The 144,179-nt window shown below is 36.6% G+C and overlaps 4 protein-coding genes, 1 long non-coding RNA gene, 1 other non-coding gene and 2 pseudogenes across 7 annotated transcripts; 3 read left to right on the forward strand and 5 right to left on the reverse strand.

Annotated features, from left to right (window-relative positions):
• Positions 1–18,982: 18,982 nt before the first annotated feature.
• LOC130965464 (4-coumarate--CoA ligase 2-like) lies at positions 18,983–27,346 on the reverse strand (annotated as a pseudogene).
• A 14,218-nt stretch (positions 27,347–41,564) lies between these two features.
• Positions 41,565–46,681, reverse strand: LOC130965466 (4-coumarate--CoA ligase 2-like). The gene is made up of 7 exons (XM_057890224.1): positions 46,196–46,681; positions 45,534–46,079; positions 43,037–43,235; positions 42,371–42,516; positions 42,014–42,081; positions 41,794–41,899; positions 41,565–41,672 (listed from the first exon to the last, which is right to left on the reverse strand). The coding sequence occupies exons 1-7, from the start codon at positions 46,679–46,681 to the stop codon at positions 41,565–41,567; spliced, it is 1,659 nt and encodes a 552-aa protein (XP_057746207.1).
• Positions 46,682–47,116: 435 nt separating this feature from the next.
• Positions 47,117–51,951, reverse strand: LOC130969660 (cellulose synthase-like protein D3). 2 transcript variants are annotated; one of them, XM_057895495.1, is made up of 5 exons: positions 51,835–51,951; positions 50,680–51,105; positions 50,116–50,582; positions 49,190–49,997; positions 47,117–49,000 (listed from the first exon to the last, which is right to left on the reverse strand). In XM_057895495.1, exons 2-5 carry the CDS (start codon positions 51,082–51,084, stop codon positions 47,246–47,248), a joined length of 3,435 nt encoding a protein of 1,144 aa, XP_057751478.1. In that variant the 5' UTR covers positions 51,085–51,105; positions 51,835–51,951; the 3' UTR covers positions 47,117–47,245. The 2 variants fall into 2 exon arrangements, with proteins under 2 accessions (XP_057751478.1, XP_057751479.1); XM_057895496.1 differs by lacking the exon at positions 51,835–51,951 and adding an exon at positions 51,377–51,752.
• A 1,289-nt stretch (positions 51,952–53,240) lies between these two features.
• LOC130967992 (probable arabinosyltransferase ARAD1) lies at positions 53,241–57,255 on the reverse strand. Its single transcript, XM_057893064.1, has 9 exons — positions 56,749–57,255; positions 56,478–56,651; positions 56,145–56,302; positions 55,896–56,043; positions 55,385–55,500; positions 55,156–55,294; positions 54,141–54,251; positions 53,857–53,925; positions 53,241–53,725 (listed from the first exon to the last, which is right to left on the reverse strand). Exons 1-9 carry the CDS (start codon positions 57,202–57,204, stop codon positions 53,594–53,596), a joined length of 1,503 nt encoding a protein of 500 aa, XP_057749047.1. The 5' UTR covers positions 57,205–57,255; the 3' UTR covers positions 53,241–53,593.
• Positions 57,256–59,990: 2,735 nt separating this feature from the next.
• LOC130965974 (pentatricopeptide repeat-containing protein At4g01570-like) lies at positions 59,991–65,450 on the forward strand (annotated as a pseudogene).
• Positions 65,451–71,005: 5,555 nt separating this feature from the next.
• LOC130970435 (uncharacterized) lies at positions 71,006–75,651 on the reverse strand. Its single transcript, XR_009082065.1, has 4 exons — positions 75,311–75,651; positions 71,994–72,509; positions 71,685–71,907; positions 71,006–71,600 (listed from the first exon to the last, which is right to left on the reverse strand). It is a non-coding gene; the product is annotated as an uncharacterized LOC130970435 (long non-coding RNA).
• A 29,939-nt stretch (positions 75,652–105,590) lies between these two features.
• LOC130972727 (small nucleolar RNA R71) lies at positions 105,591–105,698 on the forward strand. The gene has a single exon (XR_009083889.1). It is a non-coding gene; the product is annotated as a small nucleolar RNA R71 (small nucleolar RNA).
• A 29,603-nt stretch (positions 105,699–135,301) lies between these two features.
• Positions 135,302–138,477, forward strand: LOC130968795 (putative disease resistance RPP13-like protein 3). Its single transcript, XM_057894259.1, has one exon. The coding sequence runs from the start codon at positions 135,465–135,467 to the stop codon at positions 138,333–138,335; it is 2,871 nt and encodes a 956-aa protein (XP_057750242.1). The 5' UTR covers positions 135,302–135,464; the 3' UTR covers positions 138,336–138,477.
• Positions 138,478–144,179: the final 5,702 nt, after the last annotated feature.

Below are 144,179 nucleotides of genomic sequence, written 5' to 3' on the forward strand. Positions count from 1 at the left end.
CAAGCTCAGACCAAAAGTGTACCTTAGATTCAGAATGCACCGAAATTAAATCTATAATACACTAAAATTACTTAATGATAATCCTCAATGTACTGAAATTTCTTAATGATAATCCTTTTAAAAAATTGTGTCACAATTAAAAAATTACGGTATCAAATTTGAGAAACTTCTGTGTAATGATTAAAAAATTTTGGTGTTATTTTCTGATGAATCCTTCATAACTCAAAACGTCTCTTCCTTCTCCTTCTTTATCATTGCCGTTATCATGTTCTTCTTTTCTTGTTTATTTTCTTCTTTTTATTTTATCCTCTTAATAAGAATAAAAAAAATCACTCAAAAAAAATACATAATATTACAAAACCAATAAGAAGAGGAAGGAAAAAAGAATGCAATAACAACAGAAGCAATAAAAGAACAAGAACAGGGATGAAACACGCAAAGAAGAAGGAACACGAAGAAAAAAGAGAAACGCAAAAAAAAAAAGAGAAAAAAGAAGAACGCAAAGAAGAAGAAAAAAAACGCAAAAAAAAATGACGTAATTTAAATTTTGTTCAATTATGATTAACTTAATTGGATTTGGTTGGTAAATAGACTTGAATATATAGCAGAATTATTATAAAAAAAAATATTACATATCTTTTAAAATTTAGCCTTTTTGTCGACCTTTTAATTTAAATAATATTATTTAATTATTTCTTAATTAAAAAACATTCCTATTTTTTAAGTAAACTAGTTGTTAATTGGATTTAATTTAAAAAAAATGTTATTCATCTTTTAAAATATAATTCTTTAAATAATCTATAAATTTATTCATTTAATTATAATAATTTTTTAATCACTAATTTTTTCGATTTTTTAAAAATTCGTATCAATTGAGATTTAGTTTAATTTTTATATCCCTAAATTTCTTTATATTTTTAAACTTTTACACTATTAAATTTGTTCATACCCTGGCCCAATAATAAAGGCCCAGGTCCAAATAAAAGGTCTAGTCCAGAGGATTGAGCATTGCTAAACGCCAACCTTCGCACTAAGAAGTCGGTGTTAAACCCGACTTACTCCAAAGAAGTCAGAACGGAGAATAGCTGGCAGATAAGCACTCATTCAAATGAGTAACTGCCCCTAAAATCTCTCTAACTACTTTATCAAGCCATATCTTAACCTCCCTAAGATAGTGGGACGGTTAATACCCTAAAAATATGGCACTACTCCAACGGTGGTTATTGGCTCACCACTATAAATACACTGACTCCCCTCAGGTATCTCTAAGCCCAATACTCTCTAGACCTGCTCACATCCTTGCTAACTTAGGCATCGAAGTGTCTTTGCATGTACCACCCCCCATTCACTCACGTACACAAGTCGGAAGGAGGCTCCAGCGTGCAAACCAGCTCGGAGACTACCCTCCACAGACGATTAGGCCAACTAGCGCCATCCATTCTATTAATCTCCGGTTACCTACCGTAACATTGGCGCCGTTGCCGGGGACCCGAGAGATCATCCATCGATGGCGGACAGATCCCACGAAGAAGGCCATGTGGAGACAGATTCTGAGCAAGAGAATCTGGACACAAGCAATAACGATATGGACTTCACCCTCCACCAGGAAATTGATAATCAGCACAGAGAAGGCACCTCCGGAGTAAAGAACCCGAAGGTAAACTCCTCAGAAGGGCGCGAGTCCGAAAAAGAAGGTCCACCCCATGTAACTGAACTCATGGGATTAGTCCACAGCCGCCTGGAACAGTTAGAACAAGAGCGGGAGCGACAAAAAGAAACTGAAAAAAGCCTGAAAGAGGAGATGGAACGACGAAAAGAGTTAGAAAGAAAACTCTTAAAGTTAGAATCCTCTCTCAAAGGTCGCAACTCCCGGGACGAACAAGAAGAGCCACCCTTAGGTGGGGAGGATCCTTTCAGCGAGGACATAATGAGGGCAAAGGTTTCAAGGAACTTCAAAAGCCCTGATATGGACCTCTATGACGGAACCACGGACCCAAAGCATCACCTAAGCAACTTCAAAAGTCGGATGTACTTAGCTGACGCTTCCGACGCTACGCGATGCAAAGCCTTCCCGACCACTTTATCGAAAGCAGCGATGAAGTGGTTTGATAGCCTCCCCCCGAGGTCGGTTACTAGCTTTGAAGACCTCTCAAGGAAGTTTTTGATGAGGTTCTCGATCCAGAAGGACAAAGTGAAACATGCACCGAGCCTCCTATGAATAAAACAGGAGGTCGGAGAATCTTTACGAGCCTATATGGAAAGGTTCAATAAAGCATGTTTGGAAATTCAAGACCTGCCCACAGATGCAGTCATAATGGGGTTAGTCAATGGACTCAAAGAAGGTCCCTTCTCGCAATCCATATCTAAAAGACACCCCGTTTCTCTAAGTGATGTACAGGAAAGAGCTGAAAAATACATCAACATGGAGGAAAACGCCAAATTAAGAGACCTGAGTTGGCGACCTGGGCCCCCTCCCTCAACAAAAGAGAGGAAAAGGGAAACCAAGAAAAAGGAAGAACTCGGTCTCGAGAGGCCAAGAAAATATCACTCTTATACTCCCCTAAAAGTCTCTATAGTGGATGTATACAGAGAGATTTGTAATACTGAAAGACTGCCACCCCCTAGACCCATTAAAAATAAAAAGGGGGAAGCCGCAACGATTATTGCGAGTACCATAAAATATATGGTCACTCCACAAACGACTGTTACGACCTTAAAAATGTGATAGAAAAGCTGGCTAGAGAAGGTCGGCTTGATAGATATCTCATAGAAAGGTCGGACGGTCATGGGAAGAGAAAGCGAGACGATATGGATAGAAGAGACCCACCACCGCAGACACCAGAGAGACATATCCATATGATCTCAGGAGGGTTCGCGGGAGGGAGACTTACCAAATCCTCTCGCAAAAGACATCTCAAAAGAGTCTACCAGGTCGGGAAAGAGTCATCCGACCTCTCTACCATTTCGTTTACTAAAGAAGATGGGCAAGGAATAATCCCTGGACATGATGATCCAGTGGTAATAACTATGATCCTAGCCAATGCCCATCTTCACAGAACCCTAGTAGACCAAGGAAGCTCAGCGGACATCCTTTTTAAGCCCGCTTTTGACAAACTAGGGTTGGATGAGAAGGAATTAAGAGCCTACCCCGACACCCTATACGGATTAGGGGACACGCCAATAAAACCACTAGGATTTTTGCCCCTTCACACCACTTTTGGAAAAGGGGAAAAATCAAAGACTCTGAGTATAGACTTCATAGTCATTGATGTGGGGTCAGCATATAATGCTTTAATCGGCAGAGCTACCTTTAATCGACTCGGAGCAGTGGTATCCACTCCCCACCTCTGCATGAAATTCCCGACCTCAGCGGGAATAGCTACGGTAAAGGGAGACCAGAAATTGGCGAGGAAATGCTACAATGAAAGCCTAAATCTGAGAAGAAAGGGCAGAGAAGTTAATACGATAGAGCTCGGTGGCGCAAGGGCCAGAGAAGAGCTGCGACCACAACCGGGAGAAAAAACCGAGGAGATACAGGTCGGTAAAGAGGAAGGGAAAAATACTCATATAGGAGCCAACCTAGGGGAAACCCTAAAACAAGGATTGACTAAACTCCTAAGAGATAACTCCGACCTCTTTGCCTGGAAGGCCTCAGACATGCCTGGGATAGACCCCGAGCTCATGTCCCACAAACTCTCGGTTTATCCGGGATCCCGACCTGTACAGCAAAGAAGACGCAAGCTCGGCCCAGAATAAGCCCTAATAGTAGAAGAACAAGTACGGGCACTCCTGGAAGCTGGCTTCATCAGAGAAGTCAAGTACCCAACATGGCTAGCCAATGTAGTGCTAGTCAAAAAACAGAATGGCAAATGGAGAATGTGTGTCAACTATACCGACTTAAATAAAGCATGTCCCAAGGACCCTTATCCCCTACCAAGTATTGATACCCTAGTGGACTCCAGCTCGGGGTACCAATACTTATCATTTATGGATGCCTACTCGGGATATAATCAAATCCCGATGTATGAGCCCGGCCAGGAGAAAACATCATTCATCACACCCATAGCTAATTTTTGCTATGTGGTCATGCCATTCGGATTGAAGAATGCAGGAGCCACATATCAAAGGTTGATGAATAAAGTGTTTTCCCCTCACCTAGGGAGTCTAATGGAAGTATACGTCGACGACATGCTGGTAAAGACCAAGAAAGAAGTCGACCTCTTGACAGACCTCTCTCAAGTCTTCGACACCATAAGGCTGCACGGGATGAGACTAAATCCCGCAAAGTGCGCCTTCGCGGTGGAAGCAGGGAAATTTATAGGGTTTATGCTAACACAAAGAGGGATCGAAGCCAATCCCGACAAGTGTAGAGCCATCCTAGAAATGAAAAGTTCGACTTGTTTGAGAGAAGTCCAGCAGCTGAATGGCCGACTTGCAGCCCTCTCCAGATTCTTGGCAGGGTCGGCACTGAAATCCCTTCCACTATTCTCCTTATTAAGAAAGGGATGCCAGTTCGAATGGACTCCTGAATGCGAGGAGGCGTTCCAGGAGTTCAAAAAGTTTTTAAGCCAACCTCCTATCCTAACCCGACCAGTATCTGGAAAAGACCTCGTCCTGTACTTATCCGTAGCGGACAAGGCTGTCTCATCAGCCTTGATAAGAGAAGATGAGGTCGGACAACATCCAGTTTACTTCATTAGTAAAGTTCTACAAGGCCCTGAACTAAGGTACCACAAACTAGAAAAGTTTGCCTACTCCTTAGTAATAGCCTCACGAAGGCTACGACCCTACTTTCAGGCTCATACAATAAGAGTCCGTACGAACCAATCCATGAAGCAAATCCTCCAAAAGACGGATGTTGCAGGGAGAATGGTCCAATGGGCAATAGAGCTCTCCGAGTTCGACTTAAGATATGAAACTAGGACCGCGATCAAAGCCCAATACCTCGCCGACTTCGTTGCAGAATAAGTAGGGGATCAGGACGAAAAACCAACTACATGGGAACTCTATGTAGATGGATCCTCCAACAAAACAGGAAGCGGCGCAGGCATAATATTGGTAGATGAAAGAGGAACCCAGATAGAAGTTTCCTTAAAATTTGAATTCCCAGCTTCAAATAATCAGGCAGAATATGAAGCCTTGATTGCTGGATTGAAGTTGGCAGAAGAAGTCGGTGCTACAAAGGTGATGATATACAGCGACTCACAAGTGGTGACCTCCCAAATAAGTGGGGAATATCAGGCAAAGGACCCTAATATGAAGAGGTACTTGGAGAAAACTTTGGAGCACGTTGTGCGCTTTGCAGAAACCAAGGTCAAACACATAACTCGGGATCTAAACAGCAGAGCGGACGCCCTATCCAAGTTAGCAAGTACCAAACCAGGTGGGAACAACAGAAGCCTGATCCAAGAAACCCTCCAGGAACCCTCAGTAGTAAAAGTAGAAGACAAACAAGAAATACTTGAAATAGTCGGTTTAAACCTCGGATGGATGAATCCCTTAGTCGAATACATGAAATTCGACATCCTCCCTGAAGAGGAGAAAGAGGCTAAAAAGATCCGAAGGGAAGCACAACACTACACCTTGGTGAGAAATATTCTCTACAGAAGGGGGATATCAACACCACTATTAAAGTGTGTACCGAGAACTGCCGAGGTGTTGGAGGAAGTACATAGTGGAATCTGCGGAAACCATCTCGGAGCAAGGTCACTAGCCAGGAAAGTAATCCGAGCTGGATTCTATTGGCCGACCTTGCAGAAAGATGCCACAGAATTCGTGAAAAAGTGTCAACCATGCCAGATGCATGCAAATTTCCACGTGGCTCCACCAGAAGAGCTTATCAGTATCACTTCTCCATGGCCTTTTGCAAAATGGGGAATGGATTTGTTAGGTCCTTTTCCCCAAGCGCCAGGACAAGTCAAATACCTGATCGTGGGAATAGATTATTTCACAAAGTGGATAGAAGCAGAACCATTGGCTACCATCACCGCTCAAAGAAGTCGGAGGTTCCTCTACAAAAATATCATCACAAGATATGGGATACCTTATTCTATCACTACGGATAATGGAACCCAATTCACTGATGCTACCTTCAGAAGCTTGGTAGCCAGTATGAAAATCAAACATCAGTTCACCTCGGTGGAGCACCCACAAGCCAATGGGCAAGCCGAGGCAGCCAACAAAGTCATATTGGCAGGGCTAAAGAAGAGATTGCAGGAAGCAAAAGGAGCTTGGGCTGAAGAGCTCCCTCAAGTGCTATGGGCTTACAGAACAACGCCCCAATCCGCCACTGGAGAAACACCCTTCCGGCTAGTCTATGGTGTAGAGGCAATGATACCAATAGAAATCAATGAGCAAAGCCCAAGGGTAATTCTCCATGACGAGATCGGAAACATACAGGGGCACAAAGAGGAGCTCGACTTGCTCCCCGAAGTCCGAGAAGATGCCCAGATAAGAGAAGCAGCGTTGAAGCAAAGGATGACTACAAGGAACAACAAAAAAGTCATTCGAAGAACATTTGCTCCGGATGACTTGGTCTTAATCAGAAACGACATCGGAGTCAACAAATCAGGAGAAGGAAAGCTCACCGCAAATTGGAAGGGACCATACAAAGTCAATGAAGTTTTAGGAAAAGGTTATTATAAAGTAACCGACCTGAACGGCACTGAGTTCCCAAGGTCGTGGCATGCTTGTAATATGAAAAGGTACTACAGTTAAAAGCGAACTCTACTCCCTGATGTACTCTTTTCCCAACTTCATGATTTTTTCCCAAAATTAAAGGGTTTTTTCTGAAGAAGGGTTTTTAACGAGGTATCATAGTAGAGGCTAAGGGAAAATAGGCTATTAAAACCCTTAGTAGCAAGAAGGTACCTCCCCAATTAATAAAGATCTTTTTCATCTACAATATTTCTTATAAAATCCTTTTTATTTTCTAAGTCTTTCTACGAAACGCGCCGACTTAAGCTCGACAAAACGTGAAAATCCCATGAACCGACCTAGATGGTCGTCAGGATAAAACGACGAGGTACAAGTTGGTGTAAAGAGGTTATATGAGTTGATCGTAAAAAACTCGGGAACAATCCGACTTATAAGTCGAAATGAGAACCCGAGTAGAAAAGCTCGGAAATACTTCGACCCGTAAATCGGAGTGAAGGACCGAGTAGAAGAAAAACGCATCGCAAAAATAACTTAAGTCATAAGAACTCACTAGAGCGAAGTTGAGTATAAGGGATAATAAAAAGAGATTGAAAAACCTAGGAAAAAGTTTAAAGGCTGTCTCAAAAGTCCTTAAACAAAAGGCTCAGAAAAACAAACAAGCCAAAGGGAAAGGTTTTCAAGAAAAGATCAAGGGGACTTCGGAAAATCAAAAAAGCATATACACACAAGGTAACTTAAACCCTTATCCAAAAAAGGGTATTTATTTTGTTAAGTTAAAACCCTTATTAAAAAGGGTACTCATAAAATATTTTGTTTACGGCCTTAAAAGGCCAAAGGAAATTGTTCAATCAACACCACCAACTAGAAATAAATAAAGAGTTTAAAAACGGGGGGCCCACAGGCCGGACCCCAAATAGCCACAAATCATTTTTTAGAAGAAGGATCACCACCACCAGAGTCAGGAGGAGCGCCACCAGAGGCATCCATGGGAGATGAAGAGATAGGAGGATCTACTGAAGAACTCAGAGCGTCTTTAGAACGAGGAGGGGACTCAATAATCCTCTGCCCCCGAGTCTTCAATTCTGACTCGGAAACGATTATGGGGGCAGGAGGATCCACAATGGCACCATCAATAACAACTTTGTCAGGATGTAAAGGAGAAAGATCCAAGTCGGGAGCAATAACTCTGACTTGCTCCAGGAAGATCCTCCAAGACTCCTCGGCGCCATCAGCGATAGAGTCCTCCAACTCATCATATGCCTTCCGAGAATTCAGCAGATCATTCTTCACAGACACGAGATCATTGAATAAACTTTGATAGCTGGCATGCACTGTTTTCCTCAACTCCATCTCCATGTTGCATTGGGCCTGCAAAACCTTCCCTTTCTCCCGGAGGGTATCTCTCTCCTCCCTCAGCTTGGCGATTTCCTTCTTCAACTCTCCCTCATGCTCTTGGTATGAACGAAGCCTTCCTTCCAGCTCCTCGACCCTCGAGGTCATCCCTAAAGAGCTGAGAGGAGCCTTCTCGAAAATATCCAAGAGTTTGCCACAGACCCCCGCCGCTTTGAGACTCTCCTCGATCATAGTGGTATGGTGGCTCCGAACGGACATATCATCCATGCTTATACGAGCATGGGGATAGATATTCTTTCGGACGAACGCAATAGCATCCGCCTTAACCTCACCAAAAGAGCCAGACTCTAAGGTCTTGCGCTTCTTTGGACCAGGGGAAGGTCGGACGACGGGGGGCGACTGAGAGGGAGCGGAAGAAGAAATCACAATGGGCTTGGAAAGAGTCCCAACGTTCCGAGGAGGAGGAGGAGGAGAGATAACCCTGGCACCACCAGTCCGAGCGCGAGACTTGGCTTTGGCCTCCTGGACTCTCTGGAAAGATTCCTGAGCGTTTGTCTTTGCCATTTCTGAAAAAAGAAAACAATAGCTAAGGAATCAAACAAGTCGGAATGATCAGTTAACAAGTCGAGAATCTAACAAACAAGAGAAAGCTACCTAGCTGTGCTTGGATAAAGGTCGGAGACCCTTGGAGAAACTTTTTAGTATCCAAGTATGGGGCCCTCCCCCACACTTCTCGGAGGAACCCCACAATGGCAGCCTCTACTTCATCCAGGTCATCCAGACCATATTTCTCACAAGGGGAGGCCTCCAGCCAATATAAGGGAAAGCGAGGAGAAGAGTTATCATCCAGAAAAAAGGGGTGGTGACCCTCTACAGCTTGCACTTTGAAAAAATAATTTTTGAAGTCATGGAAGGATTCGTCAAAAAGGTTGAAAAATTCTCCGACCTTGTATGGCTCGGAAAGACACCCATTGCTGCTTGTTGTTTAGCCCACTAAAGGGCTTAGTCATGTGGAAAAGAAAAAAGAAAATCCTCAAAGAGGTCGGGAAGTCCAAAGCATGACTAATAAATTGATAAATTTTCAGAAAACCCCAAGAATTGGGGTGAAGCTGGGTAGGGGCAACTCGACAGTGGTGCAAAACAGACATCTCAAAATCCGAAAAAGGAAGAAAGACACCCAAACGGGTGATCATACATTCATACATAAAGAAAAAATGAGAGGCCGCCTCATTGGCCCTCCCAAAACAAACCCGGTCTTCTGGACCCGGGACTACCAACTCATACTTTGGCTCGTCATCCTCAGAAACACAAATCCTGTGATGAGTACGAAGATGAGTAATAAACTCAGCATCGACCAAAGGTTCCTCTCCTAAGACTGTGACATCAACCCATTGAGAAAGAGCTTCTACAGAAGACATTTTTCTAAAAACACGATGAAAACCTACAAAGGAAAACGGAAAAAGAATAAAAAACGAGAGTCCCTAAAGGGATACGAAAGCCTACAACGTCATTTCTCCCTCTCCAAAGAAAATAAAAGCATGCAAACACAAAGCATGTCATAAAAGTAAACACTAACCTTTGTCCAAAAGCGAAGGTTGGAAGAAGCAGAGGTCTCCAAACGCAAGAATGAAGCACGAACAAAGCAAGAAGAAATTTGAAAAATTGCAGAAACGAAAAAATGAAAGAGAGGGAAAGTATTTATAAACATGCTAAGGGACATAATGGTAAAAGCGGGGCAATCATTAATGAGAATGCACCGTTACCAAAGTCTACGCACATCCCTAACGGACACGACGTTTGATTAGACGTAACTGTCAGAACCAAAAAGACACGGAAAGTCACGTCGGTTTCAGAAAATCACGTCGGTCCTCCAACAAGTCGTCTACGACCCCGAGTAAAATACTCGAACCCAAGTCTTATAAAGATCTTGGGCTCAAGTAGGGGCACTGTTCATACCCTGGCCCAATAATAAAGGCCCAGGTCCAAATAAAAGGCCTAGTCCAGAGGATTGAGCCTTGCTGAACGCCAACCTTCGCACTAAGAAGTCGGTGTTAAACCCGACTTACTCCAAAGAAGTCGGAACGGAGAATAGCTGGCAGATAAGCACTCATTCAAATGAGTAACTGCCCCTAAAATCTCTCTAACTACTTTATCGAGCCATATCTTAACCTCCCTAAGATAGTGGGACGGTTAATACCCTAAAAATATGGCACTACTCCAACGGTGGTTATTGGCTCACCACTATAAATACACTGACTCCCCTCAGGTATCTCTAAGCCCAATACTCTCTAGACCTGCTCACATCCTTGCTATCTTAGGCATCGGAGTGTCTTTGCAGGTACCACCCCCCATTCACTCACGTACACAAGTCGGAAGGAGGCTCCAGCGTGCAAACCAGCTCGGAGACTACCCTCCACAGACGATTGGGCCAACTAGCGCCATCCATTCTATTAATCTCCGGTTACCTACCGTAACAAAATTCTTGTTAATTATTTTATCTTGAAACGTTAAAAACACATTTTTTTTTAGAAAAAAAATATCAAACCAATTAAATACAAATCATTACCTTCTTATATGTATTTAAATTTATTTATAAATTTATTTATTATTTATTTATTTTTGTTAAATATGGTTAAATTTATTGATACTAATTCTAATAGTCAACAACGGTTAAAAGGTAAAGACAAAAAAAAAATAGACAATTAATCCTACCCCTGTCATATTTATTTTTTAGTGATGTTTATTTTAAAAATAAATAATTATTTATAATTTTTAATGATATTTTTAAAAAAATGATTTAATTTATGGTATAATTTTTTAATTATGTTTAAAAGACATTTAAAATAATAAATAATTTATTTTTATTTAAATTATTTTTAAAATTTTTATTTTAAATTAAAAAATATTAAATCTTTTTAAATGTGTTTGTTTTATTTTTTGTTAAATTAATATAATAAAAAATTACTTAAAAAACAAATTTAAAAAAGATCTCATTTATTCTAAAATTAAAGATTTTAATATATTTTTTAATTTAATCGAATTTCAAAGTCCAAAAGAGAGTTCTGACTCATCAGTCATTACTACTCATGGCGGTGCCACTAAAGTGAGGGGAACCTTGACAACAACATTGAAGTATATAAAATAACCAATATAAAAATAAAAAATACAAAATATAAAAAATATAAAATTAAATACTAATTAAAAAAAAGACATAAACTTTATACGAGAGAATAAAATAAATTTATAAATCAATTATAATTAAAATAAAATAATATATATTAAGAAAAAGTAAAAGAAAAATAAATATTAAGAGAACATGACAATAATAATATAATATAATATAAAGGGTAAAAAACCATAATAAGCCAACTGGCTCAAAAAATGACGTAAATACGCCAAAGCAAAAATCGTTACAGCAATAAGCCAGGTGCTATTTTTATGTAATTCGAACCAGGGTGGTTCGAACTATAAAGTTGAATAAATCGAACCAGGGTGGTTCGAATTAGGGAAGTGGAGATTTCAATGTAATTCGAACCAAGGTGGTTCGAACTCCAATCCCATGTAATTCGAACTAGGCTAGTTCAAACTATGGCCAATTCTGCAACACATGTAATTCGAACCAAGCTGGTTCGAATTACCCTTGGAGCGCTCTTTAATAAATCGAACCAAGGTGGTTCGAATTATGGGTGATTCGGCTATATAAGGAGTTCGAGTCACCCTCATTCGAACTATTATTCCTCCCCCCTACCCCACAAAATCTCAGAGAAAACGACCCAGATTCTCTCCGACGAAGACCTGAACGGAATACTCTGCTTATGGGGGACGATCCGGCACGGTTATATCGCTTGGACGGAGTCGCTCATATAGCCGGGGTCATCAACGAGGAGGTTAGTATGGAAATAATTTTTATTCTAGCGGTATTTGTGGCTTAGTGATTTTGCATGTGGGTTAGATGGTGGTTTATGTTAGTGGTTTATGTAAGCGGTTTAAGTTATTGGTTTATGCTAGTGGTTTAAGTTAGTGGTATATCCTGGTAGTTTATGTTAGTGGTTTATGTTAGTGGTATAAGTTAGCGGTTTATGCTAGTGGTTTTTGTTGGTGGTTTATGTAGATGGTTTATGTTAGTGGTTTAAGTTAGTGGTTTAAGTTAGTGGTTTATGCTAGTGGTTTACGTTAGTGGTTTATGTTGGTGGTTTGTGTTAGCGGTTTTTGCGAGTGGTTTATGCAAACGGTTTATGTTAGTGGTTTACGTTAGTGGTTTACGTTAGTGGTTTTATGTTGGTGATTTGTTTTCCAGTTGCTTATCTTTCATGTAATGTTATGCGGTCTTATTTAGCAGAACGGTATGTTGATGATTTATCGTGCTGCTTATGGTTGTGGTTGGATTTTAAGCCGGTTCTAACTGAGCGTTTCATTTTGTGAGTAGCCCCAGCGATGCATTAGGAGCATGCGGTCTTGGATCTTTTGGCGCTTTCCTCGGTTTAGGCCTGCAGGATATGATGAGTCGAGCTGGCCATTGGCATCCAGGTACTATACTAGGCCTTCTCTATTTCAATTTGACATACATACCTGCGTAGTCATTAATATTTCTGTTGATGTAACAAATGTGTATGGTGCAGATGGTCAGGTTACAACCCTTCCGGTAGCGAGAAGGGTCCTAGAGTGCAGATGTAGAGGCTCAGGATAGACCGGTTACAGGATGGGGAGGTGAGTATGCTACTTAACAAGTGTCCTTTTAGAATCTAGCATTTCTAGTTGTGTGGTAAATTTGCCCTGACAAGGGTGAGTTCCTTTTGCAGTTTCTATGGATGCCGTATAGTACTCCCGACGTACTTCAGGTTGTGCATCCAGAGGTTTTGGAGCCTAGGCATATGGCGTTGTGGCGCTCTGTGACGGCGCTGATCTACTTTGCTGTGATAGAGTGGCATCAGATAGATCGTGTTCTTCCGCAGTTTGGTGGGGTTCAGCCCATTCCCCATGCAGAGGTGGCATCTCCTTTGGGACTCTCGTCAGGACAGTGTGCTGAGGTTCGACGTTGTAGGCGACCCCGGACCTTCGCATGCGTTCCTTGACTGGTGGCGTCAGTATGGGAAGAGGTTCTTGTCTCCGGAGTCGCAGTTCGGGGATCCTAGAGCAGTTCCTATTCCATTAGAGGCCTCACAGCGGGGTCCGGGGCGAGTTCCAGACATGGATCGTCCTGAGGATGTGCCGGACAGGCGTAGGGTTGAGAGGAGGATGGGTGTGGAGACACAGAGGAGCCAGCGTGAGTGGAGGTGGTCTGACCATGCTGTGCACGATGATTACGACGCCGGTCCCGCTAGAGGCGGAGGACGAGGCCAGCGAGGTAGGGCGAGGGGTCGTGCTGACCATGGGGACGACACCGACGATCAGCATCGGCCCGTTGGTGGGGGTGGTTCAGGGGCTGCTGCATCTGCTGGTACTACCACACACGATCATGGTCATGCAGGTGAGTGGTATGGTACAGGGATGGGTGCCGGGGCTGACACAGGTGACGCTGTACTTGGATCAGGCCCTCTTGGAGATTACTTCGTTGGTGTGCCAGCCGATGACCAGCCTGAGCAGGGGGGGACACCTTGGCGCATCTCCGGATCACAGTGGTCAGACTCCATTGGGTCAGACACGCTTGTTGGGGACTTTGGGAGTCCACGCTTCCTTGAGGAGATCACCGCCATCATGCAGGGGGACGCGACTCCGTGCAGTGGTGGTCAGACCTCAGGCACACAGGCCCCGTTAGATGTTGATCTGAATGAGCCTCCATCCTCATCCGCTGGTCACCAGTTCTGTCTCGGAGGTACTCCTCCATCCGCCTTCACCGCTGCATCAGAGTCTGTCGCAGGGATTTTGGCGACACCCCTGCATGTTGCGCCACCAGCACAGCCTGCCCCACCGGATGACGGGGATGACATCGAGGATGAGGAGCCGTTGATCCGCCGAGGTCAGAGGGCACGGGTACCCCATCGCTGTGGCACTGGGTCTCATCTGTTTAGATGATTCATGTTTCATGTATTTTTTTCTTTAAAGTTCAATCATGTATGATAGTGGTTTGTACTTTTTTTTCGATAGTTTGGACAGTTTCTAATATTTAATTTTTATTACTGAATAATATTTTATTTTAATTATTGTCTTTAAATAATACTTCTCCGCTAAGTTAACCCCAAAGAAGAGCATTTCAAACAAAAAGGCATGTTAGAGTGTTGGAGAGGAGACACCACTACTACTAGGCTACTAAAGTACTACTACTACTCTTGAGTCTTTTCCGTCATCATATTTGAAACTCGGTGACAGTGTTATGTCTTGTCACCCATTTTTTCACTCCACCAATTTTGTTCATTTACTTTATTATGTTATAGTCTGTTCACCTATATTTTTTTTTTATTTCTCTTGTGGGACATTCACTTCGTATGATCAACGAATCTTGAAACAGTTTAGTGTTTTTTTTTTTCTTATTAAATTGTGCATCCACGGAAAGTGTTGCATTATTCATAAACAATCAAACCGGTCTGGTTCGAACTATGATTGGTGACATAGGCCGGGTTGGCGACATAGGCCGCACCTCTTTGGCCGATTCGGATCTGCCTCGTCCATAGATACATAGCTCAGTCAGTCTCACAATAATTCAAACCGGTCTGGTTGGAACTATTTTTTATGTAATTCGAACCAGCCCGGTTCGATTTACAAGGAAACCATCTCTCTCTATAATTCGAACCACCTTGGTTCGAATTACGTTCATTCTTAATTCGAACCAGGCTGGTTCGAATTATTAACAAAAAAAATCACCTAATTCAAACTAACCAGGTTCGATTTACTACCATTTAGAGTTCGAACCAACCTGGTTCGAATTATATAAAAATACGGTCTGGCTTATTACTGAAACGATTTTTGCTTTGGCGTATTTACGTTATTTTTTGACCCATTTGGCTTAATATGGTTTTTTACCCTAATATAAAAATAGAAGGTTATACTATTAAAAAGAATTTTAATTTCTATGACAAAATAAAGAGATTTCAAATATTTAAAGATAATTTTAAAATTTTTTACAATTTTTCTTTTAATATATTATAAATGAATAAATAGGAGGAGGGTAATTTTTTCGGCAATGGCGAGATACTAACAATTTTTTTTCGATAATGGTGAGATGTTGGAGTGGCGACACACTTCAATGGGTTATACAAGTTATTTCCTATATTATTTAGAATAATTATTCGAATACTAGGGATAATAATCATCTTCCCAAAATTTTAAATTAGTTTTTGGATTCACTAAAGATCGAACTCTTAACCTTTCAAATCTAGAATTTTAATACCATGTCATGATACAACTCATCTCAAAAGCTTCAACTGATAAAAAAATGTAACACTAATAATTATATCTTTAATACTCTCTAAACCTTCGTTATATTCCATTACCTCATCATACTTTCTCTAAAATAACTGTTCTCCATCTGGTCACCTTCTACAAAATTCTTTTTCCTTCTCGCAGTCTCCCAAAATGCTAAAAATATAGTAGTAGTGATAAAATACTTCCAAAATCACTACTGAAAATTAGGGTCATTATAGGTGAGAATCTCAAAAGAGTGAGTGTCCATACATTATTTGAAAAAAATGGTGTGAGATTTAATTTGTTCAAAAGAATACTGTTGCAGATTTAAATTATTTTCAACATGTAAGTTATTATTTTGTTAATGTATATATATATATATATATATATATATATATATATATATATATTTTACTGTTGATATTGTTTTTTTAAGTTATTAATATTTTAAATCATTTTAAATATTAATGTTAAGACAATGTAATTAGTAATATTAAAATTAAAATAATGTTTAAATGTTAATATTAGAATGTAAAATACAGAAAAATATATATTAGTTATATAAAAATAAATTTAGCATGTAAATAATTTTTAATATCTTTTATTGTTGATTGTTATCTTTACTGTGTAATAATTTGAGAATTATATATTATTATTAAATTTAAAAATATGACATGTCTTATATAATAATCTAGAAATGATAGATTATTATTAATTTAAAAAATATGACATTAATATTAATTTAGTGAATGTTGAATGTTAGTATATATATATATTTTAAATCAATATTATATATTAATATTTATATTCATATTTTTAATTATAGCAAATTATTATCGTATGTAGGATATTATTGTATAAATGCTAAATACTATATATTAATAATCATATGTTAAATCAATATTATATTATTATTCATATATGTGAATATTATATATATATATATATATATATATATATATAGATATATAGCATCTTATAATAATTTTTAGTGTAAGCACCCAACTTGGTTCTTAAAAAAATTTAGATATAAATTTTTTTCTCTTTGTTACCATAAAAGTTTTGGGATTGATTCTTTTTTTGAAGATAATAATTTATCTTACAATGATATTTTTTATCTAATTATTTTATAATAAAATTGATTAAAAATTTATTTGTTCATGTATATTAAAAATTTTATTGATATTGATAAAGTGATCAATCTATTTGACGAAAATAATTTTTATAGATCTTTAGAATGATATAAATTTATTAAAAATCAAAATATCTAATCTAAAATTATATTAGAGAAATAAACTTTTAAATGATGGCATGATTGTGTGAAGAATTTATCCCAATTATTATTTCTTTTTCCCTGTATATACAATAAAAATTATTTAATAACAAAAAAATTAGCTAAAATCAGTTATAACTTATTTTATTTAATATTTATTAATTATTATGTTAAATAAAAGAAATTCTGACTTTTTTTTTCTTTAACATTACCAATTCACAATATAGATCTACATATACATATAATACTTTATGATTTTTGCATTTATTGCTAATTATTGTATACACTAAATTGAAAATAGCTTGTACTAATATATTCCTGTTTGTAACAAGACTGAGCATGCATCAGCAATGAAATTGTGAAGAAGAGAGTGAAAAAAAGTGACTTTGCTGGCTTAGTCATTTTTTGTTCTAATTAAGTTTTTTGTTCTAATTAAATAAGATTTATAGGAGTTTACATGAATGGAAATATAAACTTAATTAATTACTTAGTTGAGCAAATTATGATATCTTGAAATAACTGAAAGGTGAAAGTTAACATTTAGTTAATTAGTATATTAATTGGAGTAACCAATAAAATACCCTTTCCTTCACTCATTAAGAGAAAAATGGCCCTTAAAAATTGTGATGAGTTCAACAAGCCAAAGTGCAATTAAAATAAGACAGATATATAATACATCCATATCCGTTTTTTAGATAACACAATAATTTTTTTTATAAGCAAATGTCTATCTTTGTTTTCCACATTTTAATTAATTTTTTTTTTTTTGTTTCATGAAGAATATATAAACACAATAAATTAGGAAATAATAAACGATTATGAACTATAAACATAATAAATTAGTTATTAATAAAGATATTTTTAAATAATTTTATAACCAATCCTTGATATTTAGGTTACTCAATTTCTTTTTTCTTTTCTTTAAAAAAAAGAAAGGTTAGTCAAAATTTATAGAGGAATTAACCAATTTACATGACAAATATTATAAACCAAATGCATAATATTTTAAGGGTAAAGTATTAAATTGGTCCATAGGGCCACTATGGGAGCTCTCGACCACCAAAGAGATTTTGGGGAAGAATCAAGTGATAGAATATAAGATGAGAAGACACCACATCCAACTCGAAACTTTAAGAGGTCAAATTAATGGATCTCTCATCTTATAAATTCCTCAATGTTTCTTATTTTCTTCAATGTGAGACTAATTTCACATACTTCACACTTGTAACATTAACAATCTCCCCCTCAAGTGTGAGCCTCCACATCAAGTATCAACTCCCCTCTAGCTCCTCCACCACATATGAGTATTCGTCTATCACACCGCTGTAGAACACCGTGGGATACGCTGCCGGGACCACCTTTGGCGGAAAGACTTTTGATGTTTCACCTTGAATACCCTTTAAAAGTTAAAACCAGTCCGATTAACTATCGGCTCTGATACCACTTGTTGGGATACCGTGGGGAGCTCTCGACCACCGGAAAAATTTCGGGAAAGAATCAAGTGAGAGAACATAAGATGGGTTTTGAGTTGGATGTGGTGTCTTATCATCTTATGTTCTCTCACTTGATTCCTCCCCGAAATCTTTCTGATGGTCAAAATTAAAGCTCCTCATGGTGGCCCAAGAAAAGTGATATATTTGAATCCAAAAAAATTTCATTTAACTTCAATGCAATCCCATTGTGAGATAAAAGTTAAATAATTAACGGAATATCTTACATGGCAGCAGTATAAGAATAAGGTTGATAATTTGGAGAACAAATATAAGTTCCAGAGGCACAAAATGAACCGTAAATGCATCAATACATTTATTTATCATTCTCTTTAGTTATATAGAAAATATTTTATTTAAATTGTAAAAAGAATAATAAATAAATATATTGATACATCTATAGTTGATTTTGTGTCTCTAAAGCTTGTACTTGTTCTCCATATTATCGACTTTGTTTTTGTATTATTGTTATATAGGACATTTTTTCGTTAATTATTTAATTTTGATCTCACGGTTGGACTATATTAAAACTAAATAATTTTTTTTTAATTCAAATAAGATACTTTAAACTTTAAGAACTAAAATAAGATTACGTTTAAACGTAAGAGAGCAATTTAATACTTTATCCGTATTTTAATGAATATTATTTAAAGGTGTATTATTGATTAATAATTTACTATATATATATAAGATGGAAATTTAGACTCTCAGTACTTATCTAAGTAGTTAAATGTGTGATCACTCGATTAATTTATTATAATAATAATAATCATAGTCTTCAATCCATCATAGGGAATAAAACATACAAAGACACATTGACATCATCATTGACTTTGTATATAGAATAAGAAACAAACTAAATGCAGCGAATTTAATGGTAGCTAGCGAGCTTTGCTTTGAGTTCTTTTCTTAATATCTTGCCGATTGAAGATTTTGGGATTGCGTCAATGAAAATTATTCTATGTAGCCTCTTGTAAAATACTACCTGTTCACAACAAATTAAATTAAAAAATGTCATGCATTGTCTTATTAATGAATTATCTTTTTATCAAATACAATTAATTAATATACATCATATATATTATATAATTTACCTGATTAGCTATAAAGTCCTTTACAGCATCTTCAGTAATAGGGTCATTTGATGACTTCACCACAAAAGCAACTGGTACTTCACCAGCTACATCATCGTTTTGCCTATATATGCATGTGTGTGCAACAAACCATTTAATTACTTATTATTACTCAATAATAATAATAATAATAATAATAATAATAATAATAATAATAATAATAATATTATTATTATTATTATTAGCTAATAGCTAGCTTAATTAATTTCAATGATGATATATATATATATATATATATATATATATATATATATATATATATATATAAAGTTTAATTATTCTCTTAGTCTTATAATTAAAAAAAATTTTAATTAGATTTTTATATTTTTTTTATTTTAATTTGGTTCTTGTATGAATTTTTTTTTTTAATTAGGTCTTTCGTAATTGATTTAATTGTATAGAGACTCAACTAAAGAAAAATTAGTACAAAGATTCAAATAATAAAAAAAAAAGTATAGAAACCCAATTAAAAAAAAAATTTAGTATGAGAACTAAATTAAAAAATATATATATAGAAACCTAATTAAAAATTTTATAAAATTATAAGGACCAACGGAATAATTAAACATATATATAATTATATATACTTACGGGACAACAGCTGCATCTTCAATGGAAGGGTGGCTCATAAGAAGGACTTCAAGTTCTACCGGAGCTACCTAATATTGTATATGATAAAATTAAAGGAATAATAATAAGCATAATTACCATGATATTAATTTATTAATTATATTTAGCTTTTGAGACTAAATAAAATATTTTTTAAAAAGATTACAGTAGTTATCAAAATCAAATCGCCAATTGGTGTTACTAAAAATGCTTTAATCATGTTATATTATTTTAGAAATTAAATCAACGCGTGGATTGCATTATATTTGTTTTGAAAATGTTAGTATCGTATTTAACATGAAAATCCATTAATAAAAATATGTAGATTAATTAAGAATATATACCTGAAAGCCTTTGAATTTGATGAGCTCCTTGAGTCTATCAACAACGAAAAGTTCATCATCATCATCCACATACCCAATATCACCGGTATGAAGCCAACCCTCTTCATCAATTGCTTCTGCTGTCGCCTTCTCATTATTCAGATATCCTACACAATATATTTGTTACATTAATTGTTTAATCATAAAGTATCATGTGTTAATGAAAAAAACATGAAATTAAAGAACATATATATAATTCAAAAAGATAGTAACTTGCCGTTCAATTTATAAAAGAGTTTCTCTAAAAATAATTAAATCCAAATATTGTTGTTTGGTGTTCTTCATTCTTCTATATACTATATCTTTAAATATTGTGAAATTGTAAAAATAAGAAAATTAGTATCCAATCTGTTTTAATATATTGGTTCGATTTTTGGAAAAATAAAAAAGGAACAAGCTGATATTTCAAAATAGGAGGGCGAGATAGAGAGAAAGAATATTATATTTTTATAAGTGACAAATATTTTTTGTATTTGATAAATCATTTATTCATTTGATTTAAGATTGTGTATGAATATTTGAATAATTATTTATAAAATAAATAAAATTATATTAAAATTTAATCTCTAATTTTTTTATTTTTTTTTTAAAATCTTTGGCCATTGAAAAATATTGCAAAATATCTACCAAGAGTAAAATTACTAAATATTAAAGATAAAAATATCTAAATTTTTTAATTATGTTTGTAAAAAAAAATCAAAATCCAATGCTAAAATATTTTTAGAGAATAAATATTTAATATTAAGCATTTTTGTCACATTTTAAAATATTCTACAAATATTTTTGTCCTTAGAAAAAGGAATTTTTATCATCAATTAAAAAAGTAAAAGATATTTTTATCATGTTTTCAAAAATCAAAGTAATTTTAATAATTTATTCTATAAAAATATCTTTGAATAATAAATAAAAAATATGGATCAAAATATATTGAGTACAATTAAATGATTTGATATATTTTAAATTAATAATACCTATTTATATTTGAGGTATCCAAGAAATTACCAAAATATAAGTTGCAGTGTTAAATAGAAAATCAGTTAAAAAAGTCTTTAAATTGCGTTTGTTTTTAAGTATGAAACATTAAGATATAAATATTGAGACATAAAAATTATATTGAGAGACAAATTTAAACATTATATTTTAAAATACTGAATTAATATATTTATTTATTATTTTTAACAAAAATATTAAGAAATACAACTTTTTTATTTTTTATTATTTATATATATTAATTTTTTATAATTATATATTTTTATTATTATATTTTTCTTGCAAAATATTGTATGAGGAAAAAAATAAGTATACATTACACTTTTATTTTTTTTTTTGTATTTGATTTTAGGACTGTTAAAATGGATTAAACTCATTGAACTAGTTTATATATATGTTTAAACTTTAAACAGATAAATTTTGTCTCTAAAATTAAACATGTTTAAAATATGGGCTAAACAAGCTGAACCAAATTTAATTGAAAAAAATGACGGATTAATTACAAATATATTTGTTCAGGATGATTAATTTTTTGATAGTCCCAAAGTAATTTTTACAACAATATATACCTTTTACATAAAAATAATTACACGTGAATTTTATCATGGTATATACCTTTCATAATCTGTTCACCTCAGATACAAATTTCACCCGGAGTATTATAAGAGAGAGAAGAGCCTGTCAGAGGGTCAATGATTTTCATCTCTGCATTTCTGATGACAGTACCGCATGATCCTAATTTAGTTGTCATTGGATGCTTTGCAAAACTTAACGACATTGATATCACTGGTCCTAATTCTGTCATTCCCAAAGCCTGCAAAGACATATTCATAAAAAAAGACTATTTACATAAAGATATTTTTATATGAAAATGATAATTAAAAATTTTTATATCGATAAGTTTACATATTTGATTAAATTACTTAATATTATAATAAATTTAATATGTCTATATTACAATAATTATGGTGGTTATATAAATATTAAAATTAAAATCATATTTTTTCTTATAATTTAATTATGTTTTTTTAGCAATACTTATAAAAAGTCGTTGTTTATCAGAAAAAAATATTTTTTAACTTTATCAATATTTTTTAAAATACTATAACTATAGTAGTCATTATAATATAATCATATTGACCTTAAGGTAGTGTTTGAAAGAGAGATAGAGATTAGAAAATTGAGACTGAAAAATAAAGACTGAATGACAGAAATTAAAATAAGTATCAGTATTGTGTTTGATATAAAATAGAAGTCAGAAATTGAAATAAAAATAAAATTCTAATTTAATTTGTACAAAAATTAAATTTAAAATTAATTAATTAAAGTAAAAATATTTTAAGCATAAAATGTTATTAAAATTTCAGTTTTCATTCCAAAAAATTTTAATATCTTATATTCTTATTTTTTAAAAATACTAAAATACTAAAATTTTAAAGATTTTTAATACCAATTTCTGAATCTAATATTATTTATCTACCAATCTCTGGACCTAATATATATTATTCATATATAGTATTTTTATATCGATAATTTTACATATTTAATTAAACTACTTAATATTATAATAAATTTTAATATGTCTATATTAAAGTAATTATAGTAGTTATATAAATATTAAAATTAAAATAATATTTTTTCTTATATTTTGATTATGCTTTTTTAGCAATACTTATAAAAATTCATTGTGTATCAGAGAAAAATATTTTTTAACTTCAACAATATTTTTTAAAATACTATAAGTATAGTAGTCACCATAATATAATCCTAATGACCTTAAAGTAGTGTTTGAAAAAAGAGTTTGAGATTAAGAGATAGAGACAAAGAAACAAAAGCTAAAATAAATATTAATATTGTGTTTAGCATAAAATAAAAGATAAATATTAAAATAAAAATAAAACTTTAATTTAATTTATACAAAAATTAAAAATAAAAAATTAATTAATTAAAATTAAAATATTTTAAATATAAAATATAATTAAAATTTCGGTTTTCATTCTCAAAAATTTTAATCTTAAGTCTTTACTTTTTTTTTAAATACTAAAATTTTAAAAATTAAAATTAAAATTTTAGTATCAGTCTGGGGCCTGGTATTATTTGTGTACCTGTCGAAGGATTGCTTGAGACAACCTACTATGAAAAGCCTCCTCAATGTCAGTTGCAAGCGAGGCACCTCCAGACATCACCATCCGGATGGAGCTAAGCTCATACTCCTCCACCGCAGGGTTCTTTGACAGTGCCACCACCAACGGCGGCACTGCCATCACTACTGAAACCCTCTGCTTCTCCACAAGTTCCAACATCGCCCTCATCTCAAACTTCTCCATAAGCAACACCCTACACCCTACTCTCATAGAACATAACATCACACAGTGTAGTGCGTAAATGTGAAACAAGGGTAGCACACAAAGCACTACATCCTCTTCCTTGAGGTGCAAGTTAGGGTTCTCTCCCTCCACCTGCTGAGCCACGTTTGTTACCAGACTCCGGTGTGTTAGAACCACACCCTTTGATAACCCCGTCGTGCCGGAGGAAAATAGAAGTGTCACCATGTCGTCAGGGTTAATATCCACCTCTGGCAGCTTTCCTTCATTTCTGGAAACCGTCGAGAAACTCATGCACTTCTCTGGTGGCTTGTCCACAGTTATCACCTATATTGTATAAATACAAAAACACCACAATTTTAAATGAAAAAAAGATAATAATATGTTGATACAAAAATAATGTATTTGGTATAAATATTACTATAAATGTGTTTTCTTCTTGTTGTTCTTGTTTGAGCTTGTGCACGTGCATGGCATGTGTGATGACGATTTTGGCCTTGGTGGCTTTGAGCTGCTTCGTGATTTCAAGAGATGTGTAAGAAGGGTTGGCAAGGGTGGACGCTGCGCCGAGCATAGAAGCAGCCCAAAAGGAGAACACGAATTCCGGAGAGTTTGGGAGTAGGATCATTATGATGTCACCTTTGCGGATTCCAAGGTTGAAAAGGCCCATGGCCAAGCTTCTAGAAGCGCGGTGGGTATCATCATAGGTATACTCCTTGCCATCGCTCGTGATGAGACACGGGCGGTTGGAGACTTGGGGAAGTTTTTGAAACGAATAAGTGTGGAGTGGAATGGTATTGTTGATAGGTATGTCTGGTAATTTTGATCTGAAGATGTGGGTAGTTTGGTAACTTTGGTTGATGAAGTTGGTTTTTTTTGGATCAACGGAATAAGTTGCTACTAATGATGGTGCCATGGTATCTACTTATTTCGTTTGTACGACCAAATTTGTTTGTTATCACACACACTTTAGTGATTGTGTTGTATCTAATGAAATATTTGGTTGTAGCTTGCTTGAAATTTATAAGGAATCGAGGGGAAGGGTTTTTGGTAATTTGGCTTGTCAGATGGTGGTAGCATATCACATGCATGCACGTGGACCGGTAGATACAAAAAATTAATGATCTTCACATTTTATATATATATATATATATATATATATACATATATCAGAAGTCAAGAGCAGGCACTAATACTTAATTTCGTTGGCATCTAAGAATCTTCTTTTCGTGACTAATTTGGTTGGAATTCAAATTGGCTATTCTCAATCAGTATTGAGTTATGATACCGTGAGTTTGTTATCTTTCATTAAAATTTGATTAGTAGAACTTTATTTTTTTATTTTACTAATATTTTTTAGGAAAATATAATCTCTTTCTCTTTTTATATGTATTATTAAATAATTATTAAAAAATTATCTTTTATATATTTATAAAATTGACTCTTTATTATAATATTCATAATAGAGAGAAGTTCTTTCAACTACAGGTGATTTTCAAAATTAAAGTTAATTTTAAAAGAAAAAAAAACCAACAAATAAACATTTTTTTATTATTAGTTTGTTGCAAACAATTTAAAAAAGAATACACACACAAATTCCATTTAAGTTCAATTACTGATATTTAGATTGCATGCACATACATCTAATAAAATTGAAAAAATTCTAGTAAATAAAATTGAAGTGACTAAATCACTTTCTCATTATCAAATACTAAAAATAATTAATCAAGGTATACAAAAATGTAACTCAATATTAAAGTTGTTTATATATTAACTATTTGATAAAATATATTAACTTAAAAAATTCTAATAAAGAAATAATTAAGTTTAATAAATGAGAAAATTATACTTTCCTCATATGCTAAAATGATACTCTTCGGTCTTCTCTCTTCTATTTGTAAAATGTTCACTCCCCCTCTTTTATAACTTTTAAAAAACCTCCTCTTTAATTCATTTAAAATTTTTTGTATTAACTAACATTAATTTTGCCTATTTTTTAAGAAAAAATAAATTATGTTTTACCAAAATATTCTATAATAAAAATTTTATTTTTTGTGATTAATTTTTTTTACTAAAATATCCTTTAACAAATTATTTTTTTATTGATTAAATTATATTTTTTCAAAATGTTTAAAAAAATTTAATGATTGAATTATTTTATCCTAAGATATTTTTCAATAATATTTTAATTAAAAAACTTATTTTGTAAAGATGTGAAGGAATGAGATGTTAATTTTTTAAATTTGGGATTTATCCATCACAGCTTATTTTTAAATTTTGATAAAGTTGTTAATAATTTTTAATAATTCTATGAAACAAATTATTTATTAATATTAATTATCATACATATTAACAGTGGTAAGATTTTTTTAATTTAATGTTAAAATAATATATATTGACATAAAAAAATTAATAATAAAATAAAAAAATAATCGTTAATAAAAACTTTGGTAAAATTACAATTTAACAATTAAAAAATATTAAAAGATATCTTAGAAAAAAAATTTTAATCATTAAAAATTTTTTAAAAGAATATTTCGATAAAAATACAATTTAATCAGTTAAAAAATAATTTAGTAAAGGGTACTTTAGTAAATAAAATTTAATCACAAGAAAATAAAATTTTTGCTAAAAAATATTTTTGTTAAAATTGATTTATTTTTTCTTAAAAAATAGATAAAATTAACGTTAGTTAACACAAAAAAATTTAAAATTAATTGAAAAGAAGGTTTTTTAAACATTATAAGAGATATGAGTGCATATTTTACAAATAAAGAAGAAATGATTAGAGTGTTATTTTAGTATCTTTTAAAAGAAGTGAGTAGAATTTTTTCTCTTAATAAATTAGTTTTGTGACATCAATAATTTAATTAACACAATAATTTTATATATAGAGACAGTAAAATCTAATAAAATATTTTTATATTTATTTAACATAATGGAGAAAAATTTAATAATTTAATAAAACAAATAAATAATACTATTATATATTACTAAATAATTTTTAAACTTCAATGGAAAATTTTTCTCAAATTTTTTATTTTAATAAATAAAATAAATGTAATAATTACCTAATTAAATAATTTTAAAAGTTTACCGAAATCCGTCAACCTCTCTTATTTCGTTTACACTGTGAATGAGATAATTTTATACGTATCTGGTTTACAGTATAAAGGAGATACGTGGAAGCTTATCTCGTTCACAGTGTGAACGAGATACAGTGAAACAATTTTTCAATAGCTATAAAAGGATGTATAACTCTTGGCATTCTCCACATTCATTTCATATCTTTTTCTGTCTCGTTTTCTCACAAAAATAAGGCAACAATGGCCAGCAATAGCGTATACATAGTTGTGTGTATTTACCCCAATTGTCGTATGAGAAATGGCGACAATGTGGTGATATTTAAGTGTGAGAATCCAATTCTGTTGCGCACTTAGCTTGTGAGTTCGTTGTTTGAGTTGAAAAGTTTGATATTGAGCAACCTTGGTGGCACATAAACGAGGAACGTCAGAAGGGTAGGGTATAGGTTGCTGGCAGGTAATAGAATATTCCAGTTTTGACTATTTCGTCTTATAGGGGACGAGCATGTGCGACTCATGTTCGACATTTATGGAAAAATCATGGCAGAGCAAGTGATGGAGCTTTCTATCGAGGTTGGAGATGTTGGTGGTAGTGGTTTTGTACACTCGATCTATGTATAGGACGACTGATCTCTCGCACCACCACCCACTCATGTAGTCGTTCCTGTGGAGGACATGGAGGTGGGTGAGGAAGACTCTGACAAAGAGTACATTGTTGATAGTGGCGACAATGATTCTTCTAAAGGGGCGATGACGAGAAGTTTGTACCGAAGATGTCCGTCGAAGCAGCTATGCGCTATGTTTTGCCTGACCCTCTCCCTTTAACCCCCTCGCCTGGTCTGCGATCTTTAGCACCCATATCCCTTCGAGCAGATCACTGAGTATCCGTCCTAACCTCCCTCGTACGCCTACGCCGATCCGGCACGCCTTGGAGAAGGTGGAGATCATCCCTTGACTGTCTGGCAGTGGGTTGTACGTCGGCGGGTAACTCGACGAGCCTCAGATCCTCCAAAACCTCCTTGCCTAACAGATGCCTAATACGGTAAGTCCCACGCCACCAATTGTAATAATACTCCTGGGTTGGCCTGGTGTCAAACGTGTGCAGAATGGAGATTCTGTGGCCTGGATCAAAACGGCTACGCCATCCGTCGTACTAATCGTAATGTCTGTCAGGCCACCACACATCCTCATCCCAGCCGGTGGATGTCAGGAGTCTGTCAGAAAAAATAAAGACAAGTAACTAGTATGACAGAGTTGACTGGGGTATATCTGTTGATTGTCATAATTTAACTCTAAACTTAGAAAAGCAAAGATAAATAAGACTTCAACAATACCTGTCACGGTTGACTGGAGTTTCAGGCACCTATTGCTCTCCATTGAACTGTCGCCTTACCTGGTGAAACTGCACAGACTGAGAGAACTGTGATATAACTAATAATTAGCACTTATGAACGAATGCAACATAAAACACTAAAATGAAAATGTGGTGTCAAACATGGTACTAACCTCATCGAATCGTAATTTGTCGATTGATACTCTCCATCGCAGGACCCTGGCTTCATGCTGATCTTTGCTCTGCTACTGCAATCCAACCAACCTGACACCAATCAAAAGAATAAAAGCAGTTCATTATGCAGAAGGTCGTAAGAAGTTACAAATTGATAACTAAATAAAGACATAAACAGTTGTTACCTCGCAGCCATAGGATACATGTAGATCGCTTGCTCCGGTGGACACCACTGAATAAATCTCTGGTATATGCAAGACATCAATAGCGTTCGTAACGCCTCGGTGTACCGCCGAGCACAGTGATTGGTATGTCCAGGCCAACACAGCCGAGCCCCAAGACAACGCTCGACACTGCCCAAAGTCTTCAAGAAGTGGGAACTAATACAGGTGGACCAAGTTGTTTGACTTGTTTGTCATCATATATCCTCCGATCAGTAACATGATGTAGCATCTAGCGCACTGTCTGAAGGTCTCTGGGTCGTCCGTCGGGGATATCTGGCAGACACGGTTCCGTAGCCATACGAGTTTCAGCGTGAACGGCTCCTTCTTCTGCGCCGCCTGCTGTGGAGTCGCTGAAGGCTTGATACCCAGCAGCTGCTCCACCAACTACCACGTGTCCGTGTTGTACCACCTACCGAAGTCACGGAAGCACCTCCAACAGGCTCCCCGTGGGCGTGTAGTCCTAGGTGGTACGCCACGTCCTGTAGGGTGATAGTGACCTCACCTCATGAGAGATGAAACGTGTGGGTATCCAGAAGCCATCGCTCTACGAATGTCGTAATCAGAAAATTGTTGAATTTGAAATTCCTGAGAGCATAGTGTCGCCGAATCCAGCCTCCCTCAGATACGGGACGATGGCTGGATGGAGGAAGGGTATGACTCACTCATCGGAATAGTAGAAGGCGAGACATCTGAAGAAAAAATATATGTTCACAATTATCAATAAGTAATTTTAAAACTTTTATTAGTTTTTTGAAGTTTAATGATCTTTATAATATCACTAAATTTTTAAATAGATTTCTATATTTTTTTATTAAATTCTTACACTGTGTTAAGTTTTGTAATTATATATTTTTAGTATAAAAAATATTAAAGTTAAATAAATATTTTTTTATAAATTATAGATATTTATAATTAAGAACATAATTAGATATTTAGTTATATATTTTTGAGAAAAATATTATTCTGTTAGTTTTAATATATTTGATATAAAAAAATCTAATTATAAAATTAAAAGTAGTATAATAACTAAATTAAAAAATATAAAAATCTAATTATAAATTTGATGAAACTAAAAGAAATAAAATAGAGTTCCAAACTAATAATTATGTAGTAATAATCTAACACAAGTGAAATAAAAGAGAGTTCCAAATTTGAACCGGTAACCTATTCCTAACTATACAAATTATATTATAGTTTTTGACGACTATCCTAATTAACTATGACTATATACACACATATATCTATATGGGATTGCATAAAATTCAACACAACAGAACTAACCGTTAAGTCGGCTATCCCGACATAATATAAAGTCTCGTTCAGCCTGTTGATATCTCCGTCGTTATCAGCTGTGTGCACCATCGTCGTATTTATCGATTATATGGTCAGAAAGAGGGTAAAAGAGAGAAGAAAGTGATTGAAAAGCCCAGTCAAATGCTGTCCACGAGTTATATATATAACCGTCGTTCAGCCTTATCTCGTTTACAATATACACATATTACGTTCACGTGTCTTATATCGTTTACAATATAAATAAGATACGTGTAAAATTATCTCGTTTAAAATATAAACGAGATAAGAGAGGCTGACGAATTTTGATATTAACTTTTAAAATTATTTAATTCAGTAATTATTATATTTATTTTATTTATTAAAATAAAAAATCCCACCTTCCCTACTAATAGGTAGTTTTTTGACTATTTGCTTTAAAAGTAGAAATTTATGAACTCATGGACGATGGAGACATGAAAATCCGTACACGCAGCAACGCATCTACGTGTAAGAGGAGTACAGTTCGTTAGGTTCCATTGGGTCAAAAATTTTGACGCATCTACGTGAGGAGTACATGCATTCCATATAATTATTTTTAACATGTAAATAATTTTACTAGATATAAATATAATAAAACCATAAAATATTTATATTTCAATATACACATTAGTAATGACTAGGCTTAGTCTGATCTCCTTTAAGAAAAATAATCTTGCTTCTTTGACTTACCAACTTGGTAGAGTGAGTCCTAAATATCACTGGCAAAGTTTATTTTACTCGAAATAAAATCACAAAAAATTCCTGGTTTTCAACTGGATTTGTCTTGTTAGGAGGATTACCGGTGGCTCAACATTGCAGGCTGTAAAAAATATTTATAAATTTAATATATTAATAATTAATAATTATTTTTTCTTTACCATTATACGAACCAAATGGCTTGTGTATTGCTCGGAAACAAGCAAACGGTCATAAAATATTGGAAAATTATTCAGTATTCCACACTACTTCAATGAAATATGGTATGTCATGTAAGAATAAATTGCTCATGCTATTTTTGTTATTTAGTGAGGAGTTAAATTCTTAAAATGTCCATCTTATTGATTAAAAAGACTAAAATAAAGCCGCTAAATGTTTTGGCTAGGTTGTTGCTCTTCTTTATTTATATATCCTTTTTTTTTTTGGGTTTAAGTTGAATGCATATGTCAGAGGATTAACTAGCTAGCATACCTAATAGAAGAAAAGAGATCCAACTAAAAGACGGATTTTTTATTTTAATATGGAAGAGTGGAGAGAGTTTTACGTTAATGTTGTAAAAAATAGAATTTTACAGTGTTATGGGGGCGCTGCTCTGTGTAAGCACAATACGCAGAATACGTATTGTACTGACAATACGCAGATTGTGTATTTACAATACGCAGACTGTGTATTGTAATTTAATATTAAAATAATACAATACGCAGTCTGTGTATTGTAATTTAATATTAAAATAATACAATACGCAGTCTGTGTATTGTCTTTATAAATTAAAAAAACATTAATCTGACAATTCGCACTCTGTGAATTCTATAGCCCCCATAATTTTGTAAAACACCATAATTTCCAATATTAAAGGATTACACTCATTTTTATCCAATATCCAAAAAAAATTAACCACTAAAAGACACCTATAAAGGCATTAATACTTACTTTTTTTATTTTTTAAAAATATTAGAATTAACATTGAGTCTATAGTTTAATTAAATAATTATATTATAAATAAAAATATAATATAATAATATGAGCATATATGATGTAATTAAAATTTTAATTTTTTTATTCTAATTCTAAAAGTTTTTATTATATTCTTTCTCATTTTTATTTAGTTTTTTATTTCTTAATACAATATCATATCAAAAAATTACATTGATTCTGGCTTATTTATTAAATTTGAGAATATAAAAACACATTTGTCGAATTAAAAGTATTTTTTCTATTTATTTATCTATCTTTTTATTTATTTTTTATAATTTTTCATCATCATAATTATCATTATATTGTTATTCTATCACTGCCACTATCTATTGCTATTATAATTGTTACTATAATTGTTGTTGTGGTCGTTATTATTGTTATTATTATTGGTTAACCGTGAACAAAATCTATTTAATTAATTAATTAATCAATAATAATAATTGTGACCAATTTTTTTTAATTCTTTTGTAAATGCAGTATTTGTTTAATTTAGAAAAAATAAATATTATTTAAATTATAATCATTTGCATAATTTTCTCTAGGTTATAATAAATGTATTAAGAATAGGTTTAATTATTCTATTGGTCTTTATAATTTTATCAAATTTATAATTAAATTTTTATATATTTTTTTAATCACGTTCTTATACTACTTTTAATTTTGTAATTAAATTAGTTTTGTATAAAAAATATTAAAATTAACAAAATATTTTTTTCAAAAAATCTGTGGTCAAAATTCTAATTAAATTATTAATTATGGATACATTCAATTTGCATAAAAATATTTTGTTAACTCAAAAGTATAACCATGAATAATTTATATAATAATTTTAGTAAATAAAAAATCAGTAATTTTGTGACAGTAAATACTACATACATCAGTGACTAAATTAACTGTATTTAATAAAATTTTATTTTTTTAATCATAAATTAATTAAAAAATACAATTCATAACATAAAAATTTAAAAATAGGATTATTATGTAATCATATTGATGATATCAAGTTAAACTTTTAGATAATTATTTATCATTAAAAGAAGAATCCCATTGTACTTAATTTAAAATATTAAAATAATTAATTATTTTATAGTACTATAATTAAAATATTAAAATAATTAAATTTAGTACAGTAGAATAATCAAATATATAATAAATAAATAATTAATTATTTTAGTGTACTATAATAAAATTTTTTATGAAAATCAAATGATATTTTTATACACAATAACTAAATTTTTTATATAAATTGCATGATTATTGAAATTTTTTATTTTAATGCACAAATTAATTATAATAATTTCTGAAATAAATAATTTAAAAAATATTTATCGAAATAAATATCCTCTCTTATCTCATTTAAAAAATATTTAAATTATTTATTTCAGTAATTATTATAATTAATTTATTTATTAAAATAAAAAATTCATAATTATTGTTGTGAGACTCGTTCAAAAAAAAAAAAGAAAAAAGAAAAAAAATAATACTATCTAGTGCAGGGTGCAGCTCAACCAAGACATATCACATATGGCTATTGGAAAAAATGGCTTTTAAAATTTACCAACAATAACAAGCTGACCACTTCAATCATAAAAAACTTGTTAAAGGAAAAATCGGTTGCATGTTCACCGCTCAGTCTTCGTGTTCATGTCATTATGTGTGTTTCATTCGTTAAATCTAAACTTTGTATTTTTTTATTATTATATCTAAATGGGTAAAATTATATATTTCAAAGACACCGGCATATATACGAACATCTTCCTAAAGTAGATGATAACAACAGTACATTGTATCCTTTAGATATATTGTAGAAATTAAAGTTACATCATTGACTTTGAAGTCTTACACATGCTTCATCAGTATGAAAATTCCTTATTCCTTAAATATTATTTTAAGTATAAGAAAAATTTGTATATAACTAGAAAATTCTATATTAATAAATTTAAAAATTATCTTCATATGTATTTTAGAAAACGATGAATGTTAATACGCTAAATAAAAGAGTAAAATTACAGTATTTTTTAAAATTAATTTGTTATTAAAAATATAAAATATAAAAATATTAAATTCTAAATTTTAAATTTTAAATTATAAATTTAAATTATTGAAATAAAATATAACAAATAAAAAATTAAAATTTCTTTAATTAACAAGAAATACAATACTACCTATTTAGTAAAGAGTGTTTAAATAATAAGTTTTGAAAATTATAATCTAACCATTTAAAACTATAAAATATTATGTGTAACCAAATTTTTTATACATTTGTGTATAAATATATATCTTATTTTATATATTTTTAATGTGTATTTCAATAATTATTTTATATAAATAATGAATTTAATAACTATTTTTATATACAGGTGGTATAGTTATTAACACTAAAAATAAAAATATATATATTTTTTATCAATACACTAAACCACTTAACCAGTTAACCACGCGTAAATAACTTAATGGATGTAGTAAAAAATTAAAAACCTTATGACGCACGCGTAGCTATCCCTATAATGTAGCCAGCCGCCTATGTTTATACGTGAAAATACTCAAAATAGAGTATTTATATTTCAACACATTTGTAAAGATTAAGCTTAGTCTGATCTCCTTCTAGAAAAAATAAATAAATAAAATCTTGCTTCTTTGACTTGACAACGTCGTAGAATAATGAGCACAACCTATGATAAAAATATATGAAAAATAGCGGCTACTCCAGTAATGATAAAAATATATTAAATGTCACATGTTGTTGATGATCTCGGATGAGGGTGTACACAAATCAGATTGGATTGGATATGGTCGAAAATTTGATTCGATCTATATAATTTTTATTGAATATGATATTCGTATTTTTTAGTGCTAGATTCGATTCGATCCGATTTAATCTGTACATGATCGAATATCAGATATCGGATATCGGATATCAGATATATTTGCATAATTGAACATTTTCTTTTTAATTATATTTCTTCGAATTTTTTAACTTACTTAATAATCCTTACTTTATTTCTAATATTGGGGTTCTTTTAGTAATTTCACTTATTGAAAAACCCTAACCTGTTGTTCAAGATTTTATTTTATGGACTATGATTTGCTATGTTATATTTCTGGACTTATAATTTTGGATAAAATATGTTTGTGTGTTTGTAATAATATTTATAGTTTGTGTTTTGGTATTTTTTATTATAATTTCTATATGAATGTTAAATATAGAGAGATGAAAAATGGGACCCCGCAGGAATACAAGAAATGCGGGAAATGAAAATGGGGATAATTATTCCTTTATGATAAAGAATGGGGCGGAAACAGGGATTAATTCTGGAGGCAGAAATGAAGAGTAAAAAGGCATCTTCTACTCTGTTCCATTGACATCCCTAAATACGATCCGATCTATAAATACTATTGCCGGGGATAATTGATTTATTAAATTAGTGCCGGGAAACTGAATTTAGCCAAAACCCGAGTTTGAGCTAAATAACCGATTCGAGCTGGAAATTTCCAAAAATTAGTTTAGAATGAATGATTTTAATATATATATATATATATATATATATATATATATATATATATATATATATATATATATATTTAATTTGAATTGAATTTCAAAGTCCAAAAGAGAGTTCTAAACTACGAGAACTCATTGATTGCTCATAGCGGTGCCATTAAAGTGAGGGAGACCTTGACAACAACATTGGAGTATATAAAACAACCAGTATACAAATAAAGAATAAAAATATAAAAAAGATAAAATTAAATACTAAATTTTTAAAGAAAAATAAAAAAGACATGAACTTTATACAAGAGAATGAAATAAATTTATAAATTAAAAAAATAAATATTAAAAGAATATGACAATAACAAAATTATATATATATATATATATATATATATATATATTGTGTCTAAACATGAAAAGAAACAAAGCAAACACTATTCTATATCCGATCGGATGATTTGTTAGAGAACAGCACAAGGTTCATACCAAATAACATGATTAGAGTTATTCTTGGCACCATATCTAACTATCCAATCTGCAGTTCTATTTGCTTCTCGGGACACCTACTCAACGTGAACAAGCCAAGGACGAGATGAAAGCTCCTGAATCTTGTGAACCAAATCTGTTACTTCAGATGAATACCCACTTGTAAGCTCATGCATGATGGGCATAATGTCAAGGCAATCCGTTTCACATATATCCCTCAAACCGCAATCTCAAGCTAAAACCAGCCCCCTCCAAGCAGCAAATAATTCACATCTGATGATAGACCAGGGGGAATGCTTCCAGAGCAACCCGAGATCCAATCTCCTTTAGAATCTCTAATAATACACCCAAATCCCGCTAAATTTGAATCTAGATATAATCTTGCATCACAATTAACTTTAAAATTATTGCCTACCGGTGGTTTTCAACACAGGCAATTTCGGAGAGACCTAAAGGCATTGTTTCGATTCCTGTAAACCTGTAAGTCCTTGGCGGTAATTCTAGCCAAGGCAACAACCTTGTGGTCTGTCCAAGGGTTATCAGTATTGAATATGTCATTGCACCTATGTCTCCATACCCACCAAAGTCCTGCACCAAAAGACGCCTCATTGTTAGCCAAGGCCTTCCGAAACTACTCTTCAAGAGCAGTACCCGCCGTCGAGTCCAAGATACTAGGATCCAACATATGCCAAATTGCTTTTGATCATTCAGAGTCTCTAAGGCAATGCTCCATAGTCTCCTGCGCCTTGTTACATCTCTTACACATATCTGAAGAAGCTAAATGCCGCTTGAATCAAAAGGTCTCAATTGGTAGAGCATCATGTAAGCCAAGCCACATAGTAAATTTGAACTTCTCCGGAATGTTTGTATTGCACAACCAGTTCCAGTTACTATTGGCATTACAATTTAATGTTTTCTTTAATAACCATCTATAACCCTCCCTTGCACTATACTTTTTTGTTGCTGCAGGCCACCACTCCCACTGTGGCTCCAACTCAGTCGATCTAGGATATCTCAAACTACAAATAAACTGCTTAATCTCATGCGGAATAGGCGTGGTAAGACTATCAACCTCTCAAGACACCCATTTCCACAAGTCAGCCACTATGAAATCTGATTCAGAAATATGTACATAAGGAACAAAGTTGCAAAGCTTACCAAAAGGAGTCCACTCATCATACCAAACTGATTTGTGGACATTACCAATATTTCAATGAAGTCCTTCCTTGAGATGCTCATAGGCACTAACAATGTTCTTCCAGGTAGCCGATGAAGAATTTCTACTATTTTCGTTCATACCAGACTGATTCTTGAGATATTTATGTTTCAGAACCTGCACCCACAACTTCTCACTATTATTTAGACAATCTGATACCAACTTTTCCAGAAGCTCCATATTAGCACAGGTAGTATCCCTAATACCCAATTCTCCTGCCCTTTTAGGAGTTATGGCGATCTCCCACCTAACCAGAGGCAGTCCTTTGCCGGTCGCTTGACCTTTTCACAAGAACTGTCTCATCAAGGAATCAATTTTATTACATGGATACTTCGGGAGAAGAGAAATTTGCATTTCATAAACCAGGATAGGCCATAATCGATTTAACAAGACAAAGCCTCCCTGCCTTATTCAGCAGGCATCCTTTCCAACTGGAGAGCTTCCTCGAAATTTTTTCAATAACCTCCTGAGCCGTCTTCCTGGAAGCTCTGGCATGACCGATGTTAATTCGCAGGTATTTACCCAAATCATTGCAGAAACGGATGTTAGAGACCCCTGAGAGAACCTCTTTTCTCTTCTCTGACACCTTCTTGGAACACTCGGCCTTTGACTTATGAAGATTTACCTTTAAACCTGGCGCTCTAGAAAACAAGTCCAGGCAATGCATAACCTCTATTACTTGAACTTTTGATGCCTTACAGAAAAGCAAAAGATCATCTGCAAACATCAAATGAGAGAGTCGTGGTCCGTTCCTAGAAACCGCTACCGGGTTCCACAAACCTTGGAAAACTTTATGAGAGATAAAGCAGGCAAGTATTTCCATATAGAGTACAAATAGATAAGGAGACATGGGATCTCCTTGCCTCAACCCTCTCTTTGGCATGAAATTTTGGAGCCTGTTCCCATTCCACAAAATTGCCAACGAAGAGGAAGTCACACAATTCAATATAAGATTAATGGTAGCCTTTGGAAACCCAAACCGGACCAAAGTCGCTTCCAAAAAACGCTAGTCTACCCTATTATAAGCTTTTTCCAAATCAATCTTGAACGCCATGGTCCCTTTTTGAGACTTGGTATTCCTCATGAAGTGCATAATCTCTTGAGCAATGATAATATTCTCTGTGGTTCGTCTTCCTGTAATGAACCCTCCTTGCAAAGGACTAATGATCTCTGACAGAAAAGGTCTAGACCTGTTAACTAGAACCTTTGTGACAATTTTATAAATTACATTACATAAACTAATAGGCCAAAACTCCCGTAAGGAAGAGGGAACTTCCACTTTAAGAATTAAAACAATGAGAGTATCGAAAATAGCTGCAATCATTGGCTCACCCTCAAAGGCTTGCTTGACTAGTCCACACACATCATTGCTAAGAGAGTCGCAGAACTCTTTGTAGAAAATTGCTTGAAATCCATCTGACCCTGGGGCTTTAAAAGAACTCATGGTCATCACAGCTCTTTTAACATCTTCAGACGTCACTGGTTCCACTAGCTTTTGACAAACCTCAGTACTAAGAGACGGGCAAGGAAAATGCCCCATGGCGTCCAGGTCAATATCCTCCCTTGTAGAAAATAATTTTTGAAAGAAAGAATTTGCCGCCATTTCTATAGTCAAAGTCTCTGTGGCCCAAGACCCATCCTCCAAAAATAACCCATAAATTTTGTTCCTCTTTCGCCTGATAACCGTTTGCAGATGAAAAAATTTTGTATTTCTGTCTCCACATCGCACCCATTGTTCTCTAGATTTTTGATACCACAACAGCTCTTATTGAAGAAGGACATCATTCAGTTCCTAATGCAAAATTTTCTCTTTGATCCTAAGCTGTTGATCCTCCTAACTCTCAAGAGTAATCTGAACGTCATTCAAAAGCCTCTCCAGCTCCCTTTTCTTAACAAAAATATTGTCGAAAACTTTTTTATTGAAGCTAGTTGCATCTTTTTGAACCTCCAACAAATATTTGACCACATCCGGAGCTCCTTTATTCCAAGTTGTATGAACAATATTCCTAAAAAGAGGATTAGTCATCCATGCAGCCTGGAATCTGAATGGACGATGGCCCTTGATAGCCCTCTTTGCCATCTTGCGTCTAGTGAATAATGGGCAATGATCAGAATGAAGGCGCGCCAGCACCTCAGTATAAGCCTTCGGAAATATTAGTCGCCAGTCCTGATTGATGACTGCTCTATCAAGCTTCTTAGCCACCTGCACCCCACCTTTAACCTTCTTGTACCAAGTGAATCTTCTCCCAATAGCCCCCATATCAAACAGCCCATGATCCTCCAATGTTTTCACAAATTGTTCTGCTCTAGCAAGTCTAAACTGCCCCCCTCTAACTTCACTCTGCAACAGCACATCATTAAAGTCCCCTAACACAATCCAAGGTCCGTGGATCATATTAGTAATCCTTGTCAAGTCACCCCTTAGTTCTTTACGCCGATGTATATGCGAATTAGCATACACCGCACTGCTGTAACTAGAAGTATTGCCCATAGTGATTTCAAAACTGATACATTGATCAACTACATCCAATACTCTCACAGAAATATTTGAATTAGAACATAGAACCCAGATACCCCACTATGACCATTAGCCTCAACAATACCAACACCCTGGTAACCTAGATTATTCCAAAAAGATTTTATCCTCTTGAAAGGAATATGGGTTTCAAACAAAATGAAAAAAGTATGGTGAAATTTATTCACTAACTCTTTACTATGAACTCGGGCCAATTTTTTAAAGGCCCCTCTAATATTCCAAAATAGAAAGCTTAAATCTAAATAATCCATAAAACAATTGTACTGTAAAAAAGACCAACCTCAACCAAAGTCCCTAACGAGATGATGAAGATCCATCATCATATCTCCCTGAGACTTGCTTGTCCTTACCCAGTTGTTGCCCGGTTTGTCTGTGTCCCTCCACTGACAACCCTTCCAATTCGCTGATTTGCTGCTTGCTGGTGTCGTCAAGGCAGTTCGGAGTCGATGGTGAATTCTGCAAAAAAGAAGGGCGCAACCTCTTGTGTCCATTTTTTATAATTCCAGTGAAAGTCGGCACCGCAACAGGGACAGCTTTGCCCTTCACCCCTTGCTGTTTGGAAGATGCCATGCGTGCTTGAGATCCGCCAACCGACCCGGTCTTCACCCCTGATTCGGCTCCTCTCATACGTAGCCCAAAGTCACAGTTCTGATCCAATTTCTGATTTGAGTGCACCGACACTTTGTCTTTAGAGGTTTGTTGGGCTTTGTTTGATTGGCTCAATTTTCCTCTCCTTTTACTGCTGACTTTGGTCTAGCCAGCCTCATTTTTAAAATGCTAGGACCCCACTTCCTTCCCATGCAACGTATCACCCAATTCCTTCCCAATTTCTGAATCTTCGAGATTGCATCCAAATTCAAAAATTTTTTCCTTTGAGGCTTCTTGTGGCTGCACCACCCGGGCCGTCGTCTCGGTCACTGATGTTTCCTTTCGATCCACCCTTTCCGACTCTATTGGGGTCATTTTGCTGCTAGATACCCGAAACAATTACACTTGTCACAAATAAGGTGTAAGCATTCATACTCCACCTTATATTCAAACTCATTGACAATCACATTTTGGACCACCGACAAACCAAGATTGATTTGCACGCAAGTCCAAGCAAATTTTTCCCGCTCTGCCGACTTAGTAGCCAGATCCACCTGACTAGTCTCCTCACAGCAGAAGTAATTCTCGTCATGGCTTTATCTTGATAGCACCATAGGCTCAAACCAGCAATTCGAATCCAAACCATAGTCTCCCCAAAAGTGTCCTCACAAGGTTTTGAAATCTGGTGTCCATGGCTTAACGGCAATATAGTGACCCAAGATCATCCATGGCCCCCTAGTAAAACCTTCTCTCGATCGTCCATGCGATCAAATTTAACGAGGAAGTACCCAAAACCCACATCCAAGATTTCATATTCACCGGTGATCCTCCATACCCCTTTTTAGTTTGTGAAACATGGCTGTTTTTTTCCAAAAATCATAATCACAATTGTCTCCTTGTATGGTTCAGAGAGGATGTTTTTAGCCTCTTTAGAGAAGCAAACTCTCGGAGACATAGGATCTCCTTATTTTTCGTGACCACTGCCATGGAATCTTCATCTAAAGTTTCAGCCCGGTTTATTCCTGAGGCTACCGTAGAACCAATAACCTTGTCACCGAAAGAAATTTTGGAAGTCACTCTAGAACTAAGGTTATCCTTACTTGATCTCTCATTCACACTTGATGCAAATCCTTTCACGTTTTCCCGCGCTCTTCCCCTTATCTCTTTCGATGGTATGGCCATGTTCCTCACAGTGTTTCACCCTCAAACGCTTTCTCCTTTTCTCATTTTCTTTGAGTACGGATCTATCCGTACTCTTTATTTACTAGATTTTTTTTTCGGTCTAACTATATATAAAATAATATAATATAATATAAAAATAGAAGGTTATACTATCGAAAAAGAGATTTTAAATATTTAAAGATAATTTTAAAATTTAAAATTTTTTCTTTTAATATATTATAAATGAATAAATAGAAGGACGGTAATTTTGTGATGTAGGAGAAGTTGCCAATGGCATTTGAAGGAAGGAAAGGATGCATCGCCAATAGATATTTAGTAATTGAAATAATTTAAAATGGAAAAAGAATAAAGAGATTGATATGACAAAGAATGTATACGTAGCTATGGGAACTGAATGAACCACCAATTTGGTTGGAACATGGAGGTGGATTAATAACAGCGAATAACATTTTAACATTATTTAAAAATTTATCCTTGATCAATAAATTATTATGTAAACTAGATAAAATTTAAATTTTTAATATTTATTTAAACAAAAAATTAAATTAATTATTGGACTTAAATTGATTTAAAATAATCATATAATGTTGAATATAATCTATTATAACGAATAAAATTATATGAAGAATCATCATCATCATTCTTCCATTGAATAAAATATTACTATTATCTAAAAAAACAAATGAAACCAAATAACTAATTAGATAGGATTGCTTTGAGTTCTTTTCTTAGTATCTTGCCGATTGAAGATTTTGGAATTACGTCAATGAAAATTACTCTATGTAGCTTCTTGTAAAACACTACCTGTACACAAATTAAATTAAATTAAAAAATGTCATGCGTTGTCTTATTAATTAATTATCTTCTTATCAAATACAATTAATTAAATTAATTAAGTATAAATCATATATATTATATAATTTACCTGTTTAGCTATAAAGCCCTTTATAGCATCTTCAGTAATAGGATCATCATTTGATGACCTCACCACAAAAGCAACTGGAACTTCACCCGCTACATCATCTTTTTGCCTATATATGCATGTGTGTGCAACAAACCATTTAATTACTTATTATTACTCAATAATAATTACTATTATTAGCTAATAGATAGCTTAATTAATTTCAAAGAGATATATGTATTACGGGACAACAGCTGCGTCTTCAATGGAAGGGTGGCTCATGAGAATTCCTTCAAGTTCTGCCGGAGCCACCTAATATTGTATATGATAAAATTAAAGTAATAAGCATAATTATCATGATATTAATTATTAATTATTTTTTTAAGATAAAAAAATAATTTAAAAATTACATTAGTTCTCAAAATCAAATCGCCAATTAATTTAATCACATTATATTATATTTTGGAAATTAAATCAACTTGCATTGTATTATATTTGTTTTGAAAATAAAAGAATTTAAGTATCTTACATATTTACGGTGAAAATCCAGTAATAAAAATGTGTAAGAGTCAAATTAAATTAAGAATATATACATATATACCTGGAAGCCTTTAAATTTGATGAGTTCCTTGAGTCTATCAACAATGAAAATCTCATCATCATCATCTACATAACCAATATCACCGGTATGAAGCCAACCCTCTTCATCAATAGCTTCTGCTGTGGCCCTCTCATCATTCAAGTATCCTACACAATATATTACATTAATAATAATTTTATGATAAAGTATCATACATTAACAAAAAAATGAAATTAAGAACATATTAAAAAGATAATATAAAACATGCTTTATCAAAAAGTTTCTCTAACAACAAAATCCAAATATTGTTGTTTGGTGTTTTTTTCTATCTATTGTAAATTAGGTAAAAGTATAATTAAAAATGTACCATGCATATTTATATCTTAATTATTAAAGACATTTTTATATGAATAACTACAAATATAAGTTGTAAGTAACATAAAATACAAAATCAATTAAGAGAGCACTTAAAGCCTTTCAATGACTATTTTATGATATATACAATGTAATATTTACAACAATAATACATGTTGAAAATTTATATGTAATTATCTTTATGTAAAATAGATAGTTGATTGAGAATTATTAGATGATAATTTAGTCAAATATATCAAATTATTTAATAATTGTCAACTATCAACTTTACAAGATAACTATACGTGAAAATTTCCACAGTAATATATATACCTTTCATAATCTGTTGACCTCGGATACAAATTTCACCCGAAGTATTATAAGGGAGAGAAGAGCCGGTCAAAAGATCAATGATCTTCAACTCTGCATTTCTAATAACAGTGCCGCATGACCTTAATTTGGTTGTCATTGGATTCTTTGCAAAACTTAGTGACATCGATATTACGGGTCCTGATTCTGTCATTCCTAAAGCCTGTAAAAATATATTCATAATTTAGAGAAAGAGTCGCATCTTATTTTATGATAATAAATTATGAGATAATTATTTTATATAAAAATAATAGTTAAAAATTTTTTGATCGATAATTTTACACATTTAATTAAATTACTTAATATTATGGTGTCTATATCATAATGGTTATTTAAATATTATTAAAATTATATTTTTTTATATTTTAATAATGTATTTTTCTTAGCAATACTTATAAAAAATAGTTGTTTATTGATAAAAAAATTCAAAAATATTTTTTTAAAGGGAGTTGAAGCGTGTGCATCTTCTCTATCTTTTCCTAGTGAATTTGTACTTGAATTGCTAAGTTTAATCGAGATTTAATATATTTTAGCCACTATGAATGTTACTTTGAGTTGTGTGCAATTCTGTTTGTTTCAGGTAGTAATTTGGACGAATTTCACAGAGTTTAAGTCAAGGTTAGAGAATTGAGAGAATGAAGAATTGTTGCTGCCTCATCCACGCCAAACTTGAAGTTCTTCAAGTTCGGCGTCAACATGAAGAATTCCAAGAAAACACTTTGCCTCCTCTACGCTGAACTTGATTGATTTCTCAAGTTCAGCGCCAGTCCAATGCACCAAAGGAAGTCACGCGCATCACTCCACGCTGAACTTGGGTTAATCCAAGTTAAGCGTGGACTCAAAGAATTCTAAACTTAAGAATTCTCAGGTTAAACTTAAGAATTCTCAAGTTCGGCGTGGACCTTAATGAAGGAGTGGTCCCTAATGCATTTCAAAGGCTACGAGAATCAATTAATTTATTTTGGTTAAACTTTTATTTTATTTATAATTAGAAAAAGATATTATTTAATTTTTAAAAAATATATTTTACATTAATTAGGATTAGATATAAAAGGAAAAAGAATTAGTCCTTCAGGCTAATCTCTTCTCTTCGACCTCATTCCGCAATTTACAGTTTACCTGAATCCTAGTTTTTCTCTCTGAACTATGAGCAACTAAACCTCCACTGTTAATGTTAAGAGCTCTCTCTATTGTATAGATTGATACTATTATTTTTCTATTTTAATTCATGTACTGATTTATATTTCAAGAATTGTTTTCGTTATTTATCTTATGAATTTGGGTGGAACGGAAGTATGACCCTTGTTCTAATTGAGTTCTTGTATAACTTGGAAAAACTCTTTATTTGAACAACAGTTTGAAAATAATTTCTCTTAAACTTCTAATTATCTGGACTTAACGGGATACGTGACATATAATCCTCTTATATTTGGGTAATTAGGGTTTTTGTGGTATATAAACTAGAATTGAGCTTCACCCTCTAATTGGAATTAAGTGACCAAAAAATTGGCAGTTGATGATGAATTTTAGAGGAGACTAAAACGGTCTAAGGAATTAGGGTTTAGTCACATATAGTTTGCCATGAATTAAATCTTGCATGATTAGAATAGTTAATGAGAAAACTCAATCCGGAAGATCTCTAAAACCTTAACTGTTTCTCCATATATTATTCACTACTTGTTTACTGCTTGCTTTCTAATATTCTAAATTTATGCTTTTGAACCTTCAACACCATTTTCTATTTGTCTGACTAAGCCAATCATTCAATTATTGTTACTTGATCCATCAATTTTTGTGGGATCGACTATCCTCATTCACCTAAAGTACTACTGGTACGACCCGGTATAATTGCCAGTTAGTTTGTGGTTATAAATTCCGCACCAGGAGTCACTCAAAAAAAAACGTAAAAAAATATCTTTTTTAAATATATCTTTATAATTAAAATTTAAAACATATAATTAATTAAATTTTATTATTTTTATTAAAATTAAATCAGATAAATTAATTTAACCAAAAAACTAATAAATTAAATTTTAAATCAGTTTAAATTAATATTTTTTATAAAAAATAATTATAATATACTTATTACGAAAAATAACTAAAACACTTTTATTTTATATATATATATATATATATATATATTAAAAACTCTGAATTCTATTCGATGACAACAGAAAAAAAAAACTAAAATTTAAAATTTTTAAAAAATTAATATATAATAAAAATATTTTAATTATTTTGTAGAATAAAAATATTATAGTTATTTTTTATAAAAAAATAATATTAATTTAAATCAATATAAAATTTAATTTATTATTTTTTTAATTAAATTAATTTATTTAACTTAATAATTTAATTAAATATATATATATTAAATTTTAACTATTAAAAAACATCCTTAAAAACACGTTTTAACCGAAAAATATATCAGCATAATATGAGTGTGATATTATTTGTGTACCTGTCGAAGGATTGCTTGAGGCAATCTACTATGAAAAGCCTCCTCAATATCCTCTGCAAGTGGGGCACCTCCCGACATCACCATCCGCATGGACCTAAGGTCATACTCCTCCACTGCCGGGTTCTTTGAAAGTGCCGTCACCAACGCCGGTACCGCCATCAAAACCGAAACCCTCTGCTTTTCCACAAGCTCCAACATCACCCTCATCTCAAACTTCTCCATAAGCAACACCCTACACCCTACTCTCATAGAGCACAACATCACCGAGTGTAGTGCGTAAATGTGAAACAATGGCAGAACGCAAAGCACTACATCCTCTTCCTTCAGGTGCAAGTTAGGGTTCTCTCCATCAACTTGTTGAGCCACGTTTGTTATCAGACTTCTGTGTGTCAGAACCACACCCTTCGGCAGCCCCGTCGTGCCGGAGGAAAATGGCAGTGCCACCATGTCATCAGGATCGATATCCACCTCCGGCAGGTTCCCTTCCATGCTGGAAACCACCGAGTAACTCATGCAGTTCTCTGGTGAATTGTCTACAGTTATCACCTACGTGTACAAATACGAGTATAAATACGGAATACGATACACTATAAGTAAATAAGACAATTGTAAATTAAAAAATATCAAAGTTTGACACAAAAATGTATATAGTATGTGATTACTATAAAGGTGTTTTCTTCTTCTTGTTTGAGCTTGTGCACGTGCATGGAACGTGTAATGACGATTTTGGCCTTGGAGGCTTTGAGCTGCTTTGTGATTTCAACGGAGGTGTAAGAAGGGTTGGCAGTGGTGGAAACTGCACCAAGCATAGAAGCAGCCCAAAAGGAGAACACGAATTCTGGAGAGTTTGGGAGTAGTATCATGATGACGTCACCTTTGCAGATTCCAAGGTTGAAGAGGCCCACTGCAAAGCTTCTAGAAGCGCGGTGGATATCACCATAGGTGTAAGTCTTGCCATCACCCGTGATGAGACATGGGCGGTGGAAGACTTGGGGGAGCTTTTGAAAGGAATAAGTGTGGAGAGGAATAGTATTGTTGATGGGTATGTCTGGTAATTTTGATTTAAAGATGTGGGTAGTTTGGTAAGTTTGGTTGAAGTTGGTTTTTTGTGCATCAATGGAATAAGTTGTTTCTGATGATGGTGGCATGGCAACAGGGTTAATCTGATTTCGTTTGTACGAGCAAATATCTTTGTTGAATGAATCACACACACTTTAATTAAAATGGTAAAGTAATTGAGGAGTAATATGTTGATACGAAGAATCAATGAAGGAGAAAAATTAATCGTGTTGTAATATATAAGCATCATAGAGGGGGAGGGGTTTTTGGTAATTTGGTTTGTTAGGTGATGGTAGCATACGAAGGGATTCAAGCATGTGGCTGGACTGGTAGATTAACGGTCTTCATATTATAAAAATCAAAACCAAGTGCCACTTAATTAACTTCACCTAGTTTTGTATTATAAGCATGCATATAAGCATACTAATAAGTTGCCAATAGAATTTGAAGGAAGCATGCATAGCCAATTGATATTTGGCGCAAACCAAAATTAAAGTTGGTCATAAAGAAACTCAAGTCCACACTAGCACACAGACAGGTAAGTAATGTGGGTTATTGTCCACTGTTTTAATTCACCATTGAGTAGTTGAAACAATTCAAAGTGTGAAAAAAAGAATGAAGAGATTGATGTGACAAAAAGAATGTATATGTAACTATGGAAACTGGAAGGAACCACCAATTTGGTTGGAACCTTGAGGTGGATTAATAGCGACCCAAAGGAGTGAAATTGTGATAGCAATAAGACCAGACCACACAAAAACAATGGTAGGTGTTCTCCCTCTTCTTCCCATCAACCCTTTTGCAAAAGGGTATAAATGAGTCAACACCCAAAAGCTGAAGAAAACTCCACCTAGCAACTTGCTCCATTGAGGTATCGTACTGTAAATAGTCCTGCTTACACCAACCGCTATTGCTATCAAGTTCACCATCATTATTGTGATTGGTGGCAACATAAGTGATGTCCATTTCACAATGTATAGATCGGCAAACTCGTCGTCTACGTCGTCGCCGCCGGACTTGGAGGTTAATGTGAATGAGATCTCTATTCCTGCTATCACTTTTAGCAGGCCTTGTAGAACCGCCGCCAGGTGGGCGCTTGTTCCGCCGATTAGCCAGAACTGTTCGTTTCGCCACCATTCTTCTAGCTCAATGCCGGACCACCTGATCTCCAGAATTGCAAGCATGCATAAAGTAACCGTGATTGTTAAGAGATAAACGAGGAACGTGACGCTGAGGGACTGAACGATGAACTGGCCGGAGAAGAGGGAGAGTGCCGGAAGAAAGCAGTAGACGATAAGGAATATGGAAGTGAAGGGATAGATTCCGACGTTAAGGTATGCAATTCGCTGAAGAAGCTTCATTCTTGAGCTTGCAAGAATGGCATTGTTTCTTGAGAAGAATATTTCAACTGAACCAGTAGCCCACCGGAGAACCTGATGGAGTCTGTCGGTGAGGTTGATCGGAGCAGTTCCCCGGAATGCGTCGCGTTTTGTCACACAGTAAACCGATTTCCATCCTCTGTTGTGCATCCTATAGCCGGTGACAACATCCTCAGTCACTGATCCGTAGATCCATCCTACACGGTGTCCCCATTCAGTCTTCTCCTCATACCAACAGGAGATAACACTGATGGCCTCCGCGACGGTCGATGCGTCGAGAAGCTCCCGGGGGACGGTGAGAGCACCCGGCGGACGGCCATTCTTGACTGCAGGGTGGTCAGCAAGTGGCCTGCCTTGGAACTCTGCCACTGGAATTGAATCAATGAGGAAAGTTGAGTTTCCAAATTTCTTTGGGAATAAGGAAAGGTTCATTTCTTCTTCATGATCAGAATCACCCAATCTTAGTGCTCTGTTCTCTTCAGGGGTGCTCTTCTTTCGCCTCCGGCCGAGGCAGCAACTACAGCAGCCTGAAGCCGAGTTATGTTCTTTGGAGCGAGGTGGATCGAAACCATAGAGGGCTACCCTTCTGAATAGACAACCGGTTCCTACATAAACTGGCCCTTGAAGTCCATCAAGGGCTCTCATGTTGACATCAAAGAATACAGTATTGTGATTGGCATATCTATCTGAGGGGTCAATCCCCTCGAACCGTTGTGGGAACTGTACATAGCAAAGGCGGTCGCCTCCTCGATCCATCATGAAGCACATGCCTTCCCTCATTGCCTTTGAGTTGTAGACATAGTGATCACAGTCAAGGTTGAGTATGAAAGGTCCATTGGACATGATTGCCGAGGCTCGAACCAAGGCGTTCATGGCTCCAGCTTTCTTGTTGTGGTCATAGCCCGGACGTTTCTCTCTGGAAACGTAAACAAGAAGGGGAAGACGGATATCCACATCGGTCATGTCAATGAGATTTGAATCGTCACTGGTTCCTAGAAGAGGTTCATCACTTGGAGGTTTCAACATCATCTGCATAATTAATTACATTCATCAAGCTTGCATTACTAGTTATCATTAGCTATAGTTATACTTAATGTTTAATTAGACCCCTATAGTCTAAAAAGTTGTAATCAAATCCTTATACAGAGACTCAAAATATTGATTTGCACAATAAGGATTTAACTGAGAAAATAAATTCCATTAGGCCCAATATAGTACCTGAATTATACCAGCATGGTCACCCCTGGAGTGTTCAGGTGCAGAATTCAACCAAGTTCCTGGCCAGTGAGTTCCATCAGCCATCCATGTTGCTTTCGGAATCTTTACAGGCTCCACAGGTTCATCTTCCCTGTTCTGTCTCTGAAGTTTCATGGCCTTGATTTCTTCCCTTGCATGAAATGCATCGGACCGGCGACGAATTGAGTCAGGCAGGCCATTGATCCTAACTTTGAACTCATCATACTCGCGCTTCACACGCCTCCGGTCCTTCACGAAATCCGGCCTGATTTTGTTCTTGTAAGGGTCTCTCTTCAAGTTGAAATATGATTCAGGATTTCTCGGCTCAATGTCGTGTTTCCGGCAGAAAGGAACCCATACATTAGCAAAGCTAGCAGCTTCAGCCATTGCCTCAAAAGTTAGAAGAGCTCCACCATCGTCGGAAACATAGCAAGAAAGCTTCTCAACAGGGTAATCAGTAGCAAGAATAGACAAGATGGTGTTTGCAGTTACAAGAGGTGGTTCTTTTTCAGGATCTGCAGTAGACACAAAAATATCTATGCCTGGAAGATCAGATTTTCCAGTAGGATTGTCAGGAGTTGGTGTTTCAAATTTTTCCTTAAGAACATTAAGATCGGTGGAACGATTCACTGGACATAGCTTTGGCAACTGATCAAGAAGCCAAGAGAATGCAAACCATATCTCACAAACCACAGACATTCCCCATAGCCAGATTGCCTCTTTATTTGGGTGTGTCACCCTCCACATCAGGAATAGTACTAACACTGCCAATCTTACAAAAATGATGAGACTGCAACATTCCATGCAACAGATGGCAATTTGTTAGATGACATAGGAAAAAAACAAATTAATACATAAAAGTTCATCTATGTTTGTTAACAAATAAAATGACAGAATTGAATTTGTACCGATATGGACTCAGAATAGCAGCAGGTATCTTGAGTTTCCTTGTAAGTGGTCTCCAAGGTCTGTTCATCAACTCAGAAGGATCAGCAACACTATTGTCATCTCCATTTCCATTTCCAAAATTCCCTTCCTTTGGCCATATAGCATTGCCATAGCCATAGGTACCTGTTGTTTCAAAGAGCCACCTGTTGTGATCAAAATCACCAGTTTGGCTTCTCATCAGAGCTGACTTTGTTGACTTCATCAATGACAATCTCCTCTCCATCTTAGACACCCGGTTCGGCGGTGGAAGTGGAAGAGGCCTTCCATTATCCACTGCCACTTCATCTAGTTCTGTGTTCTTGTATGGTTCCTTGCACCCTGGACACATACCACCACCTATTTTCACTGCATCTATGTAGCAGTCTCTACATATCTTGAAATCACACTCACATGGAAGAATATCCACACCACGTTCATCCCTCATCACCTATGTGGCACAAATACAAATACTAGTATTGAATATTTGATGAAGATATCTGCATGTGGGTAAAATTGTAACTATTTTGTGTATTATAGCTCATTACCTTAGCATCACAACCAGGTATTGCACATGAAGATCCTTTTGCTCCAGCCATCTGTGGATGGTTTGCTTCGGATTCTATCACCTTGTCCATAAGATGTGCTTGTGTCACACTGTTGAATCCGCCTGTGAAGAGTGAATTCGACACATATTGTTCCTCAACTTTCTGTGAGATTGATGGATCCATAGGTTGGTTATCTGGGGTTGGTGGCAAATGCACCGTGTAATTCATGAAGTCATTGCTTCCTAGCTCACTGTCAAGATCATCTCTAGAGTAACTGATGTAACGACCCGACGAAGTTCTTCGGCCGAATGTTACGGTTGGAGGTAAAGGAGGCTTCTGGGTTTCAGGTGCATCAGAAGTTTCTGATAGAGATGATCTGCTACCCTTAAATTGTTTTGACGCCATATTTGAAGACAAAGATTGAACCTAATGTCCCAGTTCAGAAATTTAGCAAAAATCAGATCTTTCTTTATCAGCATTATATCTAAATTCCACTCAACAGAACACAGATTATAGAGAAATTATACATTCTAAATAAGATGCATTATTTAAGTGTCAATCATTCCAAGCTTTTTTGAAATTATGTGAAAAATTCTATTGTATTCTAGTAATCAAAATGTAAGTGGTGATTCCTCTACATCATTCTGTTAAAGCAAAGAAATAGCAATGAAAATAGAGCAATATCAAAAAATCTAACCTTAAAACAAAATATTCACACGCAACTGAATCTAATGCACACAAATGCAGGCATAGTTTATGAGCAGTTTGTTCTCTAAACCTCAAGTATAAGATCCCAACTCTTTCTCTTCCAATTTCTCAGGAAGCCAACAAACTCAGAGGACTATTTTATGAAGGAAGAGTGAAAAAACGAAAGCAGAAAGAGAGCACCAAACCAATAATTCAACAAGATTTCCACTATAATTAAAAGAAGGAAAAAATAAAATCTTTCCCCATTCCCATTATCATTAATAATATTAATATCACCACTTTCTCGCCTCCAGTCACGGCAATCAATCAGGTACTCATTACACATGCAAGAAATAAATATATAAAAAGTAAAACCCAGTGAAGAAAGTTTGTTACTTGAAGTAGCAAAAAGAAGGAAGAGCCAATGAAGTGATGAAGCAGAAGCAGAAGCAGAAGCAGAAGCATTACCTGTTTGTTGAAGGAACAAGAAACTGAGATGTGTGGTCTGTGATCTTATAAGAGAAGAGAGTGTGTTGGAAAGCTTGAAACAGTGTTAGATATATGGTCTCCAACTGTCACATTATTATTCAGAATCAGAGATACCAACAAGTACTTAGTCTTCAACTAAACTACAAGAACTACCCTCCCATCATGATCATATAACAATCGTATGCATATATATGCTAATATATCTTCTCTTGATAATAAACGTGTATATATGTATAGGCTAAAAATAATGATTGAATAAATATATAATTATAAATATTATATGTATGAAATTATAAATATGATGTTATATAAAGTAATTTTAGATGTTGTCTTTCTAACATTATTGATACACTAAATATATCTTCTCTCTTAATAAATGTCCTATCTTGTATTTTAATTTTATTTGAGTTGAGAGAGGTGGGGTTGAAGCCTTGAAGGTTGATGATGGAATTGGAAGGCCATTGCCTGCACCTTATCCTCAATTCTATTCTAATAAAATTGTATATGCTTAATAACAAATTCTATTTATTTATTATCTTTTTTTCAGTTGTGGATAAAAGAATGGAATCTGAGAGGGATTGTGAAGACATTTTGACATTGAACAAGTAAATATAGGGGATTTGACAATATAAGATGATTATTATATTTTATTCATGGTTAATGAATGAGACAATAAGAAGAGTTTATATAGTATATGATTATGAAAATTGTTGGTGACACGTTAAAGTGTTGCCGGCTGTGACGAAGCTGGAACATCTCAACATGCCTACCACCGTCTCCTCTATTAACCATTCTTCATAATTCAACTCTCTTCTTTTTTAATTCAACCTTTAAACAATATCCTCACCCTCCCATAACATAATCATAGAATAAGCGACGTGCCCAGTAACTCCTAGTAACATCATAATACAATATTATATAGCCTTCTCTTCTTATGGGATCCAATCTTTTCTTTTATAGTTAGTAATTACTACATTATCTTCTATCGTTATTATTTTGTGATTTATCTCTAAGAAGCAATTTGTGTACATGCTTCCAAATGAAGGATATTTGGAATTGAAGATAAGACCGGCGGCACAGAAAGAAAGTTTCTCTCTTTATTGCTGTTTTAGAAATAGAATGGGGATCCATTTAACGGAAAACTTGAATACTTTAAAGTTTAAAGTAATCTATCAGTGTAAGGAATATGCTGTGTATATTATTCTGATGGTTCCTTATGTCCGTTGCTCCATCATATGGCATGGATATTTTATATTTTATTAATTCAGAACCAATCTCGCCGATTTTGATGTCTTAATTTGATGTTGTTACCACCACATCCTTTTTCCATCAAATCAGTTTAGTTGTCAGCGCACCAATTTGAAGAACAATAAAAAGACGTAAATCATGGGACAATAGTCAATAGAAAAAAGCTAAGCAACCAATCATACCATTTTCTTCCCCTTCAGTGCTTTTTTTTTTTTAATCATATTTTTCCCATCAATTTAAATTTAACACTAATGTTTCCACCACGATGAACTTGGTTGATGATGTGCAATTACAATCTTTATAAGCTTTTTTAGTTCAACCAAAGCTGGCCGTAATACATCTTGTTCCAGTGTTTCAGTAAATTAAAAATTCTTCTTCTGCAGTAAAAGTTGTAAGTACAATAAAATAACCTAAAAAATTGTAGCAAAAAATCACTAAAAAATTAAGCAAAAGCTTAGGTGTTACATATGTAAAGAGAAAAGAAAATGAATCAGGAGATAATTGGAACGGTATCAGTGACGTTGCCAGGTCTGCATTCACAAGTGCAAACATTTCTAGACCCTTGAACTACACGTTGTGATCTTCGGGAATGAAGCTTGATGTTCACCACCTTGCCAGCCATCTGTAGCATCATCATAAACAGAACAATGACATAGTTAAAGGAGAACAATGCCATTCAGTTCCTAAAAGAAGCAGTCTAGGAATACTGAGGGTCAAGCATATCGGAAAATGACAAAACAGAAAGTAACAAACCATTCTCCAAACCAAATCTTCAGGACCCAATGGTTGAGCTGGACTAGAATACAGGAAATGCCTTGAGTACTAGAAAACAAAATAAAAGCAATTAATGCCAAATAGGAAAGCAAGACAATGAACTAAATATCAACTTTAGAAAAATAACAAATATGCAGGGTGATTAATGGTTATATTGCACGGGGCATAAATTATGCTTAAACTTGCCATTGGCATTGGGAAACAGTAGAAAGTTCTTGCAAGGTTTCAGCAGCAAAAGACTGTACATAACCCAGAACACAAACCTTGGAAAGATTTTGTTGCATTTCTTTTATACGAGCAGCACTAATGCCTCTCAAAAAATTTAGAAGCCAACCTGGCTTCACAGCATCAAAGGAAGAGACAAACAAGGCTATCTGCATGTGTGGCAAAAATGTCAACCTCTTAGCACTTTCCACCAAAAAATAAAAATAAAACATAAAGCTACAATTCAGTTAAGCTGGCATACAAGAATGCAGCCAGATCCACAAGAAAGCCTGCATGGCAAAACATATACTTCTCTATGGAACAACTTTATGGTGTATTTGAAAAGCACTAGGTGAGCCTAAAGCAGTTTCCAACTTTCCATTGGGTGTGCTTAGAGGTTTTGGTAAAATGAAGGAGCAAAATCCCGAGACAACGTGCATTCTGTGCTACTCTTTAGTGCCCTTGGCTGCAACACAATGCTTGCACCTTTAAGTGCCTCCCTGCACTGAAATCTCTTGGGGATTGGATTATGATTTTAGTTTCTGCTCAGTGTTATAACACAGGGCATCATTATCTTTGACACAATGGGACCAGAAAACTCAACTGAAATTTTATGGTTCCTTTCCTCACCCTCGGTGTATCTTATTCTATTCAGTACTCCATTTCAAGGAGTGAAATACACAAAACTAGTGAATAACCTAACCTAATCACACCTTGATTACCGCCTAAATCGGTCTTTTTAACATAAAACACAGGAAGAAATAAGCAAATGGCCAGGGTTCAAAGAAATATTCCCATCTGGATATTTCTTTCCTCAAAACAATAGTCTCTTGATGTGTAAGTAGGCAATATTAATTATCTGGTATGGAAGTATAATGTTAAAAGCTATCAGGAAACCATATGCTCCAGTAAACACCCTATGCAACAGATTTATAAATGGATCACAAAGCAACCAGTTAAAAAAGTACAACAATAATGCTATCTAAGCTGTAAGATTGGCCTACAACTTTCATAATAATTTTATTGCAAATCTAACATTTCAAATTACTTCAAAAAATGCACAGAGACACACACCTTCCTGTAATCAAGTATTCCTTCAAAAGGAAGCTCCAGCTCGTCACTCACTATAACTGGAATGCATCCACTAACAATAGCATCAAATAATCTAGCAGAGGATGGAGTGTCACCAGCTGGGCTTAGGCAAAATAGAGACCTGATAATATGGAAAGCAAGCAGATAATTACAACAAAGCAAATAGCCAAATATCGTGGTTGCACATATTCAAGTGCTGAACTTATATTACTTGCGCATGCCATTTTGAGCTGCTTCTTTTCCTCCTTCTCCAGCTGTTCCCTCCTGTATAACCACACCATCAGCTCCGCTTAATTCAGCTCCAAGTTTCAAGCGTATCTTTCCTCCCTGAAATGGAAAAGGCACAAAGCAGCTAAACCTCAAAATGTTTAAATGACACATATGACTAAGAAATTAAGAGAAAACGATATGGGCCTCTGCCCCCATAAACTATAAAAAGACAGACGACAACAAACAACAAATATGCAAGGTCTTCATTTATATTATAGAAATAGAGTTTACCAGTTCAATGAAATATCCAATATTACATAATAAAAATATGCAAATAAAATATGTATTCTTTGGTGTTGACAACAATTACAACTACAACTCCAACATGGCACAGAACTAAGGCATATTTGTAGACTTCAACTGGCATCATTTACATATAGTATATTAGTACTTCCACTTAGAAGTTTTGACCTGTTAGTCAATCAAAATCAGCAATTGCAAAACATTCTTACCGCATTTCTTTTGAGACGGCCACGAAAGAAAAGTAGTGTGCTTCTCTTTGGATTCGTTTCTGACAGACATCTGGTATCACACAATTCAACATTAGGAACATAAGGAAGGATCAGGTCCTTCTCGAGATAAACCTGTCCTGGCTTGTACCTGCAAAATGTAAAAATGATCACTGGATGCCATACTCGGCAACTAATAATATACTATCATTATATTCACACAATCGCAGGCATGCAACTCAGAATACAAACCAGTTCCCAGTGGAATCCATATCTGGCAACAGCCATATGGCATTCTTCACGTATCTGCGAACAGACTTAAAAGACCAAGGATGATGAATAGGAAGTATGTGATCTCTTCCACCGGAGCGCTTCCACGCAGGTTGATCAGTCATCCACTTCAAAGCTTCCTACAACCACAACGGCAAGAGTAAATTAGACACAAGAGGCACTTTCTAAATGGTTCAGATTACACCATATTACAATGCTTTATGTTGATATCATAGACGAAGCTTAAATACTATTATTAATATCGAATTATTGATATAACTGTTAACAAAAAAGAGACAGGAAGAGCACTCACACCCTATAAAGCGCCTTGCAATGCTGTTTCTCCATGAGGAAGAAGCTTATAGTTGTGAAGAACGGTACGTAGAACAAATCAGCCTCCTCTTGTCGGTGGACCCTAACAACGCTTCTCAACAGCCTCTCCGACGGAGGAGCAATCAGATCCGCCCAAAGCCAGTAATCAATAGAATGCTGCATTTACAAGTAGAAACTTCCACACATCACAAAAGGAAAAAACGGAGAACATTAAGAAGCAATAACGGCGTTGTTGAATTCGAGATTACCTCACCTGTTCGATGAGACGGTGAACGGGGCTGCCATTGGAGGTGAGATTGGAGGTGTCTTTGTATGTATTCTGGAAGAGCCAGAGAAGATCGTAGGTGAACTTTTTCGGCATGTCGTAGACGTAAACCCTAAGTGGAAGACCGACCGGGTAGTAGGGATCGGAGTAGAGGCGATCCGCTTCGGAGCGGGAAACGGCTTCGTCGAGGGGGGTGACGTCAGCATCGGGGCTAGCGGTGTCGTCTTTAGTGGAAGGGGATTTGTTGGCGAGGAAGTGGTCGAGGGAGGCGACGAAAGATGTTTCGGCGGTGGTGGCGGTGGTGAGGGAGTGGCGGGAGGTGGGAGGAAGGCGGGTGCCTTGTTGGAAGGAGGAGAGGAAGAAAAGGAGAGAGAAGACGAGGAGAGAGAGTGAGAAGAGAAGGATTCTTGATTTGGATCTCGGCATCATCTGCCTTCCTGCCATTTTCACATGTTCTGCTATGCCCCAAGAACAACAAGAAGATAGTCAGGTGAGTCCAGCTGCAGAGTTATTTAACCAAGTGAGATTTAAATCAGTTTATATATATATATATATATATATATATATATATTAATTCTACGACTAAAAGAGTGAGCTTGGTCGATAAAACTATTTATTTATTATGGCCGAATCTAATTTTTGTTGAATAGTTGAGCACATAATTAGAATGGTTAGTGCTAAAAATTACATTGATTTGTCCATTACTTATAGTGGAAAGGAAAAAAATTGTTCAATTAAAAATAACTTACCAATTAGAAAAGGATGAAGCCTTCAACCACATTTAGTAGTGCTTGGTGTGGAAGAATCCAAGCCTATAAATGAAAAGAATGCAGAATTACATGATACACAGAAGGATTGAATATGGAAATTGAATTCAATTGAAGAGATATACATAGCTAGGATTGAAGGGATATACACCAATGGTAACTGGAAAACAGAAACAGCTAAGCTATCTGACTTCACCAATGGTAGTTTATAACTAACCTAACCTAACACTAGTGGCAAGAGCAAGTTAAGTCCTCAAAAAAGAATTTGGATCCTCTAAAGTTTGAATTTTACTTTAGAGAGTAAAATGTGATCTTCTATCCTTGAATAGTTTCTCTTTCATATTTATTATTGGTCTCACCTATGAAATCAATGGTGAAAGATCACACTTTACTCTCTCTAGAGTGAAATTCAAACTTTAAAGAATTCAAATCCCTCAAAAAATGAACTGATGATTTAGATTTTAGAATTAGTAGTCCGAAACAGATTGGGTAAATGCAACAATTCCAATTAAACTCTCCATAAGATGATAACTTGGTTTAGAAATTTAATCAACATCTATGGCACAAACGAATTGTTTCAGAATTGGTCAAAGACCAGCTTGATTTTTCACACTGAAATTCTTAGTTTAACGTCAAAACTACCTTGACCTTCTGAAGCATTGCCTCTCCTAAGAAATTTGGAAGAGATAGAGGTTGGTGAGCTCAGAGAGAAAAATTAGAGCTTGTTGAGATTTTGGATCAATATATATATAAATATTAATTCTTCATGCATTTCATGTACTTGATCATATTGGACAAGCACAACTCTTGTTATTCCGAGTTTTAATTGTACTAAAATTTGGTTTGATCAAGTTTTTGAAGAGGTGTTTGTATTTTTTAAAAGTAAACACTTCATTTTGTATTTGGTAAATAAAAAAACTTATATGCTTGTGTTTGAAGTTTTTAAAAATTAGGATGTTTTTAAAAGCATCTAAAAAAAACATTTTAAAATTGATTTGTACTTATCAAAATTAAAAAATCTAATAAAACATCATATATTAATTTAATTCTTACATTAATATCTATTATAATATTTTTAAATTTTAAAAATTATTTTATCAAATATACTTATTGTTATTTATGCTTATTAAAACTTAAAAGTCATTTTTAATTTAATTTACCAAACTACAATTTTTAAAAAATAAAAGTTTTACTAGACCAAACCTAAACAATAATACAAGTTATATGGGGAAGCCAAATGCTACCTTCATTGTATCCTTTGCACAAATGCTGGCAGTGCTGATGCATTATTGTGGAAACTTCCTTCCTTTCCAATTTGTTGCAGAGATCTACAAGTATTAGGACAGTTGTTAAATTGAAATGGGACCTTTATTTTAGTAATTTCAGCATATAATTTTCTTATACAAGATTGTGAATTTATTTAAAATAATAACATGTCTAGAAAAGTTTTAATTTCCTTGACTAAAGTACCTCTGTTTAATAGTAGGGTTAGTATTTGTGACCTTTTGATTATTGAAATAATTCTTTGTACTTGTCATGCTTGATAAATATCTCAAGATATTCTATGATAAGGTTTCAATCTAGTAAATTTTGATTGTAGTATAGATTAATGACAGTACCGTGAGTAGTTTTTATTAAAAAATTCAACAGGTATCCTCATGGAAGAAACAAGGTTCTCTAGAGTCACAGATGGGAAACACGTTGAGTTTGATGACAACTGATTTTCAGGGCATTGTTATGAAAGGGCCAAAGAACTCTGGCTGCATGTGTATGCTCCATATAAATCCCAGGTATGACTTCATGATTATGCATTTTTCTTCTTAGTTATGTTCAACCTGTGAAGCACTCATATCAGCACTAACACACACTGACAATGGACACGAGCACAAACACGCAGACGCACTAAAGTTTTAAAATGATAGGACAACTATGTATATGACTATATGCCATAATTATAACAAATCAACGACTTTCTATCGGAAGAACAAAGTTCAAATCTATGATCTAGAAAATTATGGTAGCAATCAGTAACTAATAAATAACCAAGGTTATGTGTTGTTTGTTGCAAGCATATATAAATAATTGGAAGAGATGTATTGAAGATGTGGAAGAAAATAATGAAGAGAAAGACTAATTCTCATTGAGTAATACAATTTTAAGTGTGGGATATATATACAACTATACATTTGAGCTAAAAACAACTAAAATCAAGTTAGGTTGGTCTATTTAAGTGTAGGTAATTCGAATTTCATTACAAATAATTGGTTTACGATAAATTTTTAAATAGATCCTTTACATATTAGTTTTTGGCGGTTTATCTTTAATTCGGTTCGGTTTTTGGTTCTGCCATAAAAAAAACCCTTGAACTAAACCAAATCAAACCGGTAAATAACCCTAAATCACAAAAATACCCTTACGTATTATTATCTCTAGCGTCTCCATCCAAACTGTCTAGCCCTCTTCCACTCCTCCAGTCTTCGCCGCCGAGCCCCCGTGGCTCCAGTGCCCTCACTCCTTTCCATTTTTCGCTGCGTTATCGAGCCAGCAGGTAGCAGCGTCTTCTTCCCCTGTTCCGTCGCGTCGAGCCCCTGTGTTGTCGTCCCCTGCGCCGTCGTCGCGTCGAGCCCTGTCCAGCCGTCGTCGTCCAGCGCGTCTCCCTCTATGGCAGCCACCGCGTCTTCCTCCACTCCCCCCTGCACTCTGCCACTCTCTGTCTGCATCATCAAGAATGGAGCCTGTTCTTGAGTTAATTCTGGTCTGTTCCTAATTATTTCAGTTCTTGATTTTTGTTATGATTTTTAATTTGTTCTTGATTCTTGGTTGGCATATTTTCTGCAGTTCTCTAGTATTCTCCTGGTTGCTATTCTTGATTCTTGATTTTTGTTATGCTTTTTTACTGCTTCTATTTTTTCCTGTTCTGTACTTGAGTTGATTCTGTTCTTGATTTTTCACTGCATCTATTTTTCATTGCTCGTTTCTGTTCTTGATTTTTGTTCTTGTATTTTGTCTGCATCTATTTTTCACTGCCAGTTTCTGTTCTGGTCTTGATTCTTGATTTTTGTTGATTTTGAATTTGTTCTCTAACTTTTGTGGTTGCGGTTTTTTAATTATTTGATTTTAGTTCGTTGTCTGGTGTGGTTTAGTGTTCTCTTTTCTTATTTTATTTTATTTTGATATTTCAGTTTGATATTAAAAACATTGAACCAAATGGAATCGAATATTTATGTACAATTGGATTGGATGACTTTTCCTCTAAAAACTGAACCAAACCGCATCGCTAACAACCCCTATTGAGTAACTCTGAATGGGGCGGCAGGCGGCAGAGACATGGTGGATTGGTGGCAAAGAAACCGTGCATCAAAAAAACTGGGAGACATTCTCATTGTGGCCTCCATCACCAAAGCCCTCTCCAAATCAGGAGGAACTCGCAACCTCTCTCCCTCAAACTCACACATTCCATCATCCTCAACGTCCTGTCCAACCCCTCCCTCCACCCTTCCAACAAGCTTCATTTCTTCTTCTGGTCTCGTTCCCATTCTTCCTCCCTTCCGCCCTCCGTCGCTGCCTACTCTGCCCTCTTCTGCACTCTCTCCCACCCCGCCCACCTCCACCATGTCCCGGCCCTCCTCCACTCCCTCAAACAAGACTCCCTCCTTCTCGATTCCCACTCCTTCAAGCTTCTCCTCGATGCGTCCATCCTCTCTTCTAACTTTGATTTGGCTCTACAACTCTTGGATTACATGCAAGATCTTGGCAGCAACCTGCAACCTCACATCTATAGCTCTGTCCTCGTTGCTCTCGTTAGGAAGAACCAAGTCCCACTGGCTTTGTCCATCTTTTTCAAGCTTCTTGATTCTACTGCTGATGGTTTTGATTCCAATACAGCCAATGAGTTGTTGGTTTCTCTTAGGAAAGCAAGCATGAAGGTGGAGTTCAAATAAGTTTTTGATAGGCTTAGAGAGAAGAAAGGTTTTTATTTTGATACTTGGGGCTACAACATTTGCATCTATGCATTTGGTTGTTGGGGTGATCTTGGTGCTTCTTTGACCCTCTTCAAGGAGATGAAGCTGAAGGAGAAAGAGGAGTTGCTGGATTATGGTTCCCGCGGCCACACTTATTCTTCTGTTGGACCTGATTTGTGCACTTATAACAGTCTCATTAGTGTGCTTTGTAAGGTTGGCAGAGTCAATGATGCACTTAAAGTGTTTCAAGAGCTTAAAGAAGGATCTGGCCATGAACCTGATAAGTTCACTTATAGGATCCTTGTGCAAGGTTGTTCCAAGACTTACAGAGTACATGATGCCATCGTGATTTTCAATGAGATGCAGAAAAATGGATTTCGCCCCGATCCTGTTATTTATAATTCTATGCTTGATGGACTCTTCAAGGCCAGGAAGGTTACAGAAGCCTGCCAACTGTTTGAGAAAATGGTTGAAGAAGGCACGAAGGCATCTTGCTGGACATATAACATTCTGGTTGATGGCTTGCTTAAAAATGGGAGACCTGAAGCCGCGTATACTCTCTTCTGCGACCTCAAGAAGAAAGGCCAGTTCGTCGATGGGGTTACTTACAGCATCATTGTGCTGCAATTTTGTCGAGAAGGTCAACTTGAGGAGGCACTACAATTGGTGGAAGAGATGGAAAGCAGAGGTTTTGTTGTTGATCTCACTACGATAACATCGCTCTTGATTAGCATTCATAGACATGGTCGCTGGGATTGGACGGACAGGCTTATGACGCATGTGAGGGAGAGTGATCTGGTGCTTAGTGTTCTCAAGTGGAAAGCTGGAATGGAGGCTTCTTTGAAGAACCCAAAGAGCAAGAGAAAGGATTATTCGCCAATGTTCCCTTCCAAAGGAGACTTTAGTGACGTCTTGAGCTTCATAACTAATGCTCAGGACGTCACCCTTGATTCACAGCACGGTTCAGATTTTCAAGACAAGGAGAGTTCCGGTAACAAATTTGATGAGTGGTCATCATCCCCACACTTGGATAAATTGGCCGAGTCCGCGCTTAGCACTTCCCAGCTATTTACTCCTTCTCATGCTCAAAGAGTTCAAGAAAAGGGGCTAGATTCTTTTGATATTGATATGGTGAATACTTTCTTGTCTATATTCTTGGACAAGGGAAAGTTGAGCTTGGCTTGCAAGTTATTTGAAATTTTCACTGATGCAGGTGTGGATCCTGTGTGTTACACTTTTAATTCTATGATGAGCTCCTTTGTCAAAAGGGGTTATTTCACTGAAGCTTTGGCTATCCTGAACCAAATGGGAGAAAATCTTTGCCCAACTGATATAGCAACATACAATATGATAATTCAAAGTTTAGGAAGGATGGGAAGAGCAGATCTGGCCAGTGCTGTTCTTGATAGGCTGCTGAAGCAAGGTGGCTATCTCGATGTAGATATGTATAACACAGTTATCAATGTTCTGGGAAAGGCAGGCCGAATTGATGGGGCAAACAACTTCTTCGAGCAAATGAAGAGCAGTGGGATAAATCCTGATGTTGTCACATATAATACATTAATTGAAATTCACAGCAAGGCAGGACGGTTGAAGGATGCGTATAAGTTCTTGAAAATGATGTTGGATGCTGGGTGTCCTCCTAACCATGTAACGGACACGACATTGGATTATCTGGGAAAGGAAATCGATAAACTGAGATACCAGAAGGCATCAATTGAGTTCAAGAGATGATGCTTCTTGAATGTAGTTCTCGTTTTTGGTGTTTTCACCTCTTCTTTGATCACAGGCAGTATGCTTTGTTGTTATGAAATCACAGCAATAATAATTGAAGCTTAAAGACAAGAATTCAGGTCTCAGAACGGCTCACATTTGATTCTAGTACGTGAGGCCACTATTTAGTCATGTGGCGGAATTAGGAAGAAATTCACGTCCTGTTGTTCACCATTAAAAATTGGTTATCCATAACTTGTCTATTTCAAGCATAATACAATATTGGGGTGAGACTAGTATCCAATTCAATATTCAGGCCCGGATCCGTAATATCTTTCCCAGTGGCCAATGAGAAAGATGCCTAAAAAGTGTTTGATAATCCCCATCTGCCAAATCCATGATGCAGTGAGGACCTGTGCGAGCAAGGAGGCACAGGTTTCTTTTTCCCTCTGCAAGTGATTGGATTTAAACTCAATACTATGTTTAGAGTACTCATTATCATGTGTCGTACAAATTAAAAGCAAACTTCATAATTACCATTATCTGGATCCTTGTAATTATTATATCATTCTTTGGTTTTTGTAACTGAATATGTGAAACTGCCATTGATGTAGTTACTGCTGTCTTTAGGATATAAATATATATAATATAATGCAAGTGACCATATAATTTGGAGAAGGAACTTCCCTTAGCTGCGTATGTTATGTTTGCCTTTTGAAAATTTTATCAATACATATTGGCTTACCCATTGAAGCCCTTCAATCTCCATGCAAATTTGTTAGCAAGTTTTGATCCCAGACTTATATTAATATAATGAGGAATGTTAGAAAATCAGCAGAATTTATTATTTTTGACCCGCGGTTAACTAACAATGTTTAAAAGTGTGGGCTAAAAGTATATTATTGGATTGCTAGACTAAAAGGATTAGCCTAAAGGCTAAAAATTTTGATACAAAATAATAAATTCTGCTGGTCTTTGAGCTTTTCTCTAATATAATCACAACATTATTAGTTACACAGTTGAATTATGTTGCTGGTTTTGGTTTTAGGTAAATAAACCAATTTTCAAATTGTTGTTACACAATTGAATCTCTCAGCCGTGCTTTTTATTATTTTTGTTGTATTCATAGTCCTTGCTTGAGGTAAAATAGGTTAGATTCAGTAGTTTGTAGGTGTCTTCAACCAATCTTATGGAGTCTATATGGCATAAATAGTCAGTTCGTTTGGGATTGAACTTGAAGCTTAGCCATATCTATCTATCAAGTATCATAATAATTTTATTTAGTTCTTTGTTATCACTTTTTGGCCAAAATTTCTTATGACCTTTTTTGCAGAATTTTTAATCTAGTTTATGAATCGTTGAAAATTGGTGGGAATTTGACATTTAACTAAGATGATGTGAACAATTTTATGAATTGTTAAAAAATTGCTGCAGAAACTTCGTGACAAAAGAATTTGGACAAATCTAGATTATTCTATATGTAAGTTGGTGATCATGTTGACATTAGTTTACAAGGTCCATTACTCCATTAGTTTACCGAAGGCAACCCATTTCCATGCTTGCCACAAAAAGAGCGCCCTTTGATGCAACAAAATGTCAGCCTCAGATCGAAGCTACAGACTATAGAGACAACCCAAAAAGCGTTACATTAGGTCAAAGGCATGGCTTTTCACATGTTTTGGCAATGCTTTTGAAGGGTTATTTTAGCGCAAATTTGTTGTAGCGATTGACGGTAATGTTAGCAAAAAAAAAAAAAAAGTCAGAACTTGCTTTATTTAGCATTCATTAATTGCTGCAGCAAACAATTTTTTGGCAATTAATGAATAAGGCAAATTCTAGTTGATTTTGGCTAAATTTTTTGTTAGCAAATATTTCCGAGTGATTAATAACGCTTAGATGATTCCCAAATAATTTGTGGCCTTTGGTTGCTCTAAGACAAGTGCATGTTTAGCTATCTTCTGAAGCATTGTGTATGAGACTAAAAGATATGGAAATGAAGGATGGGCATGAGCTCATAATCAGAGAGGGTAATTCCTATTTCTACGGAATTCAGAACCAGAGATTGTTGTGTTTGAACCACTTTTCTTTCACTTTCATTTTCTTTTCTTTTTTATTTTGGGCCAGAGTCAATAATATATGTATTATGAATTCTTGATACATTTCATCCTCTGAAAATGAAAGGTTTGATGTGCTACATTCAAATCTGGAATTTAATGATTAACAAAATTGCTGGTTGTTTTTTACTTAATGCATTATGCATCCAAGGAACTCATTATTTACCTGTGTATTGATTGCTATGGCATGGTTCTTTTCAATGTTTGACTTGAAAATTCATCCTTAATTTTGCTCGTTTATTTATACATATAAATAGATATACTATAATAGTAGTGTATAAAATATAATCCGAAAAGTAAAATAAGTGCGATCATCCTACTCGCACTTAAATAAATCAATCTTACAATTTGTTATTCTTGTTATGATGCTAATTCAAATAAATCAATCTTACAATCTATCTATCTATTTTTATTATATAAAAATTAATATTAAATTATTATAAAATAAACTTATGTCATATAGTTACTTTTCATTGTGTCATATCAACTATTTTAAATAAGTGGCAATCATAAAAAAAATTTCTTATTATTGGTCCATATCATCTATTTTAAATATGTGTCAATTATCCAAAAAAAACTCTCTAATATTTAAAAAATCATTAATCAATACTCTTAATTAATTAAGTTTACTACTTATCATTAAACATTTCAATTATAAAATAATAGTTAAATGCTATTAAAATAATAATAATTTTTAATTAAAAATATTTAAATTACATATAATTATGGATTTGGATTCTCTAAATTTTGAATTTTATTTTAGAGAGTAAAATGTGATCTCTCACCATTTATTTCATAGGTGAGACTAAAAAATATAAGAGAGAAATTATTCAAAGGTGAAAAATCAATCACACTTAAAAATTCAAAATTTAGAAAATTCAAATTCTATAATTATGGTCTACTTATTATATTATCAACAACACTCTTACCATTGTTACTTAATTGATATCATAATCAATGGCGAATTTACGGGGCTAAGGTAGCCGTAGTCCCCCTTTTAAAAAAAATATTATTAGTTTATTATTATTATATAATTAATATATATATATATTATAGATTAAATATATTTTAATATATCAACACACTAAAAAAATTTACATGTTAGAAACTTAATATGTATAAATTATAATGTGTATTATAATATATTAATAGTAATTAAAAAAAATAAAAATGTATAAATATATAAATAATTGAAAAGTTATTAAAAATATAGATTTGTGTTAATATAAAAAGTAACAACTATAATAAAATTCTTATTTTGACTCTTTCTATGGTAATAGTAATAATTAAATAGATTTTTTACACAATAAAAAATATTAAAATAATATAAAAGATGAATTTTTAGTATATTATATGATTGTATATGTTGAAAAAGAGAATATTTTAAAATTTATTTCAGCTGATAAATTGATATTTTAGTTATATGAAATATTATAGAACAAATTTAAAAATATTAAAATCCTAAAGTATGTAGTTGAATATTAATTTCTATATAATATAATTATTAATTTTGATCTATATACTATAAATTATATTTTGTTGATTTTTTATTATATTATTTTAATTTATTTTATATTTAATTTGCCCCCTTTTATAAAATTTCTGAATCCGTCACCGATCATAATTTCGCACAGTGTTAAAAATCTCTCCAATCACTTTTAGTTTTAGAATAACATCAAAATTACACCATAGAGTATATCATTAAAGAAACAAACCAATATTCATATTTGATTTGTAAGTTTGTTTAGTGTTATATGTACAAAATATCAAATACAACAATACTAAGAAAATAACTACAAAATATTACATATGACGAACTTTAATTATTGATTTTTAATTATTATTCTGTAATATTGCAGGAATTATTTTTTCACGTAACTGTGCAAAAAAATATAATTTACAATACTTTATTTTAAGACTTATATTAAAAGTAGTTTATAAATAAGTTATTTTGTATTTAATTTTTTAATTTTAAAAATATTTATTTAAAAAAATATGATAAAAAATATTTATTATGAGAGAAGTCATTTTTTTAATTTCTCCATAAGTAAGGACCAGTTTGGAGAAATAATTTAATTAAGTTTATTTTGAAAAAATAGTTTAAACAATAAATGTTTATATTTAAAGTAGCTTATAAATAAGTTATTTTGTGTTTTTTTTTTAGTTCTAAAAATACTTATTTTAAAAAAATGTGATAAAAAGTTTTTTATTATGAGAGAAGTTATTTTTTTAACTTCTCTATAAGCACTTAAATAACTTCTTAAAAAGTTACAGTTTGGTTTTGAAAATTGTACTAGACAATACTACGACTTTTCATAAGTCAAAAGCTCAAAAAAATAACTTTTGAAGCTTCTCAAACGCACATTTAAATAGCTTCTTAAAAAATTACAATTTAATTTTAAAAATTGTACCAAACATTAAATGCTATATCTTTTCGTAAGTTAAAAATTAAGAAAAATTACTTATAAACCTATCGATACAAGTTCTTAATCACTTATATATGTTAGCTATCTTGACAAGGAAGTAACTGAATCTGTTATTTTAACAGGATCAGTTCTTACATAATTTAGATTAATTGTGTACTAGTAGTCTCTACAACCCTAAAATATAATATTTATCTATAACAAATTTAACCCCAATTAAGAATTGTTGAGCCTAGTTTGATTTTGGGTTAATTTATGATGACAAACATTCAATTGGGTTGAAAGCCCAATATTATTTAATGTGAGTGTTAGTGATGCAGGCTCAAATGTCCAAGTCCACATTATTTCAGTCCAAGACTAGCTAGTGATTCAGCAATGTAAAAGAGCCAAAGCTCTTACTTGTGGCACCATTCAGAAATCAAATGCTTATATGTTTTGCTAAAGTACAGCTGAAATAAGAAAAAGGACAAGTGTTGGTATAATAAAGCAAGAAGGACAGTTGGCACACTCCCACCACTCCAAGAACACAAGGACATCTTCATTAACCCAAGGTTACTAGCAGAAGCAATACAGGGATCGTGGTTGAGCAAAACACAAACTTACAGCAGCAGAAAAATGGAGCAGAATGAAAAAAGAAGAGCATGCCAAGGAAGAAAGAAACACCAAGGACAGCAGAGGTAATGGTCGAGCTCCTCATCCAGCAGCAGAGGTAGTGGAGCATGATGAAGAAGGACAGCTTGCTAGCTGTGCCAGCTCCAACGGGCAGCAAGGACAAGCAAAAGGATGAAGCTACAATGAAGCCAAGTTGAAGATATACAACAAGCTACACTCCACCATTTCAAGGGAAGAAAGAGAGAACACACACTTAGAGCACCATCTCTAAAATAGAGCTGGAATCTCTTTCTTCTACTCAAGCTTAATTCTGATCTTTGTGTTATGGCTGTCTTGCGTTATTTTCTGTTTTAAGAAAATACAAATTATGTGAGGTTCAAAAGCCATGAGAGAAAATGCAAGAGTGATGCAAAATAGCCACTGATTTCTGATGTATTTTGGGTATATGAACTAGGATTAGTTTCCCTAACCAAGTTGGGTTAGCACTTGGGAAAATTGAATCTGGTTGATTTTCCTTCCTAGTTGGGTCAGCACTATGGGAAGCTAAGCTTTTGGTGATGAAAGCTTAGGGGGTAGATACTAGTTGAATTAGGAAAAAATTCAATAGTATTAGTGTATGTAATCTGTGAATGATTAGTGAAAATTCCACCATGATTTGTGGTGGAGACTGGATATAGGATTCATGGCACAAAGAATCCGAACTAGGATACATGCTGGTCTTTATTTTCTCTTCCCTGCTCTTTTATGTTCTGCGTATGAGATAATTTCAAATAATCTTCTGCAACTCGAAGCAATAGATTAACAGAGTCTGAAACTTTAAGTTTTAAGCCAACTTAATTCAATCTCTCCTTCTCAAGTTCAACTAGAACTATCAAGAATTTATCCTAAAAAAACAGCCAAATAATTAAAAAATTAACATTTTCCCTTAAAAAGGTTGGCACCAATTTATTAATCTCATTATTAAAATTTAGAATTTAAAATTTAAAACTTGAATCAAGTCTGACATAAAATATAAACTGACATTATGATAATATTAACATGACACATGATGATTGATGACAAAAATACAAGAAATTCTATCTATTATTACTATACTTTGAGTTTAAAATTCAGACTGTCATAGTTATTAATGTAAATTATAAAGATGAAGAAAAAAATACAGCTAGTGGCGAAAGTCATGAAACACAGAAGAAAAAAAAAAGGAAAAGGAATAATACTCGGAAAAAAATGAAACAGGATTTTATTTAATATTTATTAATTGTTATTAACTGTCACAACATTTAACAAATGTTAAATAAGGTAAGTTATGACTGTTTTTGGTTAATTTTTTTTGGTTATTAAATATTTTCGGTCTCGAAAATGAACTACAAAAGTCTTAATTTCACTGACTACAAAAGTCTTAATTTCATTGCCAAATATTAACTTTGAGGGTGTGTGTGGTTCAAAGATTAAATTTTATTACCAAGTAATCTCATTCCTAGGTATTATATTCTTAGGAATAAGATTACTTGAAATATATGATTTTCATATTTGGTTGTAAAATTTAATACATTGGAATATTATGTAATAATTCTAGGAATGACTAAATTTTTGTTTGGTTGAGTTTAAATATTTTGGTCATATTATGTAATATGTCAAAATTACCCTTAATCATTCAAATTAAAATATTAATGACTAAAAGTTAAATATTTTTTAAGTTTACTAAAATACCTCTAATAATAAATATTTTTAGTTAAAATTATTATTGATTCTAATTTTTTTAAATTTACTAAAATACCCCTAATAACAAATATGTTTAGTTAAATTATTATTGACTCTAAATTTTTTACTAAAATACCCCTGATAACAAATATTTTAGTTAAAATTATTATTGATTCTAATTTTTTTAAATTTACTAAAATATCCCTAATAACAAATATGTTTAGTTAAATTATTATTAACTCTAAATTTTTTACTAAAATACCCCTAATAACAAATATATTTAGTTAAATTATTATTGACTCTAAATTTTTTTAAATTTACTAAAATACCCCTAATAACAAATATCTTTAGTTAAAATTATTATTGACTCTAAATTTTTTTAAATTTACTAAAATACCTCTACTATCAAATATCTTTAATTAAAATTATTATTGATTCTAATTTTTTTTAAATTTACTAAAATATTCCTAATAACAAATATCTTTAGTTAAATTATTTTTTACTCTAATTTTTTTTTTAAATTTACTAAAATACCTCTAATATTAAATATCTTTAATTAAAATTATTATTGATTCTAAATTTTTTTAAATTTACTAAAATATCCCTACTAAAATATCCCTAATAACAAATATCTTTAGTAAAATTATTATTGACTCTATATTTTTTTAAATTTACTAAAATACTCCTAATATCAAATATCTTTAATTAAAATTATTATTGATTCTAAATTTTTTTAAATTTACTAAAATTAGTTAAATTATTATTGACTCTAAATTTTTTAAATTTACTAAAATACCCCTAATATTAAATATGTTTAATTAAAATTAACACAAAATACTTATCTAAAATTTTTTAAAAATTTCATAATTCATAATTCGTGTTATAATCCATAATTGAACTTATATAAAACAAATCTCAACGATTCTAACCACATATGTATTAAAAAGCTTTACTATTATCCAAATTAAAGTTACAAAGAAGTCTCAAAAAGTTAAAATTTACTAACAGACACACAACTCTTATACAAGAACACAAACACATCAACAAAATAAAATCATTGTTACGACAAACAGCCTCATACATAGAAAAATTATTATAATTATCGAGCGTGATGTCTTCTCCTCCATTGGTTCCACATTTCTTGTGCAAGTTGATCTCTCTATCTACCCCAAGCATCACTTGTCTCAATATGGTGGATCGTCTCACCATCTACTCCAAGTATATTTTGATCTTCTATATCATCAATAGGATCCACAACCATCACTCTTCTAATATGATTATGCAAAAGGCAACAAGCAGTTATAATTCTTCCTTGAGTCTTAATAGGATAAAATGATCTTCCCCTTAAAATTCTCCATCTTGCTTTCAATACTCCAAATGTCCTTTCAATGACATTCTTAGCTTGTGAGTGTTTCATATTAAAAAACTCTTGAGCTGTACTGGGTTGATTATGTGAATTAAACTCACTCAAATGATATTTTTGTCCTCTATAAGGTGCCAAAAATCCTTCACAATTCATGTATCCAGCATCACATAAGTAGTAATGACCTAGTGTAACATATAAAATTGAACAAAATTAATGAAAGATCAAATAGTTACTTTGATAACATAATAAAGTCTCAATAAAAATACCTTGGGGAACACTAAACCCATTGCAAAATAGTGCATCTCGCAATACCCTAGAATCCGCAGTTGAACCCTCCCAACCCGCCAGTACATAGATAAATTGTATATCAGGAGCAACCACTCCAAGCACATTGGTTGTTATGTCACCTTTTCTGTTTCGATATCTAGGCTTATCAGCCTCAAGGACATTGACTTTGATATGAGTACCATCTAAGGCTCCTAAACAATTCTAAAATCCAAAAAAAGAGATCAATTAACTCAATTATAAAGCACACCAAGTATATTAGGTTTAATAACATTAGCAAGATAAATTACCTTGAACCATTTCCATCGTTAATCCATTCTATCCTGGCTAAATGGTTGAGATTTCTTCAGTAAGAGATTATGAATCTCAAAATAGCAAGCAATACATCATTAAACCGCCTACTAATTGTTTCTTCAGATCTCACAAATTGTCTCTTTATTACTCTAATTTTGACATCATGTGCTATAACATGTAAAAACATGGCAACCATTTTTTCCACACCCATATTCCTACTTGGTTCTAACCTTCCAACCCTTTTAAGCAAGTTACACAATGCATGAAAGGCACACCTATCCATTCTTGTGTTTTCTATACATGCTAGATCACTAAAATAAATAATTCTATCGACACTAACATCCCTTATTACTTGCCTACTGTAACTATCATTCCATTTTCTTTTCTTTTTTTTCAATTGCAATATAATCAAAACATAGCAAATCATCAATAACTTAACCATAAGGTCATTCATTAATTTGAAATATAAAATCAAGCAGGCAATAACTCTCATCTTCTGTTTGGGATCCATTCTGTCAAAAAAAAAACATTAAAATATTTAGTTAGAAGACTTTACTATTTATTTATTCTATGTAAACTTTTTTCTATCATTTGAAAAATAAAATTAATAGCCAAAAGGACATCTCACAACATATGATATATATCTTAGCCAAAAGGATAATTTTTTCCCCTTCAATTTCCTTTGTGCTATGTTAGATTTCTTTACATCTCTGATCAGTAATCACTACCTTAGCTTATTGCATAAATCATACTTCAAAGCTAAGCAATGAGATCAGACCATATATATATATATATATATATATATATATATATATATATATATATATATACTTAACTTTCCTTTAATTTGATTTCAGAATTTCAATTTCATGAAGGGATAAAGACACACATACACATATATAGATATAGAAGTAGTTTGGCAGTTTCAAGGAGACTAAAATAATAAAATGGTTCTGTTTAAGGCACATTAATGGTTCTCTCTATAGTGTTGTTGGTCAAACCATAAATAGATGAACTACTTACTACTGGAATTCAAGAAAATCAATTAAACACAAGAGGATTACTTCAAGGAACACATCTTGAAAATGTTATTATGAATAATCATCCAACGATTTACAATATCATCTTCATTAGTGTTAATAGAAATAGTCACCTAAGCACAAACACAACAAAATGAGTCATTGACACATTAACTATTGTTGATGCTTCCAGGAAGCTGACAAGATTGAACTGGCTAAGTCAACAGGGCTAGATCAGAAGCAAATTAACAATTGGTTTATTAATCAAAGAAAGCGTCACTGGAAGCCATTGAGAATATGCAATTTTCTATGATGGAAAATCTTGGTGGCCGATTCCTTCCTGATGAATGATTATTGTATACATTATTCCCAGCCCCTGTAATATTTGTATATCCTGATTAATTAATTACTGCTTATAATTTTCTCTTGTAAATTCCAAATTTAAATTAAAGAAGGTTACCGACTGTAAAAATGCTTAATTACTCCCATAAAGACAATGGGAAGTGATCATATATTAATGATTAATTTGCGTCTCTTATATATAATATATATTATGAGAAATGTTAGGAGTCAATATAAAAAGTTAGATAGTATTGACTTAAATATATGGAAAGAAAAATTGATGATCTAATATTCGAAAAGTAGTTGTCTACACGGTGAATGAATGCATGCTCATTTGCTTTTTTTGGTTCATTATCATACGTACTTCACTTGCTGTTGCTACATCGTTGCATAGTCATTTTACGTCCTCAATTCAAATCAAACTTTTTTACTCCCAAAGTTACTCAATCACTTCTAGTGGCTTCATTCTGGCCCTATGGGTGTGTGTTGGTGATATATAAATGAGTTTAATTGGAGGTGGACTAGAGCTAGTTGCATAAAGATAAAGTTTCTACTCCTATCATTCTTTTATTTGTTCCTGCTTTCTCTTTTTCTCTTCTAAATAGATGAAGGATGAATCACAATATTAGTCAAACAGCATAGAAATTTAACACAAGGGTTTAAAGCAAAGAAAGCTCCTCCACATCCTGTTCTGTTCTATGAACAAGCTATGAGAATACAAAGTAAAGGGACTGGCATGTTTACTCCACAGTCCTTATGAATCCTTATGCCACAAGAATCAAACCCAAAATTTTATAATGCAGACCCAAAAACCTTGATAGCAGATTTGATTTCCCAACCCCTGAGTCCCCAATTAGAACAGCTTTGAACAGATAATCACACTCCTCATCAAATGCATTAGCCATATATCTATCTTGTTAATTAACCTCTCTACCTCATCAAATGCATTAGCCATATATCTATCTTGTTAATTAACCACTCTACCTGCTTTCACTTTCACCCTTCTATCTATCTATCTATCTATCTATGTATATGCCTTTATTGGAAATTCTAAAGGAACAAACCTAGTGACTAGTGAGGAGGTGAAAATAAAACCAAACCAAAAATAAGAATTATTGGATATGAAAGGAGAAAGCTACAGGGTGCAAGGTCATGATCACACTTATGTAATGTTATAATTAATTAAGATTACGAAACTGGGAGGGGCCAAGACACAATCCTTTCTTTGGATGGTATTATTATTATTATTATTATTATTTACTCTCACAGTTACACTTGAATGATTACTAGTCCTTGATAAGAGGTTATATAATTATTATTTATTTCTAATATGTTAGCTTGTAACTACTACTTTTTTAGTCTTTCTCTGGAGCAATTCATGCTCCTCCACATCCTGCTCTGTTCTATGAACAAGCTATGAGAATACAAAGCAAAGGGACTGGCGTGTTTACTCCACAGTCTTTATGAATCCTTATGCCACAAGAATCAAACCCAAAATTTCATAATGCAGACCCAAAAATAATAACAATTCTAAGTCACAGCATATGACTGAAAACAGAATCAACAGAGAAAAAAATAAACACAACTCTATTTTATAACCTCAGCATTCAACCTTTGATTCAATCCACCATAGCTTTGTCTTATATATACATTGATCAAAAGGTAAAAAAAGCCTTTTCCAATTTCAAAAAAGAATTGCTTTCATTTTTCAAAGGGCTTTGAGTGTTGTAGTAATCATCAAAGAACCTCTTGTTATGCTTCCTTAATGACATTGCATTTCAAAGAACCATATATTCTATTCAGTATCACAAACCAATCAACAATAAGATTAACAGCAATGAATCAACTATTTAACAAAATATTTTAAACCTAGCACAAACCTTCATGCCAATAAATTATAGCACAAACATAATTCAGGAAAAATTAATAAATAACAAATAAAAGATCCTTACCTGAAGAAGAAGATTCTGTGCTTGAAAAAGATGAACAAGGTTGCAGAAGACAAATTAAACTCTCTTTGATGGCTATTGCTGAGACACGAGGAGGGAGAGAAGCGAAGGAGACGACATGAACAGGAAGCACCACTCGAGATGATAAACACGAACAGGAAGCAAGAACGTGAGCTGTGATGATGACATGAACGCGAACGATTTCCTTCTAGAATAAGGAGCGCGGTAGTCGTGCAAATCGAAATTGGTGGCGAGGCGGCGCTGACGCCGGTGGAACCTCCGTGAATTTGAAGAAAAGCCTCACTAGGAATTGGTTTTCATGGAGGAGGGTTTCTGCTAGGGTTTCGTTTTGTTTAAAATGAATTGGGAAAAATCTGAAAAGAAGGATTGGAGTGAAATTAACAAGGGTGTTTTGGTCTTTTTACTTTATTATTAACATTCCATTCCTATTGGAATTAAAGATTACCAAGGAGGATATGGGAATGAAATGGGTGGGATTTTGATTCCAAGGAATAAAATATACCCAGGAATAATTTTTTAACTCTTGAACCAAACATGAGAATAAAATATTCCCATATCAACATTTCTGGGAATACACTTGTATTCCCTCCAACCACACACACCCTGAGATTATTTAAAATAATAACATGACTACAAAAGTCTTAATTTCATTGACTAAAAGTAAATAGGTTTAGTATTGTGACCTTGTGATTGTTGAAATAATTGTTTGTAATTGTCAAGCTTGATATATATCTCAAGATATTCTATGATAGAGGTATCCTCATAGAAGAAACAAGGTTCTCCAGAATCACAGATGGAAAAACCGTCGAGTTTGATGACAATTGATTTTCAGGGCATTGTTATGTGATGGACTTCAGTGGCTAAGAGAAGGGGGGTTGAATCTTAGCCCTTTTTTGCTTAGTAACACTTGTTGGTCTTTGAAGCAACTTCTGGAGATTTTTTTATTTTTGTCTCGTTCCTAGCCACGAGATTTTTATTTTTGTCTCGTCACTTGGCACCAGATATTTTTCAATTTTAGCTCCTGTTCAGTAGAAAACAGAAATGGAGTAGAAGAGAGAGAAAATTACACCCATATATATCCTGGTTCAGCTACTAAGTGCAGTGCAGCCTACATCCAGTCTCCATCATAACAGTGATGGAATTTCACTATAATCTTCTTGATTACAACTTGTAAAGTGCTAACCCAACTTACAAGGGGATTTCCATAGAGTCATGAAACACAACATAGATGTACAAAGGAACTCTAAGGACATCTATGGCTTTTTCTTTTAATTTTGCAATCTCTGCCTTTTTTTGCTCTATAGCTTTTTTCATACAAACCTCACTGTTTGCCTTTTTCCATGAGACTCAAGACATGACAAAATTAAACAGAAAAATTACAAAATAGAATACATTGAAGGAGAAGAAAATCTGTTAGCTCAGGTAGCTCTGAGAACTCTGTGCCTTGCACTCTCACACTTTCTCCTTGCTTCAAACCCTGACTGTTCACTCTTACTTATAGAGAGAAGCCTTCACGATTGAAACCAAACAAACCAAGCTAAACTTCTTCTTCTTCAAAAATAAAACCGGTTCGGCCAGAGAGAGAGAAGAGATAACTCATACAAAACCCAACATACAATGACCTCTAGTCCTTCCTTGGTCATCAATCTTCATCAATCCGAGCGCTCCATCCTTGGCTTGCTCTCCAAGATGAATTTCTGGCCCTTGATGCTTCATGATAATGATAGCTTCATCTGCTCTAATCTCTGCCTCTTTCATCACGTAGCCACCCTAGCTACTTCCTGTGGTGGTTGAGCAGAATCAGAGACAAGCCATCCCTCCAAGGATCTTCTCCTTACTGGCCGAATCTCCTTCAACCATTTTTGGTATGAAGAAGCCAAGATCTCATCACCATATCTTACCATAAGTGATAAGAATCTCAGCCACTACATTTTTTATGTTTTCTTGTCATCATGGTGATGGTCTTTTTACTAGCTCCTTTTTCTTCTTGTTGGTAGCTTGCTAATGCTTCCATATTTTCTGATGGAAAATGACCGAGAGAGAGAAGAAAGAGTAGAGAAAGAGAAAGGAAAAGCAAAGCTATGAGTATTATCAAAGATAAATTAATTAGGTACAATTTTCCATGCTTTGTGTAGCAACGTGTAGACTTCCATCAAAGCCATCAAATCACTTTGCTTTTTCTCTTTCATGTTTCCAAGACAATTAATACAAGTTTAATGAATTTTGAAATCCAGTATGTGATGAAAATAGGTATCCGTTGCAAGCATTGCAACCTTTGCTTTCTTTTCTTTTAATTTTCGGACCAAGCATTGGATTGTGTAGCAACAATTATTAATATGGGCTTGTAGCAATAATAGTTCAATTTTGGCCCAAGTAATGTAACCATTAATTCAGCCATGTGGATCAAAGGATTTTTGTATCATTGCTGAATGTTAACTTTAATTTGGGCTTACACCAGAATTATTTTATTTTCGGTCTAATTAAAAACCTGCATCACAAAATTATTAATTTAACAAATAAGAGTTAGAATTAATTTAATAATTTTGCAATTAATAAAATTAATAATGTTTAGTCATCACAAATTTAGAGTTTTCCAAACTCATCAATCTTCCCCTTGATGACAAACATTATTAAAATTGAAATGGAAAGAAATTTAAGATTTTGAGTAAAGAATACTCCTTTTGAAGATTTGAATTTCTCCCCCTTTCTAATTGTCACATGACTCCCCGTTAATATATACTTTCTTTACCAAGGGAAGTTCCAACATGTAACAATTTTATCAAGCCTAAAGTAACAATGTTATTCAACATATTCAATGTAAGATGTTTAATGGCTTGATTTATGAGCAGAATTGAATGATAATCAAAACTCATTTGTTATCAATAATTTGATTTTCTACTCAAACCATACAAAAACAATTTTGTACAAAAGTTTATGTAACATGAAGCTATTTTTGAATGATTTAAAATATTTTCCAATAAACAAATCAGAGCAAAGTGATTATAGCAAGGAAAATATTTCTAGTCAAGCTTGATCCTTTCAAACCATAGAAATTTTTAAACTTCATGTCTATATCACAGTTTGAAGGAACTGCCAAAAAAGGTTCAAAACAACAATTTTATCAAGGTAAATCAAATTCAACACAGTAAACATTTTACCAAGATAAAATTACAAGCATCAAAATAGCAAGCATCAATCAGATGCATTATTAACATCAAACACATAATCATAACAAAATATTGAAACTTAAAACGAGAGAGGTCATGAATCCAAACAAGGATTTCACCCCTGTTTAATTTCAATTTTTAGCACTTTCTCCCCCTTTTGGCATCAAGAGGCACCTGCAAAAGATGACATATAGAACAGAATATGCAAAATATATCCAAAATGTCAAGAGTGTTTCATAGTGTCATGTGTCTATAGTACCAAAATAAACTACCATAGTATTAGATTGAGCCTAAACATGCCAAATATCAACAAACATAAAGACAACAGTAATTAATCATCAGAGAGATTAAAATCAGATTCCTCAGTGTCTTCTTCACTAGTAACTCCCAACTCCTCCTCAAGGTTTTCCAGCGTCAGCCACCTTAGAAGGTACGGCTGGATTACTTTCTAGCTTGCTGCGTATAACGCTTGCCTTTTATGCTCTTGCATGTAGCTCATCCTCCCTTAATGACTAAAATCTTATTCTCAACAACTTCATTTGTTAAATCAACTTTAAAATACTCAAATATACTGGTGAGAAACATGCCATATGGAAGATTAGCCCTTTTAGTACTCTTTATAGATTCCCACATATGCCTTATCACAAGGTATGCAAATGAAATTTGAGAGGAAGCAACAAGGGCAAAAAGGACAAGAAAGTCAGAAACTATTACCCGGTGGCGTGAACCACTTTGTGGCATGAGAACATGAGATATGATTTTGTAAAGAAGAATTGCCTTATCTGGACCAAGTTCCTTGAGAGATGGAGTCGTGCCATCCATTCTAGAGAGACTTTCTCAGGTTTGATGTAAAGCCATCTGGTAAGTAATCCCAACCTGTAAATCCCATTTCTTAGTCATGTATACCCTCGGTCCTTCATCTGTGTATCCAAGGGCAGAGCTGATGGTCTCAGCGTTCAGAGTGATATGCACACGCTTCACGTAGGAGTGAAGACTACCATCAATCAATCTCAGATTAGCATAAAATTGTCTCACCAACCCTGAGTATACCATTTTCTGAATATGTAGCAGTGGAGACCATTTGAGATAGTCAAACAGAGAGTGTAAATTGATCCCTTTGGCAGCCAAAGAGACAAGATTCACCAAGTATAAGGGACACAGATGCTACTTTTCCAACACCTCCTGGTGGAATTCATAGAATGCACATGTAGAGAACCTTGAAGGATCATAGTGAAAGTGTGGTTTGTGAAATCTGTTCTTGAAGTCTAATGATCCAAGGTTCGCGGGTTCCCTGGTCTCGTGCAACACGAAACCTTTAGTCTTCTGAGAACTCCTTCCGAGAGTAGCTTTCTTCGGTGGAGATGGTGGTGGTGATGGAATCGGTGAGGTGCGTGATTCTTCCTCTTGTTCAATGTTGGGTTCCTTGTTCTTTCCACTTTTCCTCCTTCTAGAAGATTTCTAGGCTATCACTTTGCGCCTCATGGACTCGAGTTGCTTGGTGAAAGGTGAGGGAGAGGATGAAGAAGTGGAATGGATATGTATGTGGGTGTGAGTTTGGGGAGTGGAAGGTTTTTGAGAGAGACGAATTCTTTCACTCTTTCTAGGTGCAGTTTTTTTTTTTCATGATAATGAGAATGAACAGGTAGAAGATGAAGGAATGAATGGAACCGAATTGAGTAAGTGAGGAGGGAGGTTAGGGACGTAATAAATGCTGAGTGGAAAGAGAATATGAGGGAGTTAATGCACAAGGTGGGTGGTTATTGACCAAGGTGTTTTTCATTTATTTGAAATAAATTGAAAAAGTAGTTTCCTTGAATCAAGGGATTAGTTGAAAGGAAAGATTTGATTTGATACCATGCTTCTTCCAACAAGATTTGATGAGACAACAAAGAGATTGTGATTTTCAATAAAATGAGGAACTAACAAAACGGTCAGAGTGGGTTCAAAGAGATTTAGTGGGGCCTATAAGAATTAATTTCTGCGCAGTCTCCCCCTTGATCAAAGCCCATTCCACACGTTCTGATTTTTATCTCCTGCTTTCCCACGAGATAAATCTGAACAGAATCAAAATTTCACAAGTTATCAATAGAACTCAAATCTATCATTCCCATGCTTTTTCTTAGTGAACAGAATCTATCTTCACAGAGGGGTTTTGTAAAAATGTCAACAAGTTGGTCTTCAGATTTTACAAATTGAATATCAATAGTACCCTTTTGCATATGTTCTCTAATAAAATGATATTTGATCTCAATGTGCTTTGTTCTTGAGTGCAAAATAGGATTTTTTGAAATATTTATAGCACTCATGTTATCACAAAATAAGGGTATACTATTGATCTTTAATTTGTAATCTTCCAACTGCATTTTTAACCAAATTAATTGTGAGCAACATGCAGATGTAGAAATATATTCAGCTTCAACTGTGGATAGGGCAACGGTTGCTTGTTTTTTGCTTGACCACATATTGAGTGATCTCCCAAGGAAGCAACACATGCCGGATGTGCTTCTTCTATCCACCCGATCTCCCGCATAATCTGTATCACAAAATCCTACTGCACAAAAATCATCAGATTTTGGATACAATAAGCCATAATCACTAGTTCTCTTAATGTATCTAATGATGCACTTAACGGCTAAAAGATGGGATTCTTTTGGGTGAGATTGGAATCTTGAACATACACCCACACTTTGAACAATATCCGGTCTAGAGGAGGTAAGGTACATGAGTGAACCTATCATTCCTCTATACCTTGTCTCATCTACATCTTTACCATTTTCATCCTTTTCAAGTTTAGTGTTAGGATGCATTGGTGTTCCCATTGGTTTAGAATTTTCTAGGCCAAATTTCTTAATGAGTTCTAGTGCATATTTTTCTTGGTGAATAAAAGTACCACTAGGAGTTTGTTTAATTTGGAGGCCAAGAAAGAAAGTTAGCTCTCCCATTAAACTCATCTCAAACTCACTAGTCATGAGTTTTTCAAACTCTTCACACAAGGACTCATTGGCCGATCCAAACACAATATCATCCACATAAACTTGAACTAGAAGAATATCATCATTAGATGCTTTAATGAATAAAGTTGTGTCCGTGGTATCCCTTTGAAATTGATTTTCCAACAAGAAGGCACTAAGCCTTTCATACCAAGCTCTTGGAGCTTGTCTAAGGCTATAAAGAGCCTTAGAAAGTTTGAAAACATTGTTTGGAAAATCTTTATCTTCAAAACCGGGGGGTTGTGCAACAAACACTTCTCTATCAATAAAGTCGTTAAAGAAAGCACTTTTTACATCCATTTGAAACATTTTAAAGCCCTTATGGGCAGCATAGGCAAGAAGCAACCTAATTGCTTCCATTCTAGCTACCGGAGTAAAAGACTCATCATAATCTATATCCTATTCTTGATCGTAACCTTGGGCCACTAATCTAGCCTTGTTACGAACAACTTGTCCATCCTCACCAAGTTTATTTTTAAAAACCCACTTAGTATCTGTGACCTTCTTACCATCCGGATGAGGTACTAGTGTCCAAACCTCATTCTTGTCGAATTGAGCAAGCTCTTTTTGCAAGGCCTTCACCCATGATGGATCTTCAAGAGCTTGTTTGACATTGTTGGGCTCCATTTGTGACAAGAGTGCAAAATTGCTTGGTTCGGATTGCCTTTTGGTTGAGGATCTTATTACTCCTTGAGAGGGATCACCAATGATAAAGTCATGAGGATAACCCCTCATGGACTTCCATTCTCTAGGCTTCCTTTGTGGTGTTGAGCTTTGATGAGTTTCTGTTGGTCTCACTGTCTCAATTTCTCGTGCTGGCTCAGGAGACAAAATGGAAATGTCTCCTCCAATCTGACGAGACAAAACTGGACTGGCAGATTCTTCAATTTGGGCAGACTTGGAATTTTCTTTATTTGTTCCAGCTTCTTCACAATCTGAATCATTATCTATCACAGTATTGAGAATTAAATTAGAATCACAAAAAGTAACATGTATGGATTTTTCTATGGTTCTATGTTCTTTGAGATAAATCCTATAGGCCTTGCTAGTGGTGGAGTAACCAACAAACATTCCCTCATATGATTTTGGATCAAACTTGCCAAGATTTTCTTTGTTGTTAAGCACAAAAGATTTGCATCCAAAAACATGAAAGTACTTAACATTTGGAGAGGTTCCTTTCCATAGCTCATAAGGAGTTTTCTTCAACCCTTTTCTAATTATTGTCCTATTCAAAATATAGCATACTGTATTTACAGCTTCAGCCCATAGGAATTTTGGAACCTCATTTTCACATAACATAGCCCTAGTCATCTCTTGAAGGCTTCTATTCCTTCTTTCAACAACCCCATTTTGTTGAGGTGTTCTAGGGCATGAAAAATTATGAGCAATTCCAAAATCATCACAGAATTTTTCAAAATCTTGGTTTTCAAATTCCTTTCCGTGATCACTTCTCAAATGGGCTATCTTTAAATCTTTTTTATTTTGAATTCTTTTGCAAAGGGTTAAAAATGCATGAAAATCATCATTTTTATGAGCAAGAAAAAGTATCCAACCAAATCTAGAGTAATCATCCATCACTATTAAACCATAGTGTTTACCTCCTAAACTTTGAGTTCTTGTTGGACCAAAAAGATCAATGTGTAACATCTCTAATGGCCTTTTGGTTGAAATTCTATATTTTGGTTTAAAAGAGGATTTTACTTGTTTGCCTAATTGGCAAGCATCGCAAGTAAGATCCTTATCAAATTTGATATTGGGAAATTCTCTAACCAAATTTTTCTTTACTAGCTTAGAAATTTGGTACATGCTAGCATGACCCAACTTTCTATGCCATAGCCATTTTTTAGATTCAAGTGAAGTAAAACATGTTACATTTTGTTCTTTCAAGTCCTTAAGAGTTAATCCATACACATTGTTGCATCTTTTAGCTTCAAATAAAATATCCCCAGTTTTTTCACAAACAACTAAACACACAAACTTTCTAAAAATAACTTCAAATCCTAAATCACACAATTGGCTTACACTAAGTAAATTATATTTCAAACTGATGGTTTCAGTGGCTAAGAGAAGGGGGGGTTGAATGTTAGCCCCCTTTTTGCTTGCTGACACTTGCTGAACTTAGAGGAGGCTTTTCTGTTTTTAGCTCGTCCCTAGTCACGAGACATTTTCATTTTGTCTCGTCACTTGACACGAGACATTTTTTATTTTTCATCTTGAGCAGTAAAAACAGAATTGAAGTAGGAAGAGAGAGAAGATAACACCCAGATATATCCTGGTTCAGCTGTTAAGTGCAGTGCAACCTACATCCAGTCTCCATCACAACAGTGATGGAATTTCACTATAATCATCCAGATTACAACTTGTAAAGTGCTAACCCAACTTACAAGGGGATTTCCATAGAGTCATGAAACACAACATAGATGTACAAAGGAACTCTAAGACATCTATGGCTTTTTCTTTTAATTTTGCACTCTCTGCCTTTTTCCGCTCTTTGGCTTTTTCATACAAACCTCACTGTTTGCCTTTTTCCATGAGACTCAAGACATGACAAAATTAAACAGAAAAATACTAAACAGAAAACATTAAAGGAGAAGAGAACTGCTAGCTTAGGTAGCTCTGAGAACTCTGTGCCTTGCACTCTCAAATCTTACTCCTTGAATCAAACCATGACTGTTCACCTCTTTTATAGAGAAGTGAAGCCTTCACAGTTGAAACACAAACCCGAGCTCAGCTTCTTTTCCTTCACAACAAAACCGGTTCGGCCATACAGAGAGAAGAGGTAACTCATGCAAAAACTAACATGCAAATACCTCTAGTCCTTCCTTGGTCATCACTCTTCATCAATCCGAGCGCTCCATCCTTGGCTTCCTCTCCAAGATGGATTTCTGGCCCTTGATGCTTCATGATGATGATGGCTTCATCTGCTCCAATCTCTGCCTCAACCATCACTTCGCCACTCTAGCTACTTCCTGTGGTGGTTGAGCAGAATCAAAGACAAGCCATGCCTCCAAAGATCTTCCTTGCTGGCCGAATCTTCATCCTTCTTTTTGAGTATGAAGGATCCAAGATTACCTCACCAAATCTTACCAGATTAGGTGATAATCTCAGCCACAGCATACTTTTCTTTTTCTTTTTCGTGCCATCAACTCGATGGTCTTTAGGCTTGCTTTCCTTTCCTTTCGGTAGCTCCAAGTAGCTTCCATGGTTTCCTGTGTAATAACCGAAGAAAGAAGAAGAAAGAGATGAGAGAGAATGTGAAATTAGAGTAAAAGCAATTAAATGAAATGTAACAAGTTAAAAGGGTTGCTTTTACTTCCCTAGTGGGTTAGCGTGTATCATTAATCATAATGATTCCCATCAAATCAAAGTCAAGTTCTCTCTCATTGTTCCAAGGTCTGCAATAACTCCATTTAATAAAATTTGAATTCCATCAAGGAATAAAAGTGATATCCGTTGGAGTATGCAACCATGATCAAGGGAATGGGTTTTATTTGATTAAATGAATAAAGCAATATTGTGTCCCATCTCCCCCTTTTTTGTTTCGGACCAAACAAGTTGGTTATACACCAACAATAGATTTTGGGCTTGCATGTTTAAGTCTGGCCCAAACCAATTCAGCTTTACTAATTAAAACCATTTGTATTAATGCTGAATAATTTTTAATCAAACTGGGCTTGCTGCAAATTTCTTTTATTTTCGGCCCAACAAAAATCTGCACAACAAAATTATTAATTAAGCAAGTATGAATTAAGATCAAATTAATAATTTTGTAATTAATTATTTTTAATAATGTTTGTTCATCATCAAATTTAAATTAGAGTTTTCCAAACTCATCACAAACCATTCACAAGAAGAACATCATTTATACAAGATGAAAAGCTTTTACCAACTTTACCAACGGCTACTATCTTTCCTTTACCATCATCACCGAAAGTGACAAGTTCTCCATCATACTCATCAAGCTTTATGAAGAAGGTTGTCTTTCCGGTCATGTGCCTAGAACATCTGCTGTCTATGTACCACATATTCTCCTTCCGTTTGGATGCTAGGCACACCTACAAAACAAGCTCAAGTGACCTTAGGTATCCAAATCTTCTTGGATCCTTTCACGTTAAACCATCTCTTATGTCCTAGTCCATTATAATAAAAAACAACTTTGCAAATTTTATCACAAATCATTCTTTCACAAAAAAAACATTGAATGGAAAAGTGGCCATTTCGGTTGCATAGTCTACAAAACCTTGGAGTTGCTGTTTTGTTAAAGTAGGTTGGGTTTTGAAACCTTGTGTCATTAGAAGATGAAGCAATATTTCTAAAATAAGGTTTTTCAACAGATTTGAAAGTCTTTTGAAACCCCAAGCCAGCTTTATCAAAAAGTGATTTTTGACTAGCCAAAATTTGATTTAAATTTTCAGAACTTTGAGTAAACTTGGCTAGGTCATTTTCAAGGTTTTTGATCCTTTTTTGCAACTCTTCATTTTTTTTAAAATAGTTTACATATGCAACAATAGAATGGTTACTTTCACATCTTTCAAGTTGAGCTTTTAACTGCTTATTTTCTTCAACAAGTTCAATAGCAGTTTCGGCCTCACTTAGCTTTTCCTTGAGAAAATCATTTTCAGCTTTAAGGATGGTAATTTGTTGTTCAAGATCTTGGTTATCAAGCAAAAAATATCTTATTTTTTCAGAAAGGTGGTCTATCATAAGATGAAGATCTTCAGTGTTAGGGTTGTGAAAGACTACCTGATCTATGTGATCTGCCATGAGACATGGTTGTGACTTGGTCTCGGATTTCTCATCATCATCTGAGTCATTTTCCAAGTCTTCCCATGAAGCCATCAGTCCCTTCTTCTTTCCTCTTTTTGGCTTCTCCTCCTTCTTCAACTTGGGACAATCAGATTTGAAATGCCCCAATTTTCTTGCAGTTGTAGCAAGTTACTTTGCTAATGTCTTTCTTCATTTTTCTTGAGCTGCTGCCTTTGCCTTTGAACTTTACCATTTTCCTGAATTTTTTGGCAAACAACACAAATTCATTTTCAGAGGAGTTATCATTGGATTCATTATCCAGAGGGTTAGTCACAAAAGAAAAAGCAATTCCTTTCTTTTTTGAATCTTTTTTCAAATAAGTGTTTTCAAAAGTAAGAAGGTTTTCTCTCAAATCATCACATGTCATGGAATTAAGGCTACTGCTCTCAGAAATAATTAAAGCTTTTGTTTCCCACTCTTTTTTTAGACATCTTAACACTCTCCTCACAAGCACAGAATCAGGATACGTAATTCCCAGAGCATCTAAGCCAACAATGATGATGTTAAATCTCTCAAACAATTCATCAATGGATTCACCTTTCTTCATTGTAAACATTTCATACTCTCTGTTCAACATATCTGTCCAAGTCTTCTTTACAATGGTGGTTCCTTCATGAGTGATTTGCAATTTGTCCCAGATTTCCTTTGCCGTTGTGCATCGTGATACTCGTCTGTATTCCTCGAAGCTGATAACACAGTTGAGTAGATTCACAGCTTTGGCATTTAACTCTACTTTCTTTCCATCTTCTTCGGTCCAGGCTGCTTCAGGTTTGAGAGAAACTACTCCTTCTGCACTTGTGGTGGTTGGAAATTGAGGACCCTCTAGGATAATCTTTCATAGTCTGTAGTCTACTGCTTGCACAAAGATCTTCATTCTCTCCTTCCAATAGGTGTAGTTTTTCCCATTGAAAAGAGGCAGTCTATTGCTTGACTGTCCTTCTGTAAGGTTGTAGGACACCAGATTTGAGCCATTGTTTTCTGCCATCAGGATCTTTTTCTCCAAGCTGCAAAGCTTGATCTCTTTGAGACCAAGCTTTGATACCAATTGATGGTCTTCAGTGGCTAAGAGAAGGGAGGTTGAATCTTAGCCCCTTTTTGCTTAGTAACACTGGCTGGTCTTTGAAGCAACTTCTGGAGACTTTTTTATTTTTGTCTCGTTCCTAGCCACGAGACTTTTATTTTTGTCTCGTCACTTGGCACGAGATATTTTTCAGTTTTAGCTCTTGTTCAGTAGAAAACAGAAATGGAGTAGAAGAGAGAGAAAATTACACCCAAATATATCCTGGTTCAGTTGCTAAGTGCAGTGCAGTCTACATCCAGTCTCCATCACAACAATGATGGAATTTCACTATAATATTCTTGATTACAGACTGTAAAGTGCTAACCCAACTTACAAGGGGATTCCCACAGAATCATGATACACAACTGGTGCGCGAAATTGTGATCACTACAACTTCACACAACTAACCAGCAAGTGCACTGGATCGTCCAAGTAATACCTTACGTGAGTAAGGGTCGATCCCACGGAGATTGTTGCTATTGAAGCAAGCTATGGTCATCTTGTAAATCTCAGTCAGGCAGACTCAAATGGGTATGGTGATGAACGAAAATAACATAAAAGATAAAGATAGAGGTACTTATGTAATTCATTGGTAGGAACTTCAGATAAGCGTATGAAGATGCCTTCCCTTCCGTCTCTCTGCTTTCCTACTGTCTTCATCCAATCCTTCTTACTCCTTTCCATGGCAAGCTCGTGTAGGGTTTCACCGTTGTCAGTGGCTACCTCCCATCCTCTCGTTGAAAACGATTGCATATGCTCTGGTCACAGCATAGCGGAATTCATCTGTCGGTTCTCAATCAGACCGGAATAGAATCCAATGATTCTTTTGGCGTCTGTCACTAACGCCCCGCCCTCAGGAGTTTGAAGCACGTCACAGTCATTCAGTCATTGAATCCTACTCAGAATACCACAGACAAGGTTAGACCTTCCGGATTCTCTTGAATGCTGCCATCAGTTCTCGCCTATACCACGAAGACTCTGATCTCACGGAATGGCTGGCTCGTTTGTCAGGCGAGCACTCGGTTGTCAGGCGATCAACCATGCATCGTGCAATCAGGAATCCAAGAGATATTCACTAAGCCTCAGATGCGTATAGAACAAGAGTGGTTGTTAGTCACTTTGTTCATGAGTGAGAATGGTGATGGGCGTCAATCATCACCTTCATCATGTTGAAGAACAAGTGATATCTTGGACAAAGAACAAGCGGAATTGAATAGAAGAACAATAGTAATTGCATTAATACTCGAGGTACAGCAGAGCTCCACACCTTAATCTATGGTGTGTAGAAACTCCACCGTTGAAAATACATAAGCATAAGGTCTAGGCATGGCCGAATGGCCAGCCTCCCAATGATCTAAGATAGCATAAAACAAAGATAGCTACCAAAGTCTGCTTAATACAGTAGTAAAAGGTCCTATTTATAGATAACTAGTAGCCTAATGTGTACAGAAATGAGTAAATGACATAAAAATCCACTTCCGGGCCCACTTGGTGTGTGCTTGGGCTGAGCAATGAAGGAATTTCGTGTAGAGACCTTTTCTGGAGTTAAACGCCAGCTTTCATGCCAGTTTGGGCGTTTAACTCCAAATTTTATGCCAGTTCCGGCGTTTAACGCTGGAATTTCTGTGGGTGACTTTGAGCGCCGGTTTGGGCCATCAAATCTTGGGCAAAGTATGGACTATTATATATTGCTGGAAAGCCCAGGATGTCTACTTTCCAACGCCGTTGAGAGCGCGCCAATTGGGCTTCTGTAGCTCCAGAAAATCCTCTTCGAGTGCAGGGAGGTCAGAATCCAACAGCATCTGCAGTCCTTTTTGGTCTCTGAATCAGATTTTTGCTCAGGTCCCTCAATTTCAGCCAGAAAATACCTGAAATCACAGAAAAACACACAAACTCATAGTAAAGTCCAGAAAAGTGAATTTTAACTAAAAACTAATAAAAATATACTAAAAACTAACTAGATCATATCAAAAACATACTAAAAACAATGCCAAAAAGTGTACAAATTATCCGCTCATCACAACACCAAACTTAAATTGTTGCTTGTCCCCAAGCAACTGAAGATCAAATAAGATAGAAAGAAGAGAATATGCAATGAATTCCAAAAACATCTATGAAGATCAGTATTAATTAGATGAGCGGGGCTTTTAGCTTTTTGCCTCTGAATAGTTTTGGCATCTCACTCTATCCTTTGAAATTCAGAATGGTTGGCTTCTTTAGGAACTCAGAATCCAGATAGTGTTATTGATTCTCCTAGTTAAGTATGATGATTCTTGAACACAGCTACTTATTGAGTCTTGGCCGTGGCCCAAAGCACTCTGTCTTCCAGTATTACCACCGGATACATACATGCCACAGACACATAATTGGGTGAACCTTTTCAGATTGTGACTCAGCTTTGCTAGAGTCCCCAATTAGAGGTGTCCAGGGTTCTTAAGCACACTCTTATTGCCTTGGATCTCCTCTTTTTTTTTTTCTTTTCTTTCTTTCTATTTTTTTTTCTCGTTTTTTTTTTCGTTTGCTTCTTTGATGAGCGGATAATTTGTACGCTTTTTGGCATTGTTTTTAGTATGTTTTTAATATCTTTTAGTTAGTTTTTAGTATATTTTTATTAGTTTTTAATTAAAATTCACTTTTCTGGACTTTACTATGAGTTTGTGTGTTTTTCTGTGATTTCAGGTATTTTCTGACTGAAATTGAGGGTCCTGAGCAAAAATCTGATCCAGAGACTGAAAAGGACTGCAGATGCTGTTGGATTCTGACCTCCCTGCACTCGAAGTGGATTTTCTGGAGCTACAGAAGCCCAATTGGCGCGCTCTCAACGGCATTGGAAAGTAGACATCCTGGGCTTTCCAGCAATATATAATAGTCCATACTTTGCCCAAGATTTGATGGCCCAAACCGGCGCTCAAAGTCACCTACAGAATTTCCAGCGTTAAACGCCAGAACTGGCATAAAATTTGGAGTTAAACGCCCAAACTGGCATAAAAGCTGGCGTTTAACTCCAGAAAAGGTCTCTACACGAAATTCCTTCATTGCTCAGCCCAAGCACACACCAAGTGGGCCCGGAAGTGGATTTTTCTGTCATTTACTCATTTCTGTAAACCTTAGGATACTAGTTCACTATTAATAGGACCTTTTGACATTGTATCTGTACCTTATGACCTCATACATTTTTTACATGTTTCTTTCCACAGTATGAGTCTCTAAACCCCATGGTTGGGGGTGAGGAGCTCTGCTGTGTCTTGATGGATTAATGCAATTACTACTGTTTCTTGTTCAATCATGCTTGCTTCGATTCTAAGATAACACTTGTTCTTAATCCGGATGAATGTGATGATCCGTGACAATCATCATCATTCTCAACTATGAACACGTGCCTGACAACCACCTCTGTTCTATCTTAGATTGAGTAGTTATCTCTTGGGTTCTTTAATCGGAATCTTCGTGGTATAGGCAGGACCTGATGGCAGCATTCAAGAGAATCCGGAAGGTCTAAACCTTGTCTGTGGTATTCTGAGTAGGATTCAATGATTGAATGACTGTGATGTGCTTCAAACCTGTAACCTACTGGGCGTTAGTGACAGACGCAAAAGAGGGATTCTATTCCGGTAGGGGAGGGAACCAAACCGGTGATTGGCAGTACTGTGACAGAGTGCGTGCATTAGCTTTCACTACGAGGATGGGAGGTAGCCATTGACAACGGTGAAACCCTACACGAGCTTGCCATGGAAGGAGACTTGCGTGTTTGATGAAGAAGACAGTAGGAAAGCAGAGATTCAGAAGATGGAGCATCTCCAAAACCCCAACCTATTCTCCATTACTGCAAAACAAGTAACCATTTCATGTTCTTTTGCTTTTCACAATCAATCCTGATAATTTCTGATCTCCTGACTAAGATTTACAAGATAACCATAGCTTGCTTCAAGCCGACAATCTCCGTGGGATCGACCCTTGCTCACGCAAGGTATTACTTGGACGACCCAGTGCACTTGCTGGTTAGTTGTGCGGAGTTGCAAAAGTGTTATTGCAATTTCGTGCACCAAGTTTTTGGCGCCGTTGCCGGGGATTGTTCGAGTTTGGACAACTGACGGCTTATCTTGTTGCTTAGATTAGGACTGTTTATTTTTGTTGGTTTAGAGTCTTTTAGTTGAGTCTAGTTTCATATTTTAAGTTTGGTGTCAATTGCATGCTTTTTGTTTTTCTTCTTTTGATTTTCGAATTTTGCATGTTCTTAGTTCCTTTTTGATCTCTAAAAGTTCTAAGTTTGGTGTTCTCTTTGTGTTTTCTTTTAAAATTTTCGAAAAAAAATTAGTGTTTGATTTTCTAAAATTTTAAGTTTGGTGTCTTTTTGTGTTTTTCTCTTTCCTCTTTTTAAGAATCAAATCTTTTTTTTCATAAAAATTTTTTCAATCATATCTTTTTAATTGCTGTTTTCAAAATTTTTTTTACTAATTGATTCAGTTCTCAATTTGCTTTGATCTCATTTTCCCTTTTGATTTTCGAAATTTTTTTATTTATTTCCTTTTGTTTTATTTTTTCGATTATTCAAAAAAAAATAATAAAAAAATAAACAAAATTTATCTCTTTGCAATTATTATCATTTCTCTTTTGTCCATTATGGACTTAAGTGGAATTAATCAGTCCAAGAGGACTCTGGGGTCATATGCTAACCCCATTACAGCTGCATATGGGAGTAGCATCTGTATACCTCCCATCAAAGCAAGCAGCTTTGAGCTAAATCCTCAACTCATTATCATAGTGCAGCAAAATTGCCAGTATTCCGGTCTTCCACAGGAAGAACCTACTGAGTTTCTGGCACAGTTCTTACAAATTGCTGACACAGTACATGATAAAGAGGTAGATCAGGATGTCTACAGACTATTACTGTTTCCATTTGCTGTAAAAGATCAAGCTAAAAGGTGGTTAAATAACCAACCTACAGCAAGCATAAAGACATGGAAACAGTTATCAGACAAATTCCTGAATCATTTTTACCCTCCAAAAAGGATGACACAGCTAAGGCTGGACATCCAAGGCTTTAAACAAGAGGATAATAAATCCCTTTATAATGCCTGGGAGAGGTATAGAGGTATGCTAAGAAAATGTCCCTCTGAAATGTTTTCAGAGTGGGTACAGTTAGACATTTTCTACTATGGGCTTACAGAAAAAGCTCAGATGTCTTTAGACCACTCAGGTGGTGGATCTATACACATGAGGAAGACAATCGAAGAAGCTCAAGAGCTTATAGACACTGTTGCTAGGAACCAATATCTGTACTCTAGCAATGAGTTCTCTCCAGAAGAGGAAGTCATGACAGCAGTCACTGACTCTAATCCTCAAGAACAGATAATGGAGCTTAATCAACAACTACTCCTGATGACAGAACAGTTAGCAGAATTTAAAGAGATGCTCCATGAAACTAAAGTTGCTAATAAAAGCATAGAACTACAGTTGAATCAAGCAAAACAGCAAATATCTAAACAGATAACAGAGGAGTGTCAAGCAGTTCAATTGAGGAGTGGGAAGACCTTGAATAACACTGCTCAAAAGAGCAAAAAGCCAAACAAGGAACAATTGACAGAGGACAACCAACCCACTGTTCAAAATCCCTCTGAGGACAGTAAGAGCCCAGAGAGGAATATTGGCGTTCAAACGCCAGAAAGGGAAGGAAAGCTGGCGTTAAACGCCCATTCCTTGCCCAGTTCTGGCGTTCAAACGCCAGAAAAGGGGGAAAAGTTGGCGTTAAACGCCCATTTTCCACCCATTCCTGGCGTCCAAACGCCAAGGGAAAATCAGACACCTGAGAGTGCTGACAGTAATCCCTCTAACAAGGCTTCTTCAACCACTTCTGTAAGGAATAAACCTGCAGCATCTAAGGTTGAAGAATATCAAGCCAAGATGCCTTATCCTCAGAAACTCCGCAAAGCGGAACAGGATAAGCAATTTGCCCGCTTTGCAGACTATTTAAGGACTCTTGAAATAAAATTCCTTTTGCAGAGGCACTTGAGCAAATACCTTCTTATGCTAAGTTCATGAAAGAGATCTTAAGTCATAAGAAGGACTGGAGAGAAACTGAAAAAGTGTTTCTCACTGAAGAATGCAGTGCAGTCATTCTAAAAAGCTTACCAGAAAAGCTTCAAGATCCTGGAAGCTTTCTGATACCATGCACATTAGAAGGCACTTGCACCAAGACAGCTTTATGTGATCTTGGAGCAAGCATCAATCTAATACCTGCATCTACTATCAGAAAGCTTGGGTTGATTGGAGAAGTCAAACCAACCAGGATATGCCTCCAACTTGCTGATGGCTCCATTAAACACCCATCAGGCATAATAGAGGACATGATTGTCAAGGTTGGACCATTTGCCTTTCCAACTGACTTTGTGGTGCTGGAAATGGAGGAGCACAAAAGTGCAACTCTCATTCTAGGAAGACCATTCCTAGCAACTGGGCGAACTCTCATTGATGTACAAAAGGGGGAAGTAACCTTGAGAGTCAATGAGGATGAGTTCAAGTTGAATCCTGTAAAAGCTATGCAGCATCCAGACACACCAGATGACTGCATAGGCGTTGACATTATTGATTCTCTGGTAGAAGAGATCAATATGGCTGAAAGCCTAGAATCAGAGCTTGAGGACATCTTCAAAGATGCTCAAACTGATCAGGACGAGCCAGAGGAGGCAAAGGAATTTTCGAAAATTCCTCAGGAGGAGGATAAGCCTCCTAAGCCTGAACTCAAACCACTACCATCATCCCTGAAATATGCATTTCTGGGAGAGGGTGACACTTTTTCAGTGATTATAAGCTCAGCTTTAAATCCACAGGAAGAGGAAGCACTGATTAAAGTGCTAAGGACACACAAGACAGCTCTTGGGTGGTCCATAAGTGATCTCAAGGGTATTAGCCCAGCTAGATGCATGCACAAGATCCTGTTGGAGGATAATGCCAAACCAGTGGTCCAACCACAGAGGAGGCTAAATCCTGCCATGAAGGAGGTGGTGCAGAAAGAGGTCACTAAATTACTGGAGGCTGGGATTATTTATCCTATTTCTGATAGCCCCTGGGTGAGCCCTGTCCAAGTTGTTCCCAAAAAGGGAGGCATGACAGTGGTTCATAATGAAAAAAATGAACTGGTCCCTACAAGGACAGTCACAGGGTGGCGCATGTGTATTGACTACAGAAGACTCAATACAGCCACCAGAAAGGATCATTTTCCTTTACCATTCATAGACCAAATGCTAGAAAGACTAGCTGGTCATGATTACTACTGCTTTTTGGATGGCTACTCAGGCTACAACCAAATTGCAGTAGATCCTCAAGACCAAGAGAAGACAGCATTTACTTGCCCCTCTGGCGTGTTTGCCTATAGGAGGATGCCTTTTGGTCTGTGCAATGCACCTGCAACCTTTCAAAGGTGCATGCTCTCTATCTTCTCAGATATGGTAGAGAAATTTCTGGAAGTCTTCATGGATGACTTCTCAGTGTATGGAGACTCATTCAGCTCCTGTCTTAACCACCTATCACTTGTCCTGAAAAGATGCCAAGAGACTAACCTGGTTTTAAACTGGGAGAAATGTCACTTTATGGTGACTGAAGGAATTGTCCTTGGGCACAAAATTTCAAGCAGGGGAATAGAGGTGGATAAGGCAAAGGTAGAGGTAATTGAAAAATTATCACCACCTGCCAATGTTAAGGCAATCAGAAGCTTTCTGGGGCATGCAGGATTCTATAGAAGGTTTATCAAGGATTTTTCGAAAATTGCAAAACCTTTAAGTAACCTGCTAGCTGCTGACACGCCATTTGTGTTTGACACACAGTGTTTGCAGGCATTTGAGACCCTGAAAGCTAAGCTGGTCACAGCACCAGTCATCTCTGCACCAGATTGGACATTACCATTTGAACTAATGTGTGATGCCAGTGATCATGCCATTGGTGCAGTGTTGGGACAGAGGCATAACAAACTTCTGCATGTCATTTATTATGCTAGCCGTGTTCTAAATGATGCACAGAAGAATTACACAACCACAGAAAAAGAGTTGCTTGCAGTGGTCTATGCCATTGACAAGTTTAGATCCTACTTAGTGGGATCAAAGGTGATTGTGTACACTGACCATGCTGCTCTTAAATACTTACTCACAAAGCAGGATTCAAAACCCAGGCTTATAAGATGGGTGTTGCTTCTGCAAGAGTTTGATATAGAAATAAGAGACAGAAAAGGGACAGAGAATCAAGTAGCTGATCATCTGTCCAGAATAGAACCAGTAGCTGGGGCGTCCCTCCCTTCTACTGAGATCTCTGAGACTTTCCCAGATGAGCAACTCTTTGCCATCCAGGAAGCTCCATGGTTTGCAGACATTGCAAATTATAAAGCTGTAAGGTTCATACCCAAGGAATAGAGCAGTGTACAAAGAAAGAAATTAATTTCAGATGCCAAGTACTACCTTTGGGATGAACCATATCTCTTTAAGAGATGTGCTGACGGAGTGATCCGCAGGTGTATACCCAGAGAAGAAGCACGAAGGATCCTATGGCACTGCCATGGATCACATTATGGAGGACATTTTGGAAGTGAGCGAACAGCTACTAAAGTTCTCCAATGCGGCTTCTACTGGCCTACTCTCTATAAAGATTCCCGAGAGTTTGTGCGTAACTGTGACAGTTGCCAAAGAGCTGGTAACCTACCTCACGGATATGCCATGCCTCAACAAGGAATATTAGAGATAGAATTGTTTGATGTATGGGGAATTGACTTCATGGGGCCATTTCCACCATCATACTCAAACACTTACATTCTGGTGGCAGTGGACTATGTATCTAAGTGGGTAGAAGCAATTGATACACCCACTAATGATACCAAGACCGTGCTGAAATTCCTCCAGAAAAACATTTTCAGCAGGTTTGGCGTCCCCAGAGTGCTAATCAGTGATGGGGGCACTCATTTCTGCAATAAACAGCTATACTCTGCTATGGTTAGATATGGAATCAGCCATAAAGTGGCAACTCCGTATCATCCACAGACCAACGGGCAAGCTGAAGTCTCTAACAGAGAGCTAAAAAGAATCCTGGAACGGACTGTAATGGCCCGAAGAAAGGATTGGGCAAAGAGCTTGGATGATGCTCTGTGGGCATACAGAACAGCATTCAAGACTCCTATAGGAACCTCTCCATACCAATTGGTGTATGGGAAGGCCTGTCATTTGCCTGTGGAACTGGAACATAAAGCCTACTGGGCAACCAGATTCCTAAACATGGATGCACAGTTAGCTGGTGAGAAAAGACTGCTCCAGCTAAATGAGCTAGAGGAGTTCAGACTCAATGCCTTTGAAAATGCAAAAATTTATAAGGAAAAGGCAAAGAAATGGCATGACAAGAGATTGTCAACCAGAGTCTTTGAGCCAGGACAAAAAGTTCTGCTCTTTAACTCTAGGCTCAAGTTGTTTCCAGGAAAACTCAAATCCCGATGGAGGGGTCCGTATGTGATTACAGGAGTCTCACCATATGGGTATGTTGAGCTTCAGGATATTGATTCTGACAAAAAGTTCATTGTTAATGGACAGAGAATCAAGCATTATCTTGAAGGCAATTTTGAGCAGGAGTGCTCAAAACTGAGACTTGAATGATTCTCAGTGAAAGTCCAGCTAAAGACAGTAAAGAAGCGCTTGCTGGGAGGCAACCCAGTCATTAGGAAGTTGTATGAATTGTTCTTACAGAGGCAAGTATCAAAAATGAAGGAATTCACAGAGTTACAGAAGGATTCAGCTCAAAAAGCAGAGAAAATGAGCTTACTGGCGAAAAAACGCCAGTAAGGGGCATTTTGGGCGTTAAACGCCAGAATGGGTACCATTCTGGGCGTTTAACGCCAGGAATGGTGCCATTTTGGGCGTTAAACGCCAGAATGGGCACCATTCTGGGCGTTTAACGCCAGGTGTGCAGCATCCTGGGCGTTTTGGAAAAACGCCCAGTGAGGAAGGATTTCTGGCGTTTAACGCCAGCCAGGGTACCTGGCTGGGCGTTAAACGCCCAAGTGGGGCAACAGATGGGCGTTAAACGCCAGAATGGGTGCCATTCTGGGCGTTAAACGCCAGAATGGGTGCCATTCTGGGCGTTTAACGCCAGCTTGGTGGGGGGACCACAATTTTGTTTTCAAATCAGATTTTTTTAAACTTTCCTTTTCTCACCCATACTTTTCTACAAAATCACACTTCAATCATTCATCATTCACTTTCAAATCTTCAAAAATCAAAACTTTTTTTTTCAAATTTATTTCAAATCAATTACAAACATTGTTCAAAAATTTCACCCTTTTCTCAATTTCTTCTCATATCTTCTCAAATCTCCTTTCAAATTCCTCTTTTTTTCGAAAACTCCCCTCCCCACCTTATAAGTACACGTTTGTTCCCCTCTTCCAACCACACCATTCGAATTTTCTCTTCCTCTCCCTCTCTTCTCTCTTCTCTTTTGCTTGAGGACAAGCAAACCTCTAAGTTTGGTGTGCTTTTCCGTGATCACTAAGCCAAGATTCATCAATATCATGGCTCCTAAGGGAAAACAAACCAATTTAAGAGGCAAGAAAGAGAATAATCCAAAGAATCTTTGGAATGAAGAGAAGTTCTTAACCAAAGAACATGAAGACCATTATCATAAAATAATGGGCCTGAGGTCAGTGATCCCGGAAGTTAAATTTGATCTGAAAGAAGATGAATATCCGGGGATCCAAGAGCAAATTCGAAACAGAGGATGGGAAGTTCTAACCAATCCTGAGACAAAGGTTGGAAGGAACATGGTTCAGGAATTCTACTCAAATCTGTGGCTAACAGATAAACAGAGAATGACTGGAACTGCTTACCATACCTACAGAACCATGGTCAGAGGGAAAGTTATATACTTCCATCTGGACAAAATAAGAGAAATCTTCAAGTTGCCCCAACTGCAAGATGATCCTGATTCCTTTAATAGGAGGATGGTGAGAGTAGACAAGGGGTTGGATCAAGTTCTAGAGGACATATGCCTCCCTGGAACTAAGTGGATAACCAATTCTAAAGGTGTCCCAAACCAACTCAAGAGGGGAGACCTCAAACCAATTGCAAGAGGTTGGCTAGACTTTATTGGGCGTTCCATATTGCCCACTAGCAACCGTTCTGAGGTCACCATCAAGAGAGCAGTGATGATTCATTGCATTATGCTTGGAAAAGAGGTGGAGGTCCATCATGTGATTGCTTGTGAGATCTACACAATTGCAAATAAGAATTCCACTGAAGCCAAATTGGCTTATCCAAGCTTGATTTCCTTGCTCTGTAAAGAGGCTGGGGTGAAGATGGGAGTAGATGAGTTCATACCCATTGAACACCCAATCACCAAGAAGTCAATGGAAGGACAAGTGCAAGACAACTCCATCAAGAGGAGGGCGCAGGAATTCCTCCCTGAATTTCCAAGAATTGACTACTGGTCCAACCTAGAAGCATCTATTAACAAGTTGCAAGAGACTATGGAGCAACTGAAGGAAGAACAGCAGAATCAGAACTGCATGCTCTGCAAATTGCTGAAGGAACAAGAGAAGCAGGGGCGTGAAATTCAAGAGATGAAACGCCAAAAGCTCTCCTCTCAAGCTGAGGGAGCATCCACTTCTCAAAATTAAGGTTGTTGAGTCCTAACTCTGTGAAAACCTCTATCATTAGGAGCCTATGTTTGCGTTTTTTTTGTTTGCGTTTTTTTTGTTGTTTTATTTTCTATTTATATTTTTTTTAGTTTCATCTTATATCTATATTTGAGTCTTGTTCTTAGTTCATAATTAATAAAATTTAAGTTTATGCCTTAAAGCTATGAATGTCCTATGAATCCATCACCTCTCTTAAAAGAAAAATGCTTTAATCACAAAAGAACAAGAAGTACAGGGTTTCGAAATTTATCTCTGAAACTAGTTGAATTAGTTTGATGTGGTGACAATACTTTTTGTTTTCTGAATGAATGCTTGAACAGTGCATATGTCTTTTGAATTTGTTGATTTAAGAGTGTTAAAATTGTTGGCTCTTGAAAGAATGAAGGGAAAGAGAACTGTTATTGAGGATCTGAAAAATCATCAAATTGATTCTTGAAGCAAGAAAAGCAGTGAAAAAAAAAATTTCGAAAAAAAAAGAAAGAGAAAAAGAAAAAAAAAGAGAAGGAAATAAAGTTGTGATCCAAGGCAACAAGAGTGTGCTTAAGAACCCTGGACACCTCTAATTGGGGACTTTAGCAAAGCTGAGTCACAATCTAAGAAGGTTCACCCAATTATGTGTCTGTGGCATGTATGTATCCGGTGGTAATACTGGAAGACAGAGTGCTTTGGGCCACAGCCAAGACTCATACACTGGCTATGTTCAAGAATCAATATACTTAACTAGGAGAATCAATAACACTATCTGAGTTCTGAGTTCTTATAGATGCTAATCATTCTGAACTTCAAAGGATAGAGTGAGATGCCAAAACTGTTCGGAGGCAAAAAGCTACTAGTCCCGCTCATCTAATTGGAGCTATGTTTCTTTGATATTTTGGAATCTATAGTATGTTCTCTTCTTTTTATCCTATTTTGATTTTCAGTTGCTTGGGGACAAGCAACAATTTAAGTTTGGTGTTGTGATGAGCGGATAATTTGTACGCTTTTTGGCATTGTTTTTAGTATGTTTTTAATATCTTTTAGTTAGTTTTTAGTATATTTTTATTAGTTTTTAATTAAAATTCACTTTTCTGGACTTTACTATGAGTTTGTGTGTTTTTCTGTGATTTCAGGTATTTTCTGACTGAAATTGAGGGTCCTAAGCAAAAATCTGATCCAGAGACTGAAAAGGACTGCAGATGCTGTTGGATTCTGACCTCCCTGCACTCGAAGTGGATTTTCTGGAGCTACAGAAGCCCAATTGGCGCGCTCTCAACGGCATTGGAAAGTAGACACCCTGGGCTTTTCAGCAATATATAATAGTCCATACTTTGCCCAATATTTGATGGCCCAAACCGGCGCTCAAAGTCACCTACAGAATTTCCAGCGTTAAACGCCAGAACTGGCATAAAATTTGGAGTTAAACGCCCAAACTGGCATAAAAGCTGGCGTTTAACTCCAGAAAAGGTCTCTACACGAAATTCCTTCATTGCTCAGCCCAAGCACACACCAAGTGGGCCCGGAAGTGGATTTTTCTGTCATTTACTCATTTCTGTAAACCTTAGGATACTAGTTCACTATTAATAGGACCTTTTGACATTGTATCTGTACCTTATGACCTCATACATTTTTTACACGTTTCTTTCCACAGTATGAGTCTCTAAACCCCATGGTTGGGGGTGAGGAGCTCTGCTGTGTCTTGATGGATTAATGCAATTACTACTGTTTCTTGTTCAATCATGCTTGCTTCGATTCTAAGATAACACTTGTTCTTAATCCGGATGAATGTGATGATCCGTGACAATCATCATCATTCTCAACTATGAACACGTGCCTGACAACCACCTCTGTTCTATCTTAGATTGAGTAGTTATCTCTTGGGTTCTTTAATCGGAATCTTCGTGGTATAGGCAGGACCTGATGGCAGCATTCAGAGAATCCGGAAGGTCTAAACCTTGTCTGTGGTATTCTGAGTAGGATTCAATGATTGAATGACTGTGATGTGCTTCAAACCTGTAACCTACTGGGCGTTAGTGACAGACGCAAAAGAGGGATTCTATTCCGGTAAGGGAGGGAACCAAACCGGTGATTGGCAGTACTGTGACAGAGTGCGTGCATTAGCTTTCACTGCGAGGATGGGAGGTAGCCATTGACAACGGTGAAACCCTACACGAGCTTGCCATGGAAGGAGACTTGCGTGTTTGATGAAGAAGACAGTAGGAAAGCAGAGATTCAGAAGATGGAGCATCTCCAAAACCCCAACCTATTCTCCATTACTGCAAAACAAGTAACCATTTCATGTTCTTTTGCTTTTCACAATCAATCCTGATAATTTTTGATCTCCTGACTAAGATTTACAAGATAACCATAGCTTGCTTCAAGCCGACAATCTCCGTGGGATCGACCCTTGCTCACGCAAGGTATTACTTGGACGACCCAGTGCACTTGCTGGTTAGTTGTGCGGAGTTGCAAAAGTGTTATTGCAATTTCGTGCACCATTCTTTCTCTTTTTTTTTTTTGTATTCACTGCTTTTTCTTGCTTCAAGAATCATTTTTAATGATTTTTCAGATCCTCAGTAACATGTCTCCTTTTTCATCATTCTTTCAAGAGCCAACATTCATGAACCACAAATTCAAGATACATATGCACTGTTTAAGCATACATTCAGAGAACAAGAGTATTGCCACCACATCAAATTAATTAAACTGTTATAAAATTCAAAATTCATGCAATTCTTTCCTTTTCAATTTAAGCACGTTTTTATTCAAGAAAGGTGATGGATTCATAGGACATTCATAACTTTAAGGCATAGACACTAAGACACTAATGATCACAAGACACAAACATAGATAACATAAAGCACAAAATTCGAAAAACAGAAGAATAAAGAACAAGGAAATTAAGGAACGGGTCCACCTTAGTGATGGCGGCTCTTTCTTCCTCTTGAAGATCCTATGGAGTGCTTGAGCTCCTCAATGTCTCTTCCTTGTCTTTGTTGCTCCTCTCTCATGATTCTTTGATCTTCTCTAATTTCATGGAGGAGAATGGAGTGTTTTTGATGCTCCACCCTTAGTTGTCCCATGTTGGAACTCAATTCTCCTAGGGAGGTGTTTACTTGCTCCCAATAGTTTTGTGGAGGAAAGTGCATCCCTTGAGGTATCTCAGGGATCTCTTGATGAGAGGGGTCTCTTGTGTGCTCCATCCTTTTCTTGGTAATGGGCTTATCCTCATCAATGGTGATGTCTCCCTCTATGTCAACTCCAACTGAATAACAGAGGTGACAAATGAGGTGAGGAAAGGCTAACCTTGCTAAGGTAGAGGACTTATCCGCCACCTTGTAGAGTTCTTGGGCTATGACCTCATGAACTTCCACTTCTTCTCCAATCATGATGCTATGGATCATGATAGCCCGGTCTATGGTAACTTCGGACCGGTTGCTAGTGGGAATGATTGAGCGTTGGATGAACTCCAACCATCCTCTAGCCACGGGTTTGAGGTCATGCCTTCTCAGTTGAACCGGCTTGCCTCTTGAATCTTGCTTCCATTGTGCGCCCTCTTCACATATGATTGTGAGGACTTGGTCCAACCTTTGATCAAAGTTGACCCTTCTTGTGTAAGGATGTTCATCTCCTTGCATCATAGGCAAGTTGAACGCCACCCTCACACTCTCAGGACTAAAATCCAAGTATTTCCCCCGAACCATAGTGAGATAATTCTTTGGATCCGGGTTCATACTTTGATCATGGTTCTTTGTGATCCATGCATTGGCATAGAACTCTTGAACCATCAAGATTCCGACTTGTTGAATGGGGTTGGTAAGTACTTCCCAACCTCTTCTTCGGATCTCATGGCGGATCTCCGGATATTCACCCTTTTTGAGTGAAAAGGGGACCTCGGGGATCACCTTCTTCAAGGCCACAACTTCATAGAAGTGGTCTTGATGCACCCTTGAGATGAATCTATCCATCTCCCATGACTCGGAGGTGGAAGCTTTTGCCTTCCCTTTCCTCTTTTTAGAGGTTTCTCCGGCCTTGGATGCCATAAATGGTTATGGAAAAACGAAAAAGCAACGCTTTTACCATACCAAACTTAAAATGTTTGCTCGTCCTCGAGCAAAAGAAGAAAGAAGAGAGTAGAAGAAGAAGGAATGAGGAAGAGGGAGATGGTGGTGTGTTCGGCTAAAGAGGGGTAGAAGTGGTGTTTAGGTTGTGTGAAAATGAAGTGTTGAAGAAGGGTATATATAGGAGAGAGGGGAGAAGGTAGTTCGGCCATTATGGGTGGGTTTGGGAGGGAAAGTGGTTTGAATTTAAAGGGTGAGGTTGGTGGGGTTTTATGAAGGATGGATGTGAGTGGTGAAGAGAAGGATGGGATTTGATAGGTGAAGGGTTTTTGGGGAAGAGGTGTTGAGGTGATTGGTGAATGGGGGAAGAAGAGAGAGAGTGGTGGTGGGGTCCTGTGGGGTCCACAGATCCTGTGGTGTCAAGGAAAAGTCATCCCTGCACCAAATAGCATCAAAATCCACGTTTTGAGCTATTTCTGGCGTTAAACGCCGGGCTGGTGCCCATTCCTGGCGTTTAACGCCAGGTTCTAGCCCTTTTCTGGCGTTTAACGCCAGTCTGGTGCCCCTTTCTGGCGTTAAACGCCCAGAATGGTGCCAGACTGGGCGTTAAACGCCCAACTGCTAGGCTTACTGGCGTTTAAACGCCAGCAGCTTCTTCCTCCAGGGTGTGCTATTTTTCTTCCTGTTTTTCATTATGTTTTTGCTTTTTTCATTGTTTTTGTGACTTCTTATGATCATCAACCTACAAAAAAGATAAAATAACAAAAGAAAATAGTTAACTATAAAACATTGGGTTGCCTCCCAACAAGCGCTTCTTTAATGTCATTAGCTTGACAGAGGACTCTTATGGAGCCTCAGAAATGCTCAGAACCGTGTTGGAACCTCCCAACACCAAACTTAGAGTTTGAATGTGGGGGTTCAACACCAAACTTAGAGTTTGGTTGTGGCCTCCCAACACCAAACTTAGAGTTTGACTGTGGGGGCTCTGCTTGGCTCTGTTTTGAGGGAAGCTCTTCATGCTTCCTCTCCATGATGATAGAGTGATGTCCTTGGGCCTTAAACACCAAGGATTCTTCATTCACTTGAATGATCAACTCTCCTCTATCAACATCAATCACAGCCTTTGCTGTGGCTAGGAAGGGTCTGCCAAGGATGATGGATTCATCCATGCACTTCCCAGTCTCTAGGACTATGAAATCAGTAGGGATGTAATGGTTCTCAGCTTTAACCAAAACATTCTCTACAAGTCCATAGGCTTGTTTTCTTGAGTTGTCTGCCATCTCTAGTGAGATTTTTGCAGCTTGCACCTCAAAGATCCCTAATTTCTCCATTACAGAGAGGGGCATGAGGTTTACACTTGACCCTAAGTCACACAAGGCCTTCTTGAAGGTCATGGTGCCTATAGTACAAGGTATAGAAAACTTCCCAGGATCCTGCCTCTTTTGAGGTAATTTCTGCCTAGACAAGTCATCCAGTTCTTTGGTGAGCAAGGGAGGTTCGTCTTCCCAAGTCTCATTCCCAAATAACTTGTCATTTAGCTTCATGATTGCTCCAAGGTATTTAGCAACTTGCTCTTCAGTGACATACTCATCCTCTTCAGAGGAAGAATACTCATCAGAGCTCATGAAAGGCAGAAGTAAGTCCAATGGAATCTCTATGGTCTCATTTTGAGCCTCAGATTCCCATGGTTCCTCATTGGGGAACTCAGAGGAGGTTGGTGCACGCCCATTGAGGTCTTCCTCAGTGGCGTCCACCTCTTCTCTTTCCTCTCCATATTCGGCCATGGTTATGGCTTTGCACTCTCCTTTTGGATTTTCTTCTGTATTACTTGGGAGAGTACTAGGAGGGAGTTCAGTAACTTTCTTGCTCAGCTGACCCACTTGTCCTTCCAAATTTCTGATGGAGGACCTTGTTTCATTCATGAAACTTTGAGTGGTCTTTATTAGATCAGAGACCATTGTTGCTAAGTCAGAGGTATTCTGCTTAGAACTCTCTGTCTGTTGCTGAGAAGATGATGGAAAAGGCTTGTTATTGCCAAGCCTGTTTCTTCCACCATTATTGTTATTGAAACCTTGTTGAGGTCTCTCTTGATTCTTCCATGAGAAATTTGGGTGATTTCTCCATGAAGAATTATAGGTGTTTCCATAGGGTTCTCCTAGGTAATTCACCTCTTCCATTGAAGGATTCTCAGGATCATAAGCTTCTTCCTCAGATGAAGCTTCCTTAGTACTGCCAGGTGCATTTTGCATTCCAGACAGACTTTGAGAAATCAAATTGACTTGTTGAGTCAATATCTTGTTCTGAGCCAGTATGGCATTCAGAGTGTCAATCTCAAGAACTCCTTTCTTCTGACTAGTCCCATTGTTCACAGGATTCCTTTCAGAAGTGTACATGAATTGGTTATTTGCAACCATTTCAATCAGCTCTTGAGCCTCTGTAGGCGTCTTCTTCAAATGAAGAGATCCTCCAGCAGAGCTATCCAAAGACATCTTGGATAGTTCAGAGAGACCATCATAGAAAATACCTATGATGCTCCATTCAGAAAGCATGTCTGAGGGACATCTTCTGATTAATTGTTTGTATCTTTCCCAAGCTTCATAGAGGGATTCTCCATCCTTCTGTCTGAAGGTTTAGACTTCCACTCTAAGCTTACTCCATCTTTGAGGTGGAAAGAACTTTGCCAAGAAGGCATTGACTAGCTTTTCCCAAGAGTCCAGGCTTTCTTTAGGTTGAGAATCCAACCATATTCTAGCTCTGTCTCTTACAGCAAAAGGGAATAGCATCAGTCTATAGACCTCAGGGTCAACCCCATTAGTCTTGACTGTGTCACAGATTTGCAAGAATTCAGCTAAAAACTGATGAGGATCTTCCATTGGAAGTCCATGGAACTTGCAATTCTGTTGCATTAGAGAAACTAATTGAGGCTTAAGCTCAAAGTTGTTTGCTCCAATGGCAGGGATAGAGATGCTTCTCCCATAAAAATCAGGAGTAGGTGCAGTAAAGTCACCCAGCACCTTCCTTGCATTGTTGGCATTGTTGTTGTTTTCGGCTGCCATGTGTTCTTCTTCTTTGAAGAATTCGGTCAGGTCCTCTAAAGAGAGTTGTGCCTTGGCTTCTCTCAGCTTTCGCTTCAAGGTTCTCTTAGGTTCAGGGTCAGCTTCAACAAGAATGCCTTTGTCTCTGCTTCTGCTCATATGAAAGAGAAGAGAACAAGAAAATGTGGAATCCTCTATGTCACAGTATAGAGATTCCTTGAAGTGTCAGAGGAAAAGAAAAATAGAAGAAAGAAGGAGAAGAAGAATTCGAACTTTAATTAGATAAGGTTCGAATTGTGCATTAAGAAGGAGTGGTACTCCATAAATAGAAGGATGTGGGAGGAGGGAAGAGAATTTTCGAAAATTCAATTGAAAACCTTTTGAAAATTTGATTGATAATTTTCGAAAATTCAAAGTGAAAAAGAAATCAAGTGATTTTTGAAAAAGATTTTGAAATTAGAAGTTTTAAAAAGATTTGATTGAAAACTATTTTGAAAAAGATGTGATAAAAAAAATATGATTGAAAAGTTATGGTTTTAAAAAGATGTGATTGAGAAGATATGATTTGAAAACAATTTTAAAAGATATGATTTGAAAACAATTTGAAAAGATATGATTTTGAAAATTAGTGACTTGCCTAACAAGAAAAGATATGATTCAAACATAAAACCTTTCTCAACAGAAAAGGTAACAAATTTGAGATGTTCAATCAAATCATTAATTGTTAGGAAGTATCTTTGAAAAAGGAAAGAAATTGATTTTGAAAACATTTGATTGAAAAGATATGATTTGAAAAAGATTTGATTTTGAAAACTTGAAAAAAATTGATTTTGAAAACAAAATCTTCCCCCTAGCACCATCCTGGCGTTAAACGCCCAGAATGGTATACATTCTGGCGTTTAACGCCCAAAATGCTACCTCTTTGGGCGTTAAACGCCCAACCAGGTACCCTGGCTGGCGTTTAAACGCCAGTCTGTCTTCTTCACTGGGCATTTTTGAATGCTCAGCTTTTTCTGTATAATTCCTCTGCATTATGTTCTGAATCTTCAATTCTTTGTATCATTGACTTGAAAAGACACAAATTAAAAATATTTTTGGATTTTTAATAATCAAAATGCAACAAGAATCAAATAACAATGCATGCAAGACACTAAACTTAAGATGAGACACTAAACTTAAGCAAGAAACATCAAATATTATTTTTTTTTTGGTTTTTATAATTTTGTAATTTTTTTTTTGTGTTTTTCGAAAATTAAGTGAGAAAAGGTATCAAAATTCTTAATGAGAATTCCAGGAATCAGTGCAATGCTAGTCTAAGACTCCGGTCCAGGAATTAGACATGGCTTCACAGCCAGCCAAGCTTTCAAAGAAAGCTTCGGTCCAAAACACTAGACATGACCAAAGGTCAGCCAAGCCTTAGCAGATCACTGCTCCAAAAGCAAAATTGATGAAAATCAACAAGCTCTTGTGGTGATCAGTTGAAACCTCGGTCCAATCAGATTAGACATGGCTTCTCAGCCAGCCAGATTTCAACAAATCATCATGAAACTCTAGAATTCATCTTCAAGAATTTCGAAAAAAATAAATACCTAATCTAAGCAACAATATGAACCGTCAGTTGTCCAAACTAGAACAATCCCAGGCATTGTTACCAAAAGCTTGCTCAAAACTTGAACAATCCCCGGCAACGGCGCCAAAAACTTGGTGCGCGAAATTGTGATCACTACAACTTCACACAACTAACCAGCAAGTGCACTGGGTCGTCCAAGTAATACCTTACGTGAGTAAGGGTCGATCCCACGGAGATTGTTGCTATTGAAGCAAGCTATGGTCATCTTGTAAATCTCAGTCAGGCAGACTCAAATGGGTATGGTGATGAACGAAAATAACATAAAAGATAAAGATAGAGGTACTTATGTAATTCATTGGTAGGAACTTCAGATAAGCGTATGAAGATGCCTTCCCTTCCGTCTCTCTGCTTTCCTACTGTCTTCATCCAATCCTTCTTACTCCTTTCCATGGCAAGCTCGTGTAGGGTTTCACCGTTGTCAGTGGCTACCTCCCATCCTCTCATTGAAAACGATTGCATATGCTCTGGTCACAGCATAGCGGAATTCATCTGTCGGTTCTCAATCAGACCGGAATAGAATCCAATGATTCTTTTGGCGTCTGTCACTAACGCCCCGCCCTCAGGAGTTTGAAGCACGTCACAGTCATTCAGTCATTGAATCCTACTCAGAATACCACAGACAAGGTTAGACCTTCCGGATTCTCTTGAATGCTGCCATCAGTTCTCGCCTATACCACGAAGACTCTGATCTCACGGAATGGCTGGCTCGTTTGTCAGGCGAGCACTCGGTTGTCAGGCGATCAACCATGCATCGTGCAATCAGGAATCCAAGAGATATTCACTAAGCCTCAGATGCGTATAGAACAAGAGTGGTTGTCAGTCACTTTGTTCATGAGTGAGAATGGTGATGGGCGTCAATCATCACCTTCATCATGTTGAAGAACAAGTGATATCTTGGACAAAGAACAAGCGGAATTGAATAGAAGAACAATAGTAATTGCATTAATACTCGAGGTACAGCAGAGCTCCACACCTTAATTTATGGTGTGTAGAAACTCCACCGTTGAAAATACATAAGCATAAGGTCTAGGCATGGCCGAATGGCCAGCCTCCCAATGATCTAAGATAGCATAAAACAAAGATAGCTACCAAAGTCTGCTTAATACAGTAGTAAAAGGTCCTATTTATAGATAACTAGTAGCCTAAGGTGTACAGAAATGAGTAAATGACATAAAAATCCACTTCCGGGCCCACTTGGTGTGTGCTCGGGCTGAGCAATGAAGGAATTTCGTGTAGAGACCTTTTCTGGAGTTAAACGCCAGCTTTCATGCCAGTTTGGGCGTTTAACTCCAAATTTTATGCCAGTTCCGGCGTTTAACGCTGGAATTTCTGTGGGTGACTTTGAGCGCCGGTTTGGGCCATCAAATCTTGGGCAAAGTATGGACTATTATATATTGCTGGAAAGCCCAGGATGTCTACTTTCCAACGCCGTTGAGAGCGCGCCAATTGGGCTTCTGTAGCTTCAGAAAATCCTCTTCGAGTGCAGGGAGGTCAGAATCCAACAGCATCTGCAGTCCTTTTTGGTCTCTGAATCAGATTTTTGCTCAGGTCCCTCAATTTCAGCCAGAAAATACCTGAAATCACAGAAAAACACACAAACTCATAGTAAAGTCCAGAAAAGTGAATTTTAACTAAAAACTAATAAAAATATACTAAAAACTAACTAGATCATATCAAAAACATACTAAAAACAATGCCAAAAAGTGTACAAATTATCCGCTCATCAACAACACAGATGTACAAAGGAACTCTAAGGACATCTATGACTTTTTCTTTTAATTTTGCACTTTCTGTCTTTTTTCGCTCTATGGCTTTTTTCATACAAACTTCACTATTTGCCTTTTTCTATGAGACTCAAGAAATGACAAAATTAAACAGAAAAATTACAAAATAGAATACATTGAAGGAGAAGAAAATCTGTTAGCTCAGGTAGCTCTGAGAACTCTATGCCTTGCACTCTCACACTTTTTCCTTGCTTCAAACCCTGACTGTTCACTCTTACTTATAGAGAGAAGCCTTCACGATAGAAACCAAACAAACCAAGCTAAACTTCTTCTTCTTCAAAAACAAAACCGGTTCGGCCAGATAGAGAGAAGAGATAACTCATGCAAAACCCAACATGCAATTATCTCTAGTCCTTCCTTGGTCATCAATCTTCATCAATCCGAGCGCTCCACCCTTGGCTTGCTCTCCAAGATGAGTTTCTGGCCCTTGATGCTTCATGATGATGATAGCTTCATCTGCTCTAATCTCTGTCTCTTCTATCACGTAGCCACCCTAGCTACTTCCTGTGGTGGTTGAGTAGAATCAGAGACAAGCCATCCCTCCAAGGATCTTCTCTTTGTTGGCCAAATCTCCTTCAACCATTTTTGGTATGAAGAAGCCAATATCTCATCACCATATCCTACCATAAGTGATAAGAATCACAGCCACTACATTTTTTATGTTTTTTTGCCATCATGGTGATGGTCTTTTTACTAGCTCCTTCTTCTTCTTGTTGGTAGCTTGCTAATGCTTCCATATTTCCTGATGGAAAATGACCGAGAGAGAGAGAAGAAAGAGTAGAGAAAGAGAAAGGAAAAGCAAAGCTATGAGTATTATCAAAGATAAATTAATTAGGTGTAATTCTCCATGCTTTGTGTAGTAACGTGTAGACTTCCATCAAAGCCATCAAATCACTTTACTTTTTCTCTTTCATGTTTCCAAGACAATTAATACAAGTTAAATGAATTTTGAAATCCCTTATGATGAAAATAGGTATCCGTTGCAAGCATTGCAACCTTTGCTTTCTTTTCTTTTAATTTTCGGACCAAGCATTGGATTGTGTAGCAACAATTATTAATATGGGCTTGTAGTAATAATAGTTCAATTTTGGCCCAAATAATGTAACCATTAATTCAACCATGTGGATCAAAGAATTTTTGTATCATTGCTGAATGTTAACTTTAATTTGGGCTTGCACCAGAATTCTTTTATTTTCGGTCCAATTAAAAACCTGCATCACAAAATTATTAATTTAACAAATAAGAGTTAGAATCAATTTAATAATTTTACAATTAATAAAATTAATAATGTTTAGTCATCACAAATTTAGAATTTTTCAAACTCATCATGATGAAATAACCAAAGAAATCTTGCTGCATGTGTAATCTCATTTATCCATTTATAACTTCGTGATTGTGCTTTTTTCTGCTAAGTTATGTACAACCTATGAAGCACTAATATAAGCACTAACACTGATACTGAGTTATGTTCAAGCATTTATAAATTAGAATTTACCAATATACATACATTATTCAAGCATTTAGAAATGTAAAATTTCCAATAGTCACTGCTACTATATTCTGCCAAAGTTTTTTGAACATTTTTAACATATATCATTTGTGTCAAACTTTTTAGATAAATAATAGTTTTACTATTTGTTTTCATACTCAACGTAAACCGTTGCTGCCTCCAGCAGTTTACGCACGTATGGGTCAAACATTAACAAACAAAAACTACAATAGTCTCTAGCAGTTTCTGTATTCTCCCATTCGCATGTAATCCATTGCTGACTACAGCAGATTATGTGTTTTGTAAAACCCGATTAATTAACGGCTAATTAACCCATAAATGAGAATTTATTCTAGAAAGTCTAAAATTTAATTTTTATGGCTTAATATGATAGAGGAGGTTGAGACGAGAATTTCGGTACCAATTTTATAGAATTCGGACCAAGATTGGACCGAACGGGCCAAACCGGGCCAACCGGACCCAAAGTGGGCCCTTGGCCCAACATAACTAAACCAAAACCCTAGTTTTCAGCATTCTCTCTCCTCACTAAACACACTCACATGCTGAAAATGGAGGCCATGGAGGGAAGAACACTCTCTCAAGTTCTTTCTCTCACTTGATCTTCAAACCACCATAACTTTTGATCTAGAGCTCCGATTGCCGCTCCATTTATGGCCACGCGTTCACCATGAAGAGCTCTACAAAACCCATACAATTAATCTTGAGATAAGCCACGTTTTGCTCTTCGAAATTCCAGCATTGTTTTCGAGTTTTATGAGCAAAAATGTTGAGATTTTGGACTCTTTGATGTTATAGGATCCAACTCTCTTGAAGGAGAAGGTTAATCTTGTCTCCTTGGACCTTGGGTGTGGTAAGATTCTCAACCCTAGTGTAATTTATGGTTCTATGATGTTTGGGTTTTGAGATGTTGTGTATGAGTGTGATGATTGTGGCTTAGGTTGTGTATATGTGAATATTGGAGCTTGATTGGTGATTTTGAAAAGCTTAAAAAAGGGATTTGGTGGTGAAAAATCTGTTCTTGGAGGTTTTGAGGCCTTGAGAGCTTGTGGATAAGTGGTTTGGAAGTGCTCCGGTTGAGCTTGGGAAATCGGGTAAGATATGGTTTCGGTTTCCCGTATCTAATATGTAATGTGGTAGGAAATACTTAGGCTAGAGGCCCTAAGATAGGCATTGAATGGTTGATGTTGTAGAATGATTGAGATATATGATGTGGTCATATATGTGATGATGATTATTGATGCCTTGGTGGTATGATGTATGAGAAATATGCATGTTGTGATATATGCTTGATGATTAATTATGGTTGAATTGTGGGTTGAACCATGTTGATGGTGAGTATGATATTAATTGTATACCATGATGATTTATTGGAATTAGTGTTGTTGAAAATTGGCATGAGGAAGAGTATATGATATGTCAACGTGTTTGGGTTTGAGCCACTTGGGTGAAGTGGGTTAAAATGATGGGATAGTGATTTTGTAAATTGTGGTAAAGTCTCAATGTGTGAGTTGAGGAGGCTTGATGTTGAATTTGATATATTTTGATTGATTTCAAAAAAAAGGGATGAAATTGGCATGTTTGATTGATTTTTGAAAAGAGTTGAAAATGACTTGTTTTGAAAATGGCACCTTGTGGTTTTGTATGAAAAATATGGTTTTTGGGCATACTTTTACGGGACATAACTTGGACTACGGACCTCTGTTTTGTGCCAAATCCATTTAGAAATGAAATTTGATCCGGGATGTCCGTGCCGTTCGAAGAACGGATGAAAAATGATTTAAAATTAGGAAGTTATGTCCATTGGAAGATAGGGGTTTGAATCTGTGAATTCTGCAGCTTTTAACTTAGAAAATTTTTAGCAGAAATACCCCTCGCGCGTAGGCGCACTTGGCGCGTACGCGCCGATCTTCCAGAAAGTGCCATCCACGCGTGCGCGTGATATGCGCGGGCGCGCCGATTATGCTGCACCCAATGCCCAGCCATTTTCCAGAGAGTTGTGCCAGAACTGTGCCAGCCTTGTGCCTGGGGCACGAGAGCACCCACGCGTACGCGTGGTTGACGCGTGCGCGTCGCTTGGCTGTTTTTCAATCCACGCGTTAGCGTGCACGACGCTTACGCGTCGATGAGTTTCCGAGGCCATCCACGCGTGCGCGTGAAGTGCGCGTACGCATGGCCCTGTTTTCATCCCAAAGTTGATTTTTGAGTTTTAAAAGCCAAATCTCATACTTCTAAGCCTCCGATCTCACCACTTATGTCTTAAATCATTATGATATGTCTAGCTATGAGAAGAAGGGCTAGTGAATGTGGTAACTTGCGAGTGAAGCAAGGGAAAAATGAATGATCAATGAGGATCAAGCATGATTATGTGAGATGCGGAGGATGGTGGTGGAAGTGCTTGTTATGCCATGGGCCGAAAGGCTGTGATTGTTAATGAAACGGCTGGTTATGGATTTAACCATGATCCGGGTGGCTGGTTATGGATTTAACCGTGAGCCAGATGGCTGGATTATTGTCGTGTTACGGCGGAGCCATAATTATGGCTATGTATAAATGCATATATATGCTGTTAAATGAATTGTGAATGTTGCACTTCCATTATCGGAGATGAGAGTTTCCCTGGGAGAAAGCAGTGGCTAGCCACCACGTGCTCCAGGTCGAGACTTGAAGCTCTGTTGACCCTATGTCGTCAGGGTGGCCGGGCACTGTGAAATTTCCGGACGAGCTCACCCCCAAAAATATTCACCAGTGAGGGTGATGGATATGGATCATGATTATGATCAAGTTATAATGAGCATGACTCAAGTTGGGGAGACACGACAGAGGGACAGTCCACCAGGACTTGTCGGGTTGGCTCTATAACCGACAGATGATATCATCGGCCACTAGGGACAGGCATTCATCATATGCATACTATATGAATTGTTTGAGATTGCCTATTTGACTGCATATTACTTGCTAATTGTCTAACTGCCTTATTTGTTCCTATTTGTATATTTCTTGTCTGATATAACTGTGTTTGCTACATTATACTCCTGCTGGTGGTTGGGAGGTGAGAAGGAATTGGAAAGGGAAGTATTAGTTAGACTGAAGAATCCTTAGTCAGTCGCCACATATGGTTTAGCTTGTTTATAAGCTTTTGATATTATCTGGAGGAAGTTTTAGGATTGCCTTTGGCTTTCCTCTATTATTATGTATTATATATGTGGAAGCTGTTACCATGCTGGGGACCTCTGGTTCTCATCCATGCGGATTTTGTGGTTTTCAGATGCAGGACGTGAGGTGTCCCGCTGAGGCATGCTGGAGACTTCTAGATTTGCGAAGATCCTTTGTTCTCGGGACTAAGTTTTGGTTTATATGTTTTGCTTAGATACTTTTATCTCCATTAAATAATATAAACTGTGATGACTCCTCTTATGGGAGATTTTGGAGAATAGGTTTTATGTATTTGTGTCCCTCGGGGTTTCCTTTGGGGTTTTCCTTATTTTTATCATATGTATATATATTGCTATGCTCGGACCGGTTATCTTCGCAGCCGGATTTTGAGTCTTGATATTCCTGTTTTTGACACTCCTTTGTATATATATAATCTCGCGTTGGTTATCCTTGTTCGTTACGTTATCGATCGGAGTGTTGCGCTTTTGAGTTGCGATTTTTGTTTACCCCTTTTTCTACAAAGGCTCCTAGTTATAATCAATCATTCATACTACTATACGTACTAAATTTTTATTTTTAGAGGTCGTAATACCTTGCCATCTCTGAATTATGACTTAAGCATAAGACTCTGTATGGTAGGGTGTTACATGTTTCGGTAAATCGCTACTGGTAGTAGCAGTTTTTATAGATATATAAAATAATGTATTTACGTCTTCATATTTGAAACAATGTAATTGCGTAAATTTAAGGGATAAACCATTTATTTATGTAAATTGCTCTAAAACAAATATAAAAATTAAACCACCAAATACAAATGTTATTTTGTACAACTTTAACATCCAAATTTTTTATACTACAAATTATTTTAAACAAAACACATTTTAAATTTAACTTTAGTTTACACATATTTTGACGCCGGGACGTCGCTTGGGTCACCAATCTTGGCGAGGTTAACAACCCCACTATGGTGAAAATAGCCAAGAACCCACCTTGGTTGGCTAAGCCAAGGATGCACCTCTTACTCTCAAAGAGCTTAGAGGAAAATAAGCACACAACTTATTTAAATATATAACTCAATTAATTCAACTCTGATGAATAAAAGAAGTATATACGCATATTTATACTAGTAGGGAAGGGGAAGCCTTCATGACTCGGGCGATGTGGGACTAACTCATAACACAATATAATAATATATGCTAAACTAGACTACTTTAATTAATATTTCTAATAACCTAATAGATGCTCCTGCATCATTCTCCCTGGGTTGGAAGAGCTTCTGCATTATCCTCCTTGGGTTGAAAAAGACTCATCTTGTATTGGCGAAAGATTCCATTGGTGAGTGCATTTGAAAGATGTGAAAAGGCATAGCTCAGCTTGATTCTTTTGACCATCTACATGTTGTAACGGAGTTAATACGATCTTCTTGCCATATTTGATAAAGGAGTATGTATTTTTGAAACCATCATGAATAGCTCGACGATCATATTGCCAAGGACATCCTAACAGTAAATGACACGCGTCCATCGGGATGACGTCACACCATACTTTATCCTTGTATTTGCTTCCCATAGAAAATTGGACTCAACATCGTCTTGTTACTTTAACTTCATTCTCCTTTTTTAACCAATGCAACTTGTAAGGATGAGGATGTAACTCGGTTGGAAGCTTCAGTTTGTCTACCATATAATTTGAAACAACATTTTCACAACTTCCGCTATCTATGATAACCTTGCAAACCTTCCCTTCAACAGTGCATCTTGTGTGAAAGATGTTGTGGCGTCGCCAACTCTCGTCTTCTATTACCCTTGCAGTATTCAAGTTTCGACAAACTACTAAAGCTTCTCCACAATCGAGTGGAACTTCTTCAATAGCATAGTCAACCTCACCTTCCTCCTCTTGCTCCTGAATTGGTTCTGCATTAACCTCTTCCACGACAAGAGTGATAACCCTTCGGTTTGGACAATCAGCAGCAATATGCCCAAAACCTTGACATTTGAAGCATTTCCTACCTGATGATGCACGCTCCTTGTTGCCTTTAAAAAATTCTGTCTTCACTTCTTGTTGAACATCAAGGATGACTTTTTTGTCCTTCGGCGACTGAATGTTATTCCTTTGTGTCTTTTGCTTTTCAATCTTTAATGACAACCTAATGACATCATCCAAGGTCCAATATGGTTGCAGCTGAACGACATCAGAAATTTCTGTGTTCAGTCCTCCAAGATAACAAGCGATTGTTTGTTCTTCAGGCTCTTGAATGTCACACTTCATAAGCAGCTCTTCAAAGTCCATTGTATATTCTTCCACAGATATCGACTTTTGCCTCAAATTATGAAATTTGATGAAGGTGTCTTGCCTGTAATATTCAGGAAGGAACTTGCGCTTGAGCTCACGACGCATTTTATCCCATGTCTTGATCTTTCTTCTTCCTTCTCTTTCTCGCTGACGCTTGAGATTCTCCCACCAAACTGACGCATGCTTCTTCAACTTGATTGCTACAAGCTTTACACGCTTGTCGTCTGGAATGTCTTTTAACTCGAACACTCTTTCCACCGTGCAAAGCCAGTCGATGAAATCATCTGGTTGGAGTCTCCCTTCAAACTCAGGAACATCAATTTTGATTCCTAAGTCTTTAGCTTTCGTGTTGTTGTGTCGTGCTCTTCGTGTGGACAAATCTTCAGACGAAGAAGAATAATGAAATGGATTTCCATTATCCTCTTCACTAGAAGAACTGTCTTCAGTCTGGTTTCCATGATTATGTTGAGCAGCATCATATTTTGCAAGTTGCTCTTGCAACTCCTTAAGGTACTTCAATTTCTTGAATAGTTCTACGCTTTGGAGCCATCTTTTACTACTATGCAATATGCTTGGATGTTGATGTTGTGATGATGATGAGGATGCACAATGATGATAATGATGGAAATGAACAAAGATAAATCGCCAACAGAAATGCCACCAAAAGAAGAGAAAAGAACGATATTACCCGAAACTTCGCAGCAGACAATCCGTACTGATGACGACTCGTACCAACAGCGAGCGAACCGCACTAACGACCGTACCCACGAACCAAATAAAATTTTACTAAAGCAAGGTGAAGGCCACGAGGACCGACCTTGCTCTGATACCAAACTGACGTCGGGACGTCGCTTGGGTCACCAATCTTGGCGAGGTTAACAACCCCACTATGGTGAAAATAGCCAAGAACCCACATTGGTTGGCTAAACCAAGGATGCACCTCTTACTCTCAAAGAGCTTAGAGAAAAATAAACACACAGCTTATTTAAATATATAACTCAATTAATTCAACTCTGATGAATAAAAGGGGTATATACGCATATTTATACTAATAGGGAAGAAAAAGCCTTCATGACTCGGGTGATGTTGGATTAACTCATAACACAATATAATAATATATGCTAAACTAGACTACTTTAATTAATATTTCTAATAACATAATAGATGCTCCTGCATCATATTTAATTTAATTCTATAAAATATAACAATTTTTAATATTTATTATATACTATTATTAATTTATCATCCGCGCATTTTGCGGATTTTATTTTAGTTATAATTTTAGTTTTAGTCTCCTATATTACCAGGTGTTTAAAAGTGCGGACGTAGCATTATTAAAAAAAGTAGATAGCTAAAACTTATTGTATAAAGAATTCATATAAATTTTTATAGATTATAAATAAATCAATCATATTATGTATATATTAAAAATCAGTCACTAGTATAAAATATATATTAAAATATAAATATATATTGAAAATAAATTAAACTATATATGTATTTATATACAAATACATTATGACTAATTTTAATAGTTTATTTTGATGTACAAATATTATTTTTATAAATAAATAGATTAGCTTCTTATTGCATTACTCTATTCCTCTTATTTTTTATATATTATAATAGAAGTGGAGCCTCGGATTTAATTTATAATTGTTCAACTTTATATATACTTATAGGACGCAATTTAAAGAAATCAACCGAACGTAAAGAACAAAATTCAAAACCATGATCTAAAAAATTATAGTAATAACTAATAGTAAATGTTGTGATAAAAATGGATGACCACGGAATTTCATTCTCAAGATTGAATGAATCTATTTATAATATAAGAAGTAATAAATAAAGATTGAAAGTAGCATCACTTTACTTGTATAAATACCAAGCATGGTCAGATGCTTTTTACACACACAAGCAATAAAGTAAATACTTCCTCTCTCTTTTCTTCTTATACAAAGCATTTCTTTACTTTCTTTCTTTATAAACTACTAATATATTATTAATATATTATCTTTATAGTGGTATAATACTAATAGTGTTGGTAACTATTAATAATAGTATTTTTATTTATACTTTTATGTTTGTTACCTCTTTTTTATTTATTTATTTAGTTATTTTACAACACGTTATCAGCACGAGACTCTGATCAAATTTTTAGTAAGACTCAGGTAACAAATTTTTATTATGTCGAAATTCTCTCATCTTGAATTCAATGCTCTTGATATATCTGAAAATAATTATTTATCATGGATATTAGATGCTGAAATCCATCTTGATTCAATGGATCTTGGAGATACCATTAAGGCTGAAAATAATGCATCCCAGAAAGGATAAAGCCAAAGCCATGATTTTTCTTCGTCGTCATCTTGACAAAGGATTGAAAAATGAATATCTCACATTAAAAGATCCTGCAGATCTTTGGAAAGACCTTGGAGAAAGGTATAATCATAAAAAAACGGTGATACTTCCTCAAGCTCGATATGAATGGACGCACTTACGTCTACAAGATTTTAAATCTATAAATGAATATAATTCTACAATGTTTCGAATCACCTCACGAATGAAATTATGTGGGAAAAAAATAACTGATCATAATATGTTGGAGAAAACTTTCTCAACCTTCCATGCCTCGAATGTGCTCCTATAGCAACAGTATCGAGAAAAAGGGTTTAAAAAATATTATGAGTTATTTCTTGCCTTCTTGTTGCTGAACGCAACAATGAGTTGCTCTTGAAAAATCAAGAAGCGCGCCCAGCTGGCGCCGCCCCATTTTCTGAAGTAAATGCGGCAAATTACCCCAGAAGAGGTAAATGGCAAGGTTTTAATAACAAGAAAAATTATGGAAGGAAAAGAAGATATATTCAAAAGAGAGGATCTCACCAGAAGTGGGATAAAGAAAGAAATATCGGGCAGAATAAATCAACAGAGGATAAGTGTTTCTGTTGTGGTGGAAAGGGCCATTGGTCACGTACCTGTCGTACCCCAAGGCACCTAGTCGATCTTTACCAGGCATCTTTGAAAAAGGACGACAAGAGAAAAGAGTCGAATTTTGTTTCAAATGATGCTGAAAATTCCACCACTCATTATGATGTATCTGATTTTTTTGAGGATCCCAAGAAAAATATTGGTCATTTGATCAATGATGGAATAGTTTAATATGTGGGATTGTTAAGTATTCATGTAAATAAATAATGTAAAGAACTTATTATTAAGTCTTATTTTCTATGTATTTAAGTTTCAAATATAATGTATATAAATAATGAAATATTAATGTTTATGAATTTTGAAATCATTAAATATGTCATGTTTTAAAATAAAATTTTAGTATACGATATTATTTTATGTGCAGTATTTCTTAGAAAAATAATTTCGATCAAGTATTCAATTTAACTGTGCATACTACTCATTTTATTATTATTTGTCTTTGAAGAGAATGGCAAGGATATGTAATGAAGATGTATGCCTTGCGAATAGTACAAGTTCGCACACTATTATCAAAAATGATATATATTTTACCCATCTTGTACCAAAAGAAGAATGTGTTAATACTATTATTGGCTCAGGCAATGTGATTGAAGGCTCCAGAAGAGCTATAATTTTATTTCACGGAGGAACAAATATTTATAATAAATAATGCATTGTTGTCTACCAAGTCTCGAAGAAACTTGTTGAGCTTTAAAGATATTCGCTGAAATGGATATCATATTGAGACTATGAATGAGGGAAATCATGAGTATTTATGTATCACAACTCATGATTCAAATAAGAAATTTATATTAGAAAAATTACCCTCACTTTCATCTGGGTTGTATTATACCAATATTAGTGCAATTGAATCACATGCCACTGTATACCAGAAGTTTACTAGCCCAAATGAATTCATAACTTGGCATGATAGATTGGGTCATCCGAGAACAACCATGATGAGGAGAATTATTGAAAACTCTCATGGACATTCACTAAAAAACCAGAAGATTCTTAAATCTAGTGAATTTTGTTGTGCTGCATGTTCTCAAGGGAAGTTAATTTTAAAGCCATCACCAGTAAAGATTAGATTTGAGTCCCCTGAATTCCTAGAAATGATTCAAGGTGATATATGTGGACCTATTCATCCACCATGTGGATCTTTTAGATATTTTATGGTCCTAATAGACGCATCTTCGAGATGGTCACATGTGTGCTTATTGTCCTCTCGCAACTTGACGTTTGCGAGATTACTGGCTCAAATTATTCGATTAAAAGCACAATTTCCAGAAAATCTAATCAAAGCAATTCATCTTGATAATGCTAGTGAATTTACTTTCCAAGCTTTTGATGCTTATTGTATGGCTAATGGAATAAGTGTTGAACATCCAGTAGCTTATGTTCACACACAAAATGGATTAACAGAATCACTTATTAAACGCCTCCAATTAATTGCTAGACCCTTACTTATGAGAACAAATCTCCTAACTTCAGTTTGGGGCATGCTGTTTTACATGCCGCAGCACTTATTCGTTTGAGGCCAACGAGTTATCATCAGTTCTCTCCTATGCAATTAGCTTTTGGCCAGCAGCCAAATGTTTTCCATTTAAGAATATTTGGGTGTGCGATATATGTTCCCATTGTACCACCTAATCGCACCAAAATGGGACCCAAAAAAAATTGGGGATATATGTTGGATATGATTCTCCCTCTATAGTGAGGTATCTTGAGATACAAACGGGAGATGTATTTAAAGCTCGGTTTGCAGATTGTCATTTTAATGAATCAAAATTTCCAACATTAGGGGGAGAGAATAAGTTTCCTGAAAAGGAACTTAATTGGAATGCATCATCGTTAATGCATTTAGATCCTCGATCAGGGCAATGTGAACTAGAAGTTCAAAAGATTATACATTTGCAAAGAATAGCAGATGCATTTTCCGATACAAAGAGGATAACCAAATCTTATATACCAGCGAAAAATGCCCCAATTCGAATTGATGTCCCAGTTGGACAAATTGCCACTGAAGCAAATACACGCCAGAAGCGTGGCAGGCCTGTCGGTTCCAAAGACAAAAATCTTCGAAAGAGAAAAGAGGTAAATAATACTCCTGTTGAAAAAGACATAGTAAAGACACCTGCAGTTGTCCAAAATTCTGATAAAACGTCAGAAGACGTTCAGGTACCTGAAAATTATGAAAATGATAAGATCTCGATAAATTATGTCTTTACAGGAGAGAAATGGGACCGAAATAAGACAATTGTCAATGAAATATGTGCATATAATGTGGCATTAAATATCATGCATGAAAGTAAGGATCTTGAGCCAAGATCAGTCGAAGAATGTCGACAAATAGATGATTGGCCAAAATGGAAAGAAGCCATGAAGGCTGAGTTAGACTCACTTGCAAAACATGAAGTCTTTGGACCTGTAGTCCGTACACCAGATGATGTAAAACCTGTTGGATACCGATGGGTATTTGTGAAAAAACGAAATGAGAAAAATGAAGTTGTGCGCTATAAAGCCCGACTTGTGGCACAAGGTTTTTCACAAAGGCCTGGTATAGATTATGAAGAAATGTATTCCCCTGTAGTAGATGTGATAACATTGCGTTATTTGGTCAGTTTATCTGCATATCATAAGTTGCATATGCATTTAATGGATGTGGTAACAGCCTACTTATACGGCTCATTAGATCAGGATATCTATATGAAAGTCCCTGAAGGACTAAAGATATCTAAACCACCTAATGAATATTCGCAAGGGTTATACTCAGTCAAATTGCAAAGATCTTTATATGGTCTAAAGCAATCTGGACGAATGTGGCATAATCGTCTTACTGAGTATCTGGCAAAAAATGGATTCAAGAATGATGATATCTATCCATGTGTTTTTATAAAGAAATATGCATCTGGATTCATTATAATTGCTGTGTACATTGATGATTTAAATATCATTGGAACTCCTGAAGAGATTCCAACAATTATAAAAACTCTAAAAGAAGAGTTTGAAATGAAAGATCTTGGAAGGACTAAATTTTGTCTCGACCTGCAGATCGAGCATATAAAAAATAGGATCTTTACTCATCAAACAACATATACAGAAAAGATCTTGAAGAGATTTTATATGGATAAGTCACATCCATTAAGTACCCCAATGATCATAAGGTCTTTGGATGTGAAAAAGGATCAATTCCGTCCTAAAGAAGAGAATGAAGATATCCTTGGTCTTGAAGTACCATATCTTAGTGCCATTGGAGCGCTAATGTATCTTGCTAATAATACAAGACCTGATATATCATTTGCTTTGAATTTACTAGCAAGGTACAGTTCCTCTCCAACCAGAAGATATTGGAGTTGAATCAAGCAAATCTTTCGATATCTTCATGGAACGGTTGATATGGGATTGTTTTATTCCTACGGATCCAAGTCACAGCTAGTTGGCTATGCAGATGCCAGATACTTGTCTGATCCACATAAAGGAAGATCTCAAACAGGATACCTGTTTACATATGGTGGTACAGCTATATTATGGAGGTCCACGAAACAGACGATAGCATCAACCTCCTCTAATCATGTTGAAATACTAGCGATTCATGAAGCAAGTCACGAGTGTTTTTGGCTCAGGAGTTTGATCCAATATATCCTGTCATCATGTGGACTGAATGATCATAAGATAGCTCCAACTGTCCTATTTGAAGATAATACACCATGCATTGCTCAACTTAAAGGCGGATACATTAAAGGTGATAGAACAAAGCATATTTCTCCCAAATTCTTCTTCACTCATGATCTTCAAAATCAAGGGACAATTGATGTCCAACAGATCCGCTCAAGTGACAATCTGGCAGATTTATTCACAAAGTCACTCCCAAAATCCTCCTTTGAAAGATTGGTACATGAGATCAGGATGCGCCGATTTCGAGACATTAAATGATGTTGACAAGAGGGGGAGACTGTACTCTTTTTTCTTTAGTCAGGTTTTTTTTTCCATTGGATTTTTCTTGACAAGGTTTTTAATGAGGCAGTTCTCATCACAAAGGATATTGTACTCTTTTTCCTTCACTAAGGTTTTTTCCCACTGGGTTTTTCTTTAGTAAAGTTTTAACGAGACAATAATCCTAAATTATCATCCAAGGGAGAGTGTTGTGATAAAGATGGATGACCACGGTAGATTTCATTCTCAGATGCTTTTTACACACACACAAGCAATAAAGCAAATACTTCCTCTCTCTTTCCTTCTTATACAAAGGATTTCTTTACTTTCTTTCTTTATAAACTACTAATATATTATTAATACATTATCTTTATAATAATATAATAATGTTGGTAACTATTAATAATAATATTTTTATTTATACTTTTATATTTGTTACCTCTTCTTTATTTATTTATTTATTTAGTTATTTTACAACAGTAAATATAATTAATTAAGACTATGTGTTGTTTGTTGCAAGGAAGGAGATGAGATCACGTTTTATGGCAGCATCTCCAACACCTCTTTTGCCAAAAATCATGTCATTATGGCTCAATCCAACCCTTCAACCACTTGCCTCCTAATCATCATCATCTTCTTCTTCTTCATTTCTGTGCCGTCCGGGAGATTCCTCCGCTTCAACGCTTCAACCACTTGAAATACTTTTTAGTTCACAAACAGCTTGCTTGATTGGTGTGTTTGTGTTTGATAATGCATAAGTTGATGTGACTTGAGCCTCCAAGACCAACTTACATCTACTCATCATCTACTGAATCATAACAAACTCTCAGGTAGGTCCTCAACTACAATAGAAATTCATAGAAAATAGCATCCTATTTAGACTTAGAAGATGCAATAATGCACCTTAACGTTTTGTATGGTTGACGCCGAGTCAATGAGGAGAAGACAAAGAACCCAACTATGCAACTTTCCAAAAGATACAAAAACAGCTGTCCTGAATAATAAAATAATTATCGAATGCATTATTGTGTTTCGTGATAAATATCTTGAGAAAAAAATGTATTACATATTCCCTCACCAACCATCAAATATCAGTTTGCTACATTGACTATTATCAGTTCAGTACTTTGGCACAAATCCAATCTGTTTCTAACGGCAGATACTGTGATTTCCTTCGTCCTAGACAACTTGTCCCAATTGTTAGATAATTTTTGGTGAATAATTGAGCACATAATTAGAATGGCTAGTGCTAAAAAATTACGTTGATTTGTCCATTACTCATAGTGGAAAGGAAAAAAAATGGTTCAATTAAAAAAAAATATTTCTTATTATTGGTCCATATCATCTATGTTAAATATGTGTAAATTATCCAAAAAAAAAACACTGATATTTTTAAAAAAAATCCTTAATCAATACTCTTAATTAATTAAATTTACTACTTATCATTAAACATTTTAATTATAAAATAATAGTTAAATGCTATTAAAATAATAATAATAATAATTTTTAATTAAAAATATTTATATTACATATAATTATAGTCTACTTATTATATTTGTTCATACCCTGGCCCAATGATAAAGGCCCAGGTCCAACCGAAAGGCCTAATCCAATAGGATAAGCCTTACAAAATACCGACTTTCACATAAGAGGTCGGTGTCAACCACGACTTGGTATAAAGAGGTCGGATGTGAGATTAGCTGGCAGATAAATACTCATTCAAATGAGTAACCGCCCCTAAAATCTCTCTAACCGCCTCATAAAGCCATATCTTAACCTCCCCAAGATAATGGGGACGGTTATCACCCTAAAGATACGGCACTACACCAACGGTGGTTATTGGCTCACCTCTATAAATACACTGACACCCCTCAGGTATCTCTAAGTCCAATACTCTCTAAGACCTGCTTACACTCTTGCTAACTTAGGCATCGGAGTGTCTTTGCAGGTACCACCCCCCATTCACGCGCGAGCACAAGTCGGACGGAGCCTCCCGAGTTGCGGACCTACCCGGAGTTCTCCTCCATCACACACTTGGGCCGCCAAACGCCATCCGTCGTATTAATCTCCGGTTACCTACCGTAACATTGGCGCCGTTGCCGGGGACCCGAGAGATCATTCAACGATGGCGGATAGATCCCACGAAGAAGGCCATGTGGAAACAGATTCTGAACAAGAGAATCTGGACATGGGTAATGATAACGAAGACATGGCCCAACAACAAGACAACGACCAACACAGAGAGGGTACCTCTGGAATGAAGAATCCAAAGGTAAACTCCTCAGATGGACGTGAATCAGAAAAGGGTGGACCATCCCACGTAACTGAATTGATGGGACTAGTCCATAGCCGCCTGGAGCAATTGGAACAAGAGCGGGAGAGGCAAAAGGAAACCGAAAGGTACCTTAAAGAGGAGATGGAACGGCGAAAAGAGTTAGAAAGAAAACTCTTGCAGCTAGAATCCTCCCTCAAGAACTCCCGCGATGAAGGAGAAGATCAACTCCCGGGCGGAGAAGATCCGTTCAGCGAGGACATAATGAGGACAAAAGTTCCAAGGAACTTCAAAAGCCCTGATATGGACCTCTATGATGGGACTACGGATCCAAAGCATCATCTTATCAACTTCAAAAGTCGGATGTATCTAGCTGATGCCTCCGACGCTACGAGATGCAAGGCTTTCCCGACCACTCTATCAAAAGCAGCGATGAAGTGGTTCGATAGCCTCCCCCCAAGATCCATCACTAGTTTTGAAGACCTCTCAAGGAAATTCCTGATGAGGTTCTCAATCCAAAAAGATAAAGTAAAACATGCACCAAGCCTCCTGGGAGTAAAACAGGAGGTCGGAGAGTCTTTACGAGCCTATATGGAAAGGTTCAATAAGGCATGTTTAGAAATCCAAGACCTGCCCACGGAGGCAGTAATAATGGGGTTAGTCAATGGACTTAGAGAAGGTCCCTTCTCACAGTCCATATCTAAAAGACACCCTGTTTCTCTAAGTGATGTACAAGAAAGGGCCGAGAAGTACATCAACATGGAAGAGAATGCCAAACTGAGAGACCTGAGTTCGCGACCTGGACCTACTTCCTCCTCCAGGGAGAGGGAAAGGGAAGTCAGGAAGAAGGAAGAACCCGGTCTCGAAAGGCCCAGAAAGTATCACTCTTATACTCCTCTAAGGACTTCTATAGTGGACGTATACAGAGAAATTTGCAACACTGAAAGACTGCCACCCCCAAGACCCATTAAAAATAAAAAAGGGGGAAGTCGCAGCGAGTATTGCGAGTACCATAAAATATATGGTCACTCCACCAACGACTGTTACGACCTCAAAAATGTGATAGAAAAGCTGGCTAGAGAAGGTCGGCTTGACAGATATCTCATGGAGAGGTCGGACACCCATGGAAAGAGGAAGCGAGATGATATGGACAGGAAAGATCCTCCACCACAGACCCCTGAGAGACACATCCACATGATCTCAGGAGGTTTTGCGGGAGGTGGAATCACCAAATCTTCTCGCAAAAGACATCTCAAAAGAGTCTATCAGGTCGGGGATGAGACGCCCGACCTCCCCACTATCTCATTCACAAAAGAAGATGGGCAAGGAATAATCCCCGGGCATGATGATCCCGTGGTAATAACCATGATCCTAGCTAACGCCCATCTCCACAGAACCCTAGTAGACCAGGGAAGCTCGGCGGACATCCTTTTCAAGCCCGCCTTCGACAAACTAGGGTTAGATGAAAAAGAGTTGAGAGCTTACCCCGACACCCTATACGGGTTAGGGGATACGCCAATAAAACCACTGGGATTTTTACCCCTTCACACAACTTTCGGAAAAGGGGAAAAATCGAGGACTCTGAGCATAGATTTCATAGTCATCGATGAAGGGTCAGCCTACAATGCCTTAATTGGCAGGACTACCCTTAATCGACTCGGAGCAGTGGTATCAACTCCTCACCTCTGCATGAAATTCCCGACTCCAGGAGGAATAGCAACGGTGAGAGGAGATCAAAAATTGGCAAGGAAGTGCTATAACGAAAGCCTAAATCTGAGAGGAAAGGGCAAAGAAATCCACACCATAGAGTTGGGTGGAGCAAGAACCAGAGAAGAGCTACGACCCCAGCCGGGTGGAAAAACCGAGGAGATACAAGTCGGCGAGGAGGAAGGAAAAAACACTTACATAGGAGCCAACCTAGGGGAAGCCCTGAAACAAAGGTTGGGTGAACTCCTAAGAGATCATTCCGACCTCTTCGCCTGGAAGGCTTCCGACATGCCCGGGATTGATCCCGAGCTCATGTCTCACAGGCTCTCGGTTTACCCAGGGTCCCGACCTGTACAGCAAAGAAGACGCAAGCTCGGCCCAGAGAGGACCTCCATAGTAGAAGAGCAAGTACAGGCGCTCCTGGAAGCCGGCTTTATCAGAGAGGTCAGATATCCAACATGGCTAGCCAATGTAGTGCTAGTCAAAAAACAAAATGGTAAATGGAGGATGTGCGTCGACTATACCGACCTAAATAAGGCCTGTCCTAAGGACCCTTATCCCTTACCAAGTATTGATACCCTGGTGGACTCCAGCTCAGGGTACCAATACCTATCATTCATGGACGCCTACTCGGGATATAACCAAATCCCGATGCATGAACCCGACCAAGAGAAAACATCGTTCATCACACCAAAAGCCAACTATTGCTACGTGGTCATGCCATTCGGACTGAAGAATGCAGGAGCCACGTACCAAAGGCTGATGAACAAAGTGTTTTCTCCCCATTTAGGGAGCTTAATGGAGGTATGCGTCGACGACATGTTAGTAAAAACCAAGCAAGAAGTCGACCTCTTAACCGACCTCTCACAAGTCTTCAACACTATAAGGTTGCATGGGATGAGACTAAATCCCGCAAAATGCACCTTCGCAGTAGAAGCAGGGAAATTTCTAGGCTTCATGCTAACACAAAGAGGGATCGAGGCCAATCCCGACAAGTGCAGAGCCATCCTAGAAATGAAGAGCCCGACTTGTTTAAGAGAGGTTCAACAGCTCAATGGCCGACTTGCAGCCCTCTCCAGATTTATGGCAGGATCGGCACTAAAATCCCTTCCATTATTCTCCCTGTTAAGAAAGGGATGCCAGTTTGAATGGACTCCGGAATGTGAGGAGGCGTTCCAAGAGTTCAAAAAATTCTTAAGCCAACCTCCTATCTTAACCCGACCAGTACCGGGAAAAGACCTCGTCCTATACCTATCCGTCGCAAACAGGGCTGTCTCATCAGCCCTGATCACAGAAGACGAGGTCGGTCAACACCCGGTCTACTTTACCAGTAAGGTTCTACAAGGCCCTGAGCTAAGGTACCACAAACTAGAGAAGTTTGCCTACTCCTTAGTGATAGCCTCACGAAGGCTACGACCTTACTTTCAGGCTCATACAATAAGAGTCCGTACAAACCAACCCATGAAGCAAATCCTCCAAAAGACGGATGTTGCAGGGAGAATGGTTCAATGGGCGATAGAACTCTCCGAGTTCGATTTGAGATACAAAACTCGGACTGCAATTAAAGCCCAATGCCTCGCCGACTTCACTGCGGAATACGCCGGTGAACAAGAGGAAAAACCGACTACATGGGAACTCTATGTAGACGGATCCTCCAACAAGACAGGGAGCGGCGCAGGCATAATATTGGTAGATGGAAAAGGGACCCAGATAGAGGTCTCCTTAAAATTTGAATTTCCAGCTTCAAACAATCAGGCAGAATATGAAGCCTTGATTGCCGGATTAAAATTAGCAGAAGAAGTTGGCGCTACAAAGGTGATGATCTACAGCGACTCACAAGTGGTGACTTCCCAAATAAGTGGAGAGTATCAGGCAAAGGACCCCAATATGAAGAAATACTTGGAAAAAACCTTGGAACACCTCGGGCGCTTTGCGGAAACCGAGGTTAAGCACATAACTCGGGACCTAAATAGCAGAGCTGACGCCCTATCCAAATTAGCAAGTACCAAACCCGGAGGGAACAATAGAAGCCTGATCCAGGAAACCCTCCAAGAGCCCTCGGTATCAAAAACAGAGGATCAACAAAAGGTACTTGAGGTAGTCGGCCTAAACCTCGGATGGATGAACCCCTTCGTCGAATACCTGAAGTTCGACATCCTCCCCAAAGAGGAGAAAGAGGCTAAAAAGATCCGAAGGGAAGCACAACATTATACTTTGGTGAGAAATGTCCTTTACAGAAGAGGGATATCAACGCCATTACTAAAGTGCGTACCGACCTCAAGAACCACCGAGGTGTTGGAGGAAGTACATAGTGGGATCTGCGGAAACCATCTCGGAGCGAGGTCATTGGCCAGAAAAGTGATCCGAGCAGGATTCTATTGGCCGACCTTGCAGAAAGATGCAACAGACTTTGTGAAAAATGCCAGCCATGTCAGATGCATGCAAATTTCCACGTGGCTCCACCAGAAGAGCTCATCAGTATAACTTCCCCCTGGCCTTTTGCAAAATGGGGAATGGATCTGTTAGGTCCTTTTCCCCAAGCACCAGGGCAAGTCAAATACCTGATCGTGGGAATAGATTACTTCACAAAGTGGATAGAAGCAGAACCACTAGCTACTATCACCGCTCAAAGAAGTCGCAGGTTCCTCTACAAAAACATTATCACAAGGTATGGAATACCTTATTCCATCACCACAGATAATGGGACTCAGTTCATCGACGCCTCCTTCAGAAGTTTGGTAGCCAGTATGAAAATCAAACACCAGTTCACCTCGGTAGAACACCCACAAGCTAATGGGCAAGCCGAGGCAGCTAACAAAGTCATACTGGCAGGACTGAAGAAGAGATTACAGGAAGCAAAGGGAGCTTGGGCTGACGAGCTCCCCCAAGTGCTATGGGCTTATAGGACGACCCCCCAATCCGCCACAGGAGAAACACCCTTCCGACTAGTCTACGGCGTAGAAGCCATGATTCCTATAGAAATCAGTGAGCAAAGCCCAAGGGTAATTCTCCATGATGAGGTCGGAAATATACAGGGGCACAAAGAGGAGCTCGACTTGCTTCCCGAAGTCCGAGAGAACGCCCAGATAAGAGAAGCGGCATTAAAGCAAAGGATGACTACCAGATACAACAAGAAAGTCATTCGAAGAACATTCGCCGTAGATGACCTGGTCCTAATTAGAAACGACATTGGGGTCAACAAATCAGGAGATGGAAAGCTCGCCGCAAATTGGAAAGGGCCATACAAAATCAAGGAAGTGTTAGGGAAAGGTTATTATAAAGTAACCGACCTGGATGGCACTGAGTTACCAAGGTCGTGGCATGCTTGTAATATGAAAAGGTACTATAGTTAAAAGCGAACTTTACTCCCTGGTGTACTCTTTTCCCAACTTCATGATTTTTTCCCAAAAGGGTTTTTTCTGGAGAGGGGTTTTTAACGAGGCATCATAGTAGAGGCTAAGGGAAAATATACTGTCAAGACCCTTAGTAGCAAAAAGGTACCTTCCCGATTAATAAAGATCTTTTTTCATTCATAATATCTCTTAATATCCTCCTTTATTTTTCTAAGTCTTTCTACGAAACGCGCCGACTTAAGCTCGACAAAGCGTGAAAATCCCATGAACCGACCTAGATGGTCGTCAGGATAAAACGACGAGGTACAAGTCGGTGTAAAGAGGTTATACAAGTCGGTCGTAAAAACTCGGGAACCAACCCGACTCATAAGTCGGAAAGAGATCCCGAGTAGGAAAACTTGGAAAACTTTGATCCACAGATCGGAGTATAACACCGAGTAGAAGAAAAACGCATCGCAAAAATAACCTAAGTCATAAAAACTCACCAAAGCAAAGTCGAGTATAAAGGATAACAAAAGAGATATGACAACCTGAAAAGTTTAAAGCTTGCATACAAGCCTTTCCACGAAAAAGGCTCGAGAAAATAATGCAAGCCAGCAGAAGGGTTTTCGAAAAAGATCAAACATATTTCAAAATAGAAAAGCATGTGCACGCGCAAAGTAACTTAAACCCTTATCCAAAAAAGGGCACCAACTTCGATTAGAAAACCCTTATCCAAAAAAGGCATTTATTTTGTTTAAAACCCTTATCCAAAAAAGGGCAACAAACAGAATATTTTGTTTACGGCCTTGAAAGGCCAGAAGCAAATTGTTCACAACCACCAGCAAATAAATAAAAGTTTAAAAAAGAGGGGACCCACAGGCCGGGCCCCCATATAGCCACAAAAATAAAAAAGTCATTTCTTGGACGGAGTAGAGGAATCACCAGGAAGAACACCACCAGGACCGGGAGGAGGAGCTAAAGAGGAAGTCGGAGTGAGGATTGAAGAACTCGGAGCATCTTGGGGACGAGGAGGAGACTCAATAATCCTCTGTCCCCGAGTCTTCAGATCTGATTCAGAAACGACCTCGGGAACAGGAGGATCAACAATGGCGCCATCAATAACTACTTTGTCAGGATGTAGTGGAGAAAGGTCCAAGTCAGGAGCAATAACTCTGACTTGTTCCAAGAAAATTCTCCAAGACTCCTCGGCACCATCGGCGATAGAGTCCTCCAACTCGGCGTAGGCGTTCCGAGAATTCAGCAAATCCTTCCTCACGGCCACAATATCTTGAAATAAGCTGTGGTAGCTTTCTTGCGCCGTTTTCCTCAGATTCGCCTCCAAAGTGCATTGGGCCCGCAGCTTACCCTCCTCCTCCTTCAGGTGATCCCTCTCCTTCCTCAATTTATCCCTCTCCTCCTTCAACTCCTTCTCATGCTTTTCATAAATAAGAATCCTCCCCTCTAACTCCTCAACCCTCGAGGATGCCCCCAAAGAGCTGAGGGGAGCTTTCTCAAAAATATCCAAAAGTTTCCCGCAAACACCCGCCGCCCTAAAACTCTCCTCAGCCATGGTGGTGAGGTGGTTTCGAACAGAAACATCATCCATACTGATAAAAGGATAGATGTTCTTTCGGACGAATGCCATAGCATCCGCCTTAACCCCACCATCGAAGGAAGAAGAGCCAGACTCTAAGGTCTTGCGCTTCTTCTTCTCGGGCTCGGAGAGAATTTGGGCTGAAGGGGGTGGTCGGGGCAAACTCGAGGAAGAAATTACAATGGGTTGAGAAGGAGTGCCAGTGTTCTTAGGAGGAGGAGGTGGAGGAGGAGGAGAGGTGATCGCCCCGGACCTAGCCCGGGACTTCGCCTTGGCCTCTCGGACCCTTTGGTAGGCCTCCTGAGCGTTCTTTTTTGCCATATCTACAAAAAAAACAACCAAGTTACAAGTCGGTATAATATAAGTCGGCGAAAACAACTCGGAAATAAAGAATGCATGCACTACCTATTTGAGATTGAACGAAAGTCGGTGTTCCCTGAAGAATTTTTCTGGTATCCAAATATGGGGACCTCCCCCACGCTTCTCGGAAAAACCCCACAATGGCCGCCTCCACCTCGTCTAGGTCATCTAGACCAATCTTTTCACAAGGGGTGGCCGGCAGCCAATAAAGGGGAAAGCGAGGGGAGGAATGCTCGTCCAGAAAAAAGGGGTGGTGACCCTCTACGGCTTGAACCTTGAAGAAGAAATTTTTGAAGTCGTGGAAAGATTCGTCAAAAAGGGTGAAAATCCTCCGACCTTGAATGGCTTGGAAGGATACCCATTGTTGTTTGTTGTTTAGCCCACTAAAGGGCTTAGTCATATGGAAAAGATAAAAGAAGATTCTCAAGGAAGTCGGGAAGTCCAGAGCGTGGCTTATAAACTGGTAAATCTTCAAAAAACCCCATGAATTGGGGTGGAGTTGAGTGGGGGCAACCTTACAGTGGTGCAAAACGGATATCTCGAAATCAGAGAAAGGAAGAAAAACACCCAAACGGGTGATCATACATTCATACATGAAGAAAAAATGAGGGGCCGCCTCATCAGCTCTCCCAAAACAGACCCGGTCTTCAGGACCCGGGATTATCAGTTCATATTTAGGCTCGTCCTCGTCCGAAGTACAGAGCCTATGATGAGTACGAAGGTGGGTGATGAACTCAGCGTCAACCAACAGTTCCTCCCCAAGGACCGTATCGTCAACCCACTGAGAAAGAATGTCTACAGAGGCCATTTTTTATAAAGAAGAAAGTGGCAGAAAACCTACAAAAAGGAAAAAGAAAAAGAAAATTAAAAAAAAAAAAACGGCCACTAAAGAAGAGAGATTCGAAACCAGAATCTACAGGTCAACCTATCTACTCGCAAAACAAAACATGCAAACATAAAGCATGGCATGGAAAAAGCAAAACTAACCTTTATCCGAAAATGGAGGTTGGAGAAGAACAGAAGTCTTCGAACGCAAGGATGCAGTACGAACAAGATAAGGAGAAAGTTTGAAAGATTGCAGAAACGGAAAATGGAAAGAGAGGGAAAGTATTTATAAAAAAGGCTAAGGGGCATAATGGTAAAAAGCGAGGCAGTCATTAATGAGACTGCACCGTTACCAAAGCCCTCAATCCCTAAATGATCCCTCAACGGACACGATGCTTGAATTGACGTAACTGTCAGAAATCAAAGGTCGCGAAAATCACGTCGGTTTCCAAGATCCGTATTTTCTCAAACAAGTCGACTACGAACCCGAATTGAATACTTGAACCCAAACTTTAAAGAAAATTTGGGCTCAAGTAGGGGCACTGTTCATACCCTGGCCCAATGATAAAGGCCCAGGTCCAACCGAAAGGCCTAATCCAATAGGATAAGCCTTACAAAATACCGACTTTCACATAAGAGGTCGGTGTCAACCACGACTTGGTATAAAGAGGTCGGATGTGAGATTAGCTGGCAGATAAATACTCATTCAAATGAGTAACCGCCCCTAAAATCTCTCTAACCGCCTCATAAAGCCATATCTTAACCTCCCCAAGATAATGGGGACGGTTATCACCCTAAAGATACGGCACTACACCAACGGTGGTTATTGGCTCACCTCTATAAATACACTGACACCCCTCAGGTATCTCTAAGTCCAATACTCTCTAAGACCTGCTTACACTCTTGCTAACTTAGGCATCGGAGTGTCTTTGCAGGTACCACCCCCCATTCACGCGCGAGCACAAGTCGGACGGAGCCTCCCGAGTTGCGGACCTACCCGGAGTTCTCCTCCATCACACACTTGGGCCGCCAAACGCCATCCGTCGTATTAATCTCCGGTTACCTACCGTAACAATATTATTATCAACAACACTCTTACCACTATTACTTAATTGATCCCATAATTTCGCACGAGTTGTTAAAAATCTCTCCAATCACTTTTAATTTTAGAATAACATCAAAATTACACCACAGATCAGAGTATATCATTAAAGAAACAAACCAATATTCATATTTGATTTGTAAGTTTGTTTAGTGTTATATGTACAAAATAATCAAATACAACAATACTAAGAAAATAACTACAAAATATTACACATGACGAACTTTAATTATTGAATTTTAATTATTATTCTGTAATATTGCAAGAATTATTTTTCACGTGACTGTGCAAAAAAATATAATTTACAATACTTTATTTTAAGAGTTACATTGATTAATTATAAAATAAAAAATCATCTATCATGGTAAATTATCTAAAAAATTATATATAAAAAGTTGATAATATCAATTTTGTGCGCGGATTTAAATCCAGTATGGAGAAATAGGAATGAAGAGTACACAAGAGTTGAATCGCAATTCCATATTCAATCTCAGATAGATCCTCAAGTACATGTAGAATCGCAGGTTAAAGTTATAGAGTGGTTAAAAGAAAACAATGGAAAATAGTAAATTCCGGAAGATATAATAATGCAGTAAAAGTAAACTGGAAACAGCATCCTAGTAGAAGGTGCAATAATGCAGCTTAAAGTTTTGCATAGTTGACTTAAGAGTCAATGAGGATTGAGGAGAAGACAAAGGTACAATACAGCTGTCGGGAATAATTTTATCAACTGCATTATTTATTGCATTCCACTTTAATTTCCATTCACACTTCACAGTGTTTCTCCTTCAATCTTAACTTGACAAAGATTTTATTAGATCGCTCTTCATCACTCTTCAGTCCTTCCCAAACATCAGTTTCCTACATCAACCATCATCAGTTCAGTTTCCTTACTCTCACATACACACCCCTCTAATGGCAGATAGTGTGATTTCCTTTGTCCTGGCCAACTTGTCCAATTTGCTAGCACGTGAAGCCAATTTGCTATGTGGCGTGGATGGCAGGGTTAGATCCCTTCAAAATGAGCTCAGCATCATAAACGTGTTCCTCAAATCATCTGAAAGGAAAACCAAGAAAGATATTGACAAAGAAGTTCTTCGTCAGATCAGAGATGCTGCGCACGAAGCCGAGGATGTCATCGACACCTTTGTTGTCAACGTGGCTATGCACAGATGTCGAACCATGCTGGGGAAGATGCTCCGTGGTTTTGAACATGGAAAGTTGCTGCGTGATGTGGCTGTGAAAATAGACAGCATAAAAGCCACTGTCAATGACATAAGAGACAACAAGATGAAGCTCAGCGATGTCTTTCAACAAGAAGGTGAATCATCATCAGCAAGAGAGGATGAGGAGAGGGTGCTGTTGCTGCACAAGAGAAGAAGAAATGTGGAGGAGCATGATGTTGTTGGTTTTGTTGGTGAATCCAAGGCAGTCATTCAGCGGCTTAAGGAAGAGAGTTCCCGAAGCAACGTTGTGTCCATCATCGGTATGGGTGGGTTGGGCAAAACCACCCTTGCTCGAAAGGTCTATAACACGGATGAGGTGATGTCATATTTCCATTGTCGTGCATGGGTTTATGTGTCAAATGACTGCCGAGTTAAGGAGCTTTTGCTTCGCCTTATCAACTGTTTGATGCCTAACGCTGAGAGCGAGCTTGGGAAGAAAAAGAAGGGAAAGAAACACAAGAGAATACAGAAACCAGGTGACCTCTCTAGCTTGGCTGTGGACGAACTAAAGCTCATGGTGCGGAAAATACAACCAGGTGACCTCTCTAGCTTGGGTGTGGACGAACTAAAGCTCAGGGTGTGGAATTTCTTGAGAATGAAAAAGTATCTGGTAGTCCTTGATGACCTCTGGAAGACTAAAGACTGGGATGATGTAAAAGATGCTTTTCCAAACGACAATAATGGTAGCAAAATACTCATTACTAGCCGTTTGAAAGAGGTGGCATCCCATACAAGTCCATATTATCCTCCTTATTGCCTTCAATTACTGGGTGATCATGAAAGTTGGGAACTCTTTTCTAGGAAAGTGTTTCGAGGAGAAGAGTGTCCGTCTGATATAGAGGATCTTGGAAAACAGATGGTCAAAAGTTGTGGCGGTTTGCCACTCTCCATTGTTGTTTTGGGAGGGTTACTGGCAAACAAGGGGAAGTCATACAAGGAATGGTCGAAAGTTGTGGGACATGTCAACTGGTATCTTACTCAAGATGAGACCCAAGTCAAGGACATTGTACTCAAACTCAGCTACGACAACTTGCCTAGGAGACTAAAGCCGTGCTTTCTGTATTTGGGGATCTACCCTGAAGATTGTGAGATCTCTGTAAGGCCATTGCTACAAAAATGGGTTGCTGAGGGATTTATTCAACACCCTGGGACCAGAGATGTAGAGGAAGTTGCAGAAGATTACTTGTATGAGCTCATTGATCGTAGCTTGGTTCAAGCATCGCGAGTGAATGTTAATGGAGATGTGAAATCATGTCGCATCCATGATCTTCTTCGTGATCTTTGCATAACTGAGAGCAAAGAGGACAAGCTTTTTGAGGTTTGCACGAATAGTAACATTTTGGGGAGATCAAAACCACGCAGGCTTTCTATCCAATGCGGCATGCGTGGCTACGTTTCTTCAAGCAACAATGACCATTCATGTGTCCGCTCTTTGTTTTGCCTTGACCCAAAAAGGTATGCTTTTACCCACAAGGAAAAGAAATGGCTTTTCAAATTCTTCAAACTGGTTCGGGTATTAGATCTTGGGCAAAACGTTTGCAGCAAGCTCCCTTCCAACTTGGGCTTATTTATCCATTTAAGGTATTTAAGAATATGCACAAGAGGCAAAGTCATTCCAGATTCTATATGCACACTCGAAAATTTACAAACTTTGGACATATATGGGCCGGATGATGCAACATATCTCCCTAGGGGAGTATGGAACCTCAAACAACTTAGGCATTTAAAGTGTAGAGGAATCATGATCCTACGAGGCCAGCATGGTTCAAAAGCAGGTGATCAAGTCATGTGGAATCTGCAAACAATCTCTCTGATTAAATTCAATAGTGAGATTGCACGCATGATAGAGAAAGGAAGGTTTCCGAAGCTACGAAAGTTGGGTTTGCACATCTCCTCGGTCAAGAAAAATAATGTGCATGAGTTGTTATCAACCCTACGGCGATTAACTCATCTCAACAAGTTGACACTTTCCTTTAAAAGGAAGAGTGAATGGCCACCAGTGCGTACAAAGTACGAGCACATGGAAAGGAAGATCGGGCTCAAACCAATTGAATTGTTACAAAGCCTGCAGCAGTTGTCGAATCTGAGAACATTAGAAGTTCGTAGAGCTTTGGACCTTGCAACGTGTGATATTGCTTTTCCTGCATGCATTACAAAATTAACGTTGAGAGGCATTAGTTTCATGAATGATGATGGGGTGAGTGCCATTGGTAATCTTACTACACTCCGATGTTTGAGATTAGAGGGAGTACATAGATTTCGTTTTTCCTTTGAGATTAATTGCAGTGCAGGCAGTTTCTCACAGCTCCAGGTTTTTGAGATGGAGTGGCTGAATGTTCACAAATGGAAATTAGGCAATGGTGCAATGCCATGCCTTCAAACTCTGCTTATCAAAGAGTGTACAAGATTGGATCAGCTCCCTCAAGAACTCTGGTCTTTGACTTCCCTGAGACAAGTACAAGTTGTGATACCCTCCCAAGCATTGTCTGATGCGCTAGCAAATTTGGAAATGAAGGATGGATGTGAGCTCATAATATCAGAGAATCCAGAAGTAGTATAAATGTTGAGTTTCAATCAAATTTAGCCTTAACACTTATCATTATAATTGGTATTTAAATGTTATTGTTACCATTAAAATCTTCTAAAATGATTATCATATTTCTCCATTTAAATTATATTATCACTATTCACTTTTTTCAATCACCATATATGATATAGTGTTATAGTAATAGTTCTAGTATATTACATTATGTTTCATTCTATAATATAATTTATGATTAGATAATTAATTTAAAAAATTATGACATCTAATACTATTCTTTACCTTATTACAAAATACATCTCGTATTGATATATAAAAGTTTATAGTAAACTTCAGAATTTATATATTACTAGAATGAGATTTACGCTATGCATAGGGAGATAAATTAATTATACTACATAGTATATTTTAATATTGTTTAAAAACTGATTAGATAATATGTAAATTAATGTTAAATTTAAATTATTTTATATTAAAAATATTTTATAAAATATTTATTTGATAATTTGTATATAATTCTTATATATTTAATTATTTATTCAACTAAAATTTAATACGAATTAGATTATAATTTATTATTTTAGAAATTTAAATTCATTTATTTAAAAAAAGCCACAAATTTTTATTATATTATAATTGTACAAATCTATATTTTTATGGCAGCATCTCCAAAAATCATGTCATCATGGCTCAATCCAACCTTTCAACCACTTGCCTCCTAATCATCATCATTCATCTTCATCTTCTTCTTTTTCTTCTTCTTCATTATGTGCTGTCCAAACGATTCCTCCACTTCAGCCACTTGTTTTTTATCTATTTATCTACTTAATATATTAAAATTGAGTTTTTTTTCCGACTAATGAAAATGAGGTATCAATTCCTTATGAATTTATTTTTCTCCAAAATGAATGTACTATTTTCTCTTCTAAATTTATTTTATAAAAATATCTTTATTATAATTATACTATAATTAGCATTTAAGTTATAATGCATAATTATACTAATTTAAGAAAATATTTTTATTATAGTTATATAAAATTAATATTTAATACATTATTAAATTACTTATTGTTACGATAGGTAACCGGAGATTGATGGGCTGGATGGCGTTGGTTGGCCCAAACGTATGAAGGAGGAGGCTTTCAAGTGGGTCTGCAACTCGGGGGCCTCCGTCCGACTTGTGCTCGTGAAGGAATGGGGGGTGGTACCTGCAAAGACACTCCGATGCTTAAGTCAGCAAGGGTGTTAGCAGGTTTAGAATGTATTGGGACTTAGAGATACCTGAGGGGTGTCAGCGTATTTATAGTGGTGAACCAATAACCACCGTTGGAGTAGTGCCACCTTTCTAGGGTGTTAACCGTCCTTTTATCTTAGGGAGGTTAAGATATGGCTCTGTGAAGTAGTTAGAGAGATTCTTGGGGCAGTTACTCATTTGAATGAGTGTTTATCTGCCAGCTAACCCTCGTACCCGACTTCTTTAGAGCAAGTCGTGGTGAGTACCGACTTCATAAGACGAAGATTGGTACTGGGTGAGGCCCAACCCTTTGGATTAGACCTTTTGCTTGATCCTGGGCCTTTATTATTGGGTCAGGGTATTAACAGTGCCCCTACTCGAGCCCAATTTTCGTTTCAAGATTTGGATTCGAGTATTCTACTCGGGGTCGTAGTCGACTTGTAGGAGGACCGACGTGATGGTCTGAAACCGACGTGACTTTTCGTAGCCTTTTGGTTCTGACAGTTACGTCTAATCAAGCGTTGTGTCCGTTAGGGATGTGTGTAGGGATTGATGGCCTTGGTAACGGTGCGTTCTCATTAATGACTACCCCGCTTTTACCATTATGCCCCTAACGTGCTTATAAATACTTTCTCTCTCTTTCATTGTTTTGTTTCTTCGATTTTTCAAATTTTTTTCCTTTCATCCGTTCGTGAAGCATTTTCATATCAGTTTGTGGGACTTCTTTCGTTGAAGGCTTTCATCTTCTCCTACCTTTTTCCGGCAAAGGTTGGTTCTTTTTTCTCTCCCTTTGTTAATCGCTTTTGCTTGCATGCTTTTTATTTTCTTTGGAGAGGGAGAAGTGACGTTGTAGGCTTCTGTTAAGTTTCGTATCCCCTTAGGGACTCTCGTTTTTTATTCTTTTTCTTTTTCCTTTGTAGGTTTTCATCGTATTTTAGAAAAAATGTCTTCTGTAGAAGTTCTTGCTCAATGGGTTGATGTTACGGTCTTGGGCGAGGAACCCTTGGTTGATGCCGAGTTCATCACCCATCTTCGCACTCATCACCGCATTTGTACTTTCGAGGAGGATGAGCCCAAGTATGAGTTGGTGGCCCCGGGTCTAGAAGACCAGGTTTGTTTTGGGAGGGGTTCCGAGGAGGTCCCTCATTTTTTCTATATGTATGAGAGCATGATTACCCGTTTGGGTGTTTTTCTTCCGTTTTCTGAATTTGAAATGGCTGTTTTACGCCACTGTCGAGTTGCCCCTACCCAACTTCACCCCAATTCTTGGGGTTTTCTGAAAATTTACCAATTTATTAGTCACGCTTTGGACTTTCCGACCTCTTTGAGAATTTTCTTATATCTTTTCCACATGACTAAGCCCTTCAGTGGGCTAAATAACAAGCAGCAATGGGTGTCTTTCCGAGCCATACAAGGTCGGAGAATTTTTACCCTTTTTGACGAATCCTTCCACGACTTCAAAAATTATTTTTTCAAAGTTCAAGCTGTAGAGGGTCACCACCCCTTTTTCTTGGATGAGAATTCTTCCCCTCGTTTTCCCCTGTATTGGTTGGAGGCCTACCCCTGTGAGAAATACAGTCTGGACGACCTAGACGAGGTGGAGGCGGCCATTGTGGGGTTTCTCCGAGAAGTGTGGGGGAGGGCCCCATACTTGGATACTAGAAAATTTCTCCAGGGATCGCCGACTTTTGTTCGGTCGCAACTAGGTAGCTTATATATATGTATATATATTTCTTATTTTCGACTTGTATCTTCCGACTTTGAGGTTTGACGACTTGTTGTTTTTGCTAATTGTTTCTTTTGCAGATATGGCGAGGAAGAATGCTCAGGAGTCTTACTAAAGAGTCCAGGAGGCTAAGGCAAGGTCTCGAGCTAGGACTGGTGGCACCAGGGCGATCATCTCTCCTCCTCCTCCTCCTCCCCAGAACACGGGGACTCCTTCCCAGCCCATAGTGATTTCTTCTTCAGCTTTGTCTCAGCCGCTCCCCTCCGCCCGACTTCTTCCTGAGCCGGAGAAGAAGAAGCGCAAGATTTTAGAGTCTGGCTCTTCTTTTGATGGTGGGGTTAAGGCGGATGCTCTTGCATTTGTCCGAAAGAACATCTATCCTCATATAAGTATGGATGATGTCTCTGTTCGGAACCACCTTACCACTCTGGCTGAGGAGAGTTTCAGGGCGGCGGGTGTTTATGGCAAACTCTTGGATATTTTTTAGAAGACTCCTCTCAGCTCTTTGGGGTTAACCTCGAAGGTTGAGGAGCTGGAGGGAAGGCTTCTTACTTATCAAGAGCATGAGAGGGAGTTGGAGGAGGAGGTCGCTAAGCTGAGGGAGGAGAGAGATAGCCTTCGGGAGAAGGAGAGTAAGTTGCAGGCCCAATGCAACATGGAGGCAGGTTTGAGGAAAGCAGCACAGGAGAGTTACCAGAGTTTATTTCAAGATCTTGTGTCTGTGAGGAAGGATTTACTGAATTCTCGAAATGCATATGCTGAGTTGGAGGACTCTATTGCTGATGGCGCCGAGGAGGCTTGAAGGATTTTCAAGGAGCAAGTCGGAGTCATTGCTCCTGACTTGGATCTTTCTCCTTTGGATCCTGACAAAGTTGTCATTGATGGTGCCATTGTGGATCCTCCTGCCCCCGTGATCGTTTCCGAGTCAGAATTGAAGACTGGGGGGAAGAGGATCATTGAGTCCCCTCCTCGCCCTAAGGACGCTCCGAGCTCTTCTATCGTTCCTCCAACCTCCTCTTCATCTCCTGTGGATGCCTCTCTTCCCGGTCCTGGTGGCGCTCTTCCTGACTCTAGTGGTGGTGATCCGTCTACTCCTCTAAAAAAGTAATTTTTGTTGGCTATTTGGGGGCCCGGCCTGTGGGTCCCTTTTTTTTTTAAACTCTTTACTTGTGTTGGCGGTGATGTTTTGAACAATTTTTTGGCCTTTTAAGGCCGTAAACAAAAAACTTTATAATACCCTTTTTTGGATAAGGGTTTAAGTTACCTTTATGCGTGCATGCTTTTCTGGTTTCGGAAGTTTCCTTAATCTTTTCTGAAAACTCTTGGCTTGTCTGTCTTTTTAAACCTTTTTGTTTTCAAGGATTTTTAGGACATCTTTTAAGCTTTTCTTGGGTTTTTCGATCTCTTTTGTTATTCCTAGTACTCAATTTTGATTTATTGAGTTTTCATGACTTAGGCTACTTTCGTGATTCATTTTCGTTTTACTCGGTTTTTCATTTCGACATATGAGTCGGAAAGTTTCCGAGTTCCTCATGATCAACTTCTATAACCTCTTTACACCGACTTGTACCTCGTCGTTTTATCCTGATGACCATCTAGGTCGGTTCATGGGATTTTCACATTTTGTCGAGCTTAAGTCGGTGCGTTTCGTCGAAAGAAAGAGAAAACAACAAAAAAAGGAATTTAAGAGATATTTGTAAGATGAAAAAGATCTTTATTAATTGGGGAGATACTTTATTGCTACTAAGGGTTTTTGACAGTCTATTTTCCTTAGCCCCTACTATGATGCCTCATTAAAAATCCTCCTCCAGAAAAAACCTTTTGATTTTGGGAAAAAATCATGAAGTTGGGAAAAGAGTACATCAGGGAGTAGAGTTCGCTTTTAACTGTAGTACCTTTTCATATTACAAGCATGCCACGACCTTGGTAACTTGGTGCCGTTCAGGTCGGTCACTTTATAATAACCTTTTCCTAAGACCTCATTGACTTTGTATGGTCCCTTCCAATTAGCAGTGAGTTTTTCTTCCCCTAACTTGTTGACTCCAATGTCGTTTCTGATCAAGACCAAGTCATTCGGGGCAAATGTTCTTCGAATGACTTTTTTGTTGTACCTTGTAGTCATCCTTTGCTTCAACGCTGCTTCTCTTATCTGGGCTTCTTCTCGGACTTCGGGGAGCAAGTCGAGCTCCTCTTTGTGCCCCTGTATGTTCCCGATCTCATCATGGAGAATTACCCTTGGGCTTTGTTCATTGATTTCTATTGGTATCATTGCTTCTACGCCATAGACTAGTCGGAAGGGCGTTTCTCTAGTGGCGGATTGGGGCGTTGTCCTGTAAGCCCATAGCACTTGTGGGAGCTCTTCAGCCCAGGCTCCTTTTGCCTCTTGTAATCTTTTCTTTAGCCCTGTCAGTATGACTTTGTTGGCTGCCTCGGCTTGCCCATTGGCTTGCGGGTGCTCCACCGAGGTGAACTGGTGTTTTATTTTCATACTGGCTACTAGGCTTCTGAAGGTAGAATCGGTGAATTGGGTTCCATTGTCTGTAGTAATGGAATAAGGTATCCCATATCTTGTGATGATATTTTTGTAGAGGAACCTCCGACTTCTTTGAGTAGTGATGGTGGCCAATGGTTCTGCTTCTATCCACTTTGTGAAGTAATCTATTCCCACGATCAGGTATTTGACTTGTCCTGGCGCTTGGGGAAAAGGACCTAACAAATCCATTCCCCATTTTGCAAAGGGCCATGGAGAAGTGATACTGATGAGCTCCTCTGGGGGAGCCACGTGGAAATTTGCATGCATCTGACATGGTTGGCACTTTTTCACTAACACCTCGGTGGTTCTTGAGGTCGGTACGCACTTTAACAATGGTGTTGATATCCCCCTTCTGTAGAGAATATTTCT

The sequence above is a fragment of the Arachis stenosperma genome, chromosome 3 (genome assembly GCF_014773155.1).
Source record: "Arachis stenosperma cultivar V10309 chromosome 3, arast.V10309.gnm1.PFL2, whole genome shotgun sequence".
In the NCBI taxonomy this organism is placed as follows: Eukaryota; Viridiplantae; Streptophyta; class Magnoliopsida; order Fabales; family Fabaceae; genus Arachis; species Arachis stenosperma.

Coding starts and splice junctions, on each gene's coding strand:
- LOC130965466 (XM_057890224.1), bottom strand. CDS start 46,681: ATGCCACCATCATCAGAAACAACTTATTCCATTGATGCACAAAAAACC. Junction 42,517..43,036: donor AGGTCAACAGATTATGAAAG/GTATATATATTA, acceptor TATATTGTGTAG/GATACTTGAATGATGAGAGG. Junction 41,900..42,013: donor GAAGACGCAGCTGTTGTCCC/GTAATACATATA, acceptor ATGCATATATAG/GCAAAAAGATGATGTAGCGG.
- LOC130967992 (XM_057893064.1), bottom strand. CDS start 57,204: ATGGCAGGAAGGCAGATGATGCCGAGATCCAAATCAAGAATCCTTCTC. Junction 55,295..55,384: donor GCTCAAAATGGCATGCGCAA/GTAATATAAGTT, acceptor CCATATTATCAG/GTCTCTATTTTGCCTAAGCC. Junction 53,726..53,856: donor AAGATTTGGTTTGGAGAATG/GTTTGTTACTTT, acceptor ATGATGCTACAG/ATGGCTGGCAAGGTGGTGAA.
- LOC130969660 (XM_057895495.1), bottom strand. CDS start 51,084: ATGGCGTCAAAACAATTTAAGGGTAGCAGATCATCTCTATCAGAAACT. Junction 50,583..50,679: donor TACCTGGTTGTGATGCTAAG/GTAATGAGCTAT, acceptor TGTGCCACATAG/GTGATGAGGGATGAACGTGG. Junction 49,001..49,189: donor ACCATGCTGGTATAATTCAG/GTACTATATTGG, acceptor TTAATTATGCAG/ATGATGTTGAAACCTCCAAG.
- LOC130968795 (XM_057894259.1), top strand. CDS start 135,465: ATGGCAGATAGTGTGATTTCCTTTGTCCTGGCCAACTTGTCCAATTTG.